The sequence below is a fragment of the Leptonotus elevatus genome, chromosome 2, assembly GCF_054856555.1.
Source record: "Leptonotus elevatus isolate MCC_2025b chromosome 2, RoL_Lele_1.0, whole genome shotgun sequence".
NCBI lineage: Eukaryota > Metazoa > Chordata > Actinopteri > Syngnathiformes > Syngnathidae > Leptonotus > Leptonotus elevatus.
The window spans coordinates 41,913,004-42,053,258 of NC_141240.1; the positions used below are offsets into that span (position 1 = coordinate 41,913,004).

At 47.8% G+C, this 140,255-nt stretch overlaps 7 protein-coding genes and 1 long non-coding RNA gene across 16 annotated transcripts; 5 read left to right on the forward strand and 3 right to left on the reverse strand.

The window, feature by feature from the left end:
* Positions 1–3,969: 3,969 nt before the first annotated feature.
* Positions 3,970–11,591, reverse strand: fam171b (family with sequence similarity 171 member B). The gene is made up of 8 exons (XM_086069594.1): positions 11,219–11,591; positions 10,628–10,861; positions 10,132–10,224; positions 9,900–10,052; positions 9,146–9,316; positions 8,972–9,085; positions 8,795–8,909; positions 3,970–8,721 (listed from the first exon to the last, which is right to left on the reverse strand). The coding sequence occupies exons 1-8, from the start codon at positions 11,439–11,441 to the stop codon at positions 7,419–7,421; spliced, it is 2,406 nt and encodes an 801-aa protein (XP_085925720.1). The 5' UTR covers positions 11,442–11,591; the 3' UTR covers positions 3,970–7,418.
* Positions 11,592–12,943: 1,352 nt separating this feature from the next.
* Positions 12,944–17,323, reverse strand: LOC147180084 (glycerol-3-phosphate dehydrogenase 1-like protein). Its single transcript, XM_086068286.1, has 8 exons — positions 17,208–17,323; positions 16,060–16,237; positions 15,525–15,665; positions 15,326–15,464; positions 15,102–15,214; positions 14,801–15,034; positions 13,611–13,717; positions 12,944–13,511 (listed from the first exon to the last, which is right to left on the reverse strand). Exons 1-8 carry the CDS (start codon positions 17,246–17,248, stop codon positions 13,415–13,417), a joined length of 1,050 nt encoding a protein of 349 aa, XP_085924412.1. The 5' UTR covers positions 17,249–17,323; the 3' UTR covers positions 12,944–13,414.
* Positions 17,324–17,793: 470 nt separating this feature from the next.
* osbpl11 (oxysterol binding protein-like 11) lies at positions 17,794–24,457 on the forward strand. The gene is made up of 13 exons (XM_086067523.1): positions 17,794–18,178; positions 18,451–18,519; positions 18,602–18,777; positions 19,243–19,322; positions 19,391–19,573; positions 19,720–19,918; positions 20,687–20,832; positions 20,937–21,077; positions 21,692–22,154; positions 22,237–22,423; positions 22,498–22,680; positions 23,563–23,716; positions 23,788–24,457. The coding sequence occupies exons 1-13, from the start codon at positions 18,063–18,065 to the stop codon at positions 23,842–23,844; spliced, it is 2,154 nt and encodes a 717-aa protein (XP_085923649.1). The 5' UTR covers positions 17,794–18,062; the 3' UTR covers positions 23,845–24,457.
* An 847-nt stretch (positions 24,458–25,304) lies between these two features.
* Positions 25,305–28,508, reverse strand: LOC147180086 (uncharacterized). Its single transcript, XR_015093978.1, has 3 exons — positions 28,385–28,508; positions 26,971–27,035; positions 25,305–25,498 (listed from the first exon to the last, which is right to left on the reverse strand). It is a non-coding gene; the product is annotated as an uncharacterized LOC147180086 (long non-coding RNA).
* Positions 28,509–32,869: 4,361 nt separating this feature from the next.
* On the forward strand, positions 32,870–103,346 carry LOC147180087 (nck-associated protein 5-like). 8 transcript variants are annotated; one of them, XM_086067520.1, is made up of 19 exons: positions 32,898–32,932; positions 59,861–59,924; positions 62,214–62,379; positions 68,653–68,786; positions 78,028–78,118; positions 79,905–80,057; positions 81,814–81,882; positions 83,683–83,721; positions 83,815–83,934; positions 87,926–88,030; positions 89,106–89,294; positions 89,375–92,892; positions 93,458–93,551; positions 94,249–94,324; positions 97,030–97,335; positions 97,865–97,986; positions 98,408–98,543; positions 98,755–98,924; positions 101,861–103,346. In XM_086067520.1, exons 5-19 carry the CDS (start codon positions 78,029–78,031, stop codon positions 102,131–102,133), a joined length of 5,460 nt encoding a protein of 1,819 aa, XP_085923646.1. In that variant the 5' UTR covers positions 32,898–32,932; positions 59,861–59,924; positions 62,214–62,379; positions 68,653–68,786; position 78,028; the 3' UTR covers positions 102,134–103,346. The 8 variants fall into 8 exon arrangements, with proteins under 8 accessions (XP_085923643.1, XP_085923646.1, XP_085923647.1 ...); XM_086067514.1 differs by lacking the exons at positions 32,898–32,932; positions 62,214–62,379 and adding exons at positions 38,047–38,423; positions 47,760–47,833; XM_086067519.1 differs by lacking the exon at positions 32,898–32,932 and adding an exon at positions 38,048–38,423.
* Positions 103,347–105,185: 1,839 nt separating this feature from the next.
* LOC147180088 (ly6/PLAUR domain-containing protein 1-like) lies at positions 105,186–109,259 on the forward strand. Of its 2 annotated transcripts, none has more exons than XM_086067524.1 (3): positions 105,186–105,369; positions 106,700–106,834; positions 108,573–109,259. In XM_086067524.1, exons 1-3 carry the CDS (start codon positions 105,321–105,323, stop codon positions 108,824–108,826), a joined length of 438 nt encoding a protein of 145 aa, XP_085923650.1. In that variant the 5' UTR covers positions 105,186–105,320; the 3' UTR covers positions 108,827–109,259. The 2 variants fall into 2 exon arrangements, with proteins under 2 accessions (XP_085923650.1, XP_085923651.1); XM_086067525.1 differs by lacking the exon at positions 105,186–105,369 and adding an exon at positions 106,459–106,612.
* A 1,795-nt stretch (positions 109,260–111,054) lies between these two features.
* On the forward strand, positions 111,055–116,499 carry LOC147180089 (actin-related protein 3). Its single transcript, XM_086069282.1, has 12 exons — positions 111,055–111,260; positions 111,625–111,680; positions 112,300–112,424; positions 112,510–112,620; positions 113,610–113,705; positions 114,422–114,529; positions 114,602–114,745; positions 114,897–115,070; positions 115,141–115,233; positions 115,303–115,428; positions 115,576–115,659; positions 115,731–116,499. The coding sequence occupies exons 1-12, from the start codon at positions 111,217–111,219 to the stop codon at positions 115,824–115,826; spliced, it is 1,257 nt and encodes a 418-aa protein (XP_085925408.1). The 5' UTR covers positions 111,055–111,216; the 3' UTR covers positions 115,827–116,499.
* Positions 116,500–116,625: 126 nt separating this feature from the next.
* On the forward strand, positions 116,626–119,946 carry LOC147180090 (transmembrane protein 182-like). Its single transcript, XM_086069284.1, has 5 exons — positions 116,626–117,046; positions 117,379–117,475; positions 117,583–117,705; positions 117,773–117,910; positions 118,977–119,946. Exons 1-5 carry the CDS (start codon positions 116,885–116,887, stop codon positions 119,231–119,233), a joined length of 777 nt encoding a protein of 258 aa, XP_085925410.1. The 5' UTR covers positions 116,626–116,884; the 3' UTR covers positions 119,234–119,946.
* Positions 119,947–140,255: the final 20,309 nt, after the last annotated feature.

Sequence of the window (140,255 nt, forward strand, 5' to 3'; positions counted from 1 at the left end):
AGTGTGCCTGTAATTAGGCAGGCGCCTCAAAATATGTCAGCGCAGCACCTCCACTGATCTGAATATGAGGTAGATGCCACAAACGTCCGGGTTTCACACATCAGCACTGTTTGCGGCCACTGCCGGCCGCGTTCCAATACTTGCACCCCCACCCCTGCGCCCCCCAATCGTGCGCAACCACCGGGCGTCTCAGCGCTCTGAAACGCTTCGGACAACTGAAACAGACACATTACGCACAAAGGCGGAAGCGCAAGTATTGGGAAACGGCCCACACATGGGAAACCGGAACCGGAAGCAAAGCTGATGTGTGAAAACTTGGAAGTCGAAAGTCCCGCCTTCCCCCGTGGCATGTAACGCATATGATTGGCTCGCCGGTAGCCCATGCATGCCCGTGCAAGCCGTTGAAGCCACAGGGTGGCCATCTTGCTCCTCCCATCAAGCAGACTACTGTATAAACTGGTACGCATACGTACAGATTAGACATATACAGCTTGGAGGCAGGTAGTATAGGGCCGGGGGCTACGTGGGGGGGGGGGGGGGGGGGGGGGGTCACTATTTGTTAACAAGTTAAAAAAAATCAAGGAGACGGTATGTGCTGCTTTGAAGACCCCCTTTTTCTTTGATCGCTCCGTTGTTTAGACCCCAATATTAGATTGGGCAGATTTGTTGAATTAGTTATAATTCTTGAATTAAAAAATATACAAGTTTCCTCCTGTAAACATCATTAAGCATTTAATTTATCCATGTATTTAAGGCAAGTTGTTGAGGAGTCCCTCAAGGACAAGTTGGCCTCACGTGATGAACCGTCCAGCCTTGACCAGCTAATTGCATTGGCCATCCGGACCGATTGCCGCCTCAAGGAGTGCCAGAGGCGGCGCCGCCCAGTCCCGCCCTCTCGCCATTCCTCTCCTTCTCGCACACAGTCCACTCGGCTTCCCCGGCCGATCCAGCCACAACTCCGAGAGACCATGTATTGACTACCGGGGGTCTCAACGACATCACCGTTAAGAACAAGTACCCCATCGGTTTTTACCCCCCTCCATGGGGCGTGCATCTTCTCGAGGCTCGACCTCCGTAACGCCTTCCATCTGGTCCGCTTTAGGGAGGACAACGAGTGGAAGACAGACATCAATACATCCTTAGGCCACTACGAGTATCTCGTCATGCCTTTCAGACTCACCAACACTCCGCAGTATTCCAGGCACTGGTCAACGATGTTCTCCGGGACATGATCAACAAGTTTGTGTACCTTGACGACATCCTGATTTTCTCTTTGGCTCTCTGTCAAAGCCGAGAAATGCGAATTGCATGTCCCCAAGATTGTCTTCCTCGGTAACGTCATCGCAAAAGGGGAGTCGCGCATGGATCCAGCCAAGCTGACCGCCGTCTCCGAGTGGTCAAGGCCAACCAGCCGTAAACAGCTTCAGCGTTTTCTGGGCTTCGCTAACTATTACCGGAAGTTCATCAGGAACTACAGCCACATCGCAGCCCCCCTCGCAGCCCCCCCCGCAGCCCTCACGTCTCCACTGCCGTCCCTTTCCACTCGCGAGAAGCTGACTCCGCGTTTTGCGACCTCAAGCGCCGCTTCCCAGTTCTCACCCTCCTGACCATCCACTGCAGTTCATAGTGGAAGTAGATGCCTCGGAGACAGAAGTGGGATCCGCGCTGTCCCCGAGGCTTACAAAGGATGGAAAGGTGCACCCCTGCGCCGACTTCTCCCGCAAGCTCACCCCCACTGAAAAATAATAATAATGCATCCGATTTATATAACGCTTTTCTAGACGTTCAAAGACGCTATACAAAGGATGGATACATTATTCATGCACTCACACATTCGCACTGTGGTGGCGGTAAGCTACTTAAGTAGCCACAGCTGCCCTGGGGCAGGCTGACGGAAGCGTGGCTGCCAGTGTGCGCCCACGGCCCCTCCCACCACCACCAAACATTCCTACCTTCCATACGCCAGTGTGAGCAGCACCGAAAGGAATTATTGCATCGGTGACCGAGAGCGATTGGCGGTCAAGTTGGCTTTGGAAGAGTGGCGCCACCTTCTGGAGGGAACGGAACAGCCGTTTGTGGTGTGGACAGACCACAAGAACCTGGAGCACCTCAAGTCTGCAAAGCGGCTGAACCCCAAGCAAGCCAGATGGTCCCTGTTTTCTGCTTGACCTTGTCCTATGTCCCAGGGTCCAAGAACACAAAGCCTGACGTCCTGTCCTGCCAGTTCTCTCACACTGACGACAGAGAGGACCCAGAACCAATCCTCCCCCCAACCTGCTCCGTGGGATCTGAGGAGCTGGGGTTCAAGGTAGGGGTCATGAACGCCCAAAGCCCGACAACCGGATCCCAAAGATGGGTGACTGAGAAACTTGTTTGTCCCATATCGTGTTCGTCCCCAGGTCCTAAAGTGGGCGCAGACGTCTCGCCTCACTTGCCACCCTGGAGTCAGAAGGACCCTATCCTGTCCTGCGCCAGCGTTTCTGGTGGCCCATCATGGGAGTGGACACACGATCCAGTCTGCCGTCTCCCCATGAGTCCTGCCCTTCCCGTTCCTCTTTTTGTCGCGTGAGTGTGTGTGCTGCTCATTAGGTGAAGGAGGCGCAGCTGAGGCAAAGGTCAGCTGTCAGCAATCACCACCAACCTACTTAAGCCCGCCCTGGACCCACCCTGGACCCACCCTGGTGCCAGATCGTCTTGTCTTGTTGCTCAGTCAGTCCAGTCTAGCTCTCGTGTTACTCTTGTTACTCTTGTTACTCTTGTTACTCTTGTTACTCTTGTTACTCTTGTTACTCGTGTTACTCGTGTTACTCGTGTTACTCTTGTTCCTCTTATTGGAAAGTTCTCTGCTGCTCACCCGTTTGTCTACTCTTGCCCAGATCATCCCCAACTCGCTTCAGTTGTGGTCTGGACTCTCGTCTGCCGATCTGCTCTCCTGTTCCCCGGATGCCGCGTCTCGCGCTCGGACTTCATTCCCTGGCCTCATTAAAACGGCTCGCATAGTAACCTGCCTCCGCTTTTGTGTCCACTTTTGTGTCCCGCTCGTACACCCCTTGAATTCTAACAGTTGTAAAATGTCTGAAGTCCTCTTGTTTATATTAAACACATTTAAAACAAAAATCTAATGAAGGACCAAAACTGCCAAATGTAAAAATAAATAAATGACTACATAAATAAATAAATGACTAAAAGTGAAAATATAAATTTTCCTTCAAAAATTAAATACAACAAAAAAATATAAATGGAAATAAAAACCTAAACCTATCCCATTTTTTTTAAATAAAAGTAAAAATAAATACAGAAATAAAAAAACAAGATTCCCAAAATTAAAATTTAATTAAAAATAAATGTCGTAATAAATACAAAAATAAATGTATAAATAGAATTAAATGTCAATCAATGAACAAAAACGCACATTTATTTATTTCATGCTGCAGACGCTCTGTCAGGTCTAAATGTTATTCAAATGAGGGGGCGGTTCTAACCAGTCAGCGCAGGCCGTGGCCAACTATTATTAGCACCAGTTTGCCTTTTTGTAGAACCTGCCGTAACTGCTATCACACACACACATGTATATACACTGGGTGGGGTCACATTCACGATGTAGGGGGCGGGTGGTGGTGCGGGTGGAGGGGGGTGTCTGGGGGTTTGGGGGCCGGGGAGCGGCAGGGGTTGGGTTGTGGTGGGTGGCAGATGTGGGGGCTTGGGGGGAGTGGGGGCTGTGGGCTGGTGGGATGTTCTGCTGTGTTGGGCTTGGGGCGTTGGCCGTGTGTGTGTGTGTGTGTGTATGTGTGTGTGTGTGGGGGGGGGGGGGGTATAGAGAGAGACTGGCCAACTGAAAACACAAAAACACTTCAAGTCGCTTTTGTTAAAAATATTCATTTAGCCATTTCCAGGAAAGCCCCCTGCTTTGGCGACCTGGCGCTCTGGAACAAAAGGAGAGGAAGAACCAGACCGGGTCCAGCGTACAAATGCAATTTTTGTGACTTTATTTCACAATATCAACATTTAAAGATCGATTTTAACATGTAAAATGATTCTTCCAAAAATAAATGACACAAGACATGGAGGTGATGTAAAGTTTAAGTTGTTGGATGACCATCAATGCACTGAAGTAATTTGGTCTTCAAATTGATGTCAACAATTTTTTTTAAATAATTTGATCACTATTATGTATGGCTTGATAGAAAAAAAATCATATCTTCCAAAGAAAAAAAAGAATTGTTCCAAGCTATTATAACAGTTGTTTGTGCCAAACTCTGAAAATGTGCATGAAGAATATGGCAGTGGATAGAAACACCGGGTCAGGCAAATCCTCTGTCACGTGAAAGAAAAAAATAAGGACAAAAAGAACTTTTTCTCTTTGCACATTTTACAAATCACTGGACTATTAGAATTTGGTGTGCTTTAAATGACTGTAAATCTTTTGTGTAAATCATGTTTAGTTTGTTTTATATTTGGAATTTGGATGTGTTTGTAAATGATGTGTAAGCAAATCAAGTTCTTTAAAAACTGAAAACACGGACGCCATGTTGCTACCCTCGGCCACAGGGCGGCGCTCAAGCGTTTTACACGCTAAATAACTCTTCCACAAACTCGGTGTAAAGTTTCTTTGATATTTTCCCCTTGTTTTATTTTTTTTACCTTTGATGTATATGACAATATAAGGAATACTGCATGTATGATACAGGCTGATATGGTATATTCTTTTTTTCTCTCTCTCTCTCTTTTTTTTAGAGAGAGTTCAATATTGTTCATTTGGTAATCTTACCGATTCGACATATCATCATCATTGCTCTCTCTCTTTTTTTAATATGGTATATTCTTACTGTACGTGGATTTTCAACGTTGTGCATGCTGGAAATGTAATCAGTTTGTGTTCATACATTATATGTTGAAACAAGAGATATGATGACGTATGCATTAGCTTTTTTCTTGTCTTTGGCTCCTGATAAAACAAGCAAGATACTTGATAATAAAGGCAATTTTTCTGGTACCAATGAATGTATTAGAACAGGTTCCTCTGTCATTTGTTTGTCATAATGAATATATGCTCCTCAATTTTTATTGAAACGTGATTTCAGTGTAACCGACAACCAAATGTCATATTTTCTTTTTAATATTTATCAATGGTGTCATGATTGCCTTTTGTGCATGGCGGGTCTGTTTTCAGCAAAATCAACTCTGTTCCCTTTTTTCCTATCACTTGTCGCCATCTTTGCATTCCGGGGTTCCGACCCAGACGACCCGCAACAAATGGCTTTCAATTGCGCATGTACAATATTGAGAACTTTTACGTACAACACAAAATCCACAATAACTCATTTCCATATTATGGGCCCTGTTTTAGCAAGAGTTCAAATGGATAATATTTTATTTTAAGTCCATTCACTTTGCACAGACTTATCATTCAAATCAATTCTATTTTGATTTTCAATGACAACTCTTGATAATCGTGCAGTCCCACCGACTTCAAATGGTGCTATTTGACTTTGCACAACAAAGAAGTGTTTTTTGCTTTCAAGTCCTCTCGTTTGACTTTCACTTGCCACAATTTGCTCCTCGCGTGTCTCCAGTGAAGCGATGCATCAAAATGGCGCTGGTTGTGAGAAACGCCATTCTGAGCAACAAGGCACGATTGCGACATGAAACACGATATGAAATCCCAGCGGCAGGGTAGCAACATGGCGTCCGCGTGTCACGTGACCAGCAGTTGACCAATCACAGTGCAGTAGCTTGTTGGCCAAACTCTCTCTATCTACTGCCCTCTTGTGTAAAATGTGATTATGTCCCCAATGTTGATCTTTTAGATTGATAGGATTCAAACATTAGACCAGATTTTATTGTGAAGTGTTTTGATTGTCCGTGATTTTGATTGTAAAAGTGTATTGCAAACATGTTCCATGGGGATTTTGCATGTTAAATAAACGGATTGATTGACCGATTGATTTGTGCTGAAGCCTATTCCAACTAACGTAGCAAACCTAACAAAATGGCTGAAGATGTTTGGGCGTACCTCGCAGTGCAGACGCTCGTGTTGGCAAGTTGTGAAGATCCTGAATTTGCTCTCCCAATACAAAGCAAAAGCCAAACAAAAGGCCCACACGATGAGACATAATCCCTGCCTCGCGTCTGGGACCCTGAGCCAATTAGGCCGCCACATGCCCGGGGGGGGCTGGGAGGGTCTGCAAGAAGGCGGTCCGGCAGATCAGGAAGAAGAGCGTGCCGTTGCAGCCGTCGTCGGTTTGGGCTATTGTTTGCCAAAGACGGCCGTTGACGTGCAACCGAGATCGTGAAGGAGGATCAGCACCGCAGACTTTTTCTTGGAAGGTCTCGTGGGGATCGGGCTCAGATTTGAAACAATTGTGTTTAATCATTTGGGGCACAAAAAAAGAATACGGTAGGAAAATCATTGCAAAGAAATATGGCATGGCTGTCAAAGAGATACAAACACATTCGGCAATTGAACTCTTGAGTGAATGTTTTGTTCTTTTATAAGCCTTTAAAAGCTCATATTGTTGCTCCATTGATTTGAAATAATAAATAATAATAATAAAAGCTTTTCAAACCAATTCAACTTTAAGCGTAGAAGAAAACTGCACAAGCGACAACATCACAGTCACATAACGGAAGCTTGTTGAGTATTTACACACACAAAACTTCAAATCAAGCCTGAATCCACGATGGAAGACTACGTTTGGCAAAAGTGCTCAGTTTTGAACATCAATTTTGCTGCAAATATTTCTGGATTTGGCATGAACATGAATTGCGTACAAGAAGTGACAACGCAACGGCGTAAAGGAATACGGAACACGTTCAAGCGACTCTCCAAGGCACCAAATGTCATTTCACAGGAAACACGTACAGCAACGATGAAGTTTAAATAACGCTTACACTCAGGAAACTACGTTCGGACTACAGTGGGAAGGATTTCTCCCCAAAACAAGTCCTCTACTTTTCATGCACTTCAAAAATGGCAGTTGAGTTTTACAAATGTCATGACCTCCCCAGCTTGAGTATCTCAGTGTCGTATTTTTGTATTTTCTAAGGGGTGGGGGGTCGGGGGGGGGGGCAGTATATAGGTGCTGTGGGCAGTCGTTGATGGTGAGGATAAGTGCACTGCATTGTGTTGTCCTGTGTTGTGTCTGTCCCGCAACCTCACCAAGCATGAACTCCGTCTTACGCGACTTCATGGTTCGAGGCAGAAAGAAGGCACCCTCAGTGCTCGGGTTGTGGGACGTGAAGTCCTTGAGAGGAAACTTGCTGGTGATCGTAGAATGCGTTTGCCCTTTGCAGGTACTTGATGCTGCAACAGAACATTTCTTTGGCAAAGTTGAACAATCGCAACAACAACATTTGCCAGCAGGGGGCGGAGAAGCAAGCCGGCCGGGGGCTCCCGGAAAGCGGAAACGCTGGGATTTCTATTTGCGCTTGCTTTGATGTCGGCTCTCTCGAGCGTGCTTGGTATTTCTTTTCTCCGATTTCGCCTTCTCCTTGGCTTTCCTCAGGCGGCGCGGAGGGGGCGTCCCGCTCAGCTCGCTGTCTTCCTGAGTACTGGACGCGTCCATCGCGTCTTGCTCCTCGGGAATGTTGGGAATAGCGCCGCTGCTTCCATCTAGAATGTTCCTGAGGGAGTGCTCCTCCGGAGTGCCGGCGGCCGTGGTGCCGCTCTCGCTGCTGCTCAGATCCTGCTCGTCGCCATACCTGCCACTTCTGCCCGGGTGCGGGAGCGAGGAAGCCCGGACGGACGTCCTTTCCCGCCGCACCTCGCGGATATGCTGCTGGGGCTCGTTCATGTCCACGCCGGAGTCCAGGCTGGTGTCGTTGCTGCTGGGAGGGCGCCGGCGGCTCTGGAGCTCAATGACGGAGTGGCGCACCTGAGCGGCCGGTTTCCCGTCCAGGGAGACGAACCAGGCCCTGGGGTGGGACGCTGACGACTTGCCCCTGGTCAGTTCCAACAAGGTGCGCTCTGAGATCCCTTGCAGCTTACTGGCGTTGCCGTGACCGCCAACGCCGGCAATGCCGGCAATGCCGCCGCCGAAGCCTTCCATCCCGGCCGCCTCGTTGAGAGTCCCCGGCACTGAGACGGAGGACTCCAGGAGGTTACTGTAGCGGCCCCATACGGCAGGAGGCCCTTGGCTTGGGGGAGCAATTTCTAGCGGCTGGGAATCATCTTGGTTGCTTTGCTGTTGGCCGCTTTGGACTTTGCCAAGCGTCTGCGCGTAGCTGTCTTTACTTGGCGCTTCGGACTCGTTTCCGTTGCGGGGGAAGGTGGCGGACTTGCAGCCGGCGTTCTGCGGCTCTTGGTTGCCGAACATATCGGGCGCCTGAACGATTGCCACCGGATGCTTGTAGATGTGAAGCAGCTTGTCGGAAAAGAAGCCGTCAACGTTTACGTTGCTGCGGTTCTGCTCCATAAGCCGGGATACTTCGTCGTTGTTGATGTAGCGAGAGCGTACTTGGGCAACTTTCAAACGATCGGCAGAAATATTCTCGTATAGAGGAGCTTTGGCTTGACCGGCCGGGTCGTCCACGTAGATGTTGTAGTTGGCTTTGTGCCTGGGGGCGGACAAGGGGTCGCACTGGACGGTGCAGGACGCCAGCATATTCGCACCTGAGTGGAAAAGCAGACCCTCCTCCATGTGCATGGAGGTCGTTTGGTCTCTTTTCACCACTGCCAGTTTGGAAAAACGGGCTCGTCTCCCGCTGGGCTCTCGCTGGGAACTTGCGGGGAAACGTTTCAATGGATTATTGCGAGAAATACGTCGGATCCGACAAAAGGCACGTGATTTCTTACCCGCATTGACACAACAGCAAAGACAGAAGTCCGATCGCAAGCGCAAGAGTTCCTGCCAGTGTTCCCGCCAACAGCAGCGAGTGATGGGAAAGCAAATCCAGGGAGCTTCCGTGACCTGACACGTTGAAATCAGCGATTAGCGTTGTAACGCCGCCGAAGCCGTTCGCACATACTCACCGTTTGAAGGCAGCGGCGCGGCCATCCAATATCCAAGGTGGGAAGCGGTGTAGGTCCAAACCAGCTCCTCATCAACCGCCCGCACTATTCCCAGACCTCGGTTCTCCCAGGCGCCTTGAAGTACACTCATTCATTCCAGAAACACGTCCCGCTTGAAGCCGGGTGGGCTCGTACCTGTCTGTAGGTTCAAGGCCCAGGCCGGCACGGTGTCGGAGGTGCGGAGGTGGCTGCTTCTCCCCAGAGGCACGCTCAACTGGATGGGCCCTCGAACCTGGAGCTCTTCGCCTCCCGCGTACAGCAGGACGCTGACTGCTGCCACCGGCTTCAGCCCAATGCTTCTAAAAACTGCACAATCATGCGTTGCGATGGAGCAGCAATACTTTCTTCAAAGCCTTTTCACCTTTTTGTAAGATACGTGATTTATGTTTCCACCGCCATCCCGACACCGTGAATTCTGTCGTGTAAATGTGACTCTATTTAGAGTGGGGCCAAACTTTACACTTGGAGGAGAGAAAAATAAAGAATGGGAAAACATTTAAATAAACGTCACTCAAGGGTTGAGGAGCAGAGTCAAGCACTTCAGCTTGGCAGACTGCCACACTACCACCCGAGCTTCTACTGTTTGCTTGGATCTTGGATCTTGGAGATCTCGTGGGGCTACGAAGATTCCAGGTGACACGAGCGACAATGGAGTCGATGGGCCGTCTCCCAGGCTGAATGTCGTGAGTTTGTTCCTCAACCCTTGAGTGACTTGTATTTGTTTCAATTCTTTATTTGACTCTCTTCCAAGTGTAAACTCTGGAACGGAGTCTATTGGGTCCCACTCGAGAGTCAAATTGACTCAACACAATTGACTGTGTAACTTTACTTGTATAGCGACACATTTTTTTCCTAACCGTCTTCCTATATAGGTATATTGGGGGTTGACCTGATGTGTTGACGATAAGGCCTGGAGTGCAGTTGGCACACGCCTTCGCTAACTGCGGCACCGTCAGGTAAGCTGTCAGCGACGTCACGTTGCTGTTGTCGGGTAACGCGAGCAGCTTCTTGGGAATCGTTATCTTTGCTTGAGAAGCTCTGTCTGCAAAAATGGGACACGATTGGAAAACAATCCATCCCGATGGATGGCAACTGGACGTGCGCGCCACATCCGACCGTACCGGGCAGCGTGGCCGTGACGAGCACCGTGTCTTCAAACAGCCAGATGTTGCCTTGCCTCTGAGGAAGCAGCTGCAACGTCACAGCGGAGAAAACTGCAACGAGATGCGCTTCAATGCATGAGCTTCGCAAATGGACGCGAGCGTGTCGGATCCATGAAATGATGCATGAGTTCGTGGAAGCCGATTTTTGAAACGTGTTGTACACTCAAGAAAATGATACTTGGGACTGTCTTCAAAGAAATTCTCAAATTTGTTTGAGCCAAATGTATTATTTTGTCTCATAGTCATGATATAGTCCGAATCTTAAAGTTTTAGCCAACCTGGTCAAAAGCACTCCTTTTATCTAGTCAAAATAGTACATCAGCACAAACGAATCATAATATCTATCATTTGAGCAAGTTTGTTATTTCAAAAAGTAACCGTTTCAAAACGCTTGGCGACCCCTTCAACGAATCCTTTTGTGTGCCGGTTCCATTCCAGCAGGTTCTTTACTCACTGGGTCTCTTGGTGGTGCTCCAAGGCAGCGGGCCGGGCACGTAACCTTCCTTGGTGGCCACCAGGGTCACGCTCCTCCGGGGACTGTACGGCACCCATAGCAGAGCCTCGCCTTTCCCTCCTGTCCAGGTGGAGCTGATCAAGGTGTGGTTGACATAAATCCCAACTGAGGCCCCCGGCAAGAGCTGACGCGTCATCGTGTCTCTTACCAGAACCCTTAGGGCAAACCGGGGCTCTGGAATTGTTACAGAAGATGCTGCTTTCATTCGCAGCAGATATCACATCACAATACAGGCTGCTGCTTTTTTTTTTGCTGACACACACTTCCATATCTGCAGAGCGACACCGGATTACAATGTGCCGCCTCAACATATCACCTCATCTGGTCCTTGTGTTCTACACCGTAATCCTAAACCAATGAAGAGTTCATTTTAAATGTAGGCCTATACATCACTTCATGGTAACGCGCTCCATGCAGAATGGGCCAAAACAACAGTAGCGGCAGCGACACCCCCCCCCCCCCAACCGCCCCTAAAAAAGGAATAAAAATGGCATCCCCGTCGAGGCAACAGTGAGCTCGTCAAACGCTCACCTTCGGTCAAAGCGGGGGTCCCGAGAAACAGCCCCGTGGGGCTCGGCGTGGTGGCGGCGTGATGGCCATTGTCCCCGGCCAAAGAGCGGGGGAGGCCGCCGCCCTCATCCGCGGCTCCAAGTGGCGCATCGGAAGAAACCAGAAGCAACCAGCGTACAAAGAGCAACAGCAGCGGCGGCGGCGGCGCAAGGTAAGGAGTCAGGCGGCGCTCGGCATCGGGCATGGCGAAACATGGACTATATAAACAGACATTACGGCCAAACGAGGGGGTGTCGTGATGCAAGGGGCTGGCCTGGAGCTGAGCGAGTCGAGCGCGTGAGGAGGATGCGCCGTCGCCGGCGCTGGTGCTGAGGCTGGGCGTGAGGAGTCCAAAAGATCGTTTGTCAACAGAAGAGGTGTCACTACGCACTGCCAGCGCGACGAGAATTCGACTTTCACGCCGTTTCACTGATGGCCGCTTTTTATAATTGTGCAGCTTTTTATGGCACTCGGAAAAAGACAATGTGGATAATAATGCAAGGTAGGAAAACAACAAAGCATCAGAGTGAGCCATCTTTCCTATTCGCCTCTTTGCATCAGGAAAGGCTGTGACGTCATTCGGCTTTTTGTGCAGTGTTTACGTTCTCTGCAACCTTTTATTACCGTAAGACTATTATCAGGGCTGGGCAAAATTTAGAAGTGAGCTCAGAATGGAAGAAAGAGAAAGTGCAGCTTAAAGTCTGGGTACAAGGTTGTTGTTGATAAATAACATTTTCGACATGATGAGCCATCATTTTCAATGCATAACTCGATGAAATAGGTCTGCATTGCCGTCGATTTGGACTCAAAATGGGTGTCGATCTCGATGACGACTGATCATCATGTGAATATTCTGTCACGCTCGTAATTGAACTTGAAATGCTACATCTAATATTCACGAACTTCCCAGAAGGTTAATTAGGCTACGTCCAGAAGTGGAATGCTTTTATCCATCAGGTTATTCCACCACAACTATTGTTACGAGTGAATGGAATATAATAATAATCATAATCATAATAATAATCTCATTCATCCAGGTCATGGTATTCTCAGGGCATCGGAATGATTAATGGTAATTCATTTAGATTGCGCTTTTCCACCTTTCAAGGCCCTCAAAGTGCTTTATGTTCACCTACTGCAAATGGGGATTCAGTATCTTGCCTCTGGTTCGGGAGACGACCACTCTACCACTAAGCCACGCCCCCCGACAGTCATGACAGTCAATCACATGATCTCAACTGGGGTGTCTTAGAAGACGGTTCACAGTCAGTTGCAATCGATTGAATGCCCCGAGAATAAAACAACCTGCATGTGCAGACATTTTTAAATGCACGTATTTATGTATATGGGTTCGCATACTGTAGCGTTCATGGGTTTTCTCCGAGCACTCCGGTTTCCTCCAACATTCCACGCACGTTAGGTTAATCGTAGCCTCCAAACTGTCCTTACGTGTGAGTGTGAATGATTGTTTGTTATGCAGGTTTTGTGCCCTGCAATCGGCTGGCAATTAGGGTGGACGCCGCCTCTCGCCCAAAGTCAGCTGGGATGGGCTCCAGCAAACCCACAACCCTAATGAGGATAAGGGTGACAAAAAAGGGATGCAAGGATAGATCATCATATCAAGAACTCTGGTGATAATAATTACGTTTTGAAAAGTGCTGTTTGACAATGTGTGGCGGATTTAGGACTCGGGCACAGAGAGAAGAATTGGCCACCAAAGCAGATATTTATTAAACGTAAAAAAACATGTTATAAAAGGTTGAACGAAAGGCGCTCCAAAAAGGAGGATATCTAATTTACAAACAAAATTTTATACTGTGGCTATGAAAAGTTACAAACAAAAGACAGGACAACAAGGCTGAAGACTAAGACGGTGACTGGGTTCGAGTGATCGTAAACACGAAAACGAGAACACGTTGGCACGAGACAGACGCAAACACATGAGGGCAACCGGTGCACACAATCAAGAACCCGGGTTGACGCTGACCACATGAGGACGAGCAAGTGATGTGAAACGAAAGGAGAGTTCGACTTTTCAAAATAAAACAGGAAATGACAAGACAGTAAAAGCCCAGACGAGACCAACGTTTCATTGGGCTATATTTGACGTTTCCAGCTCATGAATCTTGTCGACCCATTTTGGCCAGACGGAAGGCACGCGACAGTACCGCCGTCACTCTATATGTGTTCTGGATGGTTCTGAAGGCAGGAGACAAACTTTTGCACCTCTTTGCCTTCAAAGCAGATCTGGTATATGGACACAAAGAGCGGAAACCTAAAAGAGGAAGAGAATCATTTGTCAAAACGAAGGCTTACTAACGAACTGACTATGTCGTCCAATTTTAGTGTCTGCCGGGGAGTCTCGTTGACTTACTTTTCCAAAATGCCCTTCTTTTGTAAAATCTTGTATATCTCAGCCGAGGTTTGTGGACCCTGCAGTTTTTGTCCATTGAGCATTTCAGCCTCCAGCTCTGCAATGGACTAATGAAGACAAAAAGACAAACATGTTTTTAATGATGTGTACTGAATGCTGCATGTTCCTTCCTTGTTTTGGTCGTCTTTTACGTTGTTTCTCTCCGGGGCTGCTTTTGGCACGTTTTGTTGCTACATCATTTTGACATACATTTTTTCAGGTATGCTTTTAAATTCATGTCGTTTTAGTATCACATTTGTAAAGCAGTGCATCAATTCAGCGTTTACTGTAAGCTTGTGAACTGAAATAAAAAATGTGATTCCGGAGCAACACACTGCAAAAAGGAAAGTAGAAATTTTCTGAAAAAAATATAGTAAAATAAATAAATGATGACTTCAAATAAGCAAAATTAAAGACAATTTTACTTCAATTGACCTTAAAAAAAAATAAGAAGAAAATACTAGGCCCATATCAACCATGGCGGTCTTGAAAAATAGTATTTTTAGACTAAAAACAACTAATATGGACTAAATAAATAATAATATTGATTAAAATACATTCAAGCATGGAGGTCCCTTTTTTTACATATTTGGCATGACCCAACCAGGCATTGAACCCACAACCTCCCAGTCTGAGGGTAGACACTCTCCCACGAGACCACCGAGCTACTGGTCAGGATGAGGAAAAATGAGCTTAGTGTATATAACAAAACCACAAACTGATTTTAAAAAGAAAAAATGCTTACAATAAAGTGCTATATTAAACTTTTGTCTAATTATTTCCACACTTCCCATTTATCTTCTTACTAGATTATGCAAAATCTTAAAATAAGAAACCCCAGTTCAGGGCTTTTGATGTTGGTTATCCATCTTGAAATGTGGGAAATGCTTGTTTTAAGCCTCACAGTACTTCCAACTGGCTGTTAACACTCAATGCCAAGACTGCTTGATCAAATAAGATCATCAATTATTAAAATAAGCAGAATGATCTTGTCTGACAATCCTTTTTTAAGTAAAAATAACTTATCAGACCAAAATCAGCACATTTGGGCGAAACGTAAGAAATGATATCTTCCTTAAGATTTGCGTTTTCGCAGCGCATTCCAACACTTTTTCACACGAGCGTATTTGCCGGCAAGATGCACTTGTCACCTTGGAAGTTCTGACGAAAGCCTCTGCAACTTTGCGGTTCCGTCCACCATAGCAGGTCGTGATGAGGTCGGCCACGCCGCAGCTCTCCAAGAAGGTGCTGGAACTCACTTGGCCCCGGCAGAACAACTTGGCAAAGGCCACCATCTCCATCAAACCCAGCCTGATCACCGCAGCCTTGGTGTTGTCCCCGAATCCCAGGCCGTCGCAAAACCCGGCCCCGACCGCCACTATGTTCTATTGGCGCAGAATCATTTGCTCCCATTCACTGGTGGACCCCGTTCGACGCCGCGCGCGCGTTTACCTTCAGGGCTCCGCACAGCTCCACGGTGTCGCTCTCCTGCACCACAGTGACGCGAAAGTTGGCAGTCTGAAGCAGCTCTTTGAACACAAGTCCGTTTGCCTCGTTTGTCGAACCTAGCGTTTTGGGAACAGTCCGCAAAAATAGCAACTCAAATAACAACAGTCACATGCAAGATGCAGGAAGAAGTGATGCGCTGAAAAATGAAAATGCAAAGAGTGTCACACCAATGGTGGTTTCACAGAACTTGTCATCTGCCACCTCGCTGGCAATGTTGGCCCCCATCAAGACGCAGACCTCAATTTCCAGTTCCTTTCTGATGATGTCAGAGATGAACTGCAATCCGTCCGGACCCTCGTCGATGCCCTGAAGGCAGTTTGTTGCCGGGATCAAGCTATTTTATTTTGCCATCACGGGAAATCTCACCTTGATGAGTGAAATGCCGATGGCCCCGTCTGCAACGTGAGACTTGATCTTGTCACAAAGTGAGCGGATGAATTGGTGCGGGGTGACGAAAAGAAGCAACTTTGCTCCTTTCACGGCCTCGGCCGCATCTGGAACCGCCACCTGTACGGGAATTCGGTGACAGTGTGAGGATGATACTGGAGTGCGGTACATGAGATAACGTTAACAAAACAGAAGAAGAGGTTATAACACTGCTTTAAATTGTGTCGACATGGCATTTATCTGCAGGACGCTATCCGATAGGCTAAAACCTGAAAATAAAGAAAGACATTCTTTGAACGCAATTTGCGCAACATAACCGGGCCGGCAGAGGAGACCTGAACTTGCCTATGATGACACAGAAGCAAGTCCATTTTATAACCTTGTTGTTCACAGAGGTACAACAAATTCTAATCGACTTACACACATCCTCACACCGAACCGGCAACCTAAACTGTAGGCTCGAATCATTTAGAAATATAAAGTCGTAATGAATCCGTTTATGCTGGATAATTACCACGTTCTTTGGCAGCTTATGACCAGGCAAATATTTGACATTTTCATGCTCCGTGTTGATGATCTCAGTGAGTTTCTTCCCACCAATCACTTCTTCATAAACCCACATGTTCACCACAGGGTCGAACCGGTTTGACGATCTGACATTGCGCCCGACGATTTTGGCAATCGAAGAGCCCCTTTAAAAGAAAGCAAAACCATAAAAGTGGGTTTGTGTCAACCCTAATGACAGAGTCTTAAAAGAGACTATCAATACATACAAGTCGTGATGGGAAAATGAAGCTTCATGAAGCACTTGTGATATTTTTTGACTCCCCTAGATGGTGCTCTTGGTTTAAATATAAAGGCGAGTGCAAAGGAAATTGATTACATTTACATTACAAGAGTGGCATCCAGAGGAGTCAAAAAATATTACAAGTGCTTCATGAAGCTTCATTTTCCCATCACTACATACAAGTGTGGATGTGTGAACAAGTCAATCAACACAGTAGTCGTCGGCCGGTTTCCGAATGCAGTGATTCTCTAAGTGTGGTACGCGGGCTCCCTCTTGTGGGAACTACACGGAGGAGGGGAAACATCGAATTTAAATGTGCAAAGCAAAAACTGCGGTTTTTTTTGGACTGACGACCGTTATAACACTGGTCAGTTGTAACGCTTGCATTTGCTCCAATCAGGAACTCGTCAGGTATCTCATTCAGCTTGCACAGCCATAGTTTAATGATCCTTAGTTCACATGTAAAAAAATAAATAAAAATAGTGTAGCTCATTACTAATTAATGAGTGCTGAATGCTGATGCACGCGGTGACAAACTCGCCTGGAGCTTTTAACATTTACGACAAGCTAAATTTGACTTGAATGCATCAGTGCAAATGAGATTTTCATTTGATCAACAATTATGGCCAGTCAGATTTGAGGAATGTGTTGCACCTTCGCAATTAACCTACTTAATTGAAAAGCTTGACCACTGTTCAAAGCCTGAAACGCTTTGCATTGAAATTGCATGCTCATTCCAATCGGTTTGTTTTCTCTCTTTCTGTGATTATACAGAAAAGAAAGTTTACAAGAAAAGCGAAAACACGGATGCACATTTTGAACTAAAAGAATATTGTGACGAGTAGACACGCGTCTTAAAAACGGATTACATGTACCAGTTTCCCGATCCCAAGATGCAAACTTTCGTCCCGGGCATTTCGATCCTGCTCGTACTTGTGCAAACCTGTACTGTACTTTAATCTTCCGCATTTATTAACTTCCTTATACGCCCCGTGATTGCACGCAGTAGCAGTAACGCATCTTGAACATATTTATTTTATTATTTATTTTTTGTTTATTTATTTATTTATTTTGTTATTTTCCTGAAACGGCACATTTGAAGAGTTTTTAAACCCTGACTTAATTGCAAATGTTAACTTGCAAATAGCAATGCACAATCGCTATCCATATTGAATACCACTGGAAATTATTATATTTATTTATTACAAAACACTGTTTATTCTCACCAACCTCAGTCGTGGGTGATTTTGTTTTCAGTACACATTGGAACGGTTTTATCCACACTTACGTCAAAAAAAAAAAAAACAGCAAACCATTTTCTTCCGCGAGGATGTAGATAATAATTATTTTTTGGCCACTTAAAATATCCAATTTTGCTTTAAAATACAGTACAGTACTGGGGAAAAATGCATTTGCTTTAAAAATAAATCAATAAAATAATAATAATGTTCTGAAGCCCACGATCAGGAGTCACGTGACGTGTTTCCGTTTGCGCTACCGGGAAGGCTGTCAAGCTAGTTAGCTGGTCATGTTTTATCATGTTTTATTCAATGTAGCAAACAAACAAATGGGGTTTTGTAGGTTGCGTGGTCAATGCGAAATCGATTTTGAACGTCATACTACATTTTAAAGGAACTTGGTCTTGTTTAATCACGTTGTCTTGTTTCGACGAGTTCTCTTAAGGCCAGCTAACTGCGGCTAAGCTAAAGGCAGAGGTTTTGCCAGTGACTATGCAAGGCGAAACCACGGCAATACGAATTACGGACAACGAAGGCAAACTGGATGTATTTCCCCAGAACAGGACTCCAAGCTCTGGGAGAGCGAGTGCCAAGAGCTGGCAGTATAGGTGAGGTTTTTGTTTTTGTTTTTGTTTCGGCTTGATGACGCCATAAAGCGAGTTATTGCCTCGAGTCGTGTTGTGTGTTTATTAGAGAGTGCATGCAGGTGTGATAGAAAGAACGACAACGAGCGACTTCCTTGTTTCGGGCGTTGCATTTGGTCGCAGTTTCTGTTCTGGCCAGACAAGTTTACGAGGCAGTGCAAACATCACCTTTGTTTGTTTATCAACGCTTTCTATCTTCTGTTTGTATCCTTTCGCACGATCACATGGGATGCCAGTGACCACATGGAGAATATCGATGGCTACTTGATGAAGTACACTAACCTGGTGACAGGTTGGCAGTACAGGTGAGTTGCCCCTGCTTGAGAACGCACAAGCCCTCAAACCTTTTCACTTTACCGATTGGACATTTCATCTTGATGTTTGCAGGTTCTTTGTCCTCAACAACGAGGCAGGTGTGCTGGAGTACTTTGTCAATGAGCAGTCCCGGCCTCAGAAGCCCCGCGGCATGCTCCCTTTGGCGGGGGCCGTTATCTCCCCCAGTGATGAGGACTCGCATACATTCACTGTCAATGCCATCAGTGGAGAGCAGTACAAGCTCAGGGGTGCGTTTGGACACTTTGCTTCCTGGTCATCACTTTGCTCTGATTCCAATTTGTTGTCTCTTCGCCCTGGTGCAAACATAAATAATCATTTGTTTCTTCCTGACCAAGGACAACAAAAGGCAAATCATAATAATAATAATACATGTTATTTGTAACGCACTTCTCAAATGATCTTATGTTTCATTCGATTATATTGGTCTGAGATGTGTTAAGAGTTCATTTGTCTGGTCTTAAATATTAAACATGTTCCTGTTTTAACCTGTAACATGAAACATATTTAAGATTTACAAATCAAAATTTGCTTTTTCCCGTCCTCATCCATCCCCATTGATGTGGATGTTTTCTATGTTCTGCTGCATGATATCGATGCAAGGATCAAGCTGGATTTGGACAGTGTTGGAGTAACCACGACCATGTATTATTATTATTATTATTATTTTTTTAAATCCTTCGTGTCATTCTTAGCCACCGACGCCAAAGAGAGGCAACACTGGGTGAGCAGACTGCAAATCTGCACACAGCATCACACTGAGGCGATGGGGAAGGTAAGACTTGCTTTGAAACAGGCCAGAAATATCATTTCACTTGAATTCAACTCTGTGACTGTGCTCAGAGTAATCCTCCGCCCAAGTCACGCAGCTACTCCGTGGTGTCTCAAGGCAGCAGCTCACCCATGTCGGTGCGCCGACCGAGCCAGAACCCCTCCTCCTTATTCAACTGGCAGATACACAAGGGCTCGTCACTGTATTCCAGCAAGCGCTCACTGCTGCCAGACCATCTAATGGAAGCCAGAGAAGTAAATAATTGAGCGCTCCATACACTGATTGACTTGATGTACTTGTTCCATGTATTTCCACCATTCAGTAATTCTACAAAAGAAAGCAATGTGAAGCATGTCAATAAAATGTTTTCGCACCCGTGACCGTACGCTTCCCCCTCCAGATGATGAGCCAGGCCCAAGGCCAGCACCGAGACCTAATCCAGGGCATAGAGGGCCTGCCTGCAGCCCCTGGACTTTCCTCTTTGGACCAGGACCTGCTCATGCTCAAGGCTACGTCCATGGCCACCATGACCTGCCTCAACGAGTGCTTTCATATCCTCAACCTGCAGCAGGTGGCCAGGCAGGCGGGTTGCATCGGAGGTGGGCAGCTTTTCCTTTCTTTGACGACATCGATTCAAATTGGGATGAAAGGGAAACATCGCTTGTGCTCATTAAGAGGCCTACAATTCAGATCATAGATGTGCAACAGGCCTCCACCCAATCGAGGCAAACAGTGGAATCATTTTGAATTATTGATAGGGAGCTGGGCCTACTATTGCCGCCTGTGTCAACAGTAATTGGACCTCAGGTCGTTACAATATCCACGCACCGCTGGCGACGCAGTGTTTTAATTGGAATTTCAATGCGCCGTATGTTGCACACGTACAGCAAACATGTCAGAATCACGTTTGACTTGAACAAGATCACAAGAAACCGGAAACCAAGCAGCTAATGTGCCACTTTTCTGCAGCAGATCTTATGACTTAATGCATATTTCATCAAGCAGCCTCAATCGCAACAGCCAATCAGAGGAAGTTGCCTGGCAACGAGCAAGGTGAGTTTGAATGGGATCGGCCCGCCCCTAAACTTGCATCAAAAGATGCCCCGCCGACAGTCCTGAGCCAATCAGAGGAGGAGGATGCTGCCTGTCGGCGGGGCAATTAGTGTGATCCGTCGTCTGACCGAAGGGTCCAGTTGCACTCCGCTCCGCTTCCACCAGAACCATTCGTGCAGCGCAAGTCAGGCGGGTTGTGGCAGGCGGGCTACGCGTGTTTGTGCACGGAGCTGCGAGTGTCGGCGGGGACGGGCGGGACATTCGTCTCACGAGTACCTTCCAACCTGCTGCTCTGCAACCCCGGCCCGTGGCAGGATCCACCATGGAGTGGCTGGATCCAAAGCTGCCCGACATCCTGAAGAACGGCAGCGGTTCCTTGGACAGCATCACGACGGGGGAGGGCCTGCTCGAGGAGGGCCGTCCGGAGCCCGGCAGCCCGGAGTCCCGCAGCTCGTCCGGGGTAAGACGACAGCGGCTCGGCGCTTCCGAAAGACGCTCGGCCTCGCAGCCGCCGCGTGTTCGTTCATTCTTGTCTTGCTGCTTCTGGTCCCGGTTCCGGTTCAGGAGCAGGAAGACGTCGATCCCGAGGATGAGATAGTGGACTCGTTCACAGACAAGGAGGAGGACCTGTGCGCTGTGGAGGAGGAGCGCAGCGTCATCCTACACCTGCTCTCGCAGCTCAAGCTGGGTATGGACCTCACGCGGGTAGGTCCACTTCCACGTGCTGACACATGACGACCAAAACAAAAAAACTGATTGTGACCCGCATCGTAACTTGCCTGCCGCGGAGTTCACCTCATGCGTTCCACTGCTCTCCTCAGGTTCGGTGTTTGTTTCCACATTTTCTTTTCTTTTTGATTTTATTTTTGGCAACTTGTGAGCCGAGGTTTTTGACATCAACCAGGATTAATTTCGTGAATGATGGCTTGCTTTCATCACAAAGGCTTTCCTGTTCCCGATTTGGTGGCATCATACATTCACAGCTGGCTTTAAAAACTTCACAAAATAAGACAACAAATACTTCTCTGAGTCCAAATCACATTTAAATGAAGACGTGTGTCAACTGTTGTGAAACTATTTTATTCATCAAATGTTACTGGTTAGCAAATCATCAATGATGTGACGCCATTTTGATGCAAATGTGGACGGCAGCTCCATTTGCATCACTTGCGGTATTGTTACGGTGTTCGTGGACGTTTGGGGATGCCTTGCTCATGTGTGTGGAACGCATGTCATGCTTCTGAGCAAAATAACACGGAAGCAATTGTTTACATAATACGTCGAAGCGGAGAGACTGAATGTTGCCGACTGTCCTCCAGGTCGTGCTGCCCACCTTCATCTTGGAGAAGCGCTCCCTCTTGGAGATGTACGCGGACTTCATGTCGCACCCAGAACTCTTTGTGGCCATCACCGACGGCAGCGGCCCCGAGGAGCGCATGGTCGCCTTTGTGGAATACTACCTGACCTCCTTCCACGAGGGCCGCAAGGGCGCCGTTGCCAAGAAGCCGTACAATCCCATCATCGGCGAGACCTTCCACTGTTCCTGGAAAGTCCCCAAGACGCCGGAGTCGCCCTCCGACGAGTCCCCGCCGGGAAGCCCCGCCCCCGCCGCCTCCCAGGATTCCTACCAAGTACGCTTTGTGGCAGAGCAAGTATCTCATCACCCCCCCGTGTCCGGCTTCTATGCCGAATGCCAGGAGAGGCGCATGTGTGTCAATACTCACGTGTGGACGAAGAGCAAGTTCATGGGCATGTCCATCGGCGTCTCCATGATAGGCGAAGGTGAGCGCCGGCTTTGCGGCGGGTTTCGCCTCACGTGAAAAGTGTCACGCTGATGTCTTGACGGGTCTTTTTTCTTAATCAGGCTGCCTGACTCTGCTGGAACACGATGAAGAATACACGTTCACGTTGCCGTGCGCATACGCACGCTCCATCCTGACGGTTCCGTGGGTCGAACTGGGAGGCAAAGTGAACATCGCTTGCGCCAAGACGGGCTACGCCGCCGTCATCACTTTCCAGACGAAACCCTTTTATGGCGGCAAATTGCACAAGTAAGGACTTTGCGTTCCCTTTGGAAGTCGACGAGGACGACGTGATCCTGAATGCGTTTGTTTCCCGACTGTAGAGTGACGGCGGAGGTCAAACACAACGCCACCAACGTGGTGGCGTGCCGCATTCAGGGCGAGTGGAACGGCACCTTGGAATTTGCGTATACCAACGGCGACGCCAGGGTGGTCGATGTCACCAAACTGCCCGTAACAAGGAAGCGTGTCCGGCCAATCGAGAAGCAAGGACCAACCGAATCCAGGTGTGGCCAAGGACGAGACGCTCCACTATTTCGTACTTAACTCCTGTCGCAAATGTTATGCACGTGTCGCGATGATGACGCTTTGTAGGATTTGCACGCATTTGACTTGTTTCATTTTGAAATGGCTCAATTTGACCCATCACATAAGAGACGTTTTAGTTACTTGGCACTGGCAGCGGAGAGAACTGATGAGTCCATCTGTCCTTCGGCTTATTATCCGGGGTCGAGGTGAGAGAGCGCTGGAGCAACTTTGGGAGGGACGAGAGAGAGAACAATGGGCACAACAGCAATTAATGCAGGCGGGGGAGCAATGAAACGTTTGCCTGAGGAGAGAAGTGGGGCTCAATTGACTGTCAAACTGGTCTCGTCCTTCACTAGGACAAGTGAGCCCAATGATGCAAAGTCCGCATCATCAAGCTCCAACGGGGTCCTCATCAGAACTGGTCTTAGAATCTGTCCCCAAGAACCGCTTTGCTCTGGAATCCAATTGATTCTAGTTTTATTTAAACATTTACAATTTTTATTTATTTTTTTACTCTCCGAGAGAGCTCGGTATTGTTCATTCGGTAATTTGACCAATTTGACATGTCATCATCATTGCTCGCTCTTTTCTTATTTTATTTTTTTGTGAGTGTGTACTCATGAGTTCACCTCAAACCTATTACAAATCCCAAACCGTTGATTCTAGTTTTTAAAAACAACGCGGTTGTTGTACAGCTCGTTTAAAAGGAAGATTACACGAGATCAAAATCACGTTGCTGAGTTGTCATAATTACGCCTTATCATAAAGAATGCTGTGTTTAAGAATGACTGCAATAGCGTGATTTTCAGTTCTCGCCGGGAGTCGACTTTTGCCGACCGTATTTGCACGCCATGTTTCAGGCGTTTGTGGCAGCACGTGACGGAGGCCTTGCGGCAGAAGGACGTCGACAAGGCCACGGAGCACAAGCGCATCCTGGAGGAGCGGCAGCGCTCGGAGGAGCGACACCGAGTGGACACGGAAACGTCTTGGAGGACCCGATACTTTGACAGGGAGGTGAGCGGAACCTCTTCCTTGTCGCCGGCAAGCGATGCGGCGCGTACTCAAGCTGCGCTTCTCTCCACCAGGGCGACGGCTGGATTTATCACCAACTGCTTTCCAAAAGCGCTGCTGTCAAATCCTAGTTTGATCAAAGCGACCCGCGCTCGCGAGCAGATGGACACGTTGGATCTTCACGAAGCCTCCGAGCTTTCCTTTTGCTCGGATCGCGCCGACCAAGCGCAACTGCATTACCGTGTGACCGCTTGCGCCATGAACGCCATCCGATACCACAGCTGTCTTAACGATGGCGCCGACGACGCCGCCGCCGCCGACGGTCTGATAGCTGTTAATGAATGTTACGGATTGCGGTTGGATCTTTTGCTTTCCTCAGGTTGGCGCAGGCGCGAGTGCAGCGCTTGTGTTGGATGTGATCTTGTTCAGTTTATGTCATCGAACGTCAATAACACCTTTTGTTGTACAGATGTTCTATAGCCTTAAATAGTCCGAAGGACGAGCGGCGGCGAGACTGTTGCCGGACGACGACGGACGACGAGTACGCTTTGACGCAATGGCCGCTCCCCCCCCCCCCCCCGTTGTTTGAGCTCCTTTCTTGTGTTGCAGTGGATGAAAGAACGTGATGTAAATGCATGCTGCGCCTCTTGCATCGGCATTACACACTTTATACAATATATTAAAGGTTTTTAACCAATTGGGCTTGTTTTGTAAAGGAATAAATGCAATTGTCTTTCAACTGTCTGGGGCACAGTTATCTTATTATCCCCCACATGCCACTATGATAAATATGTATATAATGTACAGATAACAGACATGTCAGCAGATCGACGGATGGCAGCGAACACGCTAACCAAATCGACGACTAAACCGTACAGTGAGTGCACTTAATTGCCTTAAAGTCTGTATTCTGTTACGTTTCCACAAGAGGGCGCTGTCGTCGCAGTGCTGTAACAGTCAAGCATTATGAAGTCCTTATTTGCTAACAAGGGCGGGGCCGGGCCGACATTTATGCTTGTTTTATACTTTCCCCATTTGGATATTCAACAGGTGCAGGTTTCTGCGGGAATTTGTCCAAATGTGGAAACACACAAACATTTCTTAGGTTTGTTTTAAGCTGCTTCTTCTTGATCACTTCCTGTTTTCTTCACGCCATTACAAAAAACAAAATGCAGTCTCACTGTTTCAAGAGTCCCGCTATTACTGGCAGTTCCCTTGATTGAAAACACACACGGGTCAATCTAAAATCCATTTGAGCAGACTCGGGACCAATTTGACCCGAACAACAAACTTTGCACTTCTGTACAGAGTGACATTGTCAACTCATTGGTGACATCGACATTTGAAAGTGACTTAATGAACCACATTGTTGCTACCATAATAAAATTAATCCCTGGATCAACTGTCATTTGCTGCAGCTCTGCTCGCGGGAAAGTCGACAGTCGTGGAGGCAGAGAAGCAAAAATAGCAACACGTGCAATCGTGCAATCGTGCTTACAGCAAGCCGAAGTGCTGCACTTTCAAATGAAATGCAAAATAATACCAGTTGGCCAAAGTCTACTTTTGTCAGTACACATCACATTTTGTTTGAATGTGCTTTATTAACTTCATGATTGAGTCGGGTTTTAATTCACAGTGGCTTATCACATCTGCGTGCGAGTGCTCGATCCGAACCTCTTCCCTCGGGCCTGCGCACTTGTTTTCTTTTTCTTCACACGTGGGCCGCCCCCGCGCCACACCGACCGCCGACCGCCGCACGGCTCCCGTCTTTCCATTTACAGCATCCTGTGAAGGAAGCCGTGTGAAAGCTCACGCCAAGTCTTGTCGATAACTCGTCACTGCTCCTGCGTCGGCAAACACTTTTGAACCCTTGAACTCGATAGAAGACACACGATATGGACATCAAAACCTTGTCGTCATCTTATCGAGACACTTTTAAGCTTCCAACTGTGGCTGCAATGTAGAACAATGTCCTTTCAAACTGCTGCCGAATGTTTTTTCCAGCTTCTCTAACCAACGACATTGCCGTCATTTCTCAAGTATAATCGTCTTTTTTCTTTTTCCTTTTTCGGTCAGCCATATTGTGTGAATCAGGGGTTCGCTCTCTGCGTGTTCCCGTGAGTCGCCAGGAAGGAGACGAGCACATGTGGCATTACCAACAAGAACAAAAGGGAAGAACGTATGAAGACAAGACAAACACGCGTGGCAAGGCAATCCTTTAGGCGCTCACTGAACTGAACTCTCGCAAGATTTGCTGAGGTCTCGTTGGAAGATGGTGTGAATGCGCAACGGCTGCGTGGCTCTCCTTCCTCTTACATGTGGAGGACCGGATGAAAGCAGATCAAAGTTTTGGAAGAGCGCGGGTTCCTCCGTTCACACAAATCGGTCCATGACAGGAAACGATTGAGCAGAACTCCATTGAATTAAGCGGACATATGCGGTAAAGATGGCCAGGCTCGTTCGGCGCTTAAAAAGCCTCCGTAAAAAAGAAACCAAATCCTCTTCGCATGCAGATGAATCACGGGAATGCCGTCCTTGATTTATGGCCATATTTTTCTCTTTCTGCTTTCCATCTTACTGCGTCCACACTAAATCTTCCCAGCTTGATCTCTTCCCTGAAAGTGGCTGACATCGGCACAAAAATCTTGCTTTTGCCTTTAAGCCAGAACACCGGATAATAAAGCGCTTCAATATAATGGCCTTGCTTGCATCCATCAATCCAGCCGCGCAAACATTTTCTATACTTTGCATGTTCAGCGTGACGGAGCTCGGTCGAGCCCACAGTTGACGAGTTGACTTTGAGAAAAAGATGGCCGCTCGCTGGATGGTGGAAAGATAGAAGGAGGATATGAATTGGTCCGTACCCACAACGCATCCGGAACCCCCCCGCGGGCACGGCAACAACGCGTCGGGAGTCTCCAAATGTGACGAGCACGCTGTCGTCGAGCACGTTGGAAACAAATTGAAGGCAACTTATCACTGAGGGATGCGAGAGCAAAAAACAAAACAAGATTGGAAAAAAAATGCAGGGGAAGTCAACTCCAAAAAGTTCTTTCAATGATGTTGTAGGTTATGCGCCCCCGCGAGTCTCCACACGACATTCTGATTTATGGTGCGCTTGTAGAATACGACTTAAGCGGCCACATCCACCCGTTTAGCCATCTCCGGAGGCGGCCATTTTGCCACTTGCCGCCGACTGAAAATGACATCATATGCTGCATTCGAGGAAGGTAGGAAATCGGACTTTTCCGACTTACCGGGAAGCGCGCGTGGAAACGCCCCTTTGAACTCGGAGGCAACGGCGACCCGGTAGAGACGCCATCTGCAAAGGGCAAAACAATTGACACCATTATAAACACATTTGTTTCTTTATTACAATTCATTTAGTTATTCAAAATAAGTAACGATTACACAAATAACTTCACGTCACGCAACTTGATTTGGACGGACTGTGTTAACCAAAACCACTGATCAGAATCAGCCATCTTTGTTGTTGACATTGTCCTGAAAGTGCGTCGATCCCATGGGACTTCCCTCCATCCGCAAATGCAGCAATCCTTGCTCAAGGGTCAGGTAACGAGCGATCAGGGCTCACCGGATTTCCCAGTTTGCTCGCGTCATGTCCCGTGACCGGTCGTTGACTCGTTATCTGAGCAACTGTGAGGTCATTTTCAGTCAATAGCAAGTGTCAAAATGGCCGCCCCGAGATGGATACGTCTCATATTCCACAAATGCAATATTATTCACGTTTGAGGCCGCATGGAACATACAGTACTTGCGTTTATATTTGCTTACCAATGGTCTCGCTTTCTTTGTCATCCAACGATGACTTTGCGATCAAATTCTGCCATTGACTCGGATTGGAATCCCGATAATAGCTCCTGATCGTTTGCTTGCACTGGCTAAGCTCAAACACTGAGCACATTATTTTGTTGTTGTAAAAAGCAACTTTTGACCGCTGCGAAGTCTTGTTCACCGACTTCATATTGTCACAATGCATCGGAGGCAAGAATGCGGCAACAGAATGCGATGGCGGTCGGAGCGATTGTGTTGAAGCCCGGGAGAGGAATGTGCCAAAGACGGCGTGCTCAAGGGCTCCCGTTTGTTCGCTGCGGTCGCGCAAGTCAAACCGTGGGCAGCTGACAGCAACGTTTCTGTCATCCAGTAACAACCAGCAAACATGCAATTTGATTTCAGCTCGTTAAAAGGCACCAAATATAACATCTGGGCCGAGATTGATTGCACATCCTTGCGGCCGTGAAGGGCGGGCGGCGAAGAGGAATGCGGAGAAGTCGATGAAAAGCGAAGCTCCGGTCGGCGGGGAACGTGAACAGATCCACTTGGCAGGCAACCTCCGAGTCACGTGCTTCCATTTCAATGAGAAGGCAACGCGGGACCGACGCGCTGCGAGTGCCAAGCCAACACACTTGAGGAATGCGGCGGCGGCGGCGGCAACCATGCGAGTCAGGAAAAAAAAACAGCTCACAGCTCCCTGACTGGTAAACACGTGATTGCACTCCCCAAAAGGAAAGCTCATATCGCAAAGAAAAACACGTTGTCTCGCACTCCAGGCATTCCACGCATAGTCGTGCTTTTGTATGTTTGTTTAGCAAAAAAAAGAAAAAGCTCATGTTGGCAAACATGAGCTCCATCTGTCGGTCTGCGGCGCACCTGCAGCACGTTGGACGTTCACAAACACCAAAGTTGTCAACAGCTGCAGGTGATGTCATGTGGAACTTCTCACTCTCACTCCGTCGGCGGCGGCCCCGGCCCGGCCCGGCCCGGCCCGACCCGCCTCGCCTCGCCTCGCCTCGCCTCGCCTCGCCTCCCTCCCTCCCTCCCGTCTTATTGGGCGTTGCTGCAGACACCCTAACCTCCCGGGCCTGCAACACTTCCTGGAGAATTTGCAGCAGCATGTTTTCAGCTGCCATCAAAGGAAATTCCACCTCATCACTCCGTCTGTCTTCACAAGCAAAACAGCAGTGAAGGGGAAGGCGGCTGCAGAGATGCCGGCTTCCGAACAGCCTGCCGGAGCACAGTAAGTTTGCATTCCAGCTCGTTTGCCTTCCTGCTCATTCAAATGTGTGTCACGGTTCATCACGTCAGCATCCTTTGGCGTCACCTTTGAATTGACAAATGACGAAAGAAGCGAAAGAAGAAATGCACACCAAATTGAAGTTTGTTTGTTGAAAGAACGCCGACGCACGGCCGTACTCAGAGGCCAAGCAAAGGTTCCCCGCTCGGACCCTGACAGTGGCGCGTTGTGCTGTTTGCTATCTGATAGGACGTTGACTCCGCGTGGTCGCCACACGCCAAGCGGAAGTTGAAGGGGAAAGTCTTCCTTTTCTCCCCAATTGATTTTGTACTTGAAGCAGGTTGATGAAAGTTGCAGCCCGGCTGGCTTTCAATTGCTCCGTCTTTCGCACCTCCTTCTCCCTTTAAAGCCTCGACTTGATCTGTATGTGAACGCTATGTACTTAGCATGTTGTTGTTTGCAGGTGATCTCGTTTCTTTGAGGGATTTTTGCTCATGCGGAGAACCGGTTCATCAGTCGTCTTCGTCGGGCCTCTGGGTGCTCTTTCAGTTTATGTTGATTGTGGACAAACGTTATGCCTGAAGGAAGACCACATTTCCCATGAGGACAAGCGCATTGCGTCATTTTGGAGCTCACGCCAGCGAGCGTCGACATTCAAATCGGCTTCTGTCTTTTTGACGTGTGCCATAAAGCAGTCAGCACATTTGTAGTGTTTTTTTTTAAATTCAATTCAATATAACTTTATTCATCCCCTCGGGGACAATTGAGAAATAGCAGCAACTGAGCAGCATTACATTTAAAAGAGAATAAAACGTATAAATGAATACACACACAATATAAAATCTACAATCGAAATACACATTTTTGTGTGGCAGTGTTCGTACCGTTCACCTCAGGCCATGGCAAAGGTGCGAGTTTGAAGTCCAGGTTTCATCAGAAGAGTTATGAAAATATTTGATGAAGGTTCCTTCGTGCTACTTTAAGTACATTAGCCTCTTTTTCCAGCAACAAGCTTTGAGTTCTCGGTAAACGGAGTTCTTGCTTGTAAAAGTTCCGCAGGGAACTTATAAATGTGTTTCCACAGCGTCTTACAGTATTTCATTCAAATGCAAAAACAAAACAAAAACAAAAAACAAACTGCACTACCCCTCCTATCCAGCAAGTGGCGGTAAGAAGGCCAAATAAGCGCAATCACGTTGTTAAACGGCGAGCGGCAAGCGCATGTCGTCACGTGATCGGTTGCGACACTTTTGACCTGCATGGAGGGAAATCAACGGTTGCTTCTCGTGTTGTTCAAAATTGTTTTGAAAGCAAGCAGTTGCATTTGAGGAGTTTTAGGCATAACCAAATATTGAGACATAAATGACGTAATCATGATCAAGATGAACATTTGAGATTTTTGGCCTCTGGTTTGTGGCGTGAACATGATTTCAAAGTCACAAGCGTCCACTCTATCTTTGCTTTTTACTCTTCTTTATGTAGTTGTTTGAATGGCTATTGTCTTATTTGGTTATTCTCTCAGTTCTGTTCAGGTTCTGTCACATGTTTTTTATAGTTTGTCTGCGTCATCTTGTTCAGATGCGATCTCACCCGTGTTCAGGCAAATATCCTACTTGTGCCTCATTATCTCGACTGAATGTTCTGGTTCGTTTGTCATCGCACCCGCGTTTTCATTGTTTGATTGTTAGAAACGCTTTGTGTGCTCAATACTTGCTCAAAGTTGCTGAACGTTGCTCCACTTCTGACTACAAAGTACATCGTTGCTTTCTTACTTCTCTCTCTTTGTGCTAACTTGTTATTCTTGAAGCTTTGACACACCCACACATTAATAACCATCATCATCGTCATCATCCAGTCTAATGATTGGGTTTCTGACAGGAAAGGAAATCAGATTACAAAAAAACAAAAAAAGATCTTCACAACCCGTTGCTGTAAAATTGACCCCATTGTTTGAGGCACCCGTAATTCCAAGTCGGGTCCAGTCGGCCAGCAGAGGGACCCGAAACATCCGATCGGCGCAGGCCATCGGCGCTGCCGCAGATGCGTCCGTCTCCTCTCCCTGCTCGTGAAACCCGATGACGTCACGCACTCAATGAGTGGAAAGCAATCGCCTCGGAAACCCCCGTGCACCTTTTCTGGGTCCCCCCCCCACGTAGCCGGCAAATGAAAGATGTCCGGTGGATAATCGTTGCCGTCAAGCACGTTTCACGGAAAACGGTCCGAATACTCGGGCTGACCCGTCACTGGCACGAGCGCAAAAACTTGTTCTGAAGGGGCTTGACCGATCAACGTCGGATCATTCCTACTCTTTTCTTCCAACCATTTGAACTTTTCCAAGTGCTGTGAAGATGTGAGTACTCATTTAAAACTCTGGACCCCCCAAACACTACCCGCCGCGGCCCAGATGGTCATTTCAACATGTCGTCTGTATGCGTAACCCGCAACCGAGGCCATTGGCAAGGAAGCGGCTATCCAAACATGCAATTCGTTGGTGGACGTTCGCCACATGGCGAGCGTTTCGACATCAAAAGTATCGCCATGTTCAGATCGCATCCTCCTTCGGGGCACTGACAGAAGGTGCAACAATCGACTGTATATGAATGAAAACGTTACTTGACTTACAAAAGAACAGTATCGGGCCCATGGCGATCCATATTCATGGATCGGGCGCCGTTTATCCACAAAGCTGACGGTCTGTTCGAGAGAAGCAAGCTCTCAATGGGCCCAAGTGTTCTCATTAAGCTGTTATCCCCTCACATGATCCTCGTGCTTGTGTTGGAGCTGTCTGGGGCGCCCCCCTCGTTCCCGCAGCAGATGTTAAAAAAAGAAAGAAAGCCCTCTTTGGACCTTTAACACATGCACACACACACACACACACACACACACACACACACACTGACATGCAAACTACCACCCATCATCCTGCTATCTAATTAGGCTTCCAGCACAAAGACTCCCAGATGTCAGCGTCCGCCTGGCCTGCTTTGATTGCCGCCTTTCCACACCGCAGACTGGCTGCATGGCCGGCTGCGAGGGGGGGGGGGGCGAGGGGGGGGGGGCGCTGCCCGTGTACGCTGTAGGCGTCGACGCGTGTCACTCTGTGGAGGTCAGCGCAGCACCGCTTCAACATACCAGTAATTGCTTTAGGTGTAAATCACAGAACATCAGGAGGGAGGGAGGGGGGGGGGGGAGGGAGGGAGGGAGGGAGGACAGTCGCCAATAAAGCAATAAATGACTACATAAGTCACATTTTACCTAATAAGAATTTTTTATATATATATATAGATGCACAGTATATCACGGCCCCCCCACGCATACAACATCGCTACAGGCCGTTTCATTGGACTGAAAGCTAAGCCTCAAAACGTGTACTGTAATTACGGTACGCGTGCGGCTCGCCTTTAAAGGCGGCACGTTTCGCATCCCGTTCACCGATTAGTCGGCTTCCTTCTCAAGTAAAGTGCCTGCGGACGTTTGGAAATGGGGCAGCGCGTTTGAAACGGCGCCGCGCGAGGTCAGATGTACTGAGGCTTCACGTCGATCGTTTTGGATCGGGCGGTGTGGCGCTGAACGCGGCGTGTCATGTTGATGTGTGAGGACGTTTGACAAGTTCACTCACGCGGTCGACGGCGCTCGTGACAAACGGGGACACGCGGACGGGGACGGGAATTGCGGCCTTTCGGGACGCTTGTGATCATCGTCATCGATGTATATGATCGTTTTCTAAACGGATTAGAGGTCATATTTGGAAGGCCTCTGACCCCGGGGCATCTGCCAGCTGACCTTTGACCCTCGACTTGCCAATGAGGAAGTGCGGTGACATGGCTGGCTCTCTTTGTACAGGAGTAGTGTGCATAAAGTGAAGTGTTTATCTTGGGCTGCGGCCGTAGCCAGGTCCGACTGGTTCCCAGCGCTCTTTGGAGAGGCCTAGAAAAACAAAGGGCTCAGGGTGGCTGGGACGAAGGGGCGGGAAGACCTCGCTTTGGAAAAAGGGAGGGAACTTGGACTCTGATCTTGTGCCGAAGGTGAGAACCTCCGCAAGAGCGAAATGAAAGGCTGCCGGCCGGACGCACGCAAGGCGGTGACTCTCTCCGCTCTTTTCCCTGCAGGTGATTGAGAACCCGACCGCCGACAGTCTCGTGGAGAGCAGCGAGAACGTGAAGAGGTTGTCCCTCGGCCCGCTGGTAAGTCGTTCTGAAATCGCTCGTTGGTTCGACAAGGGTGGCGCATCTCGTACATGATGGCGACCCTCATGCAAATATGGAGAAAAGATCATTTTTCACTTCCTGTGTGGAAGATCGGGGCCTTCTCTTCTGGCCTAAACGACCCGAAGGACAGCCCTAATGTACATTTCCCACCTACGTTTAAAATTCTATTCATTTATCTCCATTTCATTACATTTCTCTTGACTGCATTGCTTTTAGCACGTGAATGCGGAGGTCACATTTGCTGGTCCAATCAGGTTTCAACCTCCATGTGTTGACATCAGGTGTTCTAAACGGGTCAATCCAATCTGCAGGAGCCTTGAAAAGCAGCAGTGCTCACACCCGCGCACATCATTTAAACCTGATTAACGATTTTGGTCCATCCGATTTTAAATGAGATCTCAGTGTTGCCGCTTGCGCCTCTTGAAAAGATTCACAGAGGTTGGAAAGAGATGACGTAACGGCGGTGGAGCGTTTTGTCACGTGTGCTCTTGCAAACAGTCAGTCACCCATTAGGAGCCGCGCACGTGACGTGCGCTACTGTAAGTTTGTGAAAAACAGCAGAGCCGTGGCCGGACTATTGATCAGTGGTGGGAACTTATTGTAGCCGGAGGTGAACTGACGGCCAGTGCATTTGCAAAAGAGCCTCTTTGAAATGTCAAGTGCAGCCATGCACTGCGTTGTGTCACATTTGCACCCCCAGCCATACACACTCGCACCCACTCACATGTAAATAGGAGAGTCATTGCTGCACAGGAAATATCAATCACCATTTTGCGTTGTTACTGGAACACTGGACTTATTGTTTCCTATTCCTCGTCAATAAGCGATCACAGATTCAGCTTCATTTGAATTTGGGACAAATAAAGCAGAATACAATGATTTTCAAATCCATTTCGACCTACATTCAATTGAATAAACGACATGTCATGTTGAATCGGATGCTGCACATTTTTAAAGGAAGACAGGTCTGGACTGCTGGCAGGCCACTTTAGTACTTGCGCTCTTTCGCTATGAAGCCGCGCTAATTCGTAACGTGTGCGTGCGGCTTGACGTCGTCTTGCTGAAATAATGCTGCATTGAATGCTTGGATGGCGTGCTACGTGCTACGTGCTACGTGCTACGTGCTACGTGCACGTTGCTCCCAAACCTAAAGCGCATTCTCAGCATTATTGCTGCCTGCGCAGATGTGCAACTTACTCGTGTCATGAAGACTAACGCGCCACCACAACATCACAGACGCTGACGGTCTCTTTCCTCTTTGGCCAACAAGAAACAACAAGAACACCACATTGATGATTTGCAAATGTGGACTCTTCAGACCACAGCACATTTCCCCACTTTGCATGAGTCCAGATGAGCTCAGGGCCGGAGAAGCCGGCGACGTTTCTGGATGTTGTTGATACATAACTTTTGCTTTGCGTGGTCGAGTCGTAACTTGAATTTGTAGATGTCGCGACCATGCATGTTGACTGACAATAGTTTTCTGACGTGTTCCTGACATTATGTGGCAAAATCCTTTCCACAAGGATGCTAGTTTTTAATGCAGGGCCCCCAGAGGGGTCGAAGGGCAAGGACGTTCAATGTTGGTTTTCGGCCTAGCTTGCTTATGTGTAGAGATTTCTCCAGATTCTCTGAATGTTTTGATGTCATGTCCATAGATCCCTAAATTCATTGCAATGGAGTGCTGGACAAATGCTATTTTTAGACCGCAAGGTCACGTGACTTCAGCAGCTTGAACCGAAAAGAGGGCAAACGGAAGCCGGCTCGCTGACGACCTTTGCTAGGAGTGCTTGTTTTGTTCTGATTTCTCTCCGGAAAAAAACATGGCGAGTAAACACAGCTGTTATGGAACTTTCTCGAAACGAGCGTCCACGTATGAAGGATGCGTTGAAGTGCGGTGGCGTTGAACTTGCGGGACTCCGTTGTACCTTGAGTGTCCTTCTTAAACTGTTGGGCTTGGACTCGTCACGCATTTGTTGACAAGTTGGCGAACCTCGCCGCATCCTTGCTGAGCCTTTTGGCGGATGCTCCTTTTGCACCCAGTCATGACTCTCACCTGTTTCCAATTAACCCATTATTCACCTGTGGAATGTTCCAAAGGCGTTTTTTCTTCTTTTTTCCCAATCTTTTGTTGCCCCTGTGCTTACTATTTCCAAATGGAATGAGGATGAGGATGAAGGTGCGGCGGACACAGATTGGGATTTCCTTTCACTGTTGGCATCACTGGAACTGTCCCGCCCGCCTCCGAGAATCAAGATGGCATCAAGCTTTTTTTAGCCAGTTGGAATGCTGACGATTTGATAATGAATTGTACCGCGCTGGAATATAAAATGAACAAAAGAAAAACTTGGCAATGCACGCATTGATGGCGTCCTGAGGAGAGAATTCAAGCAAACGCAGAAAAGAGAGTTTTGATCAAGTCCCATTTCAGTCACCTGCGACACCGTTTGCGTGCGGAGGATTGGTGCGGGCAACCGCACCTCACTCGTCCGTCGGCTTCCTCAAAGCTTTGCGATCCATTTAGCAATGAATTTACGTCTTTGTGTTTGCGGAAGGCGTGACGGGAGCGGACTCTGAGTCAGAAGAATCTGCATTTAATGGATGTGTTGCGCAAGGTTGCCTTTGACAGGAACAAGGCAGGGCGCGTTGTGTGATCTGACTCGGGTTGCGCAACTGGGTCGGGAAGGACCCGCGTTGGCACAGTAACTGGGGCACAGCCGGCATTACATAAGAGCAGTGTTGCTGGGTTGATTCCACGGCACTATTTATTTTTATCACAGGGCGTCCGCCTGTGGTGGGGACGCTTGTCCTTACGCGCTGAGCGGCCGCCAGCGAGATTTCAACGAGGTCAGTGACAAAGTGCTGCCCCCCGGGGGTCAAGCGGGGGTCAAGCGTGGAGGGAAGTGGCTCAGTTGGCCAAAAGTTCTTTGGCGGTGAAAGACCGTTTTGGGAATATTTCTCAGTCTTTTGATGTTTTGCATGGGCTTAAAAACCATCATGCGTTTATTTGTCTTCCAATCGTTGCATTCCTGCAAAATGGCGTTTGTGTGCAGCGCCCCCGCACACTCGCGCACACGAACGCACGCAAACACACGGCGAGCAGAGAAACGCACTTGAATCCATTTGAATTCGATTTGCATCCGTTGTGATTCAAAGCGTGAAGACGAGCCGGGCTCAGTTTTTGTGTCTTCTTCATGGACAATGGCGGCACATGCTCGCGTTAGACTGAGTGGACTGTCGCGTATTCTGGCCTTGAATTGCATCATGATTCAAACCATGATCCAATCCCTTTTCTGACCCTCCCCCTCAGGTTGTGGAGCAAAAATGAAATTGCTTTTTCCAGCATGGAAATGTGGCGTTCTTCCTCTTCCACTTCCAATTGACGCATGCGCTTTATGACGTAATTGTTTATTTATCACATTGCTTGTTTGGGTTATTTTGCCGGATTACTCAAATGCAACGGACCTCTTTCACCGTTGTGTTCACGCAGCAATCCATGAACCAGTCATTTTTCATTTTGTTCACGTGTGTTCATTTCCCTTAAATCATGAAATGAATGAATACAACCAGGTTGCGCCACGACGATGTTTTTGTAAGTGGCTCGCCGAAACGAGCCTGGCCGGCGCTCGCCAATGTTGCAGTGACAAACGCATTTCCTCAAAGCGTGGCGTCATCAGCCTGAGGTTGCCCAAAACGTTGCGCGTCCTCGCTCGCTGTGTCATCTGCACTTGCTTTGTCTCCGCTGGCCTGCGATGTGTGCAGCCATGCAATCGTGCAATCGTGCTGGGAGATAACAAGAGGCTCAATTGAAAACACGAAGCGGGGGAGGGGCAAGTCAACGCCGGCGAGAGCTCCGGATTCTGCCGCCATCTCCCATTAAAAGGCTTTTATATCAAGTTACAATTGACCGCATTGAAACATGAGGACGTCTCGCGCAGGCTGGAGCCTCAACCAAGTCGGCGAATGAATGCGTTTGCGGGAGAAATGCGCGGTGAGATCCGATTGGTTCCCGCGCTGTCAGAGAGGCTTCAACGGGAATGCGTAGAAGTGATTCAGCAACAATGTTGTTTTTTTTCTCAGATCCTACTCAGGAGTCGAGCGCTGGCACTTGATTCTGGAGTAGCGGGTTCGAGTGGGGCTGCCTCTGCAACTTGGGTGGGAAAGAGTGTCAGCCTCCATCCGGGCCGGTCCGCAGGTGAAATACCGCACATACCTGGACAGGCTTTATGTGTGGACAGTCGCTGTGGGAAGCCGGCACGCATCAGAGATGAGCTTTCGCTTGATGGGAAAGCCCCCCCCCCCCCCCCCCCCGCCCGCCTCTTGCCCCCCCTATTGGCTCGTAAAATTGTTTTAATAGCCGTCGTGCTGTTTTTGACGTGAGACTTGTTTTTCCAGCTTGCTGGATTTGCCCCCGCCCCTCGTCTGCGCTTTTATTGGACCAATTACAGCCGATTGGGCCTCATGTGAACGCCATATTTGTTTCACGGGGACGTCGGCGGCGTTTCCAGGTGATTACCTTTTGCTTGGGGTTGCAGCCCACTTTTGTGACTGACCTGTTTTTCTTTCTCAGCTTGGCGGTCGCACTTGCAGCCGCCGCTCCTCCGCCTTGCGATCTGCGAGCCGCGTCGCGGGTTCGTGTTGCGTCTCACTAAAAGTCGCCTAACTGGAGCGTCTGTTATCATCCGTCTGTTATCTTTACCGCTTCCGTGTCCACACGTTAGCGACAAACAGCAGAGGCCTCAGAATTGAACCCGGTGGAACACCATACGTTCCGTTATTCATGTGAATTCAGATTGCACATATTTGTCTAACCACTTTTCTTTCTTTCGTTCTTTCTTTCTTTCTTTCTTTCGTTCTTTCGTTCGTTCTTTCTTTCTTTCATTCGTTCTTTCTTTCTTTCATTCTTTCTTTCCAGGTTAACAACCAATGTTTTATTGCTTACGTCATTTGCTTCTATCTCGTGGATTGTTTGATGATTTGATGAACACACGTCAAAGTTCCCACTTGTTCCCGCCAAGCCGTCCGGCCATCTTGTGTGTATCGCAATGGTCATAAATGTGTTGACAAGCTGCGGAGCTGCAAGAGGCCAATCCAGGAGTCCAATATAATCAAAATAACAAATTGCAGTCGACTCGCTCGCTGCATTTGAAACACGACAACACTTAAAGCACACTCGCAAGGATGATTAAATATTGAATAGAGTTGATGTGGCCTAGTTGAGGACAGACAAGATTTCAGACAAGACTGCCTGCTAACACACGCGCACGCACACGCACACGCACACGCGCACACACGCACACACGCGCGCACACGCCACGGCATACAGCAGATGAGACTCAGCTGGGGCAGAAGTGGGGAATGAGGCGGAAGCGGAGGCAGCAGGAAACGAGGATGAGCGAGGATGAGCCAGTTTGCCGAGCGCGCCGTCCGCAGGATCAGGAACGTTCGCCTGCTTGAGCAACTGGCGGTGAGTGTCGTCCCTCCATCCCGTCCGGGAACCAGGAAACTGGGCCGCTCGGCCGACTGGCCGATAATCGCGCTGCCCTCCAGTCAGGGCAAATTTACAACCAGACAGGAATTGCTGCGGGTTAGAGGATCGAGGTGGGGGGCGGGGAGGGAGGGGGTGCGGAACACCAGAGGGGATTTGTAAGCCAGCGTGAACGGAAGTTTCGAACCTTATGATTATAATATCCGTGATATTTCTACTTGAAGCTCTTTGATGCATTGTGGGCAAGGCGAGCCGTCTCTGTGACCGTGTGGCACAAAAGTAGGTCACTTGCAGACAAGATAATGTGCAGCACATTCGGACTTGTTCCGTAGCTTAACAAGGCGGCATGGATCGAGGGAACCCGGCCGCCATCTGTGCGTCTTGACCCGCAGTTCGGTTGTGACTAACATTGTGACGGGATGTTGAAGAAAAGTGGATTGCAGTGTTGCAGTCACACTGACATGCCGAGCTTTGCCGAGCTTTGCCGAGCTTTGCCGAGCTTTGCCGAGCTTTGCCGAGCTTTGCCGCGCTTTGCCGAGCTTTGCCGAGCAGTGACACGTCATCTATCTTCTGTCTAATTACATGAGCAGGAACTAAATAGTGACTAATGGCTCATGAAAAGAGAAGCAGAGAGACAAACGGCCAGAAACTGGCCAGCCTTGTGATGCATGATTGAATTTTTCCATCCTATTTCAGTCACATTTAGAATCCCCCCCCCACGCACCCCCCCCCCCCCCCCCCGCCGGAATCCCAACTCGAACATCCTCAAACGTTGACTTGAAAGCAGCAACATACATCACAAGCATTGGCATTTCCCCTCATGTTGTATTTCTCCAGAGTGTGGATCCAAATGAAACGTTGTGGGGCCTCCCGAGCCATTTTCCTCTTGTTTGAACTGCGAATCCAACGAAAGCTTGACTTGCAGCAAAGGTGCACGCGATCGCACATATTTATGTCCGACATGTGCAGCTCGGCGAGCGGGCCGACTTTTCATCATCTTGAGCTGGCTCGGGCTTCTGATATGAAAGCTGTCTTTGGAGAAAAAGAAGACGACGAGTAACCGATTTGGCATCAACTGCCTCAATATAAATAACATGAATAGAGTTGATAAATCTGGAGTCATCAAGACTCATGAGGGCCATAAAACCTAAAAGCAGCACAGTGTCAATATGAACTCTGCACCGCTTGAGCGAGAATGTGACGATGCACTAAATCGTATTCCTGCATCGGATGCAACGGTGCTCCTTCTTTGTGTTTTGGCAAATTTAAAGTATCTTGAGGATTGCATTGCAATCTGCTGCCCCCTTTAACTTTATGTAAATATCCCCCAGCTGCAAGCTGCACCACCCTGCTGCTTTCCTGCGCGCACGCACGCACGCACACACACACGCACACACGCGCGCCCTTGGGACAGTCATGGGAGGGCCATGAAAAGGATGCCGAGATGATTAATTAACTCTGCCCTGGTTTTGATAGCGCCTTATTGGCTTTAAACACGCTGTGTTTCTGCTTTAGAGCTTTGCATAGATTAGCTCTCAAACGGGCGCGCGGGCGCGCGGGCACGCTTGCCGAATATTCAGGCCACGTTTTTTTGAAGATTCGTTGTCGTGTCAGCTTTGTAAGAGGAACCAGAAAAGGAGTTGCCATTGGAATCCTTTTTGGGCAACCGGGCCCTTCACCTCTCAGCGACCCGTGGCCATTCAGAAAGGAAGAAAAGAAGGACTTGCCGTACGTCCATTTGAGCTTTGAGTCTCATGAGGTCACGTGCGATGGCAAAACGTGCGCAGTCAGCCAAAATGTGTCTCCACGTGAGCGTCCCAAGGGTTCGGAGCAATGACTTGTTTGCTCACTATATACGTGCGTGTGCACGTGCGCTGGTGCGCGTGCGCGTCCCCTGCAGCTGTCCCTGACCGAGCGAGCGTCCCTGGGGCTTGCCTACTTTTTCATCGGTGACAGCTTCAAAGGTCCATTTGCACAATACGCTTGTGTGTGTGTCACCTCTGCACGATGCACAAAGCCGGCCTGTTTTTCAGGGCTCACATTGAGATCACCTGCGTGCGTGCGCACGTGCGCGTGCATGCTTTGGATTGAGCCTGTGCAGATGAATTGGCCTGCGTTTTACATTTGGAAAACGGTACAAATCATGCCTGGCGTGTTTTAAGGCGGCTATTTTCATAGCAGGCGTCGCTCCCGTAATTTCCCGCTGAAGTGCTTTTATGCTAAGCAGCAGGACTGAAGCATCGTAAACCGAGACGTCTGTCTGGACTCAAACTGCGACACCTTTGTCGCGTAACAAGGTGTTGCGGGGAAGCAGTTTTCTCCCGTCATGGCGTTGATTCTCTTGATTTTCCATCTCGCTGCAAGTCATTTAAATGTTGTTGTTGTACTTTAAAGCAATAATTACAATGTGATTACGGCAAGTAGTAAAACAAAATACGAAGCAGAATAAGTCCATGATTACAGGGAAAATCAGGTGGGCCTGACTTGGCAGTGAATGCAATATTTCTGGCCAAAATAAAATGAAATAAGAGGCGCATGAATTAATTAATTAGCCTTCATAGTAATGAAGCTACTTTGGCGATCCCAGCGAGTTGCGTCCACATTTGACCCGGCAGTTCTAAACCTTGTATGCTTGTCTTCCGTTTGACGTCACATCACGTGACTTTCCTGTCCACCAGCTGATGTCCGCCCGAGACGGTGTAGAAATAGAAAAGCGCTAAATGACTGTCTGATGATGGAACGATGCGGGAGGCAGCAACGGTGCGTATGTTTTCAATTGCCGTTCTGGTGTTTTTGTTGGTTTGTTGTTGTTTTTTGTCAACTCCCAAAAGGAAGCTCCACACACAATTACCACCAGTTAAGCAGTTAAGGTTAGTAATCGCAACTCAGTAGGGCGGCCACTTCCATAAGGAAAAGGAGGACATATTTTAAAAAATGTAAAAAATAAATAAATAAATAAATAAATAAAGCTTGCTATAAACCCGCTTCACTTTTCACGGCCTTGCTGTTTTGCTGATTTTTCTTTTTGGTGCAGTTTTGCATGTCATTTTTATTTTTTACAGTAATGTGCCTAATTTATAATAATTATGGAGGTTTGAACATTGAGAATGTTTAAACAAAAGAGAAATGTTTTGGAGCCATTAAACATTTATATATATACTATAACTACTTTGCGGATTTCATTTATTGCGACTATTTTTTGGGAACGGGTTTCAAGATGAAATGATGGCTCTCGATGTCAAAGATCCAAGGAGGGAAAAAATCAATATCATCCCCATCGAGAAACAATTGTCCACATGGGCCTTTATGGAGGACACAATATGAGCTGTGTTCCTCTCACGACTCGATAACTCATGTTTATGGTGATGCGCTCGTGGCACTCAATGATTTCCTGCCGTGCTCGCTTGCCGTGGCCAGACGTGAGAACCGTGATTAGGATTTTATGAAGCGGGCCGGGCCGGGCCGGGCCGGGCCCCAGGTGAACACTTTGAATAGGGGGATGCTCTGGGTGGGATGGAGGGATGCCCAGGGGCTGATTGTGTGGGGCCAGCGGTCAATGGTTGTCTTTGTACACGGCCGCAGCGGCCACCGAGGGACGATTGTGAGGACCCAAGGGCTATCGAGCTTCGACCCGGCATCCATCTGGTACCGCAGCTGGGGTAGCTGTCAGCTTCCATGCGTCAAATAATCTACATTTTGCTGGTTTCTTAATTTCTGTCTTCTGTGCATAAACATAGGGTGTTTTTTGTTTTGTTTTGTTTTTTGGGGTGGGGGGGGGCTGAACTCAATGAATCACTAAACTTCCAACTCACTTACCTCAACAGAATACATGGCTTGACTCCAGCGTGAAAGATCCTCCTTACAGTATGTTCTGTGTACGTTTCACAGCTCACCGTGTCGTGAACGGCGTGCAGTGGTCACCGCCATAAATAATACATCGCATGTGGTTGGCGCAACTTGTGACCTGAAAGTGAACAATGCAGAACGGCCCAGTGTGTGATGGACAATGCCACGCAAACAGTTCATGCCGAAGGTAATGCTTTCAGGGGCAGACAGAGGGCATCTGACGGCCGAGCTATTGTAAAGCCTTAGAAAGAAGCTGCTACCTCACTTCAATCAGCCCGTTGGCCGGCGCCGCTTGAGAACGAGCTTCCAGAGGCTTCAGAGAATGGGAGAATACATTGCTAGAAGGGCCCGGGCCTGAGGGGGTCAATGGGGGGCGGGGGGTTGCCCCAGATAAAAGGCTTAGCTGAGTAAACATGTAGTAATGATACAACAGTGTTGTTATTGCAACAGAAAATAGCTGACCTCAGCAAAAGAAGTTTAGGAGGTCCGCGCACCGCAGCAGCGTCGGGATTGCCCGATTGCCGTGCTCGGCGACCTTTAGGACGAAGCCACCGTTTGGAACCCAAACAATTCTCAATCACATTTCTTTGCCCAAAGTGGGTTAAGCAAGCGAGGGAGGATTATCGATCAAATGTAACTTTGGCACTTCACAAAAAAAAACAAAAAAAACGATTCACTGCCGAGTCGAAAAGAAGTCTACTGATGTCACCCCGTTTGAGAGACTTAATGAGAACCAGCCGCGTTGTCAAATTCCTCACCAGCGCGCATCTGGAAACATTCAAACTGGTGTAGCTGCTAAAAATATGACTGCACATGAGAAGGTAACAAGGATTTAGTGCCATTAATTGTGTAAATATGGCACGTGTCTGGCTGTGGATTCATACTGGAATTCCAAGACTGCGATGCAAGTAGTTCATGCTGTTGAATTAGTGCAAGCTTTGTGCAAAGACAGGATGTCATGGATGTGGCGTGCATGTCGAGTTCAGAATGCTGCTCAGACGCCAAAGCAAAAGAACGTTGCCTAACGTGCGCCCAAGGACGTAAACCGATGCATGCATTCTTCGACATGGAAAGCTCACTGAGGACATTGTTATTTACAGTTCGACCCGGAGGTTGGGCGACCAATGGATTTACAGCACCCACGTGTGCACGCTTGTGTTTTGGGTATCGCCGTTCAAGTTCAAACCTTTCTGCTCGGGCACACCTGAGCGGCTGCAGCGGAAAGATGAGAAATGATTTATGACCCCGGGATTGTTCGTTGCACTCGTGCCTGTCGCTGGGGTCAGAGGTCACCACAAGCCATCTCTTTCTCATTGATATTTGTATGTTACCCTCAAAGCAATCTCACAACAGTAGCGTCGTCTCCAGCTTTGTCAGTCGAGACTGGCAACTAAAGCACTGAATCGTATGCTCAATTTTTACAGGTTGCGGGAGCTTAAAAGGGCATTTTGAGTCCAAGGCAAGGAGCGCTGGGTTAAGTAGGAGATGACGTGGATATTGTTGAGCTGCCTCACCATCTGCCCGACACCTGGGTCTGAAGCAATCAATCAGACTTAGGTGCAAGAAGACATAGGCTATGATAAAGCACAGTTGGGAATTGCCCTGCAAGACGATATGCTTGGAGTCTTGATTGTTGCCGCAACTGCTTGTCACCTTGGCTGGAAAGACTAAACAACTGCAGAGGTTCATCCTTCCATTTTCTTCTTACCCTCATTAGGGTCACGGGTGAGCTGGAGCCGGTCCCAGCAGACTTTGGGCAACAAGTCAAGGTTCATCCTGGATTTCGGCAGCCAAACGCAGAGCCCATTCATACGCACTTTCACAACAGGACAATGTCGAGAACCGTGGTCATCGTGACCACCACTGTCCTGCCCGTTTTCAACGTCTCCCTCCACCAAAACACCTGATTGGATGAAGGAATCGCTGTCAGGCTCCTGCAGATCTCGCTGCCGGGCTGATCATTTGAGTCAACTGTGTTGAGGACGGAGACATCGAAAATAGGCAGGGCAGGACAAGGACCAGGGTTCCCTACCCCTGATCTGGAGCCTTCAGTACTATGCATGTTTTTGGAAACTCACTCAAGCACACGGAGAACATGCAAACTCCACATAGGAGGAAGGTCACAGCCCAGATTTGAACCCCCAACCTCAGATACACCAACCAGTCATCCGCCGTGCCACTTCCCAATTTGAACTGCTCAGTAAGGTGTGCCATTTTCCCGTGCAAGGCTAAACAGAAGCTCTACTTCGCACTTGAGGAGTGAAAAGGCAAACATCTGTTTGGCATCGCTCAGCTCGGCCTGGCCGTTTCCTCCTCTATCGCTTTTGCCTTCATCTCATTTCCAAGTCATGATTGGAATGCTGAGATGGCGTCTCGTTTGGGGGCAAACAGCAGTCAGACGTCTCTTGTTTTTGCTCTCTGACCAGCATTGTCTTTGTAGCAGCAGAGTCAGCCTCACCTCAGCCCCCCTGGACTTCTGGTCCCACCCGGCTCCCTGGTTCCTTTTCATTTCTTTCATCACCCGCCCCCTGTGCAAAATCTCCGCTTATGAGTACACCTGGCAGAAAATGGGCCCCCGGATGATCATAAAACCCGAGCTTGTAAAACTGGGGGCAATTCTGCACCCCTCTTGTCCTCATCTACGGAGAAGTTCCACTCATATTTTTCAACTAAAAACATAAATACAGACCATACGTTTAGTTTTATCTGAGGTGCGTTGGGCTTTTACTTAAGGTGATGGACTCGGGGGTGACCGACGACTGTATTTCAAGCGCGGCTTCCTTAACACAATTAGCAGCACCGCCATGTTCCTGTCACAAGCTGCTTTGAATCATCCACAGTGTGTGATGACAACCAGTTTGCAAGTGCGGCAATGGCCGTCCTATAAGTGCACAGTTTTCGTACACTTTCACTCCCCTTCCCAATTTCCCGTGTGCGGTTTACCCCGTGAACAGTTTGGCCACTGTTCCCCACAGGGATGAATAGGACGCTCTGTGTGACTCAAAGAGTCCGATAAAGACTCCAATGCAAGGGGGGCTGTTTTGAGCACTGCTGGTGGCTCATGTTTGGAAAGATAATCCGCCGACCACTCGCGATGGCGGTGAGGTGTTGATGTTTGGGCTGGGCACAGCAAAAGGTGCCGCTAGAGTTGGGACGTCAGATAGCCCGAACCCGTTAAAGAGGATGAACAGGGTCGTTCTTGTCTTCCAGGTAATCCCTTTTGGCTGACACGATGGCATTTGGACCGGATAAGCAGCAAAAGAATGTCCAGTCAACTGGAAGCATTTGTTCAGTGTGTGTTTGCAGCTGAATAAGGCCACTTTGTCAAGCCACTGACTGAACTTCCTGTACTTACAATTAAAGCAGTATGACGCTCAAATGTGGGCACTGGAACTATGCATGCTAAAATTATGCTTCAAACATAATGTATCGACTGTACAGTCGTAGTAGTAGTAGTATTGGTAGTGCAGGGTAACTTCTGTCCAAATAATCACGTCTTAGTTTTTATGTCTGTGCAGGGTCAGAAGCTCTCATGATTTCCGTCATATATGATTAAGGTTGCACATGGGACCGAATGCTAAATTGAACATGGAAACAAACAGTACAGTATGTAGTCCTTCCCTCATTGATTTCACAGGTGGAAAAGTCTTCTCCTGTTGTAAACCATATTGGCCAATGTCGATGTTTGTTTTTTCACTGCGGACTTCTTGACCTCCAAACACACAAAACCAGATTCCGCATTCTATTGGCTGGCCCGCTGAGTCGTTCTTCTTTGTTAAAGCTACAATTTAGGGTTTTGGTGTTACAATCAAGAGTTCATGCTGTCACGACCAGTTCAAAATATCTCAGCAAACTGAGGTAGGCGGGACTGAAGGGATGAAGACGGTCGGTCACATTTAACCTGCTGACCTCAACAAAAGGCAATGAATGAAAATCAGGTCCAACTATATTAAAACAAACGAACAAACTGATGGAACGGCTCTATGAAATTAGGGAGATACAGAACCCTTAATGTAATGATGAATGAATGACCTTTCAGGTAATCACGACAGCACATTCAGCGCATTTGTGTGACTCCGAGTATCTGTGGGTCTTGAACATCTATTAAATGGCACGGATGTCTGCATACATTTGTCATAAAATGTCATCTGATCTAAGTCTTCGCAATATACAAAACTGACACCACAAACACAAAAAAGTGTTTCCATTTTTGGACCGAACAGAACGTGTAGATGTTGCGGTGTCGGATGGACATAGCAAGTATGTGGAATAGTAAGTGAGAACAAACCATTGTGCATTAACAGTTACAATACTGTTTAAGTATTCAATGCACTTTGTTGTAGAGGTGAAAACGTATCACTACTGGGGATTAAAAAATTTTTTTTTTTTGCCATGTTAAACTGCAGCTAAGTTGTCCCTCTACAAGGTTGAGATCAGGTTTGAGCAAGACCAGATTTGTGAGTAACTGGCTTTGGTGGGACTGGCGCAGTGTTCTTTCAGGCTGTAAAAGCGGTCCCAATTAAAGTCCTGCTGAGGATATAACACATTTGCTCTGCAGACGTGATTGGGGCTTTAAAACGTTGCTTTAAATGCCAAGCAGCACACGGCATTCCAGGCATTCCAGGCATTCCAGGCATTCCTGCACGTTTGCTGAGGAGTGTTCCGCTGCTCTGTCATGAGGAGCGAGCTACCTGACGACATTGACTACTTTGTGTGTGATGCAGCCTGTGAATATTTCCCTTTCACAATGAAGAATCCCTTTTGTGCGGCAGTGGAAATCATGATGGGATTGCGTTGCTAATGGGAGAAAGACGTTTGAGCCGAGACTGTTATTTTGTCTGCTTGAGGAAACATAAAAAACAACCACCACCAAAATCTGGTGGTCTTGTTCAATTGGTAACCTAATGTTTGAACCAACAGTAGATTTACGTTCAACTATTTTTGACATCTAACAGAGGACTGCGAAATGTGGTGAAATGCTGGCAAGGTTCCGCTGGCATTTGGGGTAGCGTGTCATCACCTCACATGAAAGACTTCCAGAGCCACTGCTTGACTTGGTTCAATATTTTTGTCCACATCAACCTGTAGATTTCTGAGTGTGACATATTTCCAGTCGACAACATACAACTTCTGGGGAAGCAAAGGTTGTTGTTACAGTCTTGGCCATGCAACTTTACGATGGAAGAAAAGCGCAGCAGACACAAAGTGCCTTTGTCAACGATGTTCTGAGGTTAGAATGGAGATCGCAACCATGGTTTTCTTTCCAGCTTAATCTCACTGGGCTTGTGGGTGATCTGAAGCCTGTCCCAGATGACTTTGGGCAAGAGGCAGGGTACACCCGAGACTGCTTGACAGCCAATTGCAAGGCGCTTATAGACAAACAACCATCCACTCGCACATTCCAGCTGATGGATAATAATTCAATGATCCCCGTTCAAGTTGCTTACTGTACTCGTCTCCTCATGACAGGAAGACATGGACTCCAACCAGTGCATTGACGAGCTGCTCAAAAAGCTGGAGGACGAGCGCCGCAACATTCGGAGGTAAGGCCTTTGGTTTGGGTTTGAGCCCCAAACGAGCTTTGCGGCACATCTGTCTCAAAAGGATGCTTTTTTTGTCCGGCAACAAAGGGTGGGGGAGTTCAACTCTGGGCCAAGTGTGGGGTTGGTTGGGGGCATTTCTCATGGAAAGGATTTTCCACGACAATGGGGTCGCAGCACTGATGGAGATGCCAACCTAATGACCTTGTCACCTCTGTATTTCGAGACCATCCTTCCAAAGACATGAGACATTTTTTTAAACTTCACCCTCCTCTGAAAGAACCTTCTCTCCATCTCAATGGGGCCGTATTCCCCCGGCTCAAAGTAATTTTCCCCCTGAGTGGGCAGAGGGGCTGGGGGTGAGGGATCTCAGGATGGCTGGAAGGAGGGGGGGGGGGGGGGATGACCACTGGTCAGCCCCTTTACTAGGCGAGGCCACCCCTTACTAAAGAAAAGGGATGCGTAAAAGAATGACCCTTCTGTCCAAGTCACCCGCACCCCTATTTAGACAGAAGAGACTCATTGTCAGTGACCTGATAGCCTCTTAGCATGGCCACAATGTCCTTGCAGGGTCCTGATGGGTGTTCTGAAGGCGGCCATGAACTTTGTGGCCGTTTGCACTGAAATGTGATCACCTATTTTCCTGAAATCGCTTGTGTCCTGACAATGGCTATAACATGTGGCCAGAAGACCTGTTCAGGTTTCACTCTTAGTGAAAGACCAGCCACACCTGTTGAGAGAGAACCTTAGCACCAATAAGCTGTTCGTAGTTTGATTTTCACCCTGTTTCTTGCGACGTCAGTTAGTATCTTTTCCAAATGAAACATGATTGCTTGTTTTATAGAGACAACGCATGACCAGGCAGCTTTAAAGCTCTGTACCTCTTCCGTGTTGGAGTCAAAGTGGCGACATCAACACTACAAGGCTTTTGCAACATTGCACACGAGTGGGGAAAAAAGAAAAAAAAGCACCACTCCCCTCATTAGGCTGCACGTTGTGGGGTAGTCGACATCTCCCTCTGGACCTCGATGAGGCCCATCAATCCATCAGGTCCTTACATTCCTCCGTCCTCTACTTCATGACCCTTTGACCTGGTGCATTCATGCCATTCATTGTACCATATTAGAGGGTACTTTCACACTGATGGAGTACACAGATAGCACAATCAGGACTTCTTTTTAACGATTATCATTGATTTGATTATTTATAGCTCTGTCAGCACACAATTGTAGATTCAAGCAAGAGTTTTCGATATTGCTGTGAAAAAGGATGAGCGGCGGGAACGTGTTTATTCATCGTGCGTCAGAAGCATCTGTTGCATCTTTTGATGCAACGGCCGGTCGGGGCCGGTCGGGGCCACTCCTCCCTGCACTTATCTACTGGGAGCTGATGTCGCCCTTCAAAGTTCACGGAGAACAGTGACGAAACCCTAGCTTAAAGAACATTCGTAATGACCTCTGCTGATCATACAGCATGAGCTGTTCTGAGGTCATCCAGATAGAAAGTGGAGGTGGCTCCAGATGCCTGCTATTTACTAAGAGATTGTGGGTAATGAGTAAAATACTTTGTTGCTGTTTGCAGCTTTCTCAAGTTAAAACGTACTTCAGAGAATAACCTCGAATGGAGCTGCTCGGAGACGCCATCTGAAGAAAATGTCCTTGAGGTAGCGTGCGTGTTCAACATAGCAGGAGCTCAGAGCTGGGAAAGCGCTTGACATAGTAGATGTGAAGACAAGGCATATCAGGCTGGCGAGACGAGACGAGACGAGACGAGACGCCTGTGCGCTGCGGCGGTCTGACCACGATGAAAGAGTCTAATCCTCGGTCCAAGGATGGAGTGAGGCCTTTTTTGTCGAGCTTCTGAAGATCTGCCGTCTTGCTCGGGCCAAAGCAAAACTTTAATGGGATGAATTGAACGGCTGAACCAAACAATTTGATCATGCTAAGCTCCAACGAGTTCACGCTCCAAAAATGTATATGTGCAACCTCTGAAGTGAATGGAGGCCATTTTGTAGGTTAAAAACATCTCACGCAACCTTCAATTAAACAATGATTGCATGTAGAAATCCTGCGCCGTAACCTCCCAGTATCGCTGGAATGTTCGTGGGTGTTTGGATAAAAAGCAGCTCATGCTGTTTAATAAATCTCCATGTGTGGCGCGTTCCGCTTGTGTCTGCCTAAATGCATGCATCAGCTTTATAGAGCTCGTGAGAGGTTAATCTCGGAGTTTCATGAACCCTTTTACCATTGCTCCGTCAAGGTTGAGCAAATGAGAGTTACCGCACTTAAGCGGCCGTATGGTAATGCCAGTGCGCACTTATTGGGTTTGTGACACGGTCAAGGTTAAGCACGAAGCTAAGCTGTTTTTTGGCAGGTTGTTTTTCTCAGCACATATTTATCTTCTTCTGTTGTACTTGAGAAGCGCTGATATGTAAATGAATATTGCTTCAACATGCAGTTTGAGCTCCTCGGCGCGCTGTAATGAAATTGGGTTTATCAGTAAAGTACCGGGAGAGTGTGCAATGTCCCCTTCGGTGCTCAGGATAGCGTGACGTAATTTTGGACTCTTTCTTGTCAAAACATCTTCCGTGTAAAGATGAAGACCCATCGAGGCGGGCGCTTTTTATTATTTTGTAGTCTTTGTGTGGTTTGGGCTGATAGGGGGTCGTTTCCATGACACTCACCTCCAGTTTGGAGGTCTTTTGAAAACATTCCTTTGTCCCAGAAGAAACAGGAAGGCGGGAAGACGTGTACAATCCAAAACAATCCGACATAGAGGCTTGTCGGGTGATTCAGTTCAATTTTTGATGTATTTGGATATTTTGCACAAGATCACATTTAGCGCTAACATTTGTTTTGTATGGCAACCGGAAGCATCCAAGATGAATCACAGATGAACTCAATCAGAGCTAATTGTTCTTATGCAATCCTTTCAGCATTTCCTGTCTTCAGGGAGGAAATGAGTCTGTGTTTATGATGTCTCGTCAGACTGGCATCGCGCCGCACGCAGCCTATCCCACCCACCCAAGCTGAATTAGAAATGACGACGGGGCAGTAACGTTTTTGTCCTATTACACACTTGTCTCGCCACAGACAATTTCAATTACAGATACTCGTGGGTTCCGCCTTGTGATTTGCATCTGTCTGGCCACTCGCAGATCTGAGTAGGTTTGTGTTTGCTAAACAAACAGGCTCTCTGTCTGCATTCCGGAATTTCCTTCCCATGTATTGCTGCAGGAAATGAAAGAGCCGCCATGTTGACACTTAAATATCTGCTGGATGCAAACCACACGTGCTTTCCCTTGACATTTAAAAGCATCCTGAAAGTATTCAGCATTACTAGCTGTTTTCTAAGCAAAACAACGAGTTACCACTGGGGTGATAAACGTCTGTCTTGGAACGCGCACACCTAACCGAGTAATGGTTGCAGTGACGCATGCTGGCGTCCCTCGTCTGCCTCTGGTTACTCATCTGTGATCGAAACACAGCGGACGAATGTCACAGAGGGAAAGTGTGGCTGATGGTTCTGGCGAGTCCACTGATGGCTATGCAGTGCATTCGCACACTCATGTTGAACTACCTGCCGGTATATTAGCGAACCTTAGCAGGCTGTAGATCTTTTGGTGCCAGGCCAAAGACAAAGAAGATAAAGACATGTTACTGTGTTTCATTTCATTTCCTTACATGCAGCACATCCGTCGACTATTTCATTCTTTGTGGCAGTTTTCTAAAATGACAAAAAAAAAAAATATATATATATATATTTTTTTTTTACTCACCAGAGAGTTTATTCAAAAAGAGGATATGTAAGCTTGGGGACTTTCAACGAAAAAAATGCTACGTTAAAGAAAAAAAAATGCATTGAGTTATCTGCAAAGCCAGAGATTCTCGTGTTCCAAGTCGAGACCGTCAAGGGTTCCCACTGGTTCTGCATCATGGTGAGGTGTATTATAGAAAACGTCACCGTATCACTGCTGGTTTTTCCAGGAGAGAGAGAAACATGTGCGGCAATAGAAGCACACACCACAAAAGAATAGCATTAAACATATTTACAGTAGCAGCAGATTTTGTAGTCCACAGGCAGTATATTAAACACAATAAAAGGGGCTTGGTAGGATGCTGTGTGCTGACATTATCCATAAACAAGCAAGACTAACTATACGTTGGACAAGATTTTTCAAATGCTGCGTTCTTTACTCACTCCTCACATTCCATTGTAACATAAAAGTGTAAAAAAGTCCGTCCATCCATCCATCCATCCAACCATCCAATGCTACAAAAGGTGAAATTTAGCCATTATTTTGTTTGCACTTTTCATTGGATATGCATAAAAAAATGCAAACTGCACCAAATTGAAACAAATGGTCCAGCTTTTGGGGAAACGTGTCTCAACACGCCAACCAAGACCCCATCTCTCAAATAACATGCTGTCAGCCAAACAAGGTCGTGCATGCTCCAATGCACTTGCGTTCCAACAGCCGCTCACTCTTACCCGTATCGATCTGCCGGCCCTCCGGCGACTGTCTCAGCGCACTTCCCTTTGCCCACGGGCTCCCTGTGGAATGCGAACCTCGACTCGGCGTGTCTGCGTGCACATGTGACACCAGTGGAGCCAGACTGGCTGCATGGGAAGCCAAGTGTTTTCCAAACAGAGGAATTTCTCACTGACACCGTTAACAGTACCGCTCGCGATGCGACGGCGGAAGCATTTCGCATGCTTTGATGTGGCGCAGACGCAGGAGAGACACTCATTATGTTTCAACTTGTAAAAACGTACAGTAGTTTGTTGAAAGTTCAACTAAACAACTGTCACATTTCCTAAATTGAGGAGAAAGGCACATGTAGGCGCGCACCGTCGCTCAGTCAATGGCCGCTGGCTGCTGATCGAATTAGCATGGAACCCGGCCTTGGACATTTTTGCATTGTTCGTGTTAATGCTGACTCACTCCACCATTTGTCTTTTTTACCCAAATGGGACAATGGCATCTAATTGGCAGCCACCTGCTCTGACAATCAAGTTGCGCTGGCTCCATATTCAGATTAGCCTGCGAGACAGCTGCGCTCGTGTTAAACACGTTTATCTGCATGCGTAACCATCATCATCATCACCCGCCATCATGAATCGTTCACATTTTTATGATGATGAATGAGGCGCCGGAGTCCAAATCATGTGGAGTATCTTCCCTAATTCTTCATCCTGCCCCCACCCTGGCCCGTCTCCACAATTCTCCTTCCCCTTGCAGGCTAATTTCCTCACATGGTTGCTGTCATTGTTCCTTCAGCACGTTAGTGACGGTGAATGTGAGGCCAAGTGGCAGCGACGGCGTCGACTTCAAGTCAGACCGCTCCCTTTCTTCTCCCCCTTTAACTGTCCGCTTCTGTCAACGGGACCCTTTTAATTCCCCCCTTTCTTCCCTCCCGTGCCCGCCTCCCTTCGTTCTGGACCAAATGGGAAGCAGACAAAAGCGCCCCCCATTCCTCCTATTCCTCCCCCTGCGTCCCATCTCTCTCTCGGTTGTTGCTCACACGCCGGTTGCGGCCGCAGTTTGTCACCGCCATTCAGCTGAGACTGATTATGATTGCAGCAGATGGACGAGAGTTCAGACCGAGCAGACCTTCTTTTCCCACTCTGCCTTTCACCTTCCCCGGCCGCTTCGCTCCCTCAATCAGCTTTGCTTTGCTTCACCCAGTGCTTGTCATTCTCGTGACTTGACACAATGGACAACCCTTCAGTTTCTAGTTCCGAGTTTTTGGTATGATTTATCCGCGGTTAAGTCATACGTTGCCTTGGCTACTTATTCTGAAAATCAAAGGCAACAAGGTTTGTTTCAAACCTTCGCATGCAGGAGCCAGTTTGCTTGTTCGTATCCACACGCACATTGCATCCCAAAAAGAAAAAGAAAAAAATGAATAAATAAATCCCCCTCCCCCTCCCTGCAAACCCCCACTCGCCCCCCCCCCCCCCCCCCCCTGCTGGAAGGCACTACCTTCAGAGATGCAGCAGTGAACACATGTTCAGTGTCTTGCTCGGAGGAGAGACGAGGTCTGAGGGAGAGGCAGAAGCGGAGATGCACTACTGAGGCGAGATCAAGCCCGGGGGCGGGGCAGGCAGGGGGGCAGGGGGGGGGGCAGGGAGGGGGGCAGGGGGAAGGCTCACTGTGCTGTGTGTTGATGTGAAAGAGACCACAGCTGAGAGGCAGAGCGCAAGCAGAGAGAGGCGAGGGAAGCAGAGCCGGGACTCGCGAGGAGCGTTGATGCATGTTGGCAGACTGAAAGAGCTGGAGACAGGAGGACAGAGTACCGAGGGGGGCGGGGGGTCACGGAGACAGGGAGGCGGCCGGGGGTTCAGTCCAGTCGGGAACCGAGCGAGCTGTGGCAAGTTGTGGATGTAAACTTGATATCATCAGCGGCAAATGTCCTGCTGGATTACCACGAGTGTCCCCTGACTGCACCGCAATGCTGCATCTTCACCAGGGTAAGACCGAGCGCGATTCCATCTTTTGGTATTTGAGGTCCACGGCACACCGAAGGGATATTTGCAGCATACCGTAGATAAGTTATGTGCAAGTAACAATCTCGGAGTTGGACAAACCAGCGAGGAGGGCGAGAGTGGAGCGGCAGCATTGCGTGTCCCGTTGCTCGTGGCAACAGAATTAACCCCGTTGACTGCGGCCGATAGCAGAAGGAAATGGATCACTGTCATGAAGACTAAAGCGTTGCCGGGGGATTTAGAAACACAGGAATGTTGCCCGCCTCCGCTTTTGTCCCCTCGCGCTCTCTCAAACAGATTACGATTTTCTTGGCAGGCCGCGAAACCCTCGGTCACCCGACTGGTGTTGAAGTTGCTTTGAGCGTGTGAATTTCGATCCTGACATGATGTTATCTCCGTGAACCGTCCCCATCCAAAGTTCTGCTCCACTCAGTCCGCCAGTCCTATTTCAAGCACACAGGCATGCGTGTGTGGTCAGTGGTCAGGCTGAAGCCTTTTGTGCTATAAATGGATATCTTAGCTTATTTTGTTATCTCTAAAAACAGAACCATCCGAGAAGATGAGAGCAAAGCATGGGAGAGTAAGAGAACTTTCCCTCTTGTGGGTTTTGACAAAATGCCAGAAAAAAGAAGACGTTTTTCCTGCCGTGGGAATCAGCGCCGTCCAACTTTGACAGCAAAACATGGATTCCTCCATGAAGTCATTGCTTGAATGGCGCCCATCAAGAGGAGAAGGCAAATTGCGGCTTTGGCAGGGAAGTTGGACGGTTGGCGGTTTCGTTTGCATTTGTTCCCATTTGTCCCTTTCAAGGGGAAGATGAGCAATATGTCCATTTGTGACCACGGCAGATGTGTTGCCAGGTTTTGAGCTTGCCTCCATGTGAAACCCACCTTGGGATGACTGGATAAGAGGATTGGCAAGCGGTGGAGGGATTTGATTTGGTCGAATTCAAACGCTCATTCTGTCCATTGTGGCTTTGCTCCAAACATGTTTCCCTGACATTTGGATTTGGACTCGTTATTCCTTTGCGTGGCTAAAAAGTCACTTTGTTAGAAAGGCTTCGAGGAGGAGGATTACAGCACCGAGCCACAAATTCATATTCCATGCTGGGTTCGAGGACACGTCAGCATGAACATCCCGCTGACTGCTTTTGCGTTTCCTTTTTGTCCCTTTGACATCCAGTCCTGCAAATGGAATTTTACAACCTGAGCCTCAACCTCCCTCGCACCTTGGCCCCACTTCCCTGCCTGCGTGCATCCATTGACCGTCAACGAGCGTGTTGGGCTCGGGTCAAAGTGAATTATTGAGGAATGTTCCCCCTGTTTAATGGCTTGTGGGGCGGCCCTCTGCATGCAAGCGTCCCCCCTCCTTTGATAGCCAACAGCTTTCCCGCAGGATTCCCACCGCCGGCACCGCGTATTGATATTGCTGAATGGAGATCAGCAAAATGAGGTTCTTGCCGGTTTAGCGCGGTCAGAAAGCATCATTAAGTTGAATGGGTCACGCACGAGCATATGAACAATGCAAGGATTGTGTTTGCTTGCATTCAACAGTCTGGAGACGCGCCTTTGTCCAGGTGTGCGTTCAACAGCCGACTTTGTAACACAAACCTCAATTGTTGAAAATGTCATGAAGATACGATACGAGGAGTGTTTTGGCTTCAAAACGGGATGTTTTCAGGTCACATGGTCGTCTCACATTCTTGCCGAGAGCAAGATGATTTGCTGCCATCCTTGTTTACAGCGCAAACACATTCCCATTTGTCTGGCAAGGTTTTGGAACAAAGTCAGCAAAGATACGAGCTGGCGGTTTCACATTTGTGAAGTTGTCACGGTGAACACGTTTATGGGAGTGAGTTAAGCTGCTGAAAAAGGAGGCGTCGTATATGCGGCTGCGGGGCAGCGGCTGCGCGGCAGCGGCAGCGGGGAATGTCAACAAACTTGAGCTGCGGACTATCTGGGTTATAAATCAGCAAATAATAGTTTTCCAAACATGCGGGCTGGCGAACGGCCGCTGGAGGTGTCGGCGCAGCTGGAGACGCTTTTTCCAAACACCGCTTCGGCTCTCTTTCAACTCTTTAGCTCTTTGCTTTTCGGCGGTGCCTCGCGTGACTTCACCGCCGGCACGCCAGAAGTCCAACGAGTGGCAATTTGTCCTCCGGAGACGTTTTAGACAGCAGACCAAGTGCTCAAGCGCTCCTGTTTACACGTCGCTACCGTACGGGAAGCCGTTCGTCCGCCATTGTCATGGATTTGACGGGCGCTCCGAAAACGGCGCGCTAAAACTAGCGCCGCCGCCGCTCGCTCTCCATGAATCAGCAGAATATTCCAGTCAAATGCCGCGTCGAGCCCGGACCGCCAGTGATGTCGAACAATGCGTGGAAAGCGTCAATTGCAAGTGCGCACACACATTGAGCGTTAGAGTGAGTTTGTAAATGTTCCCTCACACAAAAGCTCGGCTTTGTCCAACTGCAAAGCGCAAGTCAGCCAAAAAGAATTGGCATGTTGCCAAAGATTCATGACACGTTTGCGAGAAGCGCTTAAGAGTTCTTTGCTTGTTCGTCTTCCAACTTCCTGTCAAGTCAGGCAAGCTAATGAATAACGCAAATGCGTCCCTGCCGTTGATATTTACTGCAGGGCAAACTCGCTAAATGTATTTTGACGACATCACTGAAACCATGCAGGTTTATTTTTTATTTTTTTATCTCCCCTTTCGAGTCGTGCCTGAGCCCGGCCAACAGTAGCCTGAGCTTGTTTAAGCTCAACGAGCCCGAAGGCAAGCGTGTGACACACGTGAGATAAAGATCATCGGAAAAGATGAAAACATCTTTAATGGGCTCAAGGCCAGGAATGCGAGTGTGTCACAACGAGGTGTGACTGCGAGGAAGTTTCTTGTCTTTGAAATCTTTAATCATTTTTCATCTCATGCACATTTGGAGATTCACGTCTTTCGACTTCGCCTTGGCATCCGAGTCCCGTCCTTGGGCCCGGTGGGTCCGACAGACGGGCATCTACTCATCTCGCAGCATTTCATTCCATCTGATCAGGAATGCGCCCCTGACACGGAAACAATGGAGGTCGGTGTAGGAAAACATTTGCGGGGCTCGACGGCCAGGCGGGAATAAGCCACGCTTGACCAGCGCATTCCTTGCAGCTCAGCAGAAGTCTTGGACAAATCGTGGTAGTCCGTGGTTTGTGCTGCCTGAAATGTGAGCGCTCGCTGTTTCTCTTCGATCCAATCTGGGTGCGGACGTCCACATTCTAAACCAGCGCACCTAATTCTAATTCTCCATTTTCAGCAGCAAACACTTCCTATTTGGTCCAGAACGAATTGGAACGAAACCGTTCTGAGCTCCGTTGATGCTGATGATGAAGTCACAGGCTGACGACGCAGCGCGTGCTCGACTTTGCCATCGGCAGCGCCACCGATGATGCACATCGTGCGACTGTGCAGAATCAGTACATTCACAAATAGTCTGAGGAGGTTCTTTGTCTGCCTCAGATCAGCACATTTCAGCGGCATGTCAATAATTGATGGTCTGCGACGGCGAGGCGAGGCTTCATCAGGAAGGCCCGTCCTGCCGGCCGCACGGCTGTGCACGCTGATGACACGCGGCTCTTGTTTGTTGCTCCGCCGCCGTTCAGCACACCCAACATCTGCACGGTCAAACAGGAGCTCTCCAGCTGTGGCTGAGGCGCCGTCCAAGATGGACCGTCTTGCTACGCAGCCAGGACCCCTTTTGAAACGGATTGAGAGTGTTTCCCTACTTGATGCTGTCGGTGCTCAGCTCCTGGGAACTGTTTCGGATAGCGTGCCGGGATTGCGTCACCGCCGCGTTATTGCCACCGAAGAAGCAAATGATCAGAAAGTGAGAAACAAATGAATGCTCATAATGCAAAGGCTGCCTTGGAGGGGATCTGACAGTTACGTAAACAGTCAATGGCCGATTAAGGATGGCAACGAGCGTTGCCGAAGCGCGGCCAGTACGTCGGCTCGGCAGCGCCCCCATGTGGGCCGCGGGGCGGCGTGCGGGAACGCGAATGCAGAAATGCGCGGCGGCGCTGACCGACACGCAGCCGGCATGTTCAGGTCACTTGCGAACTCCGTGACAATATCGGGAACATTTCTGTCGCCCGTTCTTGCGATCGCATCTGATCTGCTCCAGTTTGTGCAAAATCCTCCGTCATCCTCACGCGATGCTTAATCCGTCAGCCTCGTTCTGCACAGAGATTAAAGCGGACGTGTGCTTTTTGCTCTCATGAAAAGCAAACTGGGTTGCAAAGCTCCGCAATGCGCTTCAAAGTCCAATATGGCTACTTTATATTGGCTGTGATTGCCGCAGTTGACGTTACGCATCATAATGACAACGACGACGATGATGTCACCAACCCGGATCGGGAGCGATCGGGCGTGTTCGTTTTTATCCTTGTGGAATTTTCACACAAATGTGAGCTACTCGATCAGAACAATAAAGCGTGAAGTCCTTGAAAGCGCTGAAATCCAGTTCGAGCCCGTTGTGTGGATTCAAACTTTTTGGAAACATTTACTGGCTGTTTATGCAAATTCCATGGACGTCAATGCCAATAGCAGATGGCAAATAAATAATGACGCTTCCCATAACATCTACGATAAAGTTTTTGTTTTTAGAAAATCGAATCTATTCGATGCCCGCTCAAAAAATGCTTCAGGATGCGTATTTCCGTCATGATTGAATTCTGAACTGCTAAATAAATAAACAAACAGCCGGGAGCGAAGGGGCTTGCTTCAGTCAAAATGGCTGCCAGTCAATGAGTTAATTTATGAATATAATGAATATGAATAATGCTCACATGTATTTAATTTTGGGGGGGAATCAAACCTATGACTTGGCTTTGATGAATACTTTGACCTTCTGTTACTTGAGATCAATGTTGGTCATTTGGACAGAAACGTCTTTTTGTTCATGTGGCGCTGCCTTAAGATATGCGACACACCCAAACACGACGCTTGCGTCTTGGCACTTGCTGAGTCAGCGCGAAACTCACAATGCCGCCTTTGCTCAAATGCGTCTGCTGTCTTTAGAAGGAGCGCCATTGTTTCAGTCCAGACGGACTTTTCACTCTTAATCACCAGCGGCTGAGAAACTGTGATGTCATGTTGAGATTGGCAAGGTGTGAGTTTGGGGGTGGGGGGGGGGGGGGTTATGTGGAGGCGGCTCAGGTGCCGGCTGAACAACGTCCATGTTGTAAACGCGTTCACAAAAGGAATCCCAGGTTATAGCGTAACACATGCTGGTGACAATTTTTGTTATAATTCTTAAATAGAGGTGTCAATTCTTCTTATGTTTAAAATTAAAAGAAAAAAATGTTGTTTATTTACGTTCATATTTTCTCTTTTACTGCAAATGAATATCGTCTTGAAATATGGGTTGTCGTTCTCCTTGACTACTAATAATCGGTACCGGTCTCGACACTAAAAAAAGTCTATCTCTCATTTTCAGCAGGACGTGTAATGAAATCACATTACTTATTTTTCCCCATTTTTCTCTCTTTTTTTGTACAGGGAAAAGCTGGCCGTGGCTCGCCTGCAGAGGGAAGTTGCGCGGAGCAAGAGCGAAGGAACAATGGTAAAGAAAGCACGCCGGCCGGCCGGCGCGGCTCGGCTGCAAGCTTCGCTTTTTTCACGCACACACATTAGTCACACGCCGCCAGCTCATCAACTGGTTTTGTAGGAGACAATTATTGAAATGAAACGATCTAAAAAAAGACTTCAGACAGACATCACAATGCTGGGCGAGGCTTCCTCGTCGTCACGAGGCGGAACCGCAAACCGCGCCATTCCAAAGAGTTCAGCCGATAGCGCTGACCGCAGCCTGCCTCGGATTGGCTGAGGCGCCAAAGTCAAATTCCCAAAGCAAAAATTCATAAACTGCATCATGGGGATGTGTGAGGTTTTGTTGTTGTTGTTGTTGTTTTTCATCTCCCGGTCAAGAAGGTAAGCAAGGCGGCGCTCAGGCGTGCCGTTGCCACCGTTGCTGCCGTTGCTGCCGTTGCTGCCGTTGCCGCCGTTGCCGCCGTTGCTGCCGTTGCCGCCGTTGCCGCCGTTGCCGCCGTTGCCGCCGTTGCTACCGTTGCGGTTCAAGTCAACATGCGACCCAACGTCCACAGAAATGATGTTGCAAAAGAGCGCCGACGCCAGCACACCCGCATGGAGTCGTCTTCGCTTCTCTCACCAACTTGTGGTTGTGCTTGCATTGCAGATGTTGATGCTGGCTCTTTCCAGCGCGTCAACATCTGCAGCCAAATGCTTATTTTTCAATCGTTAGCGCCGTCACAGCCACTGATTCTTCACTGTGTGCGCGCGCCGGCTTTACGCACCGCAATTCTTTGTGCGGCATCCGCGCCATTGCCTCGTCCCGTAGCACGAACCTCAGCGACCTCCGCCAAGGAAAACATCTCATTGGCTACGGAGGAGCGGCTCACACTCTCGCGGGCGCGCAACATGCTAATGATGTCTTTGGAGAACGCTGCATGTGCGTGCGTGTATTGTCGGCTCGCGCACGGTGGGGGGGGGGGGGGGGGGGGGTGATGAGTTATCTGACTGAGACAGGAGCTGCTGGGGAGGTAGCACTAAGCTCCATTTGAAATTGGGATTATCCCAGTTGGAGTCCCCTCGCGCTCCCTTTCTGGCATTCCTGGGAGCGTTCGCAACTCCTCGCCAGAAGGACAAAAGCTGCATGGAGGAGATAATGAGGGTCGAAATGCCGCCGGTTGGTGAAAAGTGCAAACCGGCAGCGACTCGCGCAGTTGCCCGCTTCCATGCTTGCCCCAAAAACGCCGCCAGTGCCGGACGGACATGTGATGCTTGTCCTCAAGAAGGAAGCGGATCCCGGGCAGAAAGTAGCCGTCCGGCGGCAGGCGGCAAATGCCGGCTGCGGGTGCAAGTTACAGCTTGACACTGACTACGTTTACATGCGCGCAATAAGGTCATGAAAACACGCGCAAAGCCCCAAATGTGCTCTTATTCGGCGCCACCTGAATATCAACCCCGGGTTACTCATTTCAGAACCGGACTTCTTGCTCTTGCTATAAACGGGAATATCGCGATCGATCGCTGTGCGCATGCTCGCCATTTTCTTCTTGGCAAGGCATCTTGGTCTGTCGTCACGACGCACGGCTCCGCCCACTTGCCAAAGGAGCCTCCCTCCGCTGCGTTTTCACGTTATTTTGCGTCTCGATGCTAAAAAGGCCGCGCTTTGTGCCGATATCGAAGGCGGCGCTTCTGGCGTGTAACCCAGCGGAACTCCTCAAGCACACGAACCTCGCGTGGCGAGTAACATCAATATCGTGTCTTTCATTGAACGTATCGTGAGTTCAAAGCGGAAATGACGTTATTGACGTAATGACGTTGTCCGAACGCGTTCTTCCAATCGAGCACGCGTGTAAGCGGGACTAACTCTTCCCGCCACGCATGCAAACGCGTCACCTCGATGGGTTCACAAACCGGAATTGGGACCTTAACCCGAATATTGACGGCACGTGAACGTGCTCGCAGCGTTGTGTTTTCATTTGTCATGAAATGTGTCATGTTCGGGTTCCGTTTTTCTTTGTCTCGTTAAGTGTAACCCCGCCCTTCCTCGCGTCAACCAATCAGTGCCCTCAGCCACTTGCGTCTTGCCCCAGGTGTGTCTTGTTGTGTCGTTAGCGTGTGCGTGCATTTCGTCTGCTGTCTCTCTTCTGTCTGCGTCGCTTGTCGTTTTCCTCCCGTCATGTTGCCAGTTTTTTTCCTCCACACGTTTAGTTTTACTGCCATTTGGAGTTTGCTTTTGTTTTGACTAATTCCCTTCTTTTTTTTTGTCTCTCTGCCTCTCCTTGCCTGCGTTTGTGTCCGCAACCAAACTTTGCCCTCGTGACAGAATTGGAGCTCCTGTTGAGAAACGCGATAACTTGACGGCATCACCTGACAACGCTTCGGCTTTTGGATCTTTTGCGAGGATCGATCGACGCCATTGATCAGTGGACACGCAGATGGAAAATTCCAAATGCGTTCCCGTGGCTCTCCTTCGACAAGCTTGATGCGTTGTGAGTGCGATTTCTCATTAACAGTCTCGCGGCCTCTTTCTTGTGGAATTCTTCGCAGAGGCGTGTCGTGGCGAGGGGCGTGGCCACGGTCGTTTCAAGCCGCAATCTCAGTCCGCTCGGGGGGGGGGGCAGGATGCGCGCTTTCCTGTCGGGCTGCAAACACGCAGACTCGTAAAGAGAGCGTTACGAGCGCTGCGCGGGGGGCGGAGCTCCCCATTAAAAAGGCATTTGGACTGTTGGCTAAGATTCTGGCCACTGGAAACGGCTGAGCAAACAGCGTGGGAAAATAAACCGTCTGGACTTTATTTTTCTTTGAGGTCTGCGGACGCTCACTGATACGGCGCTCGCCAGAAAGGCACGCAGAGGTGCCGCTGTCAAGGTTCGATGCTCGAGCCTGCGCTTGACTAAACTTGTGCAAAAAAAGAACATCTCGTGAGGAAAGCACACTTTTGCGGACTCGAACGCAAACGGGCGGGATTCTTCGTTTGTAACATGTTGACGTGAAGGAACATTTGGAAATGTCAAGTCATCGTTCTTTCGATTTCAGGCGGCCTTCGCTGTCACAAAGTCAAAAGACTGAACACGCTTGCACATTCTGTCGGGATGAAGTTCAAACTTGTCTTGTGCTCTACTTGGATATTTTGGCAGAAATTGCTTTAAGAGTTCCATGACTGCCGTCGAGGCTTTTCTCTAAACCCGTCTTGATTTTCAGCTTATGTTTCTCAATAAACGTGTCCATACATTTTCTAAAATTTGGGAGAACTGTGGTATTCTAACTGCTTCTCTTCCAGAAAATTGGGATAAAATGCCTTTTAATGAAGCGATGAATCGAAATTCTAAGACGTGATTCATCTGATTTAAAAAAGTCATCGTGTCATACGCAAAAGCAACTTCATGTGCTTCAACAAAGGTCAGACAAAACCAAGCTAAATTTCAACACATGACCAGATGACGTTTATACATTTAAAATGTTTGAATGTAAAGACATAACCGTAGGTTTCTAAAATAACGGATAAAAAGGGAAACCATTCAAAAGACCTTAAAGGTATCGGAAAAGCAACGTTTGGAAGCTGGATTTAACACCCGAGGCTGACTTTTCACTTCTATCGGCAGCTCATTCTATTTGCGTGCAGCATAGCAGCCAAATGCCGCTTCGCCGTGTTCGCTTTGAACTCTGGGCTCCACGAATTGACCCGAGTCTGCGGACCTCAGAGCCTCACTGGGGTTCTATTCAATCAGCAAGTCTTTAATGTATTCAGGATCCAAAGCATTCTGTGATTTGGAGAACAGTAGCAGGATTTTCAAATCAATTCCATAAGCAGCCTCGAGAACTGCATCATGTTCTGATCCCTTTGTTGAGGTTCGAAACCTGAGCTGCCGCATTCTGAATGAGCTGCTGCTGTTTGATGCTCTTTTGAGGGAGTCCGGACGACACGTTCAAACCTATTTGAGACATCGCGATCGACCGGGCGAGTGTTTTTAAGCATGCGAAGTAAGACTGAAACGACAATAAATGAAATCAAAGAGAATTCCTTTTAAAGAGACGTTTGAGGGCAACTGCCCGTGTTTGCTCAATGGCAGCGAACCCTCCTGCGTTTGCGCACGAACACACGTCAGTGCAGGAATAAGTCGGGTTTTAATCGAGTGCGCTGTGGAGCCGTAAAGAAGTCTGAGGCCGTCATAAGCTTTTGTATTTTCAATTGTAAATTGCAGATGGAGGATTATGCAAATCAAATGCATCAACTTTGGATCAAGTTGATGGCGAACATTTGAATTGGTACGACATCATGTGACTAGTCAGCGTTGAGCGATGAACGAGCAGACGTTCATCGCTCGACTCTGCCGGCAGCGCTGTTAAGACGGAAGTTCTTTTGTCGACAGCCGATGCCCGCGACAGGACGGGCTCGTGCGCGTGCGCGTGCGCGTGCACGTCAGGGAGGGGTCAAGCGGCTGCATGGGACTCGGGTGCTGCCTCGCACACGGGCTTGCTTATCATGGGCGTCCAGGGACAGCGCCGGGATGGGCTCGTCTCACGCCTCGACCCGATTGGCGGAAGAGCGCTGCCGGGTGACGAATGGGAGCGGCTCACCTGCCGTGCGTCTCTCCAGCCGGAAAAGGTTCTCCTCTGGCGAGCATGAATGGCCGCTGGTAGGATGGCGCCTGTTCCTGCGCGTGTGCGCAATGTCAGCTTTCTGCAACCTTTAATGTTTTGTTCTCAGCGCTGACGAATGAACAAGGAAACCGTCTCACACTTTTCGTTAGAAAAAAACAAGCGGCTGTGTCCGAATGTGCACCTTTGACCCCTGACCCCTCATTCACTGCGTAGCCCGGCGGTCTAATATTAATGCGGTGGTTCCGATTGGCGATTGGGACAGCCCGCTCGCTACGTTGGCCTCGTCGCATGTCACATGACCGCCGTACTTGTCATGACACGCCGGCGATTTATTGTGAATGAAAATGTTTTAAAACGGTTCTTTAGTTCCTTTGTTGTGCAGAAGTTCAACGAAAAGAAAAGAATGATTCCCGCAGTGTATGTTTAATGCATCACTTTGATTCCCGCGCTTGCGCCATGTTTTTTTCATACTCGCAATGCATTGTGGTCTTTATCAACCCGGTTGAGCGAGACTCGATGTTCACTACTTTTCAGACTGCTTTGTGGGTCATTTTGAGTCAATAAGCTGAGATGACAGTAACGAGACATCAATTTGCTCATTTCGCTTTTGCACGTCGCTCATCGGAGACAATCGGTCACGTTACTTTTCGGACACGCCTCGTAGTGTTCGTTGTCGTCGTAGCTTACGTCCCGCCGACGGTTGCGTCGCTCATCGGGTCTGCCGGACTGGCCGGCGTGTCGTCAGTGTCATGGCTCGTGATCCGACAAATGGAAAAAAAGATCCTGAGATGGACACAAAGTTTCTTACTGTGACGGCGTGAGAGAGCAACGATGAAGATGCGAGAGAGGCGTTGCTCTACTGCTGACGTGGATTTCCCGCAAACCTTCATTTAATGCTCAGTTAATGCTCATGAGCTGCTGAACTCTTCCCACACATTTTTTGTGGCTGCATGTCGACAACGTGAAAGAACGAACTGAATTCAAGATGTTGACTACAAAAAGTGTGCGTGGGGGGGGGGGGGCATTGCCCATTGCCAATTGCTATGAGCTGCTACTGTTTGTTTGCTGGTTTGTCACTATTGTTCTTATTCTTAAAGCAACGCAGTGAAACAAAGCCTGACGACTTGATGATTTGCGTTTGCTCAAGTCGATTCTACATGCGAAAATGCTCCTCCTTGTCGCGTTCCATTTGAATCCGCTGACGAGCACACGTAAGCCAGCGGCATGTTTTATTAATGAACTAAGAACCTTTGTGGTGTCTTGCGTCCCCGATGTTTGCTTTAGCGAGCAGCCAGAGATCCGCTCCCGGCCCTTTGATTAGAATGCGAACGAGGGGGTGACGGCGGGCGGGGGGGGGGGGGGGGAATCCTCTGCGCAATGAAGAGATTATCGAGCGGCTCCAAAACTGCACTTGCAGATGGACATCAGTTGATCCATTGATGAGCCGCCTGCGCGGGCTCGTGCACTTGAGCTGATAATGCTGATGCGGCCTTTCCCAAATGGGAGTCGGTCGCAACTGCAGGCGGACAACGAGGTCTCTAATTCATTTACAGCCATCCGTGGATCTTTCACTGGGATGTGGGGGGGGGGGGGGGGGGGCTGGTGTGTCTTGTAGTCATTCAGCTTGAATGGCCACCATTACCTTGTAACCATTTCAGAAGCTGGGCCTCGCTTCAGCTAATAACGTTTAAGACTCGGTCTTCATGCGTACCAGGAAGTCGTCCGCGTCCTCATTCAATTATGAGCGTTTCATGTTCATTGTGACAAATGGATTCATCTGGAGATGGCTGCATTTTTCAGCATCCAGAAAATGAAAGCTGCGCCGTCTGCGATGGAGGTCAAATGTCATCTTCAAAGACCCCCATATCGCTCCGTAGACCAAATGGCTTCTCTTATTCCCTTTGGATATCTTTATTTTGCAGCCGCTGTGACGTTTTGGCAGGCAGAGCGGACGGAGTCCTTGTTCTGTTTGCGAACTGGCGCCCTCTACCGGCAAAAGCGGATATGACACGCATTCGCGTCTGCTCTCATTTTTGTGGCGGTCGTGGCTCGAATTGAGGCTTGCTGCGTCCCATTAAAGGACACTTGGAGAAATGAACGCCATTTTGCATTTGAGAGTCAGCGTGATGTATTGCCGGCCTGCACATAAAGATATGCTAATGTTGGATTTTACGGCCTCCTGCCTGCTTAAACGGCCGGAATTATATATTGAAGTCAAGCCATTGAAAGGCTTTTACTGGCATAAGACAGTAAATCTTGCCTTGTTATTGAGATTCTTGGCTTCAGTCTGCCGGCAGATCCGCGCTTGCTGCTTCTCACTTTGGTCACGTGGGCAAGCAAAACACAACAAAAGCTGCTGTTGTTGAGGAATACTGCGTGAAGAAAAGGCTTTTGTCTTTGGTCTTATTAGCGGCTTTGTCATTCAAATGCGATTTCCAGCGAAGAGGAAAGCGAAGTGCAAGTTTATGAAGGGTCCAGGTGTGGACTTTTGTGTCTCGGCTATGCTTCTTTTTTTATTTTTTTCTTGCAGCTGGATTTATGGCCGCCATTACCTTTGCCAGAAGGAGCCTCTGTGCTGTATTGTGTGCTGAGCTGCTCCACATTCTGCAGTTTAGCTGCCAATTTGCAAGCGCTGCTTTTAATGGCGTCTTGGGTTTAGTCTTGACGCCCTAAAGATTCAAGTGGACAACATGTGCTTTTGTGAGTCCGATGTTTTATGCCGTACGACGTGAGCGCTATTTGCTTTGTTTATTGCTCTTGTATGCGACTTACTGTAAAACAGGCAACTGCATTGTTTCGTTTCATTTCATTCGGTTGATTTCATTTGCAAAAAGTCAAATGTGCTGTTTAAAATATTTTACCCACCCATAATGCTAAATGAAACAGGAACCCAAATATTAGAAACATATCTCAGTAAGATATCGTGCGTGCGTGCGTGCGTTTTAATTTAACTCGTCTGCCAACTTCATCTTCTTCAGTCCTCACTGCATTTACACGCACCTCCCTTTTCCACCACTAGATGTCCCCCTCATGCTTTTGTGTAAACTGCTCTGAGCTGACCAATTCTTATCTGGGGAAATCTATATATAGCATATTCATATTTGTAATTCTATTAGACCACAAAAATGAAGCGATACGCGAGTTTTACTAATACATTTTTAGATTCAAAGTCAAATTTGCATTTTATAAATGACTTCTGTGGCCATCGTAGGTTGTTGACCTGTTGTATTTGTTGTTGTTATTTTAAAATGCAAAGATACCAACAATTTTCTCCTTCAGCATGTCGCCGCGTTGGCATCTGATTGTGTACTCAATGTTGAGCAGTGAATGTTTGAATTTTCAGTCATTTCTGCTGTTGTTCGTCGTGACATTTATCGGTTGTGCGTTGCCACGGCAATTCAATGAAATGAAGTCCAACAGATGAAGATGACAAATATAAACCCACCTTGAACCGTCTTCCGTGTACCCAGTTATCGGTAACTGGTGCGTTTATGATCAATGTCATGAGTCAAGTTCATTAGTCTATATTTGACATCAATGCGCTCGTGATGACTTTCATGATTAAACATTGAACACGTTCATGTGCGTGAGCCGTCCGGACGTAAAATCCTTTTTTTGAGATGACCACTGAACGATGCTGCTTGCGAAGCAAAGAGAGCCGGCCGGCCGGCGCTGGTGTGGAAATGACCCGGCCCGCACCGAGCGCAACGAATGCAAGGAAGATTTCAAACTGCTAAGCCGAGGAACGGCTGCGGCGTCGAAGCACATTTTGAGGAGACAGAAGAATCCAATGAAAGCACGAACAAAGAGTTCATTGCAAACTCGTCTTGAGCGAGAAAACGGACTCGATGCGCGACAAGTGGTTTTCCCTCCGTCCAAATCGAACCAAACGGGGACGAGGGGATGCGCTTCTAACTCATGTCGAGCTCAAAGGCTCCACAGCGTGCGGTGAAAGATTGAAAATGTGATGTGCTCGGACATTTTGGGTGATTCTGCTTCGATAGAAACGATGCGACAACTTGGCATTAAATGTCATCGTGATTTACTGCGGTCTTCGAATGTGCACTTTTTGCCAAAGACGACGCGTGTCGGTAAGACTGGGTTTGTTGGCGTCAACTTGCCGTCTCATGTTTTTTTTTTTTGTGTGTGCCTCCACGCAGCGAGAAAAGCTGATCCACGAGCTGGAGGAAGAGCGACGCCTGCGTCTGGAGAGCGAGAAGCGTCTCCGAGAAGCCAGGCAGGAATCGGAGCTGGGCCGGGCCCACGTGGTCTCCCTGCGCCAGCAGTTCTCCAGGTGAAAAAGCTCAACGTGCTCACTTGCGCTTGTCGTCGCGCATCGCACTCGCGCTATGAGAAGCAAACGGAAAGCCTCCTCGAACCCGGCGTTCCCGCTCAGTCCGGAGCCCATCGTTTGCGGAAAGACATTCGGGAGCCTTCGCATGAGCTTGCTTCAAACCGGCGACTTATCGGCTCATTAGAAAAGCGCGTCGCACTTGAATGGCTTGAATATTTCAAGAGCCGTTCGGATGATTTGCGCATATTTGAAATCTTTTGCACGGCTCGCGTTTTCTCACGATGTTTGACCTTGAGCCATTTTCATGAGCAAACTGCTCCACTTGTCCCGGGTTTGAAGAGGGTTCGTTTCGTGGCGGATGTTCGTCGACAGGGTTGAAGTGGAGGCTCGCACAAGACCGCTTCAGAATAGGCCGATGTTTTGCTCTCGGTCCTTGTTGGTGTTTTGGGGTCGTGACCTCGTTGCAACAGCCGCGACCTGCAACTTGAGATCATTCTGACCCTGGGCAGCGCATCTTCTCTCCGGAATACTTTGTTCGTCTCGAGATTTCAACGCACAATGCTCAGATCGGAGTAGCAGAGAAACTCCGGAATAGAACCGAGCCTCCGAAATGTGTCGTCGCGGCGACGATGTTCCTTTCTTGGCCTGTGAACGTAGCGCTAACGGGCCTTGGCAAAAAGTTCCACTTTTGTCTGTCCAAAGGACATTTTCTCCCAGAAGTCTACATCCAGTTGAGCAGCAATTTTGGTTATTGTCGTCTCCCATGAAGTCCATTTGGACGACGACGACGACGATGACGGATGGTGCGATCTGATTGTGACGCAACTTGACCTTGGAGTTCATCTTTGATTTCGTTCCCATTTGTTATTATCCTTCTTTTCAATGTGTCATCACTTTTCCGAACATGTGGACTCGCAGCAACATCAGGCTGCTCGGAGAGGGTCCTAATATAGCTTTCACATTGAGCGTGCTTGTCTTTGATTTTCTTTGGAAGGCGACTCTCTTCTTCGCTTCCTCGGGTTCGCGTGCTCGCCATGTGACCGACGAGCTCGCTGACTTCTTATCCTCTTTTTAACCGGCCGAGCGACTGCTTCACCTCCGACGCTAATTGGAAGACACGCCTGATTTAAATATGTCCCTTTGATCAAATTATTTATACTCGATTTATATCTTATTTTTTTCTAGGGCTACCATAATGTTTGTCCATGAGTTATTTTTTAAAATCGATATAATTCTGTTGAACCACAAATCAAAGGCCATGCCTGATTTTTATTGGTTAATTTTCATGACATTTTATTTATTTATCATTTTGATGATGATGATTTTTTTGGTGATTAACAGAGAATTACCGGTACCAACATTTCAGTCCACGTGTCTCGAGTGCCGCCGAACCTTCGTCTGGCGTTTATTGTGTTGAAATGCTTCATTGCGACCACCGTGACGTGACGATCATTTAAGGGCGTCGTGTCACGTGACGCTTCCCGTGCGAGTGCGACTCGCGCAGATTGTGACGAGAGAAACCTATCAAGCGCATCCCTGCTTGGGTCCTGCATGGGTTCCAAATGAATTTGTCACCGTGACTCGGGGTCATGTGGACGGAGGGCTCTCATTGGACGCCACGCCGCTGAGACGGTCTCGTCACGCATTCTATGACCCCCTCCCTCCACTCAGCGACATTCTGTGAGGCTTGTGTTGATTGCCGCCATGTTGGATCGCTGTCATTTCTGGACTGAGGACACCTGGACGGCGGAGGACTCGCACAGTTCGGCGACCAGCGTCAGCCGACTGCACACGAAGAAGACAAAAGGATTCTCTTGCTGTCAATAAAAGCTGCCCATTTACTGGCACTCAACGGCGCAACTTTGATGAGCAACCTGACCAGCCAGACTTCAGGTGCCCCCCCTTGAACCTTTGACCCACTGGCATCTGCCAGCTTCGGGGGATTGCTGCACTTTGCCCTGCGATTCGCTGGCAACCAGCTCGCGGTGGGCCAAAGTCTGACATTTGATTAAGCTCACTCGGCATAAGTGGTATTGAAAATAAATAAATGGATGGTATGTAGGTTTGAGCCTCCGTTTTGGGTTCCTTGCCTGAACCTTTTGGTCCACAACCGAACTACTCGTGCACACAAAAATTGATGGCCGAGAAGAAAACATGTGGACATTCCTCAAGACTGGCCACTTAGCCGCAGACGAAGGTGTGCACGCCTGCCAGCATGCGGGCCCCCTCGCCCCTCCCCCTCCCCCTCCCCCCTGACTAAGCCTGGTGTGGGTCACATGCTCGCCCCCTCCTGACTCGGGTCAACCCCCCAGAGCGTGAACGCCACTTGGTGTGGCCTGCCGTCATTAAACGACTCGGGATTAGTGGTAGACTGCAGCCCGCAGCTCTGCAGTTTTGCAGCTCTGCAGCCCGCTCGGCCCACCCTGAACATCCCTTCAGTCCGTTTGGGTTGGGCCATTTAAGAGTAGGGGAAGACGGAAGAAAAATGTGCCTTGAGAGCCACGTCATCGGCTAACAACTACACTCGGACCTGCACCCTGCAAAGGCGCCGCGAGGCCTCGAGAGCGCGCAAGCAGGATGGCTGGTGTGCAAGCTGAAGCGAGCGGGCTGCTCGGGGGCCGTTGACGTAAACGTTGGCAAGGATGAAGGAGGCGCTCATCAGGTAACGGCGCCAACAGTTTGTGCGCCTTGTCTTCTCGTTTCAACTCTTCTTCATTGTCAGTGTTGTCTTGGATTTGTATTGGGCCGCGTGCGAGACATCATAAACAGACTTCGCTTCCCGAAGTGGTCGCTGGTCGACTGAAAGGGCAAAGCCACGACTTTGTCTGTCAAACAGGAAACATGACCGTACTGTTCATTTTGCTCTTTCTCGAAGGAACTCGCCAAATTGTAGTGGAGGATTTTGCGTCTTCAGACGCATCGTCTGAAAAGCAGGTGCAAAGTGCGACCGCTGTGTGTAATCGTGACGGCTGTTGGTAAAGAGGAGGCGTAGGGACAAAATGAGAGGCGACGGGGACAACCAACTTTTCCCGCTCATGTAAACATTTGTGTCATGCCAGAAACAGCCGCGATCGCAACATATTCATTATCGAGCGATGCCATTTTGTGGCTTCCGGTCGGATGATCTAAGATGTCTTAGCCAATCACAAGAAGGAGTCATGCCACATAACCTAGGACAAACTCAACCCTCTCCCATAATGAATATAATATATATATATATATATATATATATATATTAGTGTGTTAATTTTGAGTGAATTTAAAGTTCCTTTAACGCCACCAATTTTTTAAACGCACGATTAATGGAAAGTCTGTTCTGGGGGAATTCCAGGCGCAACGCAGCAGACATCCAGGTCAAAATTTTGCAGTAATAAATTAAATCATAATGCATATATTTGTGGCAACTGTTGTATTTTACAATATTAAAAATGTGCACTTCATCGTAACGATTAAATAGCTCTTTATATGAAAAGAAAAATACAATGAGCTGTCTTACAAATGCAATGGTGCCATCTCGTGGCAGAAAAATGACCTCAACACAAATCAATATCACACTCGTAATTGTATAAATGATTATGAAATGACTGCACCAATGACTAAAAGATGCAGCCATATTTCTATTAGTTGAACATTTTTCCACTTTTATGTTAACCAGAGTATGACAAAAATATATTTTACTGTACATTTCGAACAGATATCAAATTTGCGATTAATTGTGAGTTAACTATTGAAGTCATGCGATTAAATAGAATGGAAACATGTTGTTAATGTTACGTCTTGCTTGGCAGATACGTCCAATTCCCAAATCAAGTAAAACACGGCTTTTATATGGTTGGAGCCGTCGAGTTATTTTCTGTTACTCAGTAATATATTTGTTTGTCTGTTCTGCTAATACTTAAAACTCCATCCCTTCAAACATCATTGTGATGATTGAAAGCATCAGCGCTTCCTAAGCACAAAACGGACTTTTGAATGCTGCTGTCGCCATCGCTTGGTCACCTGTTGCGAAAAGTTGCACAGAATGTGTTGAGTGAGCGAACATGCCTTTTGGGATCGTTTTCAATCAGGCCGTTAATGTTACTTAATTGCGCTGCGCGGCATCAAGAGTCTCAATGACGCATCCCGTTGCCCCGTTTCTGTTTTTCGGCACGTTGCAGAGGATTCTGTTGGACGCGTTCTGCCGCTCATGCAAACGGACCGGAACGGCTTTTCCAGTCTGGACTTGTTGTTCGGTCACGCTCAAGTCGAGAAGCCGCCGCAGAGTTGTACGTGCTTACGTTTTTGCTCTCGTTCGCTCCGCAGAGATGAAGCAGCAGAAAGCGGCGCCATCAAAGAGCAAGCGGAGCAACGCGTCGCCGTTGGCTGATCGGCGCGCCGCTACTTTCTTGCAGCCACGCTTAGCCCGAGTCTTTTAATTTGGCGCACCGGAGAGACCCCCCCCCCCCCCGCTGTGCTTGGGAAGCTGCGGCATGAATCGAGTCCCTGTTCCAAAGCGCACATCTGGGGTCATTACAAAGAGGTCGGGCCGAGTCTTTTGAAGTCACTTTCCCGCCCCTTCCAAATGACCACGAGGCTCGTTAAATAGCTAATCGGTGTCTGCTCGATTTTGGAACCTATTTGAGGCTTTATTGGACCAACTTTTCTACTTGAACAGACAATTCAGTTGAGTTCAGTTCACTTTTAGTCATTGAAGTTTGTTGCTAAATGACTAGCTTTGGCGCTAGCTATTAGCGTCTCTCTCGGAATCCGCGCGCTTAAGCTCCACCCATCGCGTCCTCGTGTCCGCCGATCGTAAACAAACTCGTCCAGACGCCCCGCTGACTTCCGGCGCAGATTAAACGTGCCGGTTGAGATGCGTGTCAGTTTGCCGAAGGAGGTCAGATTACGAGCCGTGGCGGATGTAGGGGGCGTGTCCTCGCGCCCAAACGGATGGCCTGCTCCCTTCGGCGCCGATTGTCGCCTGCGGTCAAACAGCCCGTAATGCGAACTGACCTCATGATTGCCGTATAGATTTGCTTGTCTGGCAGCTGCTACGCTTTCAATAAACACAACCGCTGCGTCACTTCTGCACTTCGGACTGTTAAATCGTTAATTGACTTACCCTTTATGTGCAAAATGAAGTCTCGAAAGCAGTGAGATGATCAATCAGTGCTGTTGGGCCGGAACTCTTCGTTCTCCCGGGAGCTTGCTTGCTTCTCCATTGATAAAAACACACATTGGACAAATCCATTCTCACACATTTGTGGGGACACTTTGGGGAAGGACATTTTCTCTGCCGGCATGACGGCCCGACTGCACAAAGTCGAGGGAAAACATGCGAGAGTGCTGAGAATTCTGAATTCTGAGGCAACGTCATTGACCTCTGACCTCACAAATGTTCCTCAGGATCAATTTGCACATTTCCACAGACGCATTCAAATTCTTCCGTATAGTTCGTATCTACTGGACTTCCACCTTCCACAGCTGGATCTTTGTTGCGAGCAATGTTCTGTCTGCAAATGTTGTTATCGGGTCTCGGCGCCGTCATCACGACTACGGTCTCGCACTGGCAGGCCTCCCTCAGTATCTCGCGCACGCCTGCGATCCATTTGCTTCACGTCTTCCGAGGTTCCGGCCGCGCTTTTGTCTTCCTCAGTGTGGGCTGATTTCTTTGGCCAGAGGTGAACGTGTTGAAATTCTTCCAAATGCGGCCGGGAAAGTTCCCCGCTGTTCGATAGCTCTCGGACTCGCGAGGCTTGCCGCGCAGACCCGGCGCCGTGCGGTTGATTCGATCGGATCGGCGTTTGTTGAAAGGACGTCGAATGTTGAGACGTGCTGGTGAGGAAGCTTTTTGTACGATCCGCGCATGCCTTTGGAACGTGGATTAGAAAAGAAGACTCTTAATGAGTTCGGGCGCCCCAACATTGAGGTCAAATCTCAGAAAGGGTCAACTTGCATGTTTTGTGCACGGCAGCTCCGAGAGGATCAGAGTCGCTTCGCGGCAGGCTCGGCCCGCCAATCATCTGTTTGCGTGGCGTGAGGAGCGCCAAGAAGAAGAATGGAATCTTCTTGAGCGCAAGCGCACAACGTTGCACGTAAGGCGATTGTTGCGCGTGAAGCCCCCCTCGCACCCCCACGGCCTCAATTCTGAAGCCTAACCAGGTGATTGTTCTTCCTATCGCTTCAGCAGCTTTGGGCTTTTGCAATTGTTCTTTTGTCAAATCTGATTAGCGGATCCGGCCGACTTTGGTGCCTGACAGCGCCGATAAAGTGAGAGCGCGACCTGTTGAGTCTGCTCTGATCTCGTCTCGATTCTTAAAGAATCCCGGGCTTCCATTTTCCACTGACAAATTGTATTCATAAATGACAACATGTTCTGCTGGTCTCCCCCCAAAATCGTGGCACCCGCGTCGCAGCGGGAGCGCCATTCCCAAAAGTAAACAAAGCAACGGTACATGTCGGTGCGGTGGAACGTAAACAAGACATTCTGAGGTCCTGTTGAGAGGCGGTCGTGCTGACCCGAGCGAGACCGCAGCCTCTTATTTGCCATTAAAGAGCCACATGGACACGCTGATGAGAGAGCGCAAGCCTCATCCGCAGTTGGTGCCGGCAGGCTCCTCCCTGTTTCCGAGACCAACGGTCCGCTTTGCATCCCGGCAGGAGACGACTCGTTAACACGGCCCATATGGGAACGTCGCGGCCACGCCGGTGGGCGGGGCCACCGCGGGATAATGACACAGCGGATCGGTTTCAGGCTGGCTCGGAACCACGGAGCGACCGCGCCGCAGGTGGCCTCGGCCTCGAGCGCTCGGGTTCGCTTGATAACAGGCTTGCCTCTTTGAGCCGCCAAATGCACCTTTTGGAGTCCGGCAAGGACTCTGCATGTGGAGCGCAGCCATTTCTGTGCCGGGGCCACAATTGAGATCATTTTTTTTCCACGTATGTGCGGGACTCGCAGTTTGAGGCGCTCGTGCTTTGATTCCATGCCATTAAAAAAAGGGAAATGAATTTCTTCCCAAAATACGGAATGCATGCATACACAGTTGGAGTCACAAAATAGAAACGCATACAGTACAAATGCACTCCATTTAAAAAAGGTAGGAAAAAAAACCCAGGTTTGAGTTAAAAATCATCTTCCACCTCTCATTTTGTACAAGTGTCACGGTATGAATGTACAAAATAAATAAATACAAATCTATTAAAAGACGGGTAACGGACATCATGGTTTTGCTCATTGGTGTATTTTGCTCAGTCGTACCTTCAAGTATTTTTTTATATCTTGCAGTCCAGTGGGAAAATTGTAAGTTATCACATGAATAAGTAAACCTGGCAGTCCCGTTTTAATAAAAGATGGACCAATAAAAAAAATATTATGAGTAAGGGTTTCTGACCTTATTAGCCAAAAAGTACATTTCTGCATAAACATTTTTTTTTAATGACGTTACACAGAATTACAAAAGTTACATCATGTCGCGGGTTTTCGGGAGGGAGGGAGAGAGAGGGAGGGAGAGAGAGGGAGAGAGAGAGAGAGGGAGAGAGAGAGAGAGAGGAGAGAGAGAGAGAGAGAGAGAGAGAGAGAGAGAGAGAGAGAGAGAGAGAGAGAGAGAGAGAGAGAGAGAGAGAGAGAGAGAGAGAGAATGGAAAGTTGACAGACCTCAGGGTGTAAATTGATTGCCCCTAATTGCATTTCCGAGACTGTTGACATTTTTGAAATTCAGCAGATGCAAGCGAGTCAGAACTGACTTGTTCTTCCTTCTCCGCCCCGTTTGTCTTTTTCCATCGGAGTTCAAGTGTTTCCTTCTTGCCATGTTGCAGATATTTGGTGGTCATCAGGATTCGGGTTCTGGTGCGAGGACTTGAGATCATTGCTGTCATTGCTTAATTACTCCTGCTACATATTTAGTTTTTTTGTGTTTCCCACTCGTGGTGCACTTTTCATGCCTTGCTGCCAAAGTCCCGCCTTTCGGGAAAGTGCACGGAGCCGGCGGCCATGTTGCCGTCTGCCCGAGCTCGTTTAAAAACAAAACAAATGTGTGCTTGTTTTTTTTTAACAATGCATCGCTCGGTTCATCGCGACAATTTAGCATGACGTCATCATACTGCCTCATGGATTGCCACGCCCACATGCGCGCTGATCAATTTGAATTTGAAATGATGCCATCTGGTCTGGATTACAAACGCCGTCTGAATCATAAGCCGGGGATTTCGGATTCAAAGTGAATTTGTTTCCCCCAAAACTGTGCTTGGATTTATCACGTGGTCACGGCAAGCGTCTCCTGCGACGATTATGCCCAGCAACGTCTCATCATCATCATCATCATCATCATCGTCATCCTCACTCAGGCCAGTTGAAAGTGCTCGCCATCGGCGACAGTCTGCACGTCCGCTCGGCGCCCGATTACAAGCGGCTTTGCGTCACAGCCTGGACAGATGGCGAGCCGAACCTTCTCTGCGTGTGCTCATCGCAAGTCGCAGATCACATCAGCTGACGAGCAACGGTTTGCATGGTTTGCAAAGCGCGCGTCCTCTTGCGTGCAAATTCTTCTTCTCAGGTGTGCTGCGTGAAATGATCCGCTGCAACTTTTTTGAATGACGTCAAACGGGCCAAAGCGTTAAATGTCCACTCGACAGAAGGAACAATTTGCACATTCATGCTACAGAATAATAGCATTTTGTTTCACTTCAGTTGAGACATTATTTCAATATGCTGTATATCGGTTTTATTCATGTCAACTATGCGCCGTTGCGCAATCAGATTTGAGAAACACGGACTTGCACGTCGTCGTCGTATTGCTTTACAGAAGCTGAACGCATGAAGGGTCAAAGTTCAGCCTGAAGCGCGAGGGAGATGCGACGCAAATCTGGACGGCCATTTTGACTCTTCTCGGATGCCCGCTCTGCATGCAGCCCGCACGTTTGCCGGCTGATTGTTTTGAGGAGAGCGAGCCCTCAAGGTCAACGTCGCTCGGGCGGCGGTTGCTGCTGTGATTGCGCTTTTATTCACGCGTGCCAACCGCTGCTTTGCAAGCGCACGTTGCGCTGCAAAGCAAAATATGGGAGTCCGTCTTAATCTCCTGTTTGTGTAGAAAAAGGCTCGCAACTGCGGAGCGGGATGGGTCACGTTCACGTTCACGTTCACGTTCACGTTCACGTTCACGTTCACGTTCACGTTCACGGTCACGTTCACGGTCACGTTCACGTTCACGTTCACGTTCACGTTCACGTTCACGTTCACGCCTGATGTCATGTCTTGTGTGCGCAGGATGGAAGAGACGGTGCGCTCGCTGTTGCGCAATCAAGGAGTGGTGGAGCAGACGGCGGCCGACGCAGCCCACATCATGAAGGCCTACAAAGTAAACATCGATTTCACACGTTCAAGCGGAACGTCCTCATGCGTGGGAAACGTTTGTCACGGGATGCAATTCGTTGTTGGACAAATTTCAAGAGAGTCGCTGCCTTAACTTGTATATTTCAGTTGAGTCGGGAAAAAGGGACGGCAATCGTGGCTGACTTTGTTGCGTAGCAGAAATATCTGCTGGGCTGGAACGGAGAAAACGCTCGGAATAAGTAACATTCACAGAACCTCCCTCGTTTGTGAGACATGACGTTGTCAGATTTAAACAAGACGAGATTGAAACTCAAATAAAAAAATAAGCAATACTTTTGCGTTCAGATGCAAAGCGTTTATTTGCAAAAACAACATACTTTGTTGCAGCAACTCAACGAATGATTCCAAGATTGAAATCCTCAAACGTGATGAAGGGATTACAAGGAAAGGTCACCGATCGTCCCGCGCCTTCAACCGTTGAGCGATGAGCGCAAATCATGTGGCTAAATGTCATTGCTAATATGCTCCGCTGAGGACGAACAGCCGGTTTGACTGATCGTTTGGCCTGAGGTGCGAAAGCCGTATTGTAACGCACAAACAAGAGTTACAAAAAAAATTGGCTACATTGAGAAGCGGAGTTAACGGCTTCGCTTGGTGAGGTTTTACGACGGCGGCCTTTGCGGACAAGAGCAAACATGGCGGACCATGAGGCCGTTCCCGCTTGCTGAATGACGCAACGGCAGGCGTTGCTACGCGGCCGCTTTCTGTGCATTCAGCAGACAAACTCAATAAGTTGAAAGGCAGCGCAAGGGACAACGTCCCCGCCCGTCCCTGCGGACGCTCTTTTAACAAAGCCCAACGAGCAACTGAAGCGCCGCCGCAATCCAGACATTTTCACACGGAGTCACTTTATAAATAAAGTTGGAGGCAGATGTGATCATGCCATGTTTTTCGCACCGATACCAGTACGACCAGTACGAGTACTCAACTCTTAGTCTGGCGTCGTCACCGATTGTGTTAGCAAGTAGCAAATAATGCCACGAGCACTTTTGATGCAAAAACATTCCCACAAAAACAATGAGAGGTATTTTTTAAGAAAGACATATATATATATAATCCCAATAAAAGAGCATAAATGGCAATTTTCGATTCACATTTCTAGTTCCTAATCATAAAATGGCCACTACTTTGTACCTTACAATAAGTTCTTGGCCAGGCTCGTGAGTTGTGCCTTCAACAGGCCGCTGAATCCTGGGAAAACGGCGAGCTCCTTTTGTGCAGCAATTTCGAATGAATCGTTCCCTTTCGCAATCTGCCCTTCGTCTTCTTTTCTTTGTGCGATTCTGTGGCAGCCAGAAAAAGACCAATTAGAGGCTTATTATTAGCAGTTGTTAATTATGGGATGCTGGGAAGACCTCCATCCAGTCCAAAGATAACTGGCAGAGAGACGCACGAGGGCCAAACGGGAGCACCGCGAAGGTCGCCGCTACAATTTGGAAAACAAGAGAAACATGATTAGGGATTATGGGATGTTTAGTTGGAGCTGACGACCCCCCCCCCCCCCCCCCCCCCCCACCGTCGGCCCATCTGCCCATTTGATCCGCTCTCCTCTTTCTCTCGGCTTTCATCTTGTCTATTCCCTTCCTTGTCTGATTTCTGCCTTTTCTCCACTTCGTACTCTTTTTGCAAAAGCTTGTCATCTTTCTTTTTTTGCTCTCAGCCCATCTGCTGTGTTTCCTTGTTGCCAATATCCCCCCCCCCCCCCCCTCCGCTCTACCTCCTCTAACCTGCCCTCTTTGTTTGCGCCTTAGGAGAAATTCTCCGAGGAAGTGCAAAAGCAGCATGATTGCCCAGAAGAGAACGACCCCCTGCCGGCGACTCAGATGGAGCCCGAGAGCGCCGGCCAAACAGACGATAACCGTGACAAAACCAAGCTCCTGTTAGAACGCCTAAAGAGCCTCGAGGTAACTTCACTATCGCCAGCCCCCCCCCGAAAAACCTTCCTTCTTTCCTTTCATGCTTGATTGTCAACAAACGAAAGAGCGACGCGACTAACAGGAAGTCCACACACAAGACCAGATGTAATTATTCAGCGCAAGACGATTTTCTGTTGCGTCCTTCAAATGTGATGGAGAACTTGAGCTCAGCATTCCATTTGAAATGCCTTCATCACAAGCTCGGCGCCATTTAATCCCGCCGCGCGACACCATGTGATGGATGCGCCACTTGCTGGAGCGGCAGATGCGATGCATCACTTGCCTCGCCGCCGATTATTGTCGGAGCTGCTGCCCTCCTGTCAACCCTTTCAAATACAAAACTAAGAAAAATAGACAAACGGAACCTGAAGCAGATGATTTGCAATATATCGAACATTATTTCGGTATTGCTGCACATGTTTGTGTTCTGAAATGCACCCAAATACACGGTTCTAGAAAAATTTAATATTTTTTAATAATTGATCTGATTGCCATTTTTGTTTAGTCAACAAAATACTTGAGCATTGAGAGTATTTTTTCCCCACAAAACGAAAAATGGTCAAAATACCAAACACAGTCACCGTGTGTATTTTTGCTGATTTTTCCAGAGCTGTGCGACCTTCCCGGCTGTTCGGTCAGCGGCCGTCGACGCGAACATCGGGTGTTTGACATATTATATGCTTGTGATGCCTTGCTTCTTCCACAATGTCAGTAACAAAGCGTTGTATTAGCGCTGAGTCTTTCTCGTTCTTTCATTTCGACTAAATAGAAAATATTCATCATTGTGTGTATCAATTCAATATTTGAATATTTATTGTTATGTGTCGTCACCCTCTTAAAATAATTGCCCGTCAATCATCATCTCAAGATGCAAATGGATCAATTTTTGGTGTTTCCTGAAAACTCTGAAAAAATGACTTTGCCGATTATTTTAAGAAGGCATCGATGTAACATATTACGATCCGTCTCGCAAATGCGGCAATTCGGGTCTGACAGCAGCAAATGTCCACAAATGCATAATCAGCGATATCTCGATCCACTGTACGAGCATTATGCGAAAGATGAGGCCGTGATGAGCGCGGGTACGAACAAGCTGCGTGCGCAAGCTGAGCAACACAACAGGTGGATAAAAAAAGCCAAAATAGAACAGCGGGCTTCGTTTCTGATCAATTTCCTGAGCGATGACTGATTGAAGTGAAATGTTTTATCCGGCGTGAGCGATACCGTTGAAAAAATGACGACGACAGCGACGCTGGCGAGGTCCCGCCGTTCTCTCCAAAATGGCGGTTGAAGCGCTCCTCGGGAGGATCACTTGCTCCTCATTTGCATCCATCTGCGAAGCTTTGGGGATTCCATTTCGTTTCGTCCCCCAGAATGTCGGGGGCTTTAATTACGTCTGCGGCGTTCCTCGGAGGAATGGCGAGTTCCTCGGAAAGGGCAGAGGGCGAGCGGCGCCGGGCTGCCCGACGGCTCCCGACGCCTTGCCGGCTTCTGACAAATTGGAAATCCCCAGAGATCAATAGCGCTGCGACGGGAAGGAGATATTCTTATTCGATCCCAAGCCCAAAGTTCAGCATCGTGACTCGCCTCCGCTTGACCTTTTCTTCTGTGCCAGCTTGGAGGCGATTATTGGCTTTTCTAAAACCCCAAAGCACGATTGTTCACGAGCGTTGCTGTTGCCTCGCGTTGACGATGTTGACGATGGAAACGCTGACTGATCGGCACGTGCGCTCGCTCTTTCCAGGAGAGGAACTCCGTCTTGGCGTTGGAGAACCAAAGCCAGCGAGAGCAGTACGAACGCTGCCTGGACGAGGTGAGCGTCTTCTCACGCATCAAATATTCCAGCGCAGGCGTTTCCACACAACATTGACTGGCGGCCATTTTCACTCAAGCAAGCCCCTTCGCTCCCGGCTGTTTTACTGGGTTTGGACTGATTTAAATATATTGTGTTCTATTGCTATAAAGACATGGAACCAACACACAAAAAAAGATGAGAGTCTCTTCTTTCATCAGGAAAAAAAACTATATTTCTTCTATTTGTTTCCGTTTTGCAGCAATTAGCATTAGATTATAGCTAAGTTTCATCATTATTCACAAATCTGTTTAATACTCTGGGGGGGGGGGCTTGTTTGCAACATGTCCCTGGTTGATCTCTTATACTCTACTGCCACCTGCTGGCCGTTTTTGTAATAACTATCATTTGCTTTAAGTGTTCTCTTCAGTTTAAAGGCTGCAGCAAAGCCTTCTGTATGCTCTAGCATTAAAAAAAAAAACATAAAAAGCATAAATACGTTTTTGGGAACCTTGGCAAGATTTGAAATAAACCGTTTTTATACATTTTTGGGAGCAAATGAGTTAAAGACGAAAATGAATCAATCCGATTTTGAGGCAAGATTTTTGGGTGGCCCCAGCCCTGCGTCCCATGGAATTGAGGCACCCCTGCACTCAGCAGAAGCTGAATTCCGTCCCCGCATTCGCCGGCAAATAAACATCTGCAGCCTAACATGACAAAACAAAAACATTCATTGAGGTTTATGATAGCGATATGTTCACCTGAAAAGCTATGTCTCCTTCAGAAACAGAATTATCTTTATTCACGTTGTAAATATTATTTTTGAATCAAGAAAAACCTTTACAGAAAACCAATGTCGTCGTGCCACACAAAATAAATACATAAAATATATCTATATATTTTATCACTGTGGATCGTGTCAAAGGTCACTTTTTGCCGCAGGCCACAAAAAAAATGGACAAGTATCCCCTCCCCCCCCCCCCCTCCCGAGGACGCGAATGTTTTTCTGCTGGCGACCTTTAACCTCATGAGGTCAACTCGCATGCTGTCTGCGCTCAATAAAATGTCCATAAAGATGTTAGTTGGCGATGATACGGCACAATTATCTTTGTGCCTTGTGCTCGTTTTTGAGCTGAGTGCTGCTCAGGGAGTCACATGGGGGGGGGGTTGGGGGGGGGGGCTATTAGTGAGGCTGCTTGCTGAATCACGGTGAGTGGGAGTGCATGGTCCGAGAGGAGGGGGGACGCAAAGAGGCGGCGTAAGCGTCTGCTGGAGGCTGCGTGAGATTGCACTTGAAAGTGGGTGATTAAAGAAGATTATTGTTGACATCGACTTGTTGTGCGTGTGGGCAAACAACACATTAGATACTCAAACAAGAGACGAGCACAATCAGATGCGGGGGGCTCGTCTCGCCAAGTTCTACTCTCGTCTTTCCTCATTCAGTAGACGAGAACGCTCCCGAGCCGATGTGGACTTAATGAGCGGTCGATGAGCAGTAATGCGAGCCGCTTCTCTATCGACGCTGCGGTCGGAGTAAAGATGTCGGCCAGACACAACAGCGCTTACGCTACGCGCGCCTCTGCTCTCACCTGAGTGGACACTCGCACCCCCCACCCGGGCTTTTTAAAGTCGTTACAATTCATATTTCCTCAAGAACCTGAAGAAACTATTCAGACGCGAGGCGCTATTATGTAAATTAGTAGCCGCATTTCCATCAAAAAAAACCTCACAAAAGATTGACTTGCAGAGACATTTTGTCCATTTTCTATCATTTGTCCCCTTCATGATTGACCTTGCTCTTGTCTCTGTGTCCCTTTCAAGGTCGCTAATCAAGTTGTGCAGGCACTCGTCACTCAGAAGGTTTGTCCCCCTTTTCCGCAGCTTGAGTCTTTTGAGTCTCATGTTCACCTGCACGTTGTTCATCTTGTGACTCGGACTCGGTGTTGCCACCAGGACCTGAGGGAAGAATGTCTCAAGCTGCGCACTCGAGTTTTTGATCTGGAACAGCAGAACCGGGCGCTGGGGATTCTGTTCCAGCAGCGTATCAAGCCCACCTCGGAGCTGCTCCTCCAGGTACGAAGAAGGAACTTCTTCTGAGCTGAAGTTATTTGCCACTTGATTAGTTCTTTAAAAGGCTGCTTGGCCTCGGCTGATAATGAAGAGAATTTGATGAAAAAATGGGCTGCAAGGTGCTGATTGGTTTATCTTCATATTCCAAGTTTCTCAGTCAGGCGGTGAAGTCAATGACTTTGCACTTTGCACCGCCGTCTGAAGGGATGCGGGTTTAGATTGGCAGTAAATTGCCTCCGATCATTGCAGGTCCACCTGAACACGAGCACTTTAGCGCAAAGCGCCAGGCAGAAAGAGAAGAAATGAGACGGACCCCGCGCGCGCCCACGTGTTGTTAGCGATGGTATAATATTGCCGGCGTGGAAGGTCAGCGCCGGGGCCGCGGGGCTGTCAATATGAGAACAACAGGGTGCTAAAAAAAGAAAAAACAAAGGACAGGACTGTCAGCGCTGGGAAAAAATGAGCTAAATAGAAGCGAGAGGGCGAACGAGCATAAAGGGAGAGCCGGGGGAGATAAGAAGCGAAGAGCGGCGGCGGCAGTTGAAAATGAAGCTATCAGCGAGCTCGACTGCCGCAGGGAGAAAGGAGACAGAAAGACAGTTTAGTGAGACCAAATTGGTGTGGCTGTCGTCGAGCGCAAACGTGTGCAAAGGACTGTAATGATGTCACGAGGTGACCTGCAGTCCGGCGCGTTGCGGCGCCGCTCGTCTTCTCGCATTCCAACATTCTCCAGCCACAAAGCAGTGGGGACGTCATGACATTTGGCGTCTTGGGAATCGCATCTAATAATCACATTGCTCTGGATATTCACTACATCAATTATGAGTCTGACGTCCGCTCGAGTCAAAATGGCTTTTGGTTAGCTAATAAGAGCTCCGTTCTTTTAATTGTGTTAAATACTCAAGAGTTCGGCATTTAAAGCGGAAGTCAGCATTTCTTGACAATAATATGTTGGACGTGACCTCACGAGTCTGAACATGACATTCGGATTCATATTGCATTTGCGCAATATGAGTTGTGAAGCAAAATCCAGCCGTTTTTATGCATCTCGTGGGGCGGCCATCTTGCCGCTTGCTGTCGACGGAAGGTGACATCCATGTTGCTCAGGCGCAACGGCCAATCGCAGCTCACCTGTTTTCTGAAGCTGTGATGTGATTGGTTGTTACCTGAGCAACATGGATGCCGTCTGTTTGTGGTTGAGAAAATGCCCACTTTGAGAGCTTCAACTTCATTAAAGAACAACAGATGGATTGAAGTCCACAAAAAAAGAACATTCTGTCGTCATTGATGCAATCCCTGTTGTTTGCTCGCTATCTGGATCGGGAGTGACTCAAATATGCTTCGCAATGATGTCTTCTTTCGTTGTTGCTCTGGTTCAGCATTCGCACGAGATACATATTTAGACCCAAAACTAACTCTGGCTAACCACATTTAAAACAGATGATGAGCTTTTATGCAAAGCAGGGCATTACTCACTATTTTAGAATTCCAAGCTTGAGAAAATGCAAATCAATTAAAAAATGAATCCGTCATTAACAATAACAATTCTCATCCCCCGTCAGCCGTAAATCGCTGCGCTTCCATAATAACCTTTGGATTAAGCGGACGCTTCATCAGAATTGCAACGTAAACTGTCAACACTTTCATTTTGTACTACAATCAAACAATCTCCTAATACTGCATTTGCATCTCATTTTAATACGACGCGCTCTCTCTCTCTCTCTCTCTCTCTCTCTCGCTCTCTCGCTCTCTCTCTCGCTCTCTCTCTCCCTCTCTCTCTCTTTCTCCCTCTCTTTCTCCCTCTCTCTCTCTCTCTCTCTCTCTCTCTCTCTCTCTCTCTCTCTCTCTCTCTCTCTCTCTCTCTCTCTCTCCCTCTCTCTCTCTCTCTCTCTCTCTCGCTCTCTCTCTCTCTCTCTCTCTGCCCCATCCATCCATCAAACTATAACCAATAGTATACATTTGTTAAAAACATGTTCAATTTGCAAAAAAGTGCCATATAAATATAGTTGCTTTGAATTGATTTCTTATCTTCTTCCTATAATAGACGAAACAAACTGTTCATTCAAATAACGCCTTCCTACAAGTTAGAACTGTAAAGTTGACTATCATAATAGAGATGAAGTTAATCATCAATATTGTGGCACTCCCTTATTGTTGTTACGTAGTAAAAAAAAATCCAAGGACTTTTTGTGTGTTTGTTTGTTTTATTCCAGCTTCAAGTGTTGAGAGATTTATTTTCTTTCTTTCTTTTTTTTTTTTTTTTGCGGCTTCCGGTGTTCAGAGACGTAATTGTGTGCTATTTGCAGTCCGGGTCTGAAGCTTTTGCTTATCAGTAATTAAAGTGTTCCGAGGTTTCCCATGGGCTTCTTGAGCTTCGCTGATAAAACGCCATCACGAATCTGATGGCGTCGCCGCGGTCGTCCGCGCAGCCTCAGCGTCTCGGGTTCGGGCTGCGTATTTGTGCCGCATAGCCACAAACTTCTGAGCGGGGTTTGGGAAAAGGTGCGAAACGGGCACGGTTGCGCTCCGTTAGAAATGATGGAACGCGGACGCGCGGCCGCCCCCGAGCGAGCGGCCCGAAGCGCTTATCAAATATGGCAGGCAATTGGCAATTAAGTGTCCCGTTACTTGGGACTCGAGGGCCTCAAGGACAGAGCGCGACCTCTTTGTTGTTATTGCAATCGCAGCATCTCCTGCTTGCCAATGACACAAACAAAGACGGAATGCAACCACACGAGTATGTATATCACAGTTGTATAACTCTGTTGTTTATCTGGCGTCGTCGTTATTGCAAAGACGGAATTTGACCAGCGAAGCGCGTGCGCTTTATTGTCATGTTTGTTTCTTGTTTATCTCGCGATGCAGCGTGAATGCAGATGAGCGTTACGTGCTGAGCGGGCGTTTTTCTTTGCCGCCAACATTTATTGTCCTGATCTTAGAAACGTTGACAAGAACAAGTGAGAGTGAATCAGCCGTCAACTCCGTCTTGTTGGCAATTTATGCGTGAGAGTATTGCAATCCTTTCCCTCTATATTCAACTTTGGTTGTGGCCTTGAACCCTGAAAAAGGGCAAATCCATGTGCACGTGCCATCCCGCCGTGGACGAAAACGCGCCTCCCCTCCTTGACCCAGCGACACTATTGACTGAATGCTTGATGAGGATGCTGAGCAGGTGAAATTGGACACTTTATGATAAGATCAGGAACCCTGCGACACTTCAGCCGCTCCCGTCTCATGTCCCAGGACGGCTGCATCACTTTGACATTGATACGGAACCTTTAGAAAAAAAAAGAAGAAAGGTGCCTAAACGATATCACGCGTACATTTAGAAATTGGAAGCCATTCGAATGGCATTGAAATGACAAGCAACTGCAGTACTTTTGTGTTTTGTGCTTCGGCTGCAGGCGGTCGGTCGGGTTTGCTCCTGAGAAACGAGTGGAGTCTTATTAATAGGATTTGGTTCCGCAAATGCTCATAAGCACTATTTTCTTTCTTTCTTTATTTTGGAGTTCCAGCCGCAGCGGGCTGTCGACGCCCTGCACATTTGCTTCTCGTGCGTGCGTATATACAAACGGACGACTGTGCTCTCTGGCAGGAAATTCAAATGACGTTAATTTGCTCACAGGAAAGCCAGACTAATTAAAGTGAAAGATTAATACATTTGGTTTTGTCTTCTTCCCACTCAAGCGAATGAATTGGGGGAAATATTAAAAGGGCTCCCTTATTCCCTGATGCAATTATTTCTTGTTCACTTATGTTTTATTCCAACTGATGATGTCAAATGTCTGTGATTTGGAATCCAGGCTGTGCGCGCAACTATTGGAGAGCATCTGAAGGAGCTTTTTCCAGAAATGATGTCAACATACCGCATGATGACTTTAACCTCATTCAATTTAAATGAGCATTTTGTGCTGAGCGCTGCACAAATTCAGGGCAAGAATCCTTTTTATTTTGCGGGATCTCACGTCCATTATTTACAACGTTTGCGTTCCAGAAACTCCAGTCACGGATCGTGGATCTGTCTGCGGCTGACTTGCTCCAAGAAGCGGAGAGAAGCAAGACGTTCTTACTGTCCAGGAACTCAGATTCTCCTTCGACTGTAAGCTTAATGGGGAGCAGCTTTGCTCTTTTGGGTCCTGGTGTTGTAACCGTGCCCTGAAGCTGCTGAACAAATCACTACGTGATATTAAAATACAACCTTTACTATCTAAAGGCCTGACCCGCACCCACTCTGAGCAGGAATGGCTGGTGCTATCAGTTGACGCAAAGAAGAAGACATCCTTGTCATGTTACCAGAAATCCATCGATTTAAGATGGTTGCCATTAAAAATGACTTGATGGTGCAATGTTCTGCATTGGTCACCTTATATATTATGCATTAAGGGCAAAAAAGAGTTGGCTATGAAATAACAATGGGAAAAACATTTTCCTCATGTTTTTGCTTGTGTTACTAAAATATATACCGTGTATATATATATATATATATATATATTATATATATATATATATATATATATTATATATATATATATATATATATTATATATATATATATATATAATATATATATATGTTAGTGCTCTCAAAAGCTTAAAGCATTAAATCACAAAAAATCATGTATTAATGCAAATTAATCAGACTATTAATTGATCCTTTAGCGTGACAGCGGATGGTTACGTTAAAGGTAGGACAGGTTACGTTTGAGCAATAAACATGACTACATGCATTAAAGTAAAGCGTTTAATAAAGGTTTGCGTATGACATTCAAAATATTTGTTCATGTCAAAATATTAAGTATTTAACTGATTAGAAAAAGAGGAGGATGAACATGTGCAGTGGATCAAAAATGTGGAAGATGTCATCATAACATTATGTGTCGAAATAATTAACCCATAACAGGTGCTCTTTAAATGTGACGGGCAAAAAATGTTGATTAAAAAGCATTTTTAATGAAGTTATTAACCGTCATGAATCAAAATTCTAAGATGTGATTAATCAAATTTAGAAATGTAATCGTTTGACAGCTCTAATATATATATATATATGAATATATATATATATATATATATATATATATATATTTATTTATTTATATATATAAACAAAGTTTTTGTTCAGCAGTTCAGAGTTTTTAAAATGGCACAATCTTACATGTTCATGTGAATATGACGCAGGAGAGCCAGTTGAACGTAAAGTCAGGTTTGCCCATCACCAAGTGCCTGAGCCAGCTGAGTCTGACGGCGCCGATGCCGGTGTACCCACGCAGCAGCTGCAGCAGCAGTGAACTGTCGCTGTCGAGCGCATGCAGCGAACTCTCTAGCGGCTCCTACACCTGGAATGATGGCCGCTCCTGTGGGAAAGTGGTAAGTATCCTATACTTTGTTTTTCTTCAGAGACGTGTTTGGGGAGGATTTTAATCTTCTTTTGTTTGACCTTCTCGCAGCACTCGTCTCTCACCTGGGATAAGAGGCTCAACTCGGGTTCATCTGCCCCAAGTAATATCAGCGTCCCACTGGAGGAACAGATGCCCACCAGGCGCAAGGAGACCAACATTCTAAAGGGGCTGAGGAAATTGCAGAGGAGGAAGCACAGGTCCTTGTCTTCATCCAGGGTCTCCAAGTCAGGCTACAAAGACTGTATGAACTCCAATGAGGGCATTTACTCCCTTGGTATCAAGAGTAGCAATAAAGGCGTGTCTAAACCCGCCCATGTCGGAAGACCATCGCTTCTTGCAGGGAAAAAGTTTCTGTACGATTCTGATGACGCAGATGATGAGCTTGTGCAATCTGGCCGTGCGGCCGACATTCCCAACAAGGACAGCTGGTTTTACTGCAAGAGGCTCTCCCGCCGCATCTCTGACACGCTGTGTAGCTGGGACGCCATACAAGACAGTGGAGGTGTGGCTGACAATAGCTCGGGCCTTGTGGTGACAAAGCCGCCCTCTGAATTTGACTCAAAGGAACGTCCCGAGAAGCTCGCAAGTCTCGTCAGCGGTTGTCTCACTGAGAGTGGACGGCCATCAGCTTTCACTCGGGTGTCAATGCTGCATGTTGCCCCTTCTGACCCGGAAGGTTCCAATTGCTTCTCAGATACGGACGAAGACCTCAAATGTGATTCTAGGGATTTGCAGGTGCCCTTAACCCAACGAAAAGAGCAAGTGGAGAGGATGGCCCGTGACGCTTTCGAGCCGCTCACGCCGCAGCGCTTGCAGAGGGACCAAGTACGAACCCAGTCCGCAGATAGCAGACCGGGACCTGTCAAGGCAACTAAAGAGGCAAATAATGATCTGTCCGAGGAGAGTATCGTGGCAGTATTTGATGCTCAAGGGGAGCCAATTGAACTAAGCCCTCAGAAGCTTAGCAAAGGTTCTGGACCCATGATTGAGATTCCAGTTAGCAAAGTTGCGGATACATACAATGAATTAGCCCCTCAAGAGAAGCCAGCAAGGCATAAACCAACAAATACGGGAAACTACGCAGTCCTTGATTCTCCAGAGAAGCCATCTGAATATCAGCTCAGGAGCAGCAAAATAAACAACAGCAAGGGTGGCAATGCAGATCGGTTATCCGTGCAGCTTACTCCGCAGAGAAAGTTAATCAAACCGCCTGGCAACCGAGCTAATAAAGGACATTCAGTCCCACCTCTGAATGATTCTGCCAGTCTTGTGAGTGGCGGCTCAAAACTACGAGGTTGTAATAAACCTTCTGCATCCCCAATCAGATTGTCAAAGGGCGCTGCCACTGAGCCAAACAGTGGAAACTCAGGAACTCCGAGTCAGGAGAAAACACCCCCACCTGCCACAAGTAAAATGTCCAGGTTCATCAAGAGCTCCCACAACCCAAAGGTGGTGAACTCCAAGCTTCCCAGTAAGTGTGACTGGAGTAAGGGCTCTTCCCCCAGTTCCCCTCGCCTCTCAAGGAAACACTTAGAGTACGCTGACACGAGTGAACAGCCAACCAGAGACAAACACTGTGAAAGCATTCAAAAGAAACTCAGGTCCCCTTCACCACCCCCTCCGCCCGGTCGCACCACCTCCTTACTGATCAAGCCAAATTATGAGGGCTCACCTCAAGCACATAAAATAGACAAAGCTCAGCCATCCACAACAACCACTGTGAGGGGCCCGCCCCCAAGCTACTACACCTCCCTCCAACCAAATATGCAAGCTACGCTACCCATTAAAGATAAAGACATGGACATGGATGCCGGCTATGGGACTGCACTTGCGCCTCAGAAACTGATTGACAAAACCAATCAGCAGCTTCAAAAGTCATCTGGCATAACATCTATTACAGGAACTCCCAAGCGGATCACCTCAAAAGACTACCTCCCTCCCACAAACTCAGGCTTTGACCTGGAACCTGAGAATGCACCTAAAAGCTCAAAGAATGTCCCGCCTCCTCCCTACAGTGCCATCAGAGGGTCTTCTCTCCACAGCTTATTCGCAAGTAAGGAAGGCTCCACCCAAGAACATGACCGTCCGTCTGCGCAGAAACCCTTTGTTGGTTTATCAGTTCAGGGAGCCCCAACTGTGAAAACTGAGCCACAAAAAAATGTTGTCAGCCCACCAAGCTCAGTTGTGACTTCCCCTAAATCATCAGAAAAGAGTCACAAGAATCGCATGGCAGTGGGCTTCAAAGCATTTTTAAAATCTCCCCCCAGCCATAAAAATGGTCCCACTTTACCAGACAAGCAAGAGAAAGATCATATCAACTTAGTTTCCAAGGAGACTGTGACTTCAAACGTGTCTGGCCAGCGCGACAGCTTGCAGCCCGCGTACAGTATCGATTCTCCACCCAATATGTCTGTTCCAGAGGTGAGAGGTGAGGTTCACTTACTTGGCTTACTGGAAGGGGAGGCAAATCCTGCCCTGAAACCAGAGGAGGGTGATGTCTGCGATAAAGAGAAAAGGAGCAGTCAACTTTTCTCCCGATCCATATCCATTACCGCCAAATCCCATCTAAAGCCAGCCTTGGGAATGAACGGGGCCAAAGCCCGGAGCCAGAGCTTCAGTACCAACTACATTGAGAAACCCAGCGTCAACGTTCCGGAGGGGCCAGGAAAAACTCGAACTCAGATCATCACCAACTCGACAGAAAGGGGGAACTCCCTGTCCAGGCAGAGTTCCTTGGAGGCACCCAACGTTGGATTGGCAGAGAGTCCAATCTATTCTCTCAGGACAAGACCCAGCAATCAAAATGTAGCACCTGAGAGAACCTCTAAATTAATCTCCAGAGGTGATGAATCTCAAGGTACCGTGAAGGGGCAAACGGTCACGTCACCCACTCACAAGGACACGTGCGCTTTGCCCATCAGTGAGAAAAATCTAAGAAATCATATCTGTAGGCCTGGAAAAGTCATCTCGCACTTTCAGCCCCCGGCCTATTTTCCTTGTAATTCAGAGAAGGTGAAGCAAGAAGCAGGAAACACAGCAACCAGCCCTAATGAGCAAGAATTTAGTTCGGCTGTAAAAACCCAGACAGACGCGCCAATCAAAAGCCCGCATGTAGAGGACCCAAAAACCAGCCCGTCGGCGTGTACCATTGAAGAAAAGGTCATGATGGGAATCGAAGAAAATCTGCACAAATGCCAAGAACAAGAGAAGGTCGCTGCTAGTGAGGCCAAACAAAAGACCGCTCCCTCGCTGGCCAACTGGTTTGGCTTCCGGAAGAGCAAACTTCCAGCTGTGACTGGGAAAAAAGCAGACTTCTCCAGAGGAAAAGAGGAGAAGAAAGAGATGAAGATTGGCTCGGCGCTCGCGGGCAAGCAGACAAAGTTGGACAAGAGGAAGGAGAAGAAGAGAAACGACAGTCTGGAGGCGCACAATCAATCGGAGATGAGCAACAAGCTGAGCTCCATCATGGACCACTGCAACAATCAAATGGGCCAGATTGCCAGTCAGATCCAGTGCACCACAGCGTTCATCGGCAAGGAGCAGTTTGTGAAGGAGCTTCTCGGCAGGTGCGTAAATCCAGACGCTCGCCAATCAATCGCCCTTCATTGATTACTGATTACTTCCTGTCACTGCAGCTATCTTGAGTTGTCTCTCAACCAATTGAATCCTTCAAACAAATAGCTTGTGCTCATGCAAACATAAGCGCCCATTGCTGGGAATGTGTGTGTGTGTGTGTGGGGGGTGTGTGTGTGTGTGGGTGTGTGTGTGTGTGTGTGTGTGTGTGTGTGTGTGTGTGTGTGTGTGTGTGTGTGTGTGTGTGTGTGTGTGTGTGTGTGTGTGGGGGGGGGGGGGGGGGGGTGTGTGTGTGTGTGTGTGTGTGTGGGTGTGTGTGGGTGTGGGTGTGGGTGTGGGGGGGGTGTTAAGAAACCAACCAAAAACATCTCAGTCCATTCCGGTTTGGACTCTGTGGCAATTGTTGCACGTGCACACTGCGACACTTCACTCCATTGATCTGTTGATGTTTTTTCACACCTTCTGAGAAGCATTTTTGTTGTTGGCTTTGTGAGTGACAACATTGCAAGCAGTCTTAACACACATCCTTGGATAAGACGAACTATTGATTGTCCGCAGGACTGCCGGAAAAGGCGCCTTAGTCAGTGCATCGCCGACACCCAAGAAACATTCGGAGATGAAGGGAGAGCTGAAGATCTGTCCTGACGCGGCTGTAAGTGCACATTTGGCTTTCCTTTTCTTGGTTTCTATCTCACACAAATTCAAGTGTAAGGACACACATGAGCCTTGTTCAGTGGCAGCCATTTTCAAACCCTCCGTTACCCTAAAAATGTCAAATAAACCTGGGATGGAATGTCCGGATTCTTACATGACATGAAAAAACCTCCCTGGCATTGAATGAGTTTTTAAATGGTGCTGATTTATGCCTTCATTTTTCAATATCCCACCACTTTGTAAATGAAAATGAGGAATTTGGTAGATGTTGTTCTTTATTATGGGTGAGTTAAACATCGACGGGGAGTTCTAAAGAGCTATAAAGGCAATAAAAGGGGCGTTTAACGGAAAGGACTAAGTGCAGTGAAAAAGAGCGCCCCGCAGAATTATGTAGGACATTTAATCCTGATGTGGACTTTTGATAGCGCCGAGGCTCCTTATCAGAAGCACTCCATTTGACAAAGGGCCATTTGATAGCATTCCCCAAGCCTTCCATCCATCTTCGACCCACAAAACAGCACAAAAGCTTTCTGACCTCTGTGACTTTTTTCCACCGCACACTGGAATAACCCAATTATAACGATATTAACGATTGTACCAAAGACGACGCCAGTCGACCCACTTTGCAATGTTGACAATGAAACGAGCATCGAGTCATTGCATGCTGAGGTCTTGTTGTCCTTTTTACTTCGCAGACGCTCCTAATGAGTCACAAGCTTCATTTGAAGGCTGACAACAAGGAAGATGCGACTGGTCAAGACCACATGATGGGTAAGTGTTCACGCTTCTGCTGTGGGAGGCGGTCAGACTGACACTAAACGGACAATAATATACGTTATGCGTGACCTCGCGTGACATTCCGATGAATATTACATTTGCGGAATGGGACTTATGAAGCCGTTTTTATCCATCTTAGGCGGCAGCCATTTTGCCACCTGCTCTCGACTGAAGATGACATCAATGTTGCTCGGGGATAAGATAACGACCAATCACGGTTCAGCTTCAGTAAACCGGTGAGCTGTGATTGGTCGTTGCCCGAGCCCTGAGCAACTGTGATGTCATCATCAGTTGACAGCAAGTGGCAGATACAAATGGGATGGATTTTGCTGCTTAATTCATATTCCACTTCCAGAAAATATGACCAGATATCATATTTATACCACATTTAGACTAGTGGGGGCTGCATAGAACATATGACACACTGGCAACGCGTGGCAATGCTTTAGTCGTCAGTGAAGTGGGGAACAAACTGGAATGTATTCAATTGGACGGCACGACGCGTTAGATGCTCTTGTTCAGGAAATGGGATCGACAACGCGTTTGTCACATTCTTTAGACGTTTACCGACCGAGAAGAAGCGAAATAGAATCACGGATTTATTAACATGGCTGAATTTGCTTCACATTCTGTATTTAAAAGTACATTTTTCATTTTTTTAAAGAGATTTAATAGAAAAGTAAAGAAATTAAAAAAATTGCTTACTAAAATTACAGCTAATATAAAAAGGGATTATAAAGGATACCAGCAAATGTGGAGAGCCTGTTATAAAAGGACAGCGAGCGGTGTGTGCTGTTTACAGGAGTTTACAGTAAATGCTCGGCAGAGGTAATACAAAAGTATACAGGGGTGCCGAGCCAATGAGAAGTGGGCATGTAAAGGATGTCGGGACAAGAAAGAGGGCGGAGCAAAGGTGGGCACTTCCGTCATTCCGTTGTTGACGGATGCCCAGCTTTCCAGCAAGTTCTGTATGACGCAAAACCTTGTAAAAAATACACAGACTGAGGAGGACGTTCTGTACTGACCCGGTTCGACTGACAAAAACCTGCTCGGTCCGTGAATTTGTTCGAGGCTTTGCGTCATAAAGCACTCGCTGACGGAACGGCGGAAGTGCCCACCTGTAAGGTGGCGTTAACAACCTCAGATGAAACTACAGTCAAGATCAAATCAAAAGCAAATCAGAAAGCCGCATTTCAAATGGAACTAACACGTGACATTTTCTCTGAAATGAGCTCCATTTTCCAAAAACGATGAACAAAAGAGAAGCTCTCTTGCTACGTTTTGACTGGGCCTGCTGCCTGGCCAACAAAGAACCCTTTTTATGGTCCGAAGCACAAGAACAATAAATACATCAAAACGAATAGAGGCTAACCATCAGACAGTGAAGGTATCATCACAGCAGCTTTCTCGCCTCCAAGCATGCGGCCTGGACGTGAGAGCAGCTCATGAAAAACTACATTACGTCCAGTCGCTGTTGCCTCAGGCTGGAATTACGCTGCAACTTGTTATGGTTTGCTTATGGAGGGCATTTTCAACTGTCAGGCCTGGCATTCGATTATACGACTTAGTAATCTATGGCTGCCTCCACTCTGCACTTTCTCTCCACATGTAAGGAGCCCTGACCAATCCCCCAAACATGATCCCCCCCCACCACCCCCCCCCTTTCTTGTGTTATTTGGTCTGCATTTTGATGCTGTGCACTGCAGCACATGTTCGCAAGTGCGTCAAACAACAAGCTGTTCATCGGCGCAAATGATTTTGGCAGGCGCTGTTTGTGCCTTTAGATGTCAAATGCATAATGTGCACACAAAAGAACTTGAGTAATGTGGTTTGAATTCTTCAAATGGCACCGATTTGATGAAAACAAGACGCGAAGCCTCTTTGGTCAGACATCTTGCTCAATTGGTTAGGGTTGACCGGAGCAACTCGTTTCTACTGAATCTTAATAGTTCATCTTAATAAGACATTTGGGGAAATGACTGCATTGGCAAACGTCCTTTTTGGGTTTCAGTGCACAACGTAAGGTCCAGAAAGGCACGTTTGGATGAGTTTGTTCTCCACACGACCGTAAACACCAAACCCTATCAAAGAGCTTTAAGATAAACTATACCCGAGAAAAGCACCATCAAAGGGAGTGCTCTTTATTTGTTTGCTTGTGAGCCGAAGTGTGTTTGTGATGCTCCATCCTGGTCAGAACGGAAACAAATGACATCATGTCAATATAAAACTGAATATGCATTTCTGCCGTCAGATATTTTTACAAGACGGATGGCTGCAGAGAATTACCCTTTCAAGTTTTTACTTCAAAACATACTCGGCTACATTTTCACTTCTTGATTTCAGCCAAATAGTAAAACACAGTTAATAAGCAAAGCGGATGTACCAAATGCCGCCCACTTAACTCCACGTCCGCACGTTGCCGATTGCTGCCGATTGCTGCCGTAAGGCCTGACCAATCACTCCAGTGTGTCCTCGGGAGTTTCTCTGAGTTTCTGTCCGTGCAATGTCGCGTTCTTTCATCAGATTCCTCTTAACGTGATCCAAATGTTTTTTTCTCTCTCTCCTTTGCACCGACGACTAAACCCGCCACAGATACCCTGTACTCTCACCAGCCCTTCCGTTGCATGTGAAGCCCTCATTCCTTTTCCTGTGTTCTGACCCTTGCTTCCCCGAGTTGTCACATTTCCTTGTCACTTTAGATTCCAGCTGTCAGATGAGAACACTGGACAGCGGGATTGGCACCTTCCCTCTCCCCGACTCTGTCGCACGGGCCGGCGGCCGCCACGTCCCAAAATGTGACCCCGGCCCGGACGGGTTGACTGCCGAACTCCGAGCCGAGCCTCACTGCCCTCCTCCGGAATGTTCACCGCCCAGCGTCAAAGTGCCTTCCCCGCCCAACACCCGTCTGCATGCTCAAGGAAGCTTGGCTCACTCCTTCTCGGACCCATCCCTTACTTACAGTGCTTCCAACCCGGATGCCCGGACCCGATTGCCCAAACTAGCCGGTAAGTCAAGCTACGTTAACGTAATCGGTCAAAACAGAGCAACAGCAGTTTTTATTCTTCTTCTTTTGTCTTGCTCTTATTTACACAGCAGAGCATCAATGCCTTCATCCTTTTGAGGCGCATGTCTACTTATTTTACTCAAGAGGCGCCGCTCAAATGGAAATATGTATTCATTGTCATCATTTTTAACACAGTCCAGAAATCGACTATGTGCTCAATAAAGGATCTGTATCTGCCTATTTACATTCCAAGCCTTTAGGGCTGAGCAGCTGCGCTTGAACATCGTGCTTGTTTGGCCACTAAGCATACGGCGCATATTAGTTAATTGACTGACAGCCTCATGTTCTCACGCAGCTTGTTGCGCCCCGTAGACACCAAACAAAAGCATTTACTGGTAGATTAGAGTGTCAGCCGAGACGGTACCTCACCTCTGGCCTCGCTCTTTGCCAAGTCCACGAGTCCAGAGTTTGACTGCAGTTGCGTGCCATCACCACTGTCTAATCCTTTTGCTATTTCTTTGGACTCGTAGGTGCTAACAGGACTAAGAGGCTGAGTCTTTTCACCCCACGGAGCAGCGCTTCAGCATCAACTGAGGACAAAGACGATGAAACTGGGAGGAAGATGAAAGTAAAGGAGCAAGACATTTCTTCGGTGAGTTAGGATGACGTGTCGTATGTATATGCATAGAATACGCTTGCAAGGACAAAAAAGGTCTGTTGCTGTGTTTGCATTTTGCGCTATGCTGTTTAATTAAATTTGGAAGTGCACAAAAAAAAATCACCTGAAGGCACTTTTCAGAATGGAGCAGGTTCAGGAGAACTCTATGCATTAAAGGGACCCGACAGAATCCCTCTTGAGGAAGCACTTTGGCCATAATAGTAAAGAAAGCGTTCCCAGAAGCAAGACTGATTAGGGCAGCTATCTGCCTCGACTGCTCGTTTGACTGCCAGAAATGATGTGCAATGGTGGCGTAACTGTTATCACCGGGGCGAGTGGTAACGTTACGACCACGACTATGACTAAACGTTCGAAGATGCGTAATGCAGAGTTGATCATGTTGTCTGTTTGTTAGGAGAGAGCCCTGCGATCGTTTACGTACTCGGGCAGCAGTAGCGGCAGCGACGCTGAACCTGAACTTGGTCGACCTGTAATCGCGGTGAGCCCACTGCCAAGCTCGAGGATCACCTGCAGCCAAATGGAGGACCCTGGTCAGGCAACAAACCTTCCGAAATAAGGATTCATTTTGGAAAACAGGGCAAATCAAGAATTTCAGACCTCTCATGGGGAAAATTGTGTTGAAATTGATCTTGCCAATGGCACGTTCAATCCCAAATGCTCCCAGTTTTCTGCAATGAATCATTGAGCCGAGACTTGTGGCGAAATGCAGCGCTTGACTTGTGTTCACTCGTCCTCCTGCAGTGGAACAATGTGAAAAGACGCTGAAGAGTGGCAGTGTGGAGAATCCTCTGTCCATCATGGACTTCTACCAGCATGAGATGTTCTCTCCGGTGGAGAAGGACAGCAGGAGGATCAGTCAATACGACCTGTTGCACAAAGAAACAGCCCTCAACGCCAGAGACAAGCTCAGTGTGAGTGCTTAAACGCCAAGGTTTTCTCTCCTTGGGAGATTTTCATAGCAAAAGCTGCCTAATTGCTTTCGATCGACTCGCCTTCTCGTGTCAGGGGGTATTTGCCTACCCTTATTTAACGACGCTCAATGACAAACGAGGACCAGAGAGCGTGAAATGGCCTCCAGCTGCCGCCGCAGGGCGGCCGGGCTACCCTCCACTGCCCCGATGCCGGGCCTGACACAAAAATCTATATTCTGAGTGAGGGCCAAAGATCTGACTCAACACTTGTGTACATTTGACTTTGTTCAGGGAGTTTTATTCCCGACCTTTGAGGAACTCAAGCGAGATGATTTCAAATCAAAGCAAACTTTATTGTCATCCCATCAGCCAGACGGCAGCGATTCCGGCAATTTGAAGTCATCTGCAAAATGTCAAATTGGCCAAACGCGCAGCCAAGTAGCCACGGGAAAGTCTTACTACGACTGCAAAATAATATTTAGTATGGGTCACAGATCACAGGCAGTCAAAAAGAGTTCTTAGTGTCTGTGTGGAATTGATGCAACAGATCATCGGGTTTTATTTACACCGGCACGGCATGGCGAGCGTTTTTGCCCCACTTGGACGGACAGACCTGCTGCAGCGCCGGAGCGCCGCACTCGTGAGGCATCGCCGTCCGCCGGCCACACTCTGGCAAAGTTTTCTGGCTGGTGTCAGAGATCTTTGATTTCAGCCCCTTTAATAACATTCCGCAAACACTCAGGAGAGCAATGCAAAGCTGGGCCGCTCCCATCAGAGCCCTCGCGGCCCACGTTGGCCTCCCATTCATCATCCTGACAGCACCTGACAGTCCCGCTAACCGCGTCTTCTCTCCCTTTTCCTTTGAGTCCTCCTTTTCAGGTACGTGTCTTCCTCTGACTTTTACGTCTCGTTTCTATTAGTGCGGCTTTTGTTTTCAGCTCATCGTCTGTCCTCCCAGTGGACTTCATTCTACCTGCTCCTACGCGTCTTCCTATTGTTGGTGCTGGGGAATGAAAATGCCTGAGGAAGAATAGAGTTGTTTTGGTACTAAGGAGTAGACGGCATATCTGCATGTATCGCCTCCTCAGTGAGCACCGTATTGCCTTGAGACATTTTAGGCAGCATGGAGAATGGAAAGCAAACTCAGTTAAATGTAAGGCAGTTTCCCCTGTGATTTAAGAACAACACTTGCGTTCAAGCCAAAAACACTTCATGTGCAGTATACACATTACAGTACGTGTATCTCATTAAATCACGCCGCAGGGATGTTCAGTGCCACTTTTTTCAGAGCGTTTCCAGTCCCAGTACTCAACTCCTGACGAGTGCTAATTTCGGCAACGAAAACTAAACAAAAATAATTTCGTCAACACACATTTTCATCGGATGAAATAAAGACTCGGCGAGACTAAAAACAAAACAAAATTGGGACTAAATCAATCGGCATTTTTGTCGACTAATAAAGACGCGCCGAAAATTTAGCTCACTTGAGACTGGACTAAAATCGATGGACATTTTAGTTCACGAACAAAGACAAGATGAAAAATATGATTTTGTAAAATCATGTCTCTGCTCATCTGCCACGAACACAAAGTCACACATTCAAATCTGCTGCTCGCGAGTGCAACGCAACATTGATGCAGCAGCTATAGGCTAACGTTCAAACAATGTAAATCCCGCCGCTAACTTACTAGCTTGTAGCAATAATAGCCACTTGTTGATATACTGTAATTGTGTGTCAAGTTGTTTTAAATCAAAAAGATGAGAGAAAGTTTTGTGTGAAGTCGTTTTAGATGAGATGGAAATGCTCAATATTACCTGTTGACGGAAAAACGGGTCAAAGGATTGTTCTGACTAAAACGAGACTAAAATTAGACAAATAAAATGATGTTTTCTTGGACTCAAATAAAGAGTGAACTGCTCGACTAAAAGGTGACTAAATAAAAATGGGATGAGGTTGACTAATTATGATCAAAACTACGCAAGTGTGATTGAAATTGGACTAAAACTGAGACTCAATTTAAAAATGACTCTTGACGACAGTCATTTCTGGACGATAAACCGCTACTTTTTTCACTTGCATCAAGAGCGTCAGGCAGAGCAAAAGCAACCAATAAAGGAGGAGAGACCGAACGAGAGCGAGACAATTTGCGCCCTCGTTATGGAAAAGAAAGTAGCGGGAACCCGTTGCGGTAGCTTACTGTCGGGTGCGGCTTGGATGTGTCACAAACTCAAGTATTCCCCCAATTTAGCTAGCGCGGCTTATAGGCCAGGAATTACTGTCGTCACCAATACCAAGTATCGATAACACTTTGGATACATAAGATTTCCCTCCCAAAATAATGACAGATCATTTGAAAGAAAGACCCGTTCCCAATTTGGTATTTTTCCTTAAAATTGCATGGAATTATTTGAAATGTGTAACTTTAGATTTTTAGTTCCTGATTGTAAACGCTGGTACCGAGACCTTGAAAGAATAGCCAGATAGCTGTACCGATACTCGCCCATGCCTTTATTTCCCTACCCTCATTTATTGATTTATCGATCACATGGGCAGAATCCCAACTGCTATTTCTGTCTTTGAAATCATCGGATTGAGGTATTTGGAATCGCTTGGCGCAAAATCCAAAGCAGGCGTCTGTGTTGCTGCCGCCTAAACGAGTTCGTGCTTCAGGTTGTTGTTCAGAGCTTTAAGGGAGGTCAAACGTGGGGAAGGCCTATATTTAGAGCGAGTCTGGAACACCTCGAGCACCCGCGTCCAATCCAGTCGTGTTGCTCGTTACATACCTTCGCAATTTGTTGTTTCGCTCCCGGGCCCGTCGGGATAAAGCACGATGGTTCCAATGCGCTTTCCAAAGCGACGGCTTTAGCCTAACGTGTTGACCGGCGTGCGCAGTACGAGCGGGTCTGAGCATTTGATTTGATTTCTATCTCCGCAGAAGGAAATCGCAGCGGGGAAGACGGCCATCTGCGCCGCGCAGCCCGGCTCGCGGAACGTCACCTTGGAGTCTCTCAACGAGCTCAATCGCAGCGACTCCAGCCTCCGTCAGGAGACGGCCGCCGACGGAAGGCTCGTTGCCTCGCGTGGCCACAAGGCGGACGAGGCGTCCTCGCGGGCTGGCGGGGCTGGCGCCGATCCGGCGGGCTCCCTCGGCGACTCGCTTGACGACAGCTTCTCGTCGCGCACCAGCCAGCTCTCCGACCACGTGTGACCGTAGACTGCGGCGAGTGTGAAGAATCCAGTTTGATTTGAGTGACTGCAGTCCTGCACCTCACCTGTTGGTTAAGAACCCAACAAAAAGAAGCACTTAGAAGGCGGAAAGCTGGACGGGAGCGATGCTCGACTCATTGCAACTTGTGGTGTCTTTTGGGGTTGACAGTGTCAAGGAGCGTATACTGGCGGGTTGCGTTACTTTGGATCTTCCAGGAAATGGAATCTGCTGCTACATCCGGCCCTTCACGATGCACCTGCCACACTTTTGTTCATTTAATGAGTAGAGCAAAAAAAAAAAACGGACACTTGGCTTGACTTCCTAATCGTGTCGTGTGACATCTTTTTCTAAGTTTGACATCTCTGGGCTCGCATCTTCCTGAGACCAACGAGGAAGTTGTTCTTTTCTTACCAAACTCCTCCTTAGTGCCGATCAAGAGACTGTTGGTAGCTCAGGGAACAAAGTCAACCCAAATCGATTGTACCATCAGGAAGACGTTGACTTGCATACAAACTCCGTGAATAATTAGTTCCTCCGTTTCTGCCATACAAAGTCCATCTCGTGCGTGTTTTTCTGAAGCAAACCCCAACCGAACCGAACCGAACCTCTCACATGTACGATTTTGTAAATAAAAGTGATGTAAGTTAATATCAGAAGGGCCATTGCTCGTTCCTATATGCAAATATGCACACACAAAGACGACACGTGTACATTCTTTTTGCCAATCTTTCAAATGAGCTTTTGAAAATAGCTTGTATCTTTTCTTATGGAATTCCGTTGGGATTCTTGTTGAATAGAAATCTTTATTTTGATCAACAGAAAAAAAAGAGGTCAAAGATTTTATTTTGAAAGACATATATGGGTAATGTTATGCCAAATTCCTGTTTGGAACTTGACCAGCTGGTGCTAATCAACACTGCACACTGCGTGCCGCTATTTTTATTTTTTATGAAACTGTTGACCGTGTGCGAGTGCGGAGAGCTTGCGTATTTTTCTAGGTGTCGAGTATTTATACCCATGTTTTTGTATCGGACTTTAGTGCGATTCACCTCTATCCTTAAACGTTCCCTTGGAAATGCTTACCAGCAGTGTTACTTTGGTAAATACTATGAATTGCTCATTGTTATCATTATTCCTGTGTGCAATCTTGTCTGTTACACTAATGCTCTATTTTATGTAACTATTTCCTAAATAAATATGAGGAGAAAAAACATGTTTTCTGCATGTTGTCTGTCCCAGCATGCGTCCGCCGTCTTCCAGGAAGGAATTCAGGGCAAGAAGGAACCCCGAAAGGACACGCCACTAATCGCTTCTGTCAGCAGGAGACGGTTTGCGCCAAGAGTGCAAGAGGGATTTCCAAGTAAGGATTCCCATGATGCTTCATTACGCAGCTTGAATAACTGCCACGGGTTTGTCTCCATGGTGGTGATTGTGCGCCATCATCTGCTTTAATATGCGCCAACCGAATGTTCATGCGTACCTTCGTGCGACAGTTCAAGCTGCTCCTTGCGAGGCGCAGAGGGCAAGAGGTCACCGAATGATCAGTGCCGCTGCGATACGCACCGTCACAATCGAGTCTTAATGTAATGCTGGAGCAAAGACGAACACGGTAGCAAATACAAGAAAACGTATACACGTGCTCCTCAAATCAAAACGCCCCCGAATTCAAGTCCAAATTCAATCCAAATATTTGTGGGAAAATGGGCCTCGAAAGTCATACAAAAATGAAATGAACAAAAAGAATGCATCTCACAAAAAGTAAGCACAACCCAACTTTTTTCGTCAAGCGTCGTTCTGAATGGAACGTGTCCTGTTAAACGTGTCCTGTTGAACGTCACCGTGCTGCAGCTTTCTTTAACGGCATTGACAATCTTCTCGCTTTCTATTCAGTGATCAATAATCACAACGGTGGCGATTTGAGAGTGGGCGTGCTTGAGTGACGGCGCGACCTGAAACATTTGGGGGTAGTTTTATTACTCATTTTAATATTGAATCTTATTTCATGATTATTTCATACCGCCGTGTGGGTTGATGCGCACACACTGTAACGTAACCTGCAGCCTTGTGGTGAGGAAAATGACACGTTCACAAGCCCACAAATGTGCCATTATGTTGCAAGTTACAGTATTCGGAACTTGCTCGTTTGCTGACCCGTGGACAGCCAGCGAGCCATTTATGTTTCTCGAACGTCCCGGCTTGACGGAATTCTTCCCCGTTTACTTCAGGAGTAGGACCAGCACTTGAAGGTCTCGTCTTCTTTTCCTCAAAAGTTCTCTGGGAAAACGGCACTCATTGTGTCTCGGCGATGAACTGAACCACGGACTGTTTACCGCAGAACGAGTCAAGTGAGCCAATTACGCGCATGCGCGATGTCAGATAAGCTGCTTTACTGCCAGCTTTTTTTGCCATTCAAAAGGCGCACGCGCAAAAACATCCTCTCGGAAATAACACAACTCCATTTCACATTGCGCCAAACAAGCTGGCGGCTTTTCAGCTCTCCGCGAGGAAAACAATTACACAGGAAATTAAGACCAAAACAGTAGAAGTAAGGTATTGTATAATATAGGACACGTGATTTTATTGAAGGGCTTTAATAGCTTATTGTGACTGAATTATACTATACCATATCTTTGCTCATCTCGATATGCAAGCAACGTACTGTGAACGTTGGGACAATTAAATGGCCAGAGGAAGAATACATGTTAGTCCACCTGTTGCCATGAACTCATTGCTTTGTGTTCATATGAACATGGTCAGAATTTAGGAGTCGTATTCTTTTCACCACTTCCATCCACCGTTTTTTTTGTGAATAGCCCCAAGCAAATGGCTCCAGGGCCCTAGTTTGGACACCAGCGCTCTCGGATCACGGATGCTGACAAACTGAGAAACCTGCTCGTAACTCAAGCGGCGCCAGTTTAGCCGTCCGTCCCAACCTTGAAGCCAAGCGGCGAAAAGTGGCCGCGCACGCCTGCGCGATGCGCGCCTCCGTCACGTGGTTCTCGAGAAGGTCCTGCGCTCACGGCGCGCGTGCAGTGGCGGCCAAGATCCTCAACGAGCGCGGAGGATGCGGACGAGCGCGAGCGCGAGCGCGTGTGCGAGCGTGTGCGTGCGCGCTTGATCTGTGGCGCTTAGTCGCGCTTTCAGCCTTCTGAGCAACTTTGTCCCATCGGATGCTCTCCCGCGAGACATGCGTCTGCTCCTGTTGGCGACTCTTTTTGGAGTCGTGGCTCACGCAGGTAGGCGCAACCGAACCCTTCCGTCGGGCGTGTTGATTTCCCATTTCAATGTGCGCGCGCCAGATGTCTTCTCCATTCTAAACTAATAACTCTCGATACTTTCATCTTGATTCTCACGTTTGAGGAGCGCCGGTTGAGAAATGTTGAACGCGCGCAGCTGCGTGTGTCATTCATTTGGCACGACTTCTGTGCAAAGTCGGAATGGCTGCAGGTGCACACATCTGGCAAAGGAGCATTATGCATTACGCGTGACGCATTTATTTGGACTCTTTGATTTATACATGCAGTCAGAATAATAGCAGGCTATTTAACAAACAACAAAAACCTACTGTTGTTCTTTTCATTCTACTGGATGAATGCAGTGCAAGGAAGTCGACATGAAATGTTCTCTTCAGTCTGAATGCTTCCTTCTGACTAATAGAATTTGCTATTTGCTGATGCCGATAAGCTGCCTTTCGGCTCCCGGCGTGGCAGAGTCCCTCTGAAATAATAAGATGCCGCTTGCATCCGCAATCGGATCCCATCTGAGCGATGGAGCCGCTCACTGGCTGTTTCGTTGTTGTGTTTATCAGTGGCAAACTTGGCAGACGAATGACTTCCACCGTTCCCATAATTACACCAATGAGCAGATGTGCTGCGTTCGGCTTGATTGAGTGCCGCGTCAATGATCGGTTCCCATTAGAGGAAGTCATTGCAGTTGATAGTCTCAGGGTTCGCTGACGTTGTTATGCATTGGTGTGCTTTTGCCACTCGGCACTATGTGGCAAAGCAAGCGCTCGGGTTTCAGTGGGGCTTTTAGTCGAGCAAACAAGTCGCTTTACAAGCAGCCAGTAAAATGTCTCCCTTTGCAAGGTGGCGCGGTGGCGCGGTGGCGCGGTGGCGCTTGCACTTCCCTCCGGCACTGCATCACACTCCTTCTGTTTACGTTGTAAATGAAACTTTACCGACCTTACCGAAGCCGCTTGTTAAAAATACCGCCGGTGGGATTTGACGGCCTCCCCTCACTTCACGAACACCGCCATCATTATGTGCTCAGCGTGCTTTATACAAACCCTCAGCCGCCCTCCGGCTCCAGGTGATGTCACGCTAGCAGTGCGGCAGAGGGAAGACTTCATTAGTTTTGTTTGGACACGGCGCCAATAGCCGTATCTTACGTTTGGCCTTTGTGGACTTTGAAAACTGCAAGTGAGGGCGTTTGAGCGTGAAACAAGGAGGCGGTCGTGAGCTGTGCTCAAACGAAAAGGTGACCCGAGCTCGGACATGACCGCGTCAAATTCCAGATTGCCGCGTGACTCCTTGTCTTTTGTTTCCGCGTCTTTTCCCTTCGCAGGAGACGCCCTTCAGATCCAGTGTTACCAGTGCGAGGAGATGAAGCACAACGACTGCTCAACGCCCGAGTACGTCGTCAATTGCACCGTCAACGTGCAGGACATGTGCCAGAAGGAGGTGCTCGTCAAACCCGATGGTGAGCGACACCCTGTTGGCAAATCAACAACGCTGCGCATCGTATTTGCCGCTCAGTATGAAGAGTTGTTTTTTCCCCACTCAAGTTGACGTGGATGAAAACGTCCTCTGTCCGCGGCGAAGGCGACTGAACTGTCGCAAGGTGTGCACGGGTTCTGCTACTAGTTTTCACAAGTGGCTGGCAAATTTGAAATTGCAATCAAAAATGCATGTCCATGTTCTCTTTCATTTTTCATAGCAAAAAAAGACTTTTCAGGCTAGCTGTTAAGTTTGACCTTAATACTGCATATTTATCATTTCATGTGTGCCTTTGGAATATCGGAGAGTCTCTGTTGCTGAAAAATGCGAGTGCTGTCAATGAATGAGGCTGTGAGGCCAACAGCCTCTCAAATTCCTTTCCTCAAAGTCTCCTTTCTTCTTTTTGAATTTTGAAGCGACATTGGCCAGGGCCATCCGGTTTTTTCCATTGACAATTTTGTTATGTTGTGATTGAATAAAATAATATACGTGGGCCTGTGATGTTTTTTTCCCTTCCTGATAAGATCGCCAGGTGTGCAGCCACACCCGTCGCCATGGGCGGGCCATGGGCGGGCCATGGGCGGGCCATGGGCGGGCCATGGGCGGGCCATGGGCGGGCCATACGGGTCCGTGCCCGCCGACCAAGATAATTGTGCCGCCCCACCCATTTGAGGCATGGATCCCTAAAAATAATGTTGTATTAGAATTATGATCATATTTTTCATAGTAGCTAATTTTGTGTTTCCAAATAGTAATGTTGAGTTATTTATCACTAAGACATTAAAATATGAAGTGGTGTGATTTTGTTTGATCTGCAACAGCCATCGCGGCCTTACTGAAAATAACGTTAGTTCGGCTGGCTGACAAATACGGCAATGTTGGCGAGCGACAGCCATGAACATTTTTCAAATGAAGCTGCAAGGTTTTTGTTTTGTTTGGTATTGTGTACTGTGGTAAGTCGTTCCGAGGACGCTGGCGCACGTGCCCAGCGAACGGCAAGCGAGGAGGGACATGCGACATTCGTGTCGGCAACTAACGAGCGACTTGAAAAAAGAAACCACAGATGGTTTGGGCATCGAAAATGAGGTTGGACTTTGCTTTCCTTTCTCTTTTTCATTCTGCTGCCGACACCGTTCAAACAGGTGGCCCGTTCGAAGCGATATGTCAGCGCGTCCGCCATATTGGATGTGGCAATTGTATTTGCCATTATATTTGCAAATAGTCGGTCAGATTGCGTTAGAATGGGATAATACAATCAAATGTCATGGTTCCTTATGAATCCAGGAGAAAGAGAACGAGGCATCTTTACAAATAGCTTCACTTTGCCTCATCCAATATGGCTGCGCCGTCGACGTACTCATGACGGCGTTGCCGTACTGTAAAAGCTGTCTATGAGAAAACTTGTCATGCTGCGTGAATGTATCCAAATATATGGGGCACGTTAATGCTGTCTGCGGGGCATTCATAATAAATGCATTTCCTTAAGCCTGGGCTCTGGCGACGGGTCTGCGTGCAGCGGGGCCGATGACCAAGTAAAGCAAGAAATAAAGCACCAAAACAATGATTGCCTTTGATTTGAAGGCAGGGTTTAGTTTTGCTGTCATTTTGGCTCCACAGGGTGACAAAAGTGAGAAATGAAATGTCCGATTGACGCTCGTCAAGAGGCCTGGTCCGACTCCAGAAGGAGCAAACAAATGATCCAACTTGTCCCCCCTTCGCAGGGATTCATTATCGGAAGTCGTGTGCGTCGTCGGCGGCGTGCCTCATCGCCTCCTCGGGCTACCAGCAGTTCTGCACCGGCAGGCTGAACTCGGTCTGCATTTCCTGCTGCAACACGGCGCTCTGCAACGGGCCCAAGAGGAAGCGGCCCCTTTCCTCCGCGGCGACGCCGGGCCCGCAGATGAGCGCCAGCCTGGCTCTCCTTCTGCCGCTTCTTTCTCTGTGGCATCGCCCGCACGCCGCTTCGTTCATCTGAACCGTGGGATTGTGCAGGCGCGGGATGCTTGTGATGCGAGCTCGCTGATGCACGCGTCCACAAAGAAAATCAGCAACCCTGCCGGTCCCACTGGGAGTCTCGGCGGACACGCCTTCTCAATCATCTTCTGTTGTGGGCACCGGAGAACGCCACATTTTTGCCAGGTGGACTTTGGCTGCTGCTGTAAATTGTATGAATTTTGTGTACTCGCAGAGTAAATGCTTACTTACTCATTCCAACCCGGTCCAAGAGGCAAACCTGAAGAGATTTAGGCAAACACAAGGACGACCATGAGCACAATTCAGCTCTCACTTGAGAGCTGCTTCAGGTTGTAATTCATGTTTGGAATGAGGTCAAGATTAAATAGCCACTTTGGTGCATTATCCAATATTTGTTCATTCACAATAAATGACGCTTTGGCGCTTGCATGGGATTTTTTCTTCTTCTTCGGTCGTGTCTTTATTTGGTTTGATGCTTCTGTGTTAAAACGTTATCGCTTTGTTCCGATTGGTCTTCTGTGAAGAGTGAAACTATTCTTCTGATATGAGTTGGCGATAAAATTTGTGTTGACACAGTAAGGAGTGTTTTTTTTTTTTCCAATGACATTTGCACTCACGTGATTTTTCAAGGAGGTCGTGCATTCTGGACAGTTCTGCATTTACTGTAAGTGCTCGCTTAACTCAGTCTGCGTAGCTTCACTGAGGAGGAGGAAAAAGTAAGTACTAATTGAATCTAGCCCCACAAAAATATGTTTCGATCACCCGATTGTCCTCCTCGCCGAGTACTTAATTAAGCGTGTTTTTGTGGTGTCGGGCAGCCATGACGTTTCGTGATCAGCTCAAGAGGGTGAAGAGAACGTAAACATAAATCATTAAGCATTTTTGAACAATGAGAGACGGTTACATACAAACAGTTGTGCAGCTCTACTGACTGCTGCCTCAAATGGACTCTGTTAAGGCCGAGCACAGAGGAGGAGGTCATCATAGGCTATCGGGCCGGGGTTAAAGGGCAGCAAAAGCAGCACATGCATTGTTAAAAATAATACGAGTACGGTGAAACTAAAGCCTGGCTCCAATGATGTGCACACAAATCAGAGTTCTGGCAGAAATACGCATCATCTGAACTCAGAACTGTTTGTACGAAGCCGTGCAATGAGTCGGTCATCTCGATTCCTTAACAACTATCGGAAATAGCTCCTCGATTGAACACTGGTCCTAAATCTACCGGCCAGGCCGTTTTAAAAGCGACTTAATCGTTACGACTTGCAATAAAACGGAAGCAAACAGTAAAATGGCAGCAAAGTAAAGGCATCTCATGGAGGGATAACGAATAGGGGGATGTAGGAAAGCAGTAGACGAATGTGAAATATATTGTCCCTCGCCAAAATGGCTAGCATTACAAACGACTCTCACGATTCCCAACAGGACTGGAGTGCACACAGAAATGAATGCATGAAGAAAAACAAGCTATTAGGCTGCCCTCTAGTGTTTTCCTCCCCTTCGTGATCAAACTCTTCGGCGTGAGGGAGCCCTATTCATATGACTTGGAAATACATTGTGGCCGCAATTTTGACATCAGACCAAAATGGGCGTGGCTCTCAACTTCATCTATACCAAAATAATCAATGGAAGGATGGATAATAGCAAAATATCAAATTTTATATCATCACTGCCGAGTGTAGACATATTTTAAATACTCTATATCTGCACTGCAGTGATTTGGATAAATGAATCATCATCACCATTAATAATATTATTGCTAATTTACAGAATAAAACAATTAATATTAGTTATGATCATTAGTGTACAGTACTTTAAAATATCAATTATTTATTATGTTTTGAAACCCCTCAAATTCCAATTATGTTTGCAGATTGGTAAAATAAAAATAAAAGTCATCATTATTTTTCAACAAAGGGTATTTCCCATTTTATTTGATATTGTTAAGTGTTCTCCATGGTCAGCAGAAAGTTATATCCGCTTTTTAAAATCAATAATTGTGTCATTTGGTTTGCTCTGGAGCGCAGTAAGCAGTGGCGGTCAAATGTCAAGTATTGAGACCCATATTCACATTTTGCATTTACACAACTAAAAGGCCCAAAAGGCCCAAAACCGGGTCCCAAATAAACGAGTCTTTCCAAAGGCCCGGGTCGTTGAACGAAAGCTGCTGCTGCACTAGCCGATGCCATACACTGGGAGTCGCTGTTTCACCTTTCATTGTGCATGCAGGCAAATATCTGAGCGAGAACCCGGAAGCGCTCATCCATCAACCGTGGCTGCCGCTGCGTTCATTGTGGTTGCGGGGACTTGACATCATCTGCGATCGGCACATCCGTCCATATCGGACGCTTGGGATATTGACCTTGCTTTTGGCTCGAAGGTCGAGAGAGCATGGCTGGTCGAATGCCGGCTTGCGTTGTCGACTGTGGCACAGGGTACGTGCGGAACATGCTAGCGCCATTTAGCTGCCGTTTGCGGTTAGCCTACATGTCCATTTCCAGGCTAACGCCCTTTCTCGTGCCTGTACCGCTTTTCTCTTTACGTCTCCCTATCGTCACCATTTGCAATCATTTTAAGCGGAGAGACGGCCAGTTCTAAATTGCCCAGGCTTGCCCTGTTTGATAGCACTGCTTTTTAAAACGCCTTTCTTTCGCTAGCTACTGAAGCTATTGCTACTTCCTGGTTCCTTTCCCCACACAAACCACGACGTCAACAAGATTTTTTTTGCTGTAGCGACCCGAATTTTCCAAGAAATGCTGATGCGTGCTGACTGACTGACTGACTCTCCACCCCGTGTAGGTACACAAAGCTGGGTTATGCTGGAAACACGGAACCCCAGTTCATCATACCGTCATGTAAGTAATGAGGTGAAAGATGTGCACTTTAATGGCGTGATTACGTGAAGAATTTGGTAAGGCACGTGAATTTGAACAAACGAGGCAAATCCATAGAGCTGAACATGAATTTCAAACAAAAGGAAAGTCAAGATTAAAAAAAAGGATAAAAGCAGGAGAGGAATAATATAATGATGAAACGCACACAAAAAAAACACAAAATAAAATACCAAAATGATGAAATCATATTTTCGATTTGTAAAAAACAAAAAAAAACTGCAATGAAAAGATTTCAAGCCACGTTTTAAAAGTACCAAACATCTGAGCAGACCTTTTGAGGAAGTTGCTTTCCGCAATTGAGGATTAAACATACACAATACAGTACTGCTACACTTTGTTCACTTCTGGAAACATTCACTCACCTCGAGGCGGAAGTTTCATGGAGAACTCGAGAGCCACTGAGTTTTGCAGGCAAACGGTAAACACGTTATCATCTGTTCACCATGCTCTTATCCGACCTGTAATTGTGAGCTAAATACAATTCATATGTTTGTTTTTGTCATCCCTCATTTGGCTTGAGGTAGGACCTTTTGAACAAGCTTTGTTGTTTTCTTGTCACGCCTCCTTCGTGATTGATCAGGCATTGCGATAAAAGAGTCCGCCAAGGTCGGGGACCAGGCGCAGCGCCGGATGATGAAGGGTGTTGACGATCTGGATTTTTTCATCGGCGACGAAGCCATCGATAAGCCATCGTACGCAACAAAGGTGAGATTGCATTTTGTCGTGCGAAAGCGCTCGGGTTACACACTTCGGCAGAGGATGAACCCTCTTTTCGTTTCCTCCTTCCCAGTGGCCAATCCGACATGGAATAGTGGAAGACTGGGACCTGATGGAGAGGTTCATGGAGCAGGTCATCTTCAAGTATCTGCGGGCAGAACCTGAAGATCATTACTTCCTTTTGGTAAAACATTCTGTATCATCTACCCCAAAGTCGTTGCATTTAGGCAATATTAAAATTGACAGTATTATAACCGTGAGCAAAAACATATTGCAGTATTAAAATGACAGCCCAGAAATGTCCTTTCAAATATATATAAATATCAGCGTCAATAAAAACATGTTTTTCTAGCTCAGCAGACAGCGTGTGATCAGAGAGAGACAGCGTGCGTCATTTCAGGAGGGGCGACCGGGGTGGGGCGAGGCGGGGCCGAGCGGGGCGGTCCAGGCTGGAGGCGACTTCAACACGATGCTATAATGGCGGATGCAACAGAAAGTTTAGGGGCAGCAAGTCAGTTGTGTGGATGCATTTTGGCAACCCCAAAAAAGAAAAGAAGATTCTACGCAATGTAAGGTATTGTGCAGAATCTGCCTCGCCCCCGTTGCTACTTTAGGAGGGAACACTACGACCCTTTATCAGCAATTTAAAACACCACCACCACAAAGCGCTGTATGATGGCGAGAACGCCAGCGACCAGTGTTCAACCTCAAGTGTGTGTAAGCAGAGTCAATGCGCGTGTGCGGGAGAGAGACAGCATGAGCGGGAGGGTGGTAGCGTTAGAGGGAAACGGCGCGTGTGCGGCAGAGAAGTTGAAAATGTGTTGATTGCAAAAATGTCTACCTTGAAGTTACTTGCACTCGCTCATCTTTAAAAGCAGCTAAAGTTGACATGCTGGTTTTCCGAGCAAAACATCTGCCAGCTACTCACAACTATACGGAACAATTTTTATGGCTGAGAGTGCGATACTTATTTTGCTCATGTATTGCTGTTACTGAGTGAATTTAAACGTTTTTTCTTTTCAAGTTTGAACGAGTATAGTAAATCGCAATGGCAACATTTAGTGACAAAATCGCAATGCGATTATTTTCCATAATCGTTCAGGCCTGAGCGCAATGTTATTGATGTACACATTTCTTGTGTGGCAATAATGTGTCGTGCGTCTCGTCCTGCAGACGGAACCTCCATTGAACACACCAGAAAACCGAGAGTACACGGCCGAGATCATGTTTGAGTCTTTCAACGTCCCGGGTCTCTACATCGCTGTTCAGGTACCAAAACCGCACTCGCATCTTCGTTCCTGGATCCTGGTGGTAGGAATGTTGCAATGCCTCGACGGTGACGTTCTAACGAGCGGCATAAACTTGATTGGCAAAAGTCCGGCCTTTCGCTCCTCTACGTTTCACGTTAGCAGTTAGCACGGCTTCTCTATTTCTGTTCTCTGTTTGTCTTGCTTTGTTGCACGTACTTCTCGTCGTCGTCCTTGAGTGACGACGATGATGATTCGTGTCAAACGTGTAGCTTACCTGGCCGCCGTGGAAAAGGAGCAGATCCATCGGAAGTCCGTGTTAGTTGGTATTACCACAATAATGGTAAGGTTAGCTGGTGTGGTGCAAATCCACTAACCGCAGTAGTTCCAGAGCAGCCGGGAAAGACGAGTAACTCTTTGGCGCGGATGTGCCGGCGGCGGGCAGCAGCTCCGCGCTTCGGCGTTTTTGAAGCCGCTTTCACGCTGAGACGTATATATGATGTCATCAAGCGTTATCGCGATTATTGGCAAAGTCCAAATCTCTAGCAAATTGATACTTTCCGCTGCATAAGTGTTTACCTGATTACACTTTAAACACTGATGACAGTTTCAAAGCTCGCACCACAAACACTACATTGCGAATGTCGCTCGGATATTTTTCCAGGTGCCGCTTGGTTCGACGAGCACTGCCCCAGATGGCGTTTCTTTCGGCTAATAATCCGATTGTGCTCTCATCAGGCTGTCCTGGCGCTGGCGGCCTCCTGGACGTCCCGGCAGGTGGGCGAGCGAACGCTGACGGGGACGGTGATCGACAGCGGCGACGGCGTCACGCACGTCATCCCGGTGGTGCGTTGCCGGCCCGGCGGTCCGCGCGCCTCTTCGCACCTTCGATGATTCCGTTTCCTCTTTGCATTCCAGGCCGAAGGCTACGTCATCGGCAGCTGCATCAAGCACATCCCGATCGCGGGGCGGGACATCACGTACTTCATCCAGCAGCTGTTGAGGGAACGAGAAGTGGGAATTCCTCCGGAGCAGTCGCTGGAGACCGCCAAAGCCGTCAAGGTCAGTTGGACTTTTTGCGCATTTGAAGAGCCGTTCATGGGTTTGCGCGCGGTGTCGCCGCCGGGCCGTTCTTTTGGCATCAAGCGACGGGAGAACAAGCTGCACAGCGGCGGCGTTTTGCTGATAATATCACTGGCGTGTGTCGCTTCAGGAGCGCTTCAGCTACGTGTGCCCCGACCTCGTCAAAGAATTTAACAAGTACGACACGGACGGGCCCAAGTGGATCAAGCAGTACACGGGTGTCAACGCCATCAGCAAGAAAGAGTTCCTCATCGACGTGGGCTATGAGCGCTTCCTCGGACCCGAGATCTTCTTCCACCCTGAGGTGCCTTTTCGATCTCCGTTCACTTGCGTGTGCACATTTGCGCCATTTCCAATTGCTCGCTGTCCTGCAGTTTGCCAACCCGGATTTCACGCAGCCCATCTCGGAGGTGGTGGATGAGGTCATCCAGAACTGCCCCATCGACGTCCGCCGGCCACTCTACAAGGTACGCGGGAAGCAAATGCGAGCGGCTGCCGTGCGTCTACCGGCTGTTAATATGTCAAGCGTGCCGCAGAACATCGTGCTCTCCGGAGGCTCCACCATGTTCCGAGACTTTGGACGGCGCATGCAGAGGGATCTCAAGCGGACCGTGGACGCGAGGTTGAAAATCAGCGAGGAACTCAGCGGTGGCAAGTTGAAGGTGAGAAAATACTTTTGAAAAGTTTGAATGGATGACGTCTGCTTCGAAACGCTGCGAATGCACGCTTGGACGGCCATTCAGCAAAATCAAGCGGGTCTATTGGTTGTCATTGCCGGGTTTCATCCATTTTGTTTTCATTTTTGCCAGCCAAAGCCCATTGACGTGCAGGTCATCACGCATCACATGCAGCGCTACGCCGTCTGGTTCGGAGGCTCCATGTTGGCGTCCACTGTGAGTATCGAACTATTTTGCCGGCATGCTTATTTCCTACGCACATTTGAATGTGACTTTGGTTTCGGCAGCCCGAGTTCTACCAAGTGTGCCACACCAAGAAAGACTACGAGGAAATCGGTCCGAGCATCTGCCGCCACAATCCCGTGTTCGGGGTCATGTCTTAGGCCAGGGGAAACCGGTTGGGCAGAGCTGGAGGCGAATTGGAGGAAGCGCACGCGCGGCGCTCTTACGAGCCCGTCCGCGCTCCTCCAAAAGGCCTCCACGTTCGGATTGAGTGACAGCGGACCAATCGAACTGCCGACAACGGTAGCGACGTCCTCCATCAATTAGAAGGGACGGCGAGCAAATCATGTAATCATCGCTGGTAAATATTTAATGAGTGCTCAGAAGGGGTTATAACGTGCTTACTCGACACGAGTCTGCTTGAACACACTTGGGTCAGCTTATCTGTCAGGAGGCGGGACGAAATAAAGGATGAGTCAAGAAATGTGCAATACTGTCCTTCAAAAAAAAGGGGTCGGAATAAGAAAACTCGCTTAAAGTTCTGTGCCAAGATGTTGAAAAAACGAGTGGAAAAGTCGACGAATGAGGGCTTTTCTGATGTTTGACACGATGACAAACGTAAGCGTCCGGCCGTGCTCTGATGCAAAATGGAGTCTTTGGATGAGTCGCCGCCACATCACTCGTTTCAACTTTTTTTTTTCTTCTCTTTGCAAGCCCGTTTTCATGATCAAACGCAACAAAAAGTTGTGGTCTTGTATGAACATGCAGCAGGACTTGTTGAATCCTGCGCTCATTTCTGCCATTCCAATAAAAGCTGAGATGTTTTCAAGCTTTTCTCTCGACTTTCTGCTCATGATGTCATTTGGCCTCCTAAATGGGGACATTTTGTACGCTAACTATTTATTTCTTGTAAACTATTTTTTCTTTTCGGTTTGTGCAAACTGCTGCTCCTCTCTGAAGCCCATTGATCACTAATACAGAAAACATGACGGCAAATTTCCACTGCATCCCTCAAAATTCAGCTTTGGGGCCTCTATTCCAAAAAGAAAAAGAAAAACGGTTAGTCGGGCGCCCGATCCTTATATTTAGTCGTGACATCTGCTCCTCTGCTAATCCTGACACATGACGCAAGTGTTTATTTCCATCCCTCAACTCCCTGTTTGGGGAGGGGGACCTGCAGCCACGCTCCAACCCTGAACACGTGAAGCGGACCGTCAGCATGGCGGAGCGTTGCCGCTTGAGGCCAAATGAGCGCTTGAGCGTCTTTCTCTTCTTCGCTTTGTTCTCCGGCGCGCTGGCGCTTCTGGCCACTCTGTTGTCCTGCGCCACCGACTACTGGCTGCTGGGTTCGATGGAGCTCTGCCATCCACCACACACACAGGTACCGTACAGTGTTACTAACATATATATATATATATATATTATGTTTGTTTTTTGTTCAAAAAAGTGGCCACAATGCCCCGAGCATCTTCCGTACCTGTACTATGACTACTACGAAAATAGTAAATTGCTTTAATATAGAGTTTTTCTACTGTGACACAAAGCGATATATAAACATGGGGTCGTTGTGATGGATTTCAAAATGTCCCGGCGGCCTTGCGCCGTTCCGTTTTGCGTCCCTCGGAGGAAAAAGTTCGGACCCCCCCGCCTTACTGAAATGCTCATGTCTTGCATGATAGTGCTAATAATTAACCAGCGGTGTTCTGACCCAAGGCCGCAGACAACAACATGCTCTTCCACGAGGGCCTGTTCTGGCGATGCTACTTCCCAGCGACATCTCCTAAGTACTCGCTTTGGGATCTTTGGATCTGTAAGATCATGTTGCACTCAGCCGGCACTTTTTTTTGGGGGGGGGGGGGGGGGCTCTGCTTTCACAATAATGCTCACAATCCTGTATATATATTTTTTACTCTTCAGTAAAAGCGCCACACGTCAAAGTGTGCCAGGCGGCGTTCCTCTTCCCATTTCCTGCAAAGGACCGGTTTTGGGCGGAGTCATCGCTCTCCCCTGCGGAAGCCAGCGAGCGTCCCAGCGCCATTGGTGGGACACCTCAGCCTTTGCACTTCCTCACTTGACTCTTCGGTGTACCTCAACGTCCCTTTCTCAGTTTTCAGAACTTTTTGGAGCATCTTCCTCGTCGCGGGTGTGGCCGCTGTGGTCGCTGGCGGGCTTTCTGTTATCTGCACTGCGACGCTCTCCAACCACAAGCTCTACAAAGCGGGCGGAACCCTTTTGCTTTCTGGGGGTAAGTTGACATTTGGCATTTTTGCCCCCAAGCAACACTTGACGCTTGATTGCATGCCAAAAAAGAATCTTTTGACTTGATTCTTCCTCTCACAACTCACGACTGATTTTGCAACCCATCAACGAAATGTTGCAAAATAAAACATCACATCAAAAGTATTAAGCTTTTCAAAGCAATGAAATGTGGAACGGTCTCTCGTTGAACTGTCACTATAACAAAAGATACGATTTAACCCCAAAAAAACAAGAGCGTTTTGATCTCAAGTTGAATTCATTCATTAAACAAACCTAAAAGGAAAATTTCAAGCAATCTTCACTTTAACTGTTCACTCACAAAATACGACCAGGTTTTTTCTTAATACAAGAGCAGCAGAAGTTTACAAATGACAACAGACTGAAAATATGACAACGATGGCAAATGCCTTCCCTACCTTTAAAACATTTCCTGACAACAATAGTCATATCAATGCCGTAGGCAAAATTAATTACAAGATGGTAATAGCACAAAGTATGCAAAATGGGCAGGAAAAAGTCGGGGTCTGTTTCTTTACAAACTGCCGTCCCTTCATATCAGATCAATGTAAGTGACTTGGTCATATTAGACTATATGGTCAATTAGAGCCGTCCATTTCAGGTGGTCTAAAAAAAGAACTATCCACATGGAAATGCATTTCAAGTACTAAAACAATAGATGGCGCTATAGTCCAGAACTTCATACATTTGAAGGAAGTCATTTCTAAAAAAACAAAAACAGCACTAATCAAAATGAAGAGGAACCATTGGTAGGAGATGAGGTTGACGGTGGAATATCACTGGTGGACAAAACAAGAAGAAAAGCCATAACGAGCTCGCCGTGATGTCACACGAAGAAGAAAAGCAAAACAGCAACTAAAACACAGTTTAAGCCCACTAATGTGCAAAATCATAAGAATTTTGAAAACTTTTGTTTTTTTGAAGCAGTTTTCAATGACTGAAAGCATTTTTGTCTTAAGGTCAAATGTTGCACGAGGTCACGTTGATGTGGAAGTTGGCCCCGTAAAAGTACGAGTGTCACATCTGTCCGGCAGGTGTGTGCCTGCTCGCCGTGGTGCTCATGTACCTGATTTGGGTGCAAGCGTTGGACACGCTGGAGGACTTTGGCCAAAGTCAGCGAGCGAGCGGCTGCGCATCCTTCCGGCTCAGCGTCCAGCACGGAGCGTCCTTCTTGCTGGCTCCCGTGGCCTCCTTCTTTAGTCTGCTGTCCGGCCTGCTCTTCCTCGCCATTGCGCCGAGCGCCCGCTCTTTAACGCCGTCACATCCGCCAGATGTCCCAAATGACCTGTGACCTGTGACCTGTGACGGGCAAATCTCTATTCGAGCTTGTCGTCGTGTGACTCAAAGAGACGCGCTGTACAATGTTTCCCCATTTGAGGGCAAAAGGTCAGTCAAGGGCGGTCCATTTGAAACCTCTTCTTTTTCCACGCACGCGTCGTTTGTTCAATTGGTCAATTTGGTTTCTGACCAAAAACCTGATTAAATGTGATGGCAAGTTCACGGAGACTGTTTCAAGCCCCCCCGTCCCCGCCGCCCCACAAAAATGCACATTGTACCTGTAACACATGACCGTTAGTTTCAACACCCGCCATGACCCTTGAACCTTGTCGATGGACTCAGGATCGTGCAGGACCATCTTTGATGGCGTTTGACATCTTGGAAAATGACGAGGCTTAACGGTGAGTTGCATATTTTTGTGCGTTTGCGATTTGTTTGACTTAAGCGCTCGCTGATGCTTTGTTGCCGATTGTTTCAATCTCCGGGATTCGAACCTTGTAAATTGAAATTGGACCGTTAATGAGGTTTCAAATTTTTGATTGAAAAATAACTGAAACTAACATAAAAAAAACATTTCTGTTAATGAAATAAATTGAAAACCAGTGTGCTATTTTCTTACATGATAACTCATTAAAACTAGATTTAATGTTTTATAAAACTAAGTATAATTATAGTGAAATGTCCTTTATTTTCATCTGTCAATTAATTTCATACACTGGCTTTCAGGGTTTGTTTTAAATACAGTATATTTATTTCAGTATGACTGCATGGCTCTTTGGTAATTATAGTTGACTTCATTATTCAATAATTAGTGAGCTTTTAAAAACAAAACTAAAAATCTTGCCACTTATAAAATAAAACGAATAAACTCAATAAAAGAAACGAATGGCTAGAAAAAGGCTCTAAAACTAATTAAAATGAACTGAATTTAAAAAAAAGAAAAATAATTGAATGATGAAATAAAAACGAGCTATTATGAAATATATAACTATTAACCTGCAGTATACACAGCTTTGTCATGTTTCAAAATAATAAGAATAATTATTGTAATTATTCTTATTATTTAACATTTTCCTTTTTGTTTATTTTGGGTCATTTCATTGCGCGAATCATCAGATTTTAGGCTGATGTTGAGTCATTTTTGAGTTTGACCCCCAAAGTATGCAACCAAATGACACGTCTTAGCCGCGTTGCATTTAAAATCAAACATGCTCACGACCTCACGTCGCCAAATGTGTCATCGAGTATCAAATGAACAAGAGGATCCTTTTGACCTCCATCAGTGAATATATAATTGGAATACTTAATTTGTAGTTTAGATCTTCTTCTTTTTCTTTTTCTTTTTTTAATCTAATGAATCGAGCCACTCTTCCTTCATTATAATTGATCAATTAGATCGGACAGAAGTGCTGAAAAGAGGAGTGTCGAGTTTGAATGTGTGCACGATCCGGAATGAGGAATGAGGAATGATGCTTGGGTCACAGGGATGGACATAATAAATGAGACTGTCACAATACATTTCCTGACATGAAGGCTACTTCGTGCCGCGGCCGCTAGGGAGCAGTGTTGCCTCGTCATAATCTCTGCTCATAACGTTTCTTCTCGTCGTCCTCAATTTACGAGCGCCTTCAGAACACGAAACTCGGAAGGCCGTACATAAGTGACAATTATTCTCCCCCCCAGCTCGACTATCCCATTTGGTGTAATTAGGTTAAAGAAATGAGTGTGAAGTCGATTATTAAGAAAAGGCAAGTATAAAGCATTGTGATGTGTTTGGGATAGTTACGAGAATGTCGAGACTTTCACTTTTGCTTGTAATCTGGGAATTAGGTGAATGTCATTTCTTCATTTCACCTGAGCGCACGCACGCACGCACGGACAGACAGTCATAAAGAATTGAATACCTGCAATTTGTTGAGTGGTCTATTAATAATGTCTATACAACAACATAGCTGAATTTATTTTGAAAATCCAAAGCAATGCACTGTAAGAAAATGTTACATGGATACTGTTCGTTCCAGAAAAACACCCAAAATAGTGTCATGTGTATTTTTAAGCACTTCATAATATCGTACTTACTACTTTGCATCATCAATTGAATGCACTCCTTCTGGTTTACCCGCCTTGGCCACCTGGGGGCAGTAGAGTACAAGACAGACAGACGGACAGACAGACGTGTGTGTTCGGATCAACATTCTGAAGAGTCGCGTTGCTGCACTGCTTGTTTTCGATCCGCAGTTGAAACCACAACAGGATGCTCGTTAGTCAAATTAGCAAAGTGTGGCTAATCTGCGATTCTTTCTTCTTTGTTTTATGTTTGCGAGTCGAGTCGAGTTCACTTTGCCTGCCGCTATGCAGAACTCCTGTTTCAAGTTTGAGATTTCAAGTTACAAACAAACAAACCAAAAATCGGTCGAATGGTCGCTTGTAAATCCCGTCGCTCGTGCGTACTTTCAGGTGCCGATGACTTTCGCGTGAGTTTGTTATGATTCGTGTCTATCATGCTTGGGTTTGTTGTTGTTGTCTTTGTGTCCTGTTGTGCTCGTTAGGTTGAGTTTGCACCTGCGCTCGTCAGCGTGTTCCCTCACCTGGCCCAGCCACGTGTGTCTCGTCCAGGTGTCTCTCGTCTTGTTTCGTCGTCGTCACTTTTGTTGTTTTCAGAACTTTGTTGCTTTTGTTTCTTTGGAGTTGGACCCGGTACCGGTGTTGGTGTCTTTTCCCAACAAATTGCGTTGACTATGCATCCCTGCCGGGCTTCTCCTGCTTTTGGGTCCTCCACCTCACGCCGAGCGCAAACGGCACGATTGCTTGACTTCAGGTAAGTCTTGGTTGCGTTTTGATTGCTGTCGGGTGAATTTCTAAAAAAAAAGTCTCATTTTGTTGACATTCTTTGACTTCTTTCTGTCATGCTCGCATTGGCTGCGTTTTCATTTTGGGGTTCCGTCAAATCCTCCGTACTTGCCCGCATCGGCCTTCGAATTGCCGTCGCTCGCGCAAGAATTCAGAAAGCGCCGACGGTTGCCTCGAAATGGCGGCCTGCTGAGCGTTCGCCCAGAACACTCCACAATGAAGGGCTGATCGTCGCAGTTGAAAAGTCAGGGCTCATTGTACTCATCTGGAGCATGCGTGATGTATAAAAAGCTTCAATATTAACGATCATATCGTATGAAAATGCACTTTTTCTATCACTAATCTGCCCCCCCCCCCCCCCCCCCCCCCCGCCTGTCTACTATCCAAGCAGGTACGAAAAAAGTCCGTCCGTGCTTCAAACTAAACTTCCGCCACTTGGTGGCGTGCACTCGGCCCCGCCCCCTCGGGTTAGGGCACCGCCTCTGGTAAAGGTTTGTCACGCCCACTGAAATCCGAGACGCTGGCTGCGCCTTTCTTTGTCGCTCCGTGGAGAGGGGAAACATTGATCAGGAAAAAGCGGTGGCTTCCTTCGTCTTTGAGAAGACGCCGGATTCATTTTATTTTTGAAGGACGTGTACCGACATCATTTCTCAAAGGAGCTGGATTTGCAACACCTTTACCATTTTCGATTTTGCCTTCCTTCCTCTCTTTTCTAATAAGAGTTGCGCACCTTCGACCATATTACTGGTGTGTTTGTAGGAGCGACGTTTGTGGCGTTGCGGTTGTTTGCTTACAAGGTCAGATATGATCAAGCCGACGGAGGTTGGATAATATGAAGCGCTTGGGGATTGTTTTGTCAAGATACGATCAGCGGTGGTTAATTTGCCGTGACTGGCAACTCGCCACCAAGCTGACGTGACTTTGCGATGCTCACCGCTCGCTAAGTGGTCTCGACCAGACGGCTTGCGCGTCGCGGCCGCGCAGTGGCCTAAATGCGCACACTTGTGTTATTGTAAATGTCTACAAGCATTCACGGCAAAATAACGTTTTGAGATGTGCCGGTTATGGCAAAATAACCATTGCCTAAACAATCACAAGCTAACGCTACAAGCTAGCCTCTGCAGTAACGTTGTGCTACTTTTTCTTGTGGTAAAACGTAATGCCGCTTTTCCACATATTAAAATAATTCTCAAATGTGTAAAAGACATGTTTGCATTTGTCTTTTCTTCTGCTCGCGTGACCAGTCGTTTCCATTCACAACATGAGCACGCGGCTACCATGAGCGAAATCACTGCCCCTTCGAGAGAGAGGGGCGTGGCCTGGTGCAGCTATTTACATAAAAGTGACACACCCCTAAAACAGGCTGTTTTGAACAGAGCGTTTTTTGGCTGAAAATATGAAAAAGTCCATTTTGACGAATGCATGTCACAGAGACGTCTTTTACACATTTGAGAACGATTTTAGGATGTTGAAAAGTGGAATAATAGGAGACCTTTAACATTTTTAACTCCCCGCCACACCAAACGCGTTCTTGCCATCGTTTCCTTATCAGGTGACTGGAAATGGTTTCAGCAGAAATGAAGGCATTTTTCTTTTCCAAATGCTGCAAAAATGAACGGCGCACGCCAAAGCACCCACGCCTGCCGCCCCTTCCTGTATGTGATACTCTTTTTCATTAAAAATTGTGTCATTACACTTCTTTTTTTTTGGGGGGGGGGGTGTAGATGTCATCTTAAGGCAGGTCGAAGTGAGCTAACAGGCTTTAGCAGAAAGAAAACAAAACCCCGAAAGGAGAATTAGGGCAGCATCACATCAGGAAGCCCCCCCCCCAACACCCCCCCCCCCCCCGCCAAATCTCCGATCTATTTTTGACTCTGCTATTAATGATCAAGCTGAAGCTGCCGTTGCATATTGATTCCTTTGGCTTCACACTCGCATGATCTCCTATTAGGCAGTAAAAGAAGGGGGGGGGGGCGGGGGGGGGGGGGGGGGGCTTACAGTGAGCCTTCAGGGGCGTTTTGCGACTCCCGTGAGAACGTTAAAGCATGTCAGACGCCGCAGCGCCGAGCCAAGCCCCTTTTTGTTGGCGTGCGTCGGCACGCCGTGCAACCTTAAGCTTTAAATTTGATTATTTTCTTGAGCGTTTTTCAATTAGCTCCCCAATCTGTTTTGTGCACAAATGTGGCGTCTGAAAGCAGACATTTTGATTTCCGGCTGTAGCGTTCATGTCGAATTATGGGGCATCGGCCCGCTTGGAATCGGGGGCGCTGTGCTTTGGTTGTCACGGTGACAATCGGGCTTTATTCCCACAAAGCAGACATTTGCTCCACTTCCGTAGAGTCAACGCTTTTCGGGGATCCGTCTTCAAAAGTCATTCAATCGGAGTTGATGCCAAAACAATGGACGCCCTTTTTAGACGCCAATGGCGGCACTCTTTTGGGTGCTTTAACCAATGACATCTTAAAAGGATGTTTTGTCTTACGTTGACTTCCATTTTTGAAGAAACAGTCTGAGCTTTCATTTCAGCGTGGAAAAGCAAAAGTGAGCCTTTTTCAAAGGTGCGAAAACGTCCGCACCGGCCGTCACGTTTGGAGCCCCTCGCAGGAGGCGGAGCTACATGACGTGGATTTTGTGACCGGCGGCCAAATAATGAGACCTCCGACAGTGCGGCAGCCATTTCACACATGGCTGACATCTGTGATTGGAAAACATATGTTGATATTGATGTCTAATTACGAGTCCTCCAAATTGCTGCCATTGAGTCGTGTTGGAACGACAAAGAGACGTTGTAGAGACGGCGGTCGAGTCGCCGGAAGGTCGGCTGTTCGGCCCCCGGGCGCTGTGTCAATGGCGCGTCCTTGGGCAAGGCACTCGACACGCCAATGCGTTGCGACTCGCACTGGAGTGCCAATGTCTGGTGGGAGGGGCCGTAGGCACACGCCGGCAGCCACGCTTCCTTCCGTCAGCCAGTACGGCCGCGGCGACTTGCGAGCTCGCCGCCACCGCCGTGTGATGTATCGTTCCATTGGAAAAGCGCGAAGTCAATCCCATGCATTCTTCTTCTTATTATTCTTATTCTTATTATTATTGGCGAGAGCGTGCGCATCCCCATCCAGCTGACTGCTCTCGCTCACCTTCTTCATTATGCAGTGAGAATCCAAGATTGCGTCTGTCGCAACTTGTTTTTTCCCATATCACCTTTTAGTGCCGGTACAGGTGTGACGCAGGTGGTGAGCCTGGAATTGTTATACACGAGATGTGAACATTTTTTGACTTTGTCACGGCGGAGGTCGGACGCGACGTCCCCGAACATGTGAGAAGAACGTGGACGGAAGCGTCGAGGACGAAGCGCTTTGAGGAGGTTGGACGGAAAGGCGGAGCGAGGAGGGACGGCTTGCGTGATGAGGACGCGTCAAGGAAAGCGCATTTTGCGTGCGTTCCCGCCGCAGGTGCCATTCCACGTCAGCGGGGCCGGATGCCAATGCCATTAGTTGTGTCGCCCCGGGAGAATTGGCCGCAGTTCCACATGACGAAGCCAGATAATTGCGTGTTGATGGAAAGCGCGGTCGATGGAATTCCATTTTGGAGGCCGGATTCTTCAGCAAAGCGTTCGCCGGCGAGGCTCGTCACGCAGGCGGCGTTCTCGCTCGCAGGATCACAAAACGCACACGCGTGACTGATTTCAAAAAACAGATCTTGATGGATCTGGATCCGTCGTCGTCTTAATTGAGGGAACGACTTGCGTTGTCCTTCTTTGTCCTCTAAATGTTTGTCAGCAGATAAAACGCCTGCGACATGACAAGGTCGGATAAAATTGCTCATCAGTGTTGGTTCAACATCTTTTCTTCTTTTTCTTTTTTTTTTGAAGATAACATCTGATATTGCTGACACAACCTGACACAACCTCCCGCCGATTGTCGGGCTTATGTGATTTGTTGGCCGGACTTGGGATTCATCGTAAGGTAAACGCACACAAGGAGTCCAAAAGACATCATGTCTGTAGGAGACGTCTGCAGGTTGTCTTGACCCGGCGATGTAACGACCCGCTGTCGCTCACGCTTGAGGAGAAAACGTTTCGCAGGTTGGGTTGTCGCTTCAACCGTCCTCTTCTGAGGCTTTGGACTCAAGGAGGCCTGAGGTCTATTGTGCTTCCCTCTCGGGTTCCTGGGTTGGCTCTCCGGCCCGGGGGGTTGTGACCTGGTGCAGCCGTGGCCCGGTGGGCCCGGTGGGGCCGTGCTTGTCTCAACGGGCGCGAGGTCGACGGCTCCCCTCTTGGCTGGCGGTTCTCATGGAGGCCAGATCCACCACAGCAGCATCTACTAAAATTCTAACACAATCCGTGGAGGTTGACGTTTGTGGATCTCACTCTGCTTCATCTTTCCTTCCTTCCTTCCTTTAGTCTTTCCTCTGGTCTCTTGATGTCTCCCTAATCCTGTTGGAATTCAGATGTATCTGGGGCTGGTGAATGATTCTGGATTTGTAATTTTGTGGGTTGACGCTGGTGTCTGGTTGGTGTTGGATCTCACTTTGCTTCCTTTGATTCTTCCACTGGTCTCCTGACAACTTCTTGACTCTGGCGGGACTCTGAAGTATCCGGTTAAGGTAAAGGGTCTTGGATTGTATTACAGGTTCCAGGTTGATTAAAGAGCACACACCCACCCCAAAGAGCGATGATGATGACATGTTGACTCGGGAAGGCTGCCGAATGAATATGAACTCATTCACTGCCATTGACGGCTATAGACGTCAAAAATTCATTTGAACTATTTCTATTAGTTTCCTATTTTTTTCCACTTTTGTTAACAAGAGTATGAAAACCTAAAAAAAAATATTGTGCCTTTTAGAACAGATATAAAAATTTGAATTAATCCTGAGTTAACTATTGAAGTCATGCGATTAATTACAATTAAAACATTTATTCGTCTGACACCCCTAATTTTTAATAATCTTTTCTTCTTTTTATTTATTTATTGTAATTAATCACATGACTTCACTAGTTAACTCAAGATTAATCACACATTTTATATGTTCTAAATGTACAATATATATATTTTTTAGGTTTTCATACTCTTGTTAAGAAAAGCGGAAAAAATGTGAAACTAATAGAAATAGTTCAAATGAAAGTCTATAGCCGTCAATGGCAGTGAATGAGTTAAAATAAAAATAAAAGCTTCACAGTGTGGTTCTTCTGTACTGGAAACTGTTCCCACAAAGCTGGAAACATGCTAGCTTCCCCCTCAGTTTCACCATTTGGAGATTTTTTTTTTTTAATTGAATCAAAAAATCTCAGGTACCGATTGAGAAACTCGCCAACTTCCTGATTTGGGGCGCATACAAAAGCAATAAAATGTTTGCTTTGTCGCCATCTTGTGGCATCCTTGTGCCAAGGAATTCTGTTGGAGTGAGTTGAGGAGCTGCATTTAGACAAAAGTGGTTGCTTACCACATTGGTGTCAAGGAACTATGTTGGAGTCAATTGTGGAGCTTCATTCAACCAAATATAGTGCTTTGCCGCCATTTTGTAGCATCTATAGGCAATTGTGAACCTTAAACAATGCTTAAGTTGGCTGATACTTTCCGTGTTTGTTGTTGTTTTTTTGTAAATGACTTACCTTGACGTGAAAAGAAAAATCACACGAAAAGTCCCCAATCGCCAAGAACGACCCGAATGCTGCCAGCTTCCGATCAGCTCAGCAAACAAACGAAAAATGGCCGGAGATTCTCTTGTGCTTGGCAAAGCAACATCAGTTTCATGTTCAAAGTTCAATCATGACTTTGCAAGTTGACTTGGACATTTGCATGTCATCAAAAAACAACAACAACTTTGCATTTATTATTTACAGCTCTCGTCACAATTGACTTTATAAAGAGAAACAGATTTTTGAATCGTCCAATCGGATTCAGTCCTCGTGGCAGGAAAAATGCAGCCACTGAGGTAAGCAACCCCATAAAACAAAACAATGATGATACTAAAATGAAATACAATAAATGTCATTTTGATGTGGTCGAATATTTCCTCTCACAGGTTGCCCAACTGGGGACGAGGTTCAAACCACTGCGTGTGATCTTTGCATGAATATGGAACGCGGACGGGCCACTCGAGCTCTCTCGCGTTCTGCATCTGGGCCGCCGCGACCACTTGTTTCTGGGTTCGAGGAGGAGCACATGAAAGACGGCGAGTAACCCCAAATAGCCAGTGCCGGCCTTTGAACCCCCCACTCGGATCTGCGTAACAAAACCTCAATGAGACGCCGCTTGGCGAAGGAGGAGGCGGAGCTTAAGCGCTGGGCGTGCCTCTGGTTGCAGGGCTCGTGTTTACGATCCTTCTGATTGACCAGTGCTTGTTAAAATGGCGTATTTTGTGCTCATGGAACCAACAAGATGGTTTTGTTTTTAGGGCGTGCGCATAAATTAAGCGTAATGAGTTAAGTGTCCGCTAGATGTCAGCCTAATGTTGTTTAAAAAATGTGACGCATGTGAACCAATTCAAACGTGCAGACTTTTAGAATGAAAAGTAGCAGATTGGGTGAAAAAACAACAACCTGAAATCCCAGCAAATATTCAGCGCTTTAAATTTGACATTTGACGAAATCTGATCGGTTTACATATAAATATATATGTCATTTTTGTTTTCTAGATTTTTAAGCAACATTCACCAGACTTGCGGAGGTGCACCTGCACAATCGAACATGATCTAGTACAAGAGTTCTATCAAATATTCTGCCCTTAAGAAGATAGTAGTGATGAGGCAGGCTTGTGACTTAAGCAATATGCAAATGATCTCAATTGTGTTTTTCAGTCATATTTAACTGCGCTGCATCGTCTCGCCTCAAAATGTTTATCATTGATTCAACATCGATGTTGCACGACAATCACACGACACTAAAAACTACAACCGTAAGTACATTGCACATTTAAAAAATAAATAAATCATATATTGTAGGCAAGTTCTTGCAAGCAAAACAAGCTTTGGTGCCATACGGTAAAAAAAAAGAAGAAGAAAAGTTGTCATGATTTGTCTTTTTGTCTCGATTATATTTCGTTTTGTTTTCATGCTTATCTTTGTCGCGTGATGCTTTTTGTTCTCATCAAACGCTCCCTTTGTGTTCATTCGTGTTTTGTCCACGTGACGCTTGAGTTCTGCTTGCTTTCAATACTTGTCGCGGTGACTATTTCGTTTTCTCGTGTTGGACTTTTCATTTGTTTCGGACTTTGTTGATCTTGTCTTTACTGTCGATTTCCCGCCATTCTTTGCTCGCATTTGATTGATTGATTGAGTAAATGTTTTGTTCAGTACGCGCTGCAATGCTGCCTTGCTTCTGCTGCTTCCCGCATTTGGCTCCTCCATCCTGCCACACCCGGACACGCATTGAAATCCAATGTGCTTTGAACCTCAGGCCGGGCTTGCCTGTGTGGAGTTTGCATCTTCCCCGCGTGCTTCTTCTCGCAGTCCCAAATTGTGAACCGTTTGTTCGCGTCAACGAAGACATTTCCGGTAAACGGATTGACGTGACGTGGCTGATTTCCTGTCAGTCCCGAGCGAGATGAACCGTGTTCGCCGTGACCCTCAGCGGCGCGAGGGGTTTACGATGTGAAATGGACGGACGACGGTATGAATCGAGACTCAACGTTGTCTTGAAGAGAGAGACGCGCGCACGCACGCACGCCGTCACGCCGTCAACAGCTTGCCATTCCGCCTAATTTATGTGAGGTAACCTTTTGTGAAAAGTCCGTATGCTTGCTAAGTAGCTGCGCGTAAAGACAGATGTGCTGCTGCTGCTGCAGAAACAGGTGAACATCTGTATGGAAGTGATCCTCCCGCCTTGACGGCATGCTCGGTCCATACGGGAGGCGTCCTCGCCGTCCTCGGCCTCCTCGGCCGTCCTCGGCCTCCTCGCCGTCCTCGGCCGTCCTCGGCGTCCTCGGCCTCCTCGCCCTCCTCGGCCTCCTCGCCGTCCTCGGCGTGCACATCCACGCGCGCTCTCGCTGTTTGCTTGTGACGGAGGACGTTACTTTGTCAACTCTTCATGAAATGGCACACGAAGGGACAACTTTTTGTCTCTGTTGAAGACCAAAGTCGCAGACGAGGCCAACAAGTGGACTTCTTGTCTCGGTCTCCTGCTTTTGCTTTTGCTGACGCCGCAGCTCGGCCCGGTTCTCGTGATGCCGTTCTGCTTGCTGGCGTAGGTGAGATTCTGTTGTCGGTCCTCCCAATGAGCGGCCGGCTTTGAACGCGCAACTCCTCATGACAATGACTTCAGCAAAGGCAGCCTTTTCCCTTCAGTGCCGCTTTGGAAGGCGCTTTCTCATTCTCTCGCCCGCAACAAGCAAGTGCTTGCGATCCGGCGTGTCGCAACGAGCCCGCCGGCTGCCGCAGTCCATGTTCACGATGCACTTATTTGATATAATAACACCCCTTTATGAATGCGGATGAACCCGTGTGACATTTAAGTGTCATTTTCATTTCGATTGGCGTCTTTGCCTCAGAGTAAAGAAATGCGTCCAAATCACGGAGAATCGACATTCGCTTTTGCATGCAAGTGCCGCCGAGTATATTTGACGTCATTTCTCTGACTCTGGGAAGACAAACGAAAAAATATCTGCAACGTTGTGATGACGTCATGAATGCACACGATTACGATGCAAGACGTGGGCAGGGCTCCGTCGAGGCCCCCCACAGACATTGGTTAGCTCATTGTAAAGCTTCAAACTGTGTATAAATATTTTTTTTATTACTTTTTTAATATTATTATACAATATTTCCAAGTCTGCTCGGAAGCCAAAAGTCTCACAAGCACCCCAAAAAAAAGAAAATGGCATCAACCTCAGGGGAATTCGTCAGTAGAAATATCTGCAATCAGAAATATATTTATGCAGTCGAAGGTCAAACACAATTTGTATAAGGTTTGACTTGGCATCTTTCACGGCAGGCGTGACACGCCTCCTCCGTGCCTGTTTTAACAACTGTGAAATGCAGATGTGGCAAAAGTACTCACAATGAAACTTGCGTCTAGAAAGACCAATATTTGTGCACCGAATCAACTCCTGCACTTTTTAGTAAAAGTCCAAATTATATACGACGACTTTTTGCCTTAGAACATTTCAGTCTGTAAAAAAAAACGCATTTTGATCAAGTCAATCATTCTTGATGCCGAAAAAAGGTGAGTTGCCGCTCCCGGCTGAAGGTCCCGAACTTCCAAACGAGACGATGCCAACGGCGACGCTCAAGTCTGAAGTCGACTCGTGCGAGTCCTCGTTGCGCCAAACGGCACCGCAAAAACATCGCCGGAAGGCTCGCAACGTATGTCAACGTCACGCCAACACGTCGCCGGCGCGTTTCTTCGGACCTGCGGACGGCATGAAGGAGCTCGGCCAGCCTTTGTGCCGGCACCGCTGCTTGCTCTTTGAATGGTGATTTTCATGAACCCGTGACTCTGACGTACGCCAGTGGGACTTTGCCTGTAATAACGCTTCTTGAATAACGTGCCGGCAACGGGTAAGAAAGCTCAATTAGCCGCAAAGCGCTTTTTCCATCTTCGGCCACTTGGCAGCAAAAGACGCTTGTTTGCCGGACACGCCGGGCCTTTGATTTTTAATTGTAATTGTAATCCTCTCCACCGGAGGAGCTGGAAATGTGTCGTTTGAACCCCCCACGGGCACCTCCGCCCTTCTTCCCATCACCGCTGTGGCCACCCCCTTTCAGCCGCCGCCCACTTTGCTGCAGCGCTAAAAGGTGTAATGCCAGTGAAATGTAAATCAGCGTTCTCCAAAACAAATTGGGCCCAAAGATAACAGGGCCGGCGCCGCCGCGCCATCAATAAGGCATCAGCGAGGCCCTGCCGCTTCTGCCGCTTTTGCCGCTTTTGCCGCTTTTGCCGCTTGTGCCGCTTGTGCCGCTTCGCCTTTCATACATAGATTTCCTTTCCCAGGCTAAATTGCAGCCGCCCCGCTGTCGGTCGGGGCTAATGGCGGCCTGTCAGCCGAGGCGGCGTGATTACAGGGTGGAGGGTAAACAATTCTGCTGCAGGCGGATGGCGAGCCGGACGTTCAAGCCGCCGCTCGTTTTGCTCATCTCTGCTTTGTGCCACGCTCGCTTCTCGCATTCCTCCGACAAAAGCCGGCGGGCAGAAATGGCGTCGCCGCGCCCGAGCAACTCCGGTGAGACGAGTTGAGCGAAGGGAAAGCGCACCTGCCGCCGTGTTTGCAAACCACGTCATGCGTGTCATGTCACGAGCGTCCTATGTCGAAGGTCCGCCTTTTTCTTGTCTTTGCCACTGAAAAGCAACACATTGGATCCAAGTGGCGCCGAGAAAGAGAATTGCGGGGCTGGCGGGATGCGTGGATCCATTACAGCCTGCGTGCTCGCCGTCCTGCCTCCTGATGGGAAAGATTCCCGCCGGCCCGTGCGGGGTTTTGCTAACAATCGAGCGCATTGTCTGGCCTTGGAAGACGGCGGGAAGGCAAATGGAATCCTGCGAAGCGGAACAAAAGATGAGGAGATCATTTAGTGCAACCGGACCCTCGGAGCCGCCTTTTAGTCCCGTTAATTGATATCATCCCTAATTTGTTCCGTACGCTCGCCCCGTCCTTGCAGGAGCATCCCGAAGAGTTGAAGTACGCAAAACGAGACTTGCCCCGCTGACGCTCTCGTCTTACAGGCTCGCTTTTCTCCGCTGCCCCTGAAATCCAAAACCCAAACGTCCCAATTGCAAACGCCGCTTCTTGTTCTGCTTTTTTGGACTCTGAGGCCAAAAGTAGACGTTATGTTTGGCAAGTGTTTCTTGCTGCCAATTGGACGTGGCCGGCATGGATATTGCGTTTTCCGTAGATGGTATTCACCGACGTTTCGATTGCGTTCACACCGAATGTTCTTTTGCTATCGATGAATGTCGTCCCCCGCTTCCTCTAACGTCACGCCACATTCCTGGCAGCGGTACACGTTGAAACGTTCGGTTCGTGGAAAGGATTGGATTACAAACATTTGCCGATGTTACCGCCCGGACCGGACGACGTGGCAACGTGCGCTCGGAGGCAAGATGGCTCCCAAAACACGGACGTTCTTGCGTCTTCTGTACTTTCGGCTTTTATTGGTTGCGACGTGCGTTGATCACTTGTCAATTCCAGGTGAGGAATCTCGGGTTCTTTTTTAAACCAAGTTAGCTCGTTCCCCGAAGGCGCCAACATTGTTGAGTTATCACTTATTTCCGTACACTTTAACACCCATTTTTGGGAAAGGAAAATAAGAGAGCGTATTTGGAGAGATCTCAAAATCGAACATCCCGATTTCATTATTGCATTTTGGTGAAAGCATTTTTCCCATCTTGCAAAAAGACAGAACTGACTTTGTGGGCCGGAAGTCCTTTCGATGTGTCTTTGTAATTGCGGACACTCTGTGGTTCCCATTGGACGTTCCGTGGCCCGCGAACGGCACGCGATGCGGGACGCCACGTGAACGCGGCATCGCCATTCCGCTCGCATCTTTTATTTGCGTGTAACTTGGGTGGTACGTAACTCACGCTTTGAGTGAGACGAACGAGGAGTTTGTTTGTTCAAGGTCTTGTAAAAGTGAGCCTGCCATCGCCTCACTGTGTTCTTTGTCTCCCTGCGCCTTTGACCCCCCCACCCTTGCCCCCCCCCCCCCACACCGCTTCCGTGGCTTTCAAGCTTGCGTCGCCGGCCGGGTGAGAGCTCTCCAAGCTGCCCGCAGCTTCGCATGCATCCTGCTTGGCTGTCACAAGGCGAGATGGGCGCCATTCAAGCCAATTAGCGAAATCCGCTCTGATGTTGGGACGAGAGGCGGAAGGAGGGAAAAAAAAGAAGCAACAACAGGAGCGAAATCCCGTTTTTATTTCGCCCCTTTCCGTCATCTGCCAATTTCACTGGAAGTAAGAGAGTGGCACCAATTAGTGGCGGCGGGCCGGAGGCGGCACCGGCACTGGCACCGGAGCAGCATGTTTCAAGCGTCGGGTGGCGTCATGCGAGCGCCGCTTCTGTTCCCGGGCTAAAGCAAATGAAATGAGACTAATAGGCGACCGGTTTCCAGCCGCTCGCTGATTAAAAGGCCTGCGAGCTCCCGAGGCGTCGCCCCGGCGCGGCTTCGGGCCCCGGCGTCACTGGGCCTTCCTTGAATGTCATTTCGGACATCAGCGCGTGCGTCTCCCCGAGGTCATCCTTCCTCAGACTCGTTGCGGTTGGTCTGTTGTCGCGGCGGAAATCCACGCTTTCCTTTGGGGTGTTAATTAAGGCTCGCGTCCCAAATTAATCATCAAATTCACTAGCGCGAAGGGCGATGTGTCTGAAGGCCTGCAAACGAGGTCCGCCGCGCCCACCGACAAACAAGCCCTCGGCTATGGCCGGGCGCAAAAGCCGGCGCGCAGACGGCCATGTGACACAAAAATGCACGCAAGTATCACATTTTGCACTCATTTTCCTTGTCAGCTTGTCACAATGAATTATAAAGGTTGATTCGCTTATTCGGCTACGGGAGATCCCGCCCACGCGGGCGCCCGTCTGAACAAACAGCCTCATATGCTCTATGTCTACTTTTGGGGGGGCCGTGCTTGGTGGCTTTGCTCGAGGACGCGAGGCCTTCCGTCGACGGACGGCAGCGGGACCCTTGGTGAATAGACCCCCCCCCCCCCCAACTTCTGACCTTAAACCATCCTTTTTCAGGCGCTGCCATTCCGTCTCTGCTTACCTGTTTTCGTCTCTTCACATACTTTCGATGACTCCATTTGAGTTTTTCAATGGAGCTTTTTTTGTAACGTGTTGTAATTAGCACAACGCCTGCAGGCTATTTGTGACCTTTCTGTGTGATATGTAAATAGCCGGTTGCTTCCCTGGCTCCAGCTCACCCCCCCCCCCGCCCCCCCTTCCCGCCCCCACCCCACCCCGAGCCTCGCTCTTGCTCATCATGACAAGACGAGTGCAGTGGGAGTGGGCCAGCGCTGGCGTGCGGACGGATGTCAACACTCCCGGCGTGCTTGGCAGCGTCCGCGGCGGCGTCGGCGAGCGAGGTGTTTGCGAGCGTCGTGATTGACGGCTGCCAGGTGTGACACTGGCAGCCTGACGCAGTGCGCGGCAACTGTCAACTGTCAACTGTCACTTCCCCCGGCGGGCGGCGGCGCCTAAACGCCGCCTCCTGAGCCCGCTCGGCTGCTCTTGCCCGAGCTCGTCAACTTTGGGGAGGCCTCGGCTGCCTCCGACCGTTTCGCGGCGTCCTTTCAGTCCGTACGTTTTGGACAAATACGAGCGTCTGTTAAATGAGATGCTCGATGGTGTGTATCGAAAGAAAGAAAAAAGACCAGGAAGAAAAGTTCCTTTTTTGGAAGAAATAGCTCCCACGTTTGGGGTCATTATATTGACCGTATTTTTGGATCGTTTGTTCTTTTATTGCTGTTTTTTTTCCTCCAACGCATGCAGATGTTGTCGACAACAGCGTTGCTTGATACCAGTTTTTTTCAGACTCAAAGCAGTACGATTACTCGACTCTTTAATAGTCACTATACAGATAGCAAGTCCCAAAAGCGTTAATTCATTTGATACATAAAAATTTCCCCCCAAAAACAATGACAGATCATTTGAACGAAAAACCTATTTATGGCAATTTAGCATTTTTCCTTGGAATTGAATGATTGACAATTTTCAATTCTTCTAATTCCGATACTGGTATCAGCCATCACAAATACGATACCTTGAGAGAAAAAAGCCGGGTATCGGCCTGACACGGATACCTGATGTCAGTACTCGCCCATCCTATACGAGAGAATTTTTTTAATTTATTTCCAGCTCCACCTTTATTTAAGTTCTAAGGGTTTTAAATGACAAACGATTCCTTTCAAGAACACGATTTACCAAATGGTTGAGTTGGCAAATGTGGCCTTTTCCTAAAATTGATGATTTGTTTTCTTCATAGATCTACTGATTGGATTACAGCGAACGGATCAAAATGAGCCTGAGTTTGTGAACGAAGCAGTAAACATGCGAGGGACGCTGCAGAACATTTCAGAGAAAAATTGAGTAAAGTAAGAAAATGGTTGCCCCAAATTGTCTGCCAGCAGAACAGGAACATTTTACTTGAATTTACTTGTAAGATTTTGAAAACTAAGAAAACAATACTGGGACCCCCAGCGGTCTTGAAAACATTATTTTTAAACGTCATTGTGCCTTTTTTTCAAACTGGAATATATCAAACCGTTTTCTTAAAGTACATAAGAAGGAATTGATGTTTGGCCAACTCAACCCGAGTTGTCAAGCGGGGTCCCATTTTTGTTGTCTTTCGTGCGACCCAGCCGGGGATGGAACCCACAACCTCCCAGTCTGAGGGCAGACACTCGACCACGAGCCCACTGAGCTGGTACTGTTTTAATTGGAAAGAGGACAAATAAGCTTCGCTCACAAAACCAACCAGGAAAATCAAGTGCTGCTTTGCATTCACTCGTATTTTCCTCATTTATCTTCTTACTGGATTATGCAAAATCTTCAAATAAGAAAATTCAACTTGTGAAAGTCCAGTTCAGGACCTTTGGAGTTGTTTGGTCGTCACCTTCAAACGTGGAAAATGCTTGTTTTAAGCCTGACGGTACTTCAAACGGGCCGTTAACGCTCGGCGCCAAGACTGCTTCATCAAATTGGATCGTCGGGTCAAAAAGGGCCCAATGATCTCGTTTGAAGTCCAAAATAAAAAGCAAAATAAGATCACGCTGGTTAAATGGAAGAAATTCTCACTTCAGATTTCACTTTTTGCACCAAGGTCAGTTCCAAATCATTTTCAAGTGCCGGACAAAAAAAAAATTCGGGCTTTACTTTTTTTGGGGGGGGGGGGGGGTCTGCGTCTTCTCTGCGTCTTCTCTGCGTCTTCTCTGCTTGCTCATTGTGTGTTGCCGAACGGCAGCAAACTTGGCGGTGAGGAGGAGAAGGAGGACGTCTCGTGCACAATGCAGCCTCTTCTCGTGGCAGGAAACGCAGCGACGGCCATTTTCCAATGACATCTGGAATATCATTGATTTCGCATTTGCGCCTTATATGAAGGAATGCTAGTTTTCTTCCTTTCACGTTGTGGACGGCTTGTTTAGAGGCTGTGGCGGTCCCCAGAGGGTCCCCAGCAGTATTTAATCACTTGAAAGTGCCTAATTGCTGATCAGAGTGTTTGCGGTGTAAAAGGAGGCCAAAAAGGAATCCGACACCCCTGCTTTCATTTGCGTTCGCAGGAGCAACATGACAGCACAGCGCCGATCTCCTTTTGGAATATGGAGCACGCTCGCTTGTCATGCGGTGCCGGCGAACCACCGGGAAGCCGCTTAATGAGCAAAGACACCCTGCGATTCCGATCTGGCACGGTGACCTCTGCGGGAAAGGGGGGGCAGGGGGGGAAAGGGGGGGGGCCTCCTCGGGCTCTCTGCGTCCACCTCCGCCGCGACGGGCAGCAGGGACGTCGCATCAACATCGTTTACTCTAGAGCGAGCACCTGCTCGACCCTCCCCCCAGAGTGGCGTCCCCGGCCGGGCCGCGGCACATTCCGGGCCGACGCTGATGCGAGGTGACCGCGCTGGCTGCTCGGCCCCGACGCCACTGCGGGGGCCGCGGCCGCGCCAATGAGGACGATGACGGAAGGGCACAAACAGCCCAAAGAGGAAACAAACGCTGCCAAAGACGCTGGAACGCAATCGCAACTCAAAAGCGCCAACTTGTTGTGACTTCTCGAATGACAAGCACGCGTCTTTTTTCTTACCTACTTTTTAAGGCTAAAAAGTCTTCCATAGCACTTTTTATACCGATACTCCTTTTGAAAACAATGACAGACAATTCATTCGTTTTTACATTTCCCAATTACAGGACAACAAATGCCCTTAAAATTGCTTGAAACTAACGCTAATGATATTTTTTCAATTTGCTCATAAAAGACACACATTGAAACGAATTTTCAAAATTGATAAATAACATGAAGCAAATAATCCGATCAAAATATGTGTTTGAGGAATACAGCGAAGTGCAAAGAATGAAATATTGTTTCAAGTCATCGAGTCACATCGACGACTATGTAAGAATTCCTCACGTTTGGTGTGTGACGTTTAATGATATCTTGTTTTGAAATCCATGCTTTTAATGTGGAAGGCTGCTCCGTATTTCCGTTTCCTGTTTCACGCTCGTCCTTCATCTCATAACACTTCATGACGAAATATTTAATAATAGAGAGCTAAAGGAATTGTTGAGTCCAACTCAAGACTTATCAATAAGTGCAAAAGAACCATTTCAGCCAAAAAGGGGCCGATACCGGTATTGATACCCGTCGTGAGTTCCGATACCACGAAATGAGCGCAGGTATCAGCCCAATACGGATATCTGGTACTAAAAAGCACACGTGCTCGTTTGCTTTCGTTGACGTGTGATAGAATTAAAGATGCAAAGACGAGTTTGTGAGTATCGGCGGCAGATCCAAAAGCTTGAGAAGACGAATCGTCGTCGTCGCAGCGAATCGTCAGCCCGTCACTGCGAGTTGCTCTCGGTCGCAGACGTTTCACTCTCGCCGCGACGTGACGACAGCGAGCGTGTGCTCTGCGGAAAGTGATAATTCGTGAAAGAACAACCTTCTCATGAGCCGCCCTCTCGCGTGCGCACCGAAAACACAAAAACGGGAGGCCTGAGTTCATTCCTTTCATTTCAAGCGTCTCCGCAGCTCAGCAGGTGAGCGAGAGCGGCCTTTGTTCGTGCGTGTGCGTGCGTGCGCGCGTGTGCGTGTGCGAGAGCGAGAGCGAGAGCGAGTCCTTCCACCTGATTGACCCTGCAGCGCCAGATCTCCCCCAGCTCTGGCCCCTCCCCACTCGTAGCGCTTGTCGCCAAAGAATTCTTAATTATCTCTGAATAGCAATTTTATCGAAGCCTAATTTGTGGTAATGAATTGTGAAAGGTGGTGAAACCCCCCCCCCCCCCCCCACAGCCCCCACCCCCACCTGACAGACACACGGTGCGACTTTTGTGAAGTCTTCCAACCACCAATGTTTGTTGGTTTTTATTGGCTTATTGTGTGAAAGCTGTAAAGTCTTCTTCCGATACTTGAAACGTATTCATATTATTGCGCTCATCGCTCTCTACTTCCGCATAATTCATCCCATTCGTGTCATTCCAATTGGAATATTCCAAACATTCGCGCCTTACCCACAATTCCCGTTTCGGAACCCTCGTCACTCCACATTTGACATTCGAATCCTTTCAAAGTGACATTCAAAACGCTTTCATTTCACTTGAGCGATGATTTTTCTGCTGTCATTTCTTCATTTCTTCACCGATTCAAACCGTCGCAACTTTCCACTGTGGGGCTCTTGGCAGGTCATTGCGCAACATTCCATGCCGTTCAATATGATTCCAAATCGTTCCACAGCCTTCACGCGCGATTTCTACAGAAATGGCATTTTTGACTTCTGTATGTGGTTCCTTGTAAAAAAAAAAAAAAAAAAAAACCACAAATGGACCTCGAAACAAAATTGCATTCATTGAAGTTCCCCAAAGTCAAACCGATTGTATTCCAAGAACAACATCTTGGGGTGCGAGCTTTGCTGCCTTGATGCGCGGCTGTGATCGGAACGACTCAGCCGTCGAAATGTCGTTCTCGCAGATGCGGTTTGCTTTTGGCAACGTGCGGATTTGCACGTTAGGACAGAAAAGGGCTTTCCCGTCCGTCTTCGTCCCGTCTTCGTCCCGTCTTCGTCCCGTCTTCGTCCCGTCTTCGTCCCGTCTTCGTCCCGTCTTCGTCCCGTCTTCGTCGCGTTGCGGTCCAATTCCAGCCGGCGGCCGTTCAACACCATCGGCATCGCTGAGCTCAAATACCCGATTACAATTCACCAATTCAATCGAGTACCAGGGGCCGGCTTAAGGCTAATACCTCGGCAACGATATCATTTCTTTCCTTCCTTGTTCCTGCTTTTGTGCTCGCAGACCGCAAAGCCTTTTTCTCAAACACGCTTTTTCTGTTCTTCCCTCTTTGAGAATGATTTGCTTGATCCATCCATTTTCTTAACCTTTTTTTCTCTCTCCATTTTTAGGAGGAAGTGGAAATATTGATAAGGCGTCAATTTGCGGCCATGCTGACATTTTGGGGCCGTCGTGATGGCGAGGTAAGTCGTTTATTCATACGTTGCAAATATTTCCATCTGCATGAAGCGCACCAGCAATTATGTTTCTTATTAGCGG

What these genes read in the sequence shown, in the direction of transcription:
- LOC147180087 (XM_086067514.1), top strand. Translation starts at nt 38,358, where the DNA reads ATGAGCCAGTTTGCCGAGCGCGCCGTCCGCAGGATCAGGAACGTTCGC. An exon ending in GAGCGCCGCAACATTCGGAG is followed by an intron (nt 47,834 to 59,860) that starts GTAAGGCCTTTG and finishes TTTTTTGTACAG; the next exon opens with GGAAAAGCTGGCCGTGGCTC. An exon ending in CAGCCAAATGGAGGACCCTG is followed by an intron (nt 98,544 to 98,754) that starts GTCAGGCAACAA and finishes GTCCTCCTGCAG; the next exon opens with TGGAACAATGTGAAAAGACG.
- fam171b (XM_086069594.1), bottom strand. Translation starts at nt 11,441, where the DNA reads ATGCCCGATGCCGAGCGCCGCCTGACTCCTTACCTTGCGCCGCCGCCG. An exon ending in CGTCACGGCCACGCTGCCCG is followed by an intron (nt 10,053 to 10,131) that starts GTACGGTCGGAT and finishes CCATTTTTGCAG; the next exon opens with ACAGAGCTTCTCAAGCAAAG. An exon ending in GGCCTTGAACCTACAGACAG is followed by an intron (nt 9,086 to 9,145) that starts GTACGAGCCCAC and finishes GTGTACTTCAAG; the next exon opens with GCGCCTGGGAGAACCGAGGT.
- LOC147180090 (XM_086069284.1), top strand. Translation starts at nt 116,885, where the DNA reads ATGGCGGAGCGTTGCCGCTTGAGGCCAAATGAGCGCTTGAGCGTCTTT. An exon ending in GCTTTGGGATCTTTGGATCT is followed by an intron (nt 117,476 to 117,582) that starts GTAAGATCATGT and finishes TTTACTCTTCAG; the next exon opens with TAAAAGCGCCACACGTCAAA. An exon ending in CGAGCGTCCCAGCGCCATTG is followed by an intron (nt 117,706 to 117,772) that starts GTGGGACACCTC and finishes TCCCTTTCTCAG; the next exon opens with TTTTCAGAACTTTTTGGAGC.
- osbpl11 (XM_086067523.1), top strand. Translation starts at nt 18,063, where the DNA reads ATGCAAGGCGAAACCACGGCAATACGAATTACGGACAACGAAGGCAAA. An exon ending in AGAGCAGTACAAGCTCAGGG is followed by an intron (nt 18,778 to 19,242) that starts GTGCGTTTGGAC and finishes TGTCATTCTTAG; the next exon opens with CCACCGACGCCAAAGAGAGG. An exon ending in CGTCTCCATGATAGGCGAAG is followed by an intron (nt 22,155 to 22,236) that starts GTGAGCGCCGGC and finishes TTTCTTAATCAG; the next exon opens with GCTGCCTGACTCTGCTGGAA.
- LOC147180088 (XM_086067524.1), top strand. Translation starts at nt 105,321, where the DNA reads ATGCGTCTGCTCCTGTTGGCGACTCTTTTTGGAGTCGTGGCTCACGCA. An exon ending in TGGAGTCGTGGCTCACGCAG is followed by an intron (nt 105,370 to 106,699) that starts GTAGGCGCAACC and finishes TTCCCTTCGCAG; the next exon opens with GAGACGCCCTTCAGATCCAG. An exon ending in GGTGCTCGTCAAACCCGATG is followed by an intron (nt 106,835 to 108,572) that starts GTGAGCGACACC and finishes CCCCCTTCGCAG; the next exon opens with GGATTCATTATCGGAAGTCG.
- LOC147180089 (XM_086069282.1), top strand. Translation starts at nt 111,217, where the DNA reads ATGGCTGGTCGAATGCCGGCTTGCGTTGTCGACTGTGGCACAGG. An exon ending in TCACGCACGTCATCCCGGTG is followed by an intron (nt 114,530 to 114,601) that starts GTGCGTTGCCGG and finishes TTTGCATTCCAG; the next exon opens with GCCGAAGGCTACGTCATCGG. An exon ending in AGATCTTCTTCCACCCTGAG is followed by an intron (nt 115,071 to 115,140) that starts GTGCCTTTTCGA and finishes GCTGTCCTGCAG; the next exon opens with TTTGCCAACCCGGATTTCAC.
- LOC147180084 (XM_086068286.1), bottom strand. Translation starts at nt 17,248, where the DNA reads ATGCCCGGGACGAAAGTTTGCATCTTGGGATCGGGAAACTG. An exon ending in ATCTTGGGATCGGGAAACTG is followed by an intron (nt 16,238 to 17,207) that starts GTACATGTAATC and finishes TTTCTTTTAAAG; the next exon opens with GGGCTCTTCGATTGCCAAAA. An exon ending in AAGAAGGGCATTTTGGAAAA is followed by an intron (nt 13,512 to 13,610) that starts GTAAGTCAACGA and finishes TTCCTCTTTTAG; the next exon opens with GTTTCCGCTCTTTGTGTCCA.